At 43.8% G+C, this 144,179-nt stretch overlaps 1 long non-coding RNA gene across 1 annotated transcript; it reads right to left on the reverse strand.

The window, feature by feature from the left end:
- Nucleotides 1–38,338: 38,338 nt before the first annotated feature.
- Nucleotides 38,339–41,256, reverse strand: LOC143940414 (uncharacterized). Its single transcript, XR_013263868.1, has 2 exons — nucleotides 40,941–41,256; nucleotides 38,339–39,373 (listed from the first exon to the last, which is right to left on the reverse strand). It is a non-coding gene; the product is annotated as an uncharacterized LOC143940414 (long non-coding RNA).
- Between the last annotated feature and the right edge of the window lie 102,923 nt (nucleotides 41,257–144,179).

The raw sequence follows: 144,179 nt of genomic DNA on the forward strand, positions 1-144,179 counted from the left end.
AGTCTTGGGGATCATCAAGATGGGTTGTGGAGAAATTGAGACGAGCTTTGATGTTCTTTTTGCTCAGCAGTGGTTTTCTCCTTGGAACTCTGCCATGCAGGCCATTTTTGCCCAGTCTTTTCCTGATGGTGGAGGTATGAACGCTGACCTTAACTGAGGCAAGTGAGGCCTGCAGTTCCTTGGACGTTGTTGTGGGGTCTTTTGTGACCTCTTGGATGAGTCGTCGCTGCGCTCTTGGGGTAATTTTGGGCGGCCGGACACTCCTGGGAAGGTTCACCACTGTTCCATGTCTTCGCCATTTGTGGATAATGGCTCTCACTGAGGTTCGCTGGATTCCCAAAGCTTTGGAAATGGCTTTATAACCCTTTCCAGACTGATAGATCTCAATTACTTTCTTTCTCAATTGTTCCTGAATTTCTTTGGGTCTCGGCATGATGTGTAGCTTTTAAGGATCTTCTGGTGGACCTTACTGTGTCAAGCAGCTCCTATTTAAGTGATGCCTTGATTGTGAACAGGCTTGGCAATAATCAAGCATGGATGTGGCTAGAGAAATTGAACTCAGGTGTGGACAACACAGTTATAGTATGTTTTAACAAGGGGGGCAATCACTTTTTCACACAGGGCCATGATGGTTTGGATTTTTTTTCACCTTTAATAATAAACACCTTCATTTACAAATTGCATTTTGTGTTTACTTGTGTTGTCCTTGACTATTGTTTAAATTGGTTTGATGTTCCGAAACACTTAAGTGTGACAAACATGCAAAGGAACAGGAAATGAGGAAGGGGGCAAACACTTTTTCACACCACTGTATATATATATATATATTGTTTTTTAAAATATGTTATCTTTTATTTAATACCTGATAAAATGTTGATTTATCTACTTATCTACCTTTAAAAACTTACCTGAGTGTTATAAGCAAACGTTCATACCGAAGTATTGCCTCCCTGCAGTTGGTATCCTGTCTCAACAAGGCAGACGCCAACATATCATGAAGGAGGTCAAATCTGGGACAGAAAATAGGTAATTTGTTAACACTATTAGGGATTAGGGTCAGGATTAGGGTTAGGGATTTGGGATTAGTGGGAGCAGGAATAGGGTTAGGGATTTGGGACTAGTGGGAGTGGGATTAAGGTTAGAGTTAGAGATTTAGGATTAAGGTTAGGGTTAAGGATTTGGGACTAGTGGTAGCAGTATTAAGGTTAGGGTTAGGGATTTGGGACTAGTGGGAGCGGTATTAGGGTTGGGGTTGGGGATTTGGGACTAGTGGGAGCGGGATTAGGGTTAGGGATTTGGGACTAGTGGGAGTGGGATTAGGGTTAGGGTTAAGGCTTTGGGACTAGTGGGAGTGGGATTAGGGTTAGGGATTTGGGACTGGTGGGAGTAGGATTAGGGTTAAGAGTTGGGGTTTTGGGACTAGTGGGAGTGGGATTAGGGTTAGGGATTTGGGACTAGTGGGAGTGGGATTAGGGTTAGAGTTAATGATTTGGGACTAGTGGGAGTGGGATTCGGGTTAGGGTTAAGGATTTGGGACTAGTAGGAGTAGAGATTAAGGTTAAGAGTTGGGGTTTGGGTACCAGTGGAAGCGGGTTTAGGGCTATGGATTTGGGACTAGTGGGAGTGGGGTTAGGCATTTGGGACTAGTGGGAGTGGGATTAGGTCTAGGGATTTGAGACTATTGGGAGTGGGAAGAGGGTTAGGGTTAAGGATTTGGGACTAGTGGGAGTGGGATTAGGGTTAGGGATTTGGGACTAGTGGGGTTAGGGTTATATTTAAAGATTTGGGACTAGTGGGAGTGGGATTAGGGTTAGGGATTTGGGACTAGTGGGAGTAGGATTAGGGTTAGGGTTAAGGATTTGGGAATAGTGAGAGTGGGATTAGGGTTAGGGTTAGGAATTTGGGACAAGTGGGAGTGGGGTTAGGGATTTGGGACTATTGGGAGTGGGATTAGGGTTAGGGTTAAGGATTTGGGACTAGTAAGAGTGGGATCAGGGTTAGAGTTAGGGATTTGGAACTAGTGGGAGTGGGTTAGGGTTAGGGATTTGGGACGAGTAGGAGTGGGATTAGGGTTAAGGATTTGGGACCAGTGGGAGTGGTATGAGGGTTAGGGTTAAGGATTTGGGGCTAGTGGGAGTGGGATTAGGGTTAGGGACTTGGGACTCGTGGGAGAGGGATTTGAGACTAGTATTAGTGGGATTAGGGTTAGGGTTTTGTGACTAGTGTGAGTGGGATCAGGTTTAGGGATTTGGGACTAGTATTAGTGAGATAAAGGTAAGGGTTAGGGATTTAGGATTAGTGGGATTAGGGTTAGGGTTTTGGGATTAGTGGGAGTTTGATAAAGGTTAGGGATTTGGGACTAGTGGGGGTGGGATTAGGGTTAGGGATTTGGGACTAGTGGGAGCAGGAATAGTGTTAGGGTTGGGGATTTGGGACTAGTGGGAGTGGGATTAGGGTTAGGAGTTGGGGTTTTGGGACTAGTGGGATCGGTATTAGGGTTAGGGATTTGGGACTAGTGGAAGCAGGATTAGGGTTAGGGTTAGGGATTTGGGACTAGTAGGAGTGGGATTAGGGTTAAGAGTTGGAATTTTGGGACTAGTGAGAGTGGGATTAGGGTTAGGGATTTGGGACTAGTGGGAGTGGGATTAGGATTAAGAGTTGGAGTTTTGGGACTAGTGAGAGTGGGATTAGGGTTAGGGATTTGGGACTAGTGGGAGTGGGATTAGGGTTAGGGATTTGGGACTAGTGGGAGTGGGATTAGGATTAAGAGTTGGAGTTTTGGGACTAGTGGGAGCGGGATTAGGGTTTGGGATTTGGGACCAGCACAGTGCGGAAAGGAATACTACAAAAGCAGAATCAGAGGTACCAAGACATGAGAAGATCAATAAAATAGGAACAGGGACCCAACAGAGAAGGTGCAAGATGGGGAAATATAAACCAGTAGCAGAGATTGCTGTTAAAGATTTTTTTATATCATAACTAAAGCAAACAAGTCAGCTTGGATGTCCAAGACTTTGTTGGGCTGGGAAACCAAAGCTGAATATGCAGGGCCGCTGATAAGGCAGTACAGCCAGCCCTCCTGTACTGGGCCCAGGCATCATCAGTTCAAAAGGGGGGCCCGGGCACCCGCTAAGCAGGAGGGCAAGCAGCAGTGGCGGCCCGTCCATTAGTTGCACCTGGCGCCACCCCCTCTCTCCTCACCACCCCCTATATGCAATGGATAGATTCATGCATAGCATAAATATATCCATGGCCACTGCGGCCTTTGTGACATCATTCACTTGAATGGGTCCTGTTCAACGTGGGTATAATTTCTCCCATGGCTGCAAAGCATAGTATCACGGGAGTTGCATTTTAGCAAAAAATATAATTTCATATTTTTGGAGGGGGGGGGGGGTTCTTGTCAGATAGGCTGTAGGGGGCCCCGTGATTTCTATCAGCAGCCCTGTGAATATGATATAAGCCTCTCCGGGGTGAATTCTGATTGCTTTCAGTAATATTTGTTATTCTGTAGGTAATATTGGGGTCTGAAATAATGTTGATTAGATCAACATTTTTTTTTTTACCAGCTGAATTGTGGAAGAAATAAATCATGGGTGCTCTACAATATTTATGTTAATTAGTGTTACTTGACTGGGGTTGTCAGTTATACAGTTTATTAACAAATGTTTTATTGATGAGATTATGACTGTTTATTCAGATTTGCGTCTAAAACCATATTATATTGAGCTATAACTAAATATAAAAACAAATAGTCACTGGCATTTGCTTAATATCTGGTTTAGGTTTGTTGCCCATCAAATTATAGACACTGGGGGGAAATATATTAAAACTGTCTTGTTGTTTTGTGCTTCTTTTATCTTTAATGGAATTAAGTTAGGTACATGTTTTGTCTATGTACGCATTTTGCTTAATAAATTAGCTGTTATGAAAATGAAAATATCTGCATGTATTTAAAAAGTGTTCCTGAGCACTACTAATTCTTCGACAGATGTTTGATGTTTTAATTACTTTGGCAAATGAATTTTTTCAGTTGCAGCAGAACCGAGAAAATAGACAGTCGCTATTTAGTCACACGTGTGCACAAAATTAAAACTGTCACTTTGGTCACTAAACAGACCAAAGGATTAATGCTAACATTCTTACATGCAAAATGCACACTTTTGCAGTGCATTTACATTTATATATATATATATATATATATATATATATATATATATATATATATATATATATATATATATATATATATATGTTCTCTATGGAATGCCCTGGTCTTACTGCCAATTGCATGACATCTAGTTTACAACTCCTGCCTGTTGAATTATACATACCATAGACCTGTTGTTACCATCCTTTGTCTGATACTAGGTTAATGTGTCCTTGTGAATTCTCAAGTGTTTTACTGAGATATTAGGTATTACCATGGACTATTGGTAGTGACTTTAGATTGGTAATACTGACATCTTTCTCAACTGCTATTTGAAAGAAAATGTCCTTATCAGATTGTAAAGCAGTATTTCCAAGGCTACCACCAATTGAAGCTACACATATTTCTTCAGCTCAGGCTGACATGATAAGCTATTATATTATTTTTCACTGCTAGCAGCTTTGGAGCTGCTTAACAGTGACGTTAAAGTAGCTAATTTGCTGTGATTCCAAGCAGGGAGCCTTGGGGTTTATGTACTAAAGCTAGAGAGGACATAATTAGGCTTACCTGTACATCTGCATAGAAACCAATCGGCTTCCAGGTTTTATTTCCAAAGCTTCATTAAACAAACTCAGGTTAGAAGCTGATTGGATACCATACAAGGCTGTGCCAGATTCTGCATGCACCAGTTTTAGTAAATCTACCCCTTTGTCAATTAGAAACATATAGTAGTGCTGGTGGATACAAAAGGCATTTCCTGTTTATGCCTAAAAGTGGTAAACCCCTTTATAGGGTTTTTTTTCCATTTCATTTCCTGCTTTCAAATACTATTTCTTAACAGTTTAAAACTGATGATTTTTCACTCCCCCTACAGCCCCCCTTATACTCAACTGAGCTCCCTCTTGATCCAGCAATGTGTACGGGAGCCTCAGCTGTCCTGGGACTTCCTCTTCTCATTGGTTTAGACAGCAGCATTGGCTCCCTCTGCTGTCAATCACATCCAGGGAGCTAATGAGGAGAGAGTGGGTGGCAGGGCAGAACTCTGTTCTTATGGATGCATAGAGGAAGACTCAGGAGCAAGCATGCACCAGTACCCCCATAGCAAGCAGCTTGCTATGGGGACACTGGTCAAGATGCAGGAGCCAGGAGCGCTGGCGGGGCACCCAAAAAGAAGAGGATCGGGGCTGCTTTATGGAAAACCATTGCACAGAGTGGATAAGTTTAACATGTTTGTTATCTTCTGTAATAAATCCATCAGTATCACCAACAAAGCAGCTTCATTTTAGAAGAAGAGAATTGTGCACTGCATTTCGAGATTTCATAATTTGCCACATCACAAATGTTAATTCTCGATTACGAACGCTAGTTTACAAGACCAACCGCTTCTGGCTCGCACTTGCTTCCCAGCATGCGTGTTTGTACTTTGGACTTTTGTCCGACAGACTTGTGTACACACACGCTCAGAAAATCCAACAACAGAAATTTGTCCGCGGAAAATTTTGAAACCTGCTATCCAAAATCTGTCCACAGTAAATTCGACAACAACTGTCCGATGGAGCATACAAATGGTCGGATTTTCCACCAACGGCCTGTCATCACACAATTCCCATTGGAAAATCAGATTGTGTGTACAAGGCTTTAGATCCACTAGCAGATTTAGAGGAACTTGACAAAAAAATTAGAGCTGAATTCCAGCTAACACATTTAGCCTAGGTTCACACCGTTGTGGGATTGAAATTGTCACAATTTCATACGCGCATGTCAGTCTGACTTCGGGGGGATTTCAGAGACATCTGTGCGGGTTCCTGCACAAATGTCTATTGAAATCGCACTCAAAGTCGCAAAAAGTAGTACAGAAACTACTTTTGGGAATCAGTACGGCGCCGCAAAAGTCGGAAACGCGCCGATTCAGACGGTGCTATTGCTGACAATGCCAAATCACATCAATGTGAACCTGGGCTTAAGCAGTTACAGCAAAGTTTTCGGATAAAGGTTTTACATAAATAATTTAAAAAAACTGATCATTGTAAGCACACCTGTCAATGTTAATGAAGGTTGAAAAGACGCCAGACCAACCTGTAAAAAAAAAAAAAAATCTTAAACAAAACTAATGCAACAACCACATTTAAAAATCCATAAGATGTAATATTAAAAAAATGTGCTCGGGGGTTTAGATTATTATTAGGGACTAGTAAATTGCAATAAATTGCATTTTTTTTAACATATGCTTTAGGCTGGGTTCACACTGCAGCACGGAGCGACTCACAGCAGGGGTCCAGTGCATTCCTGTTCACCATTTCAGGTCTTATTTCAGTCCATATTTTTGGCTGAATTTGGACCTGAAGCATGGTTAAATTCATATTCCAAAACGCCTAAATCTGCATAAGATAGGAAACCTACATTAGGAATTACATTTTTAGCAGCCTGGCAATGTATTACCCCTCCTTTTTCATCTTTAGAAGATTTTCAGCAGGTACAGAACATGTTGATCTTACCAGAAATGCGATGGCATTGTTACTTTCATTAGTGCCTGTTCACATATAGTGTGGTGACTGGCATTTTTCCACTCTGTGGAACACCAGTCACCTCTAGGATAGGGTGACCAGACATCCCTGGTTTCCGGGGACAGTCCCCGGATTGAGGACACTGTCCTCAGACCAAGTCTGTCCCTGGATTGGATTTGAACAGGGACTGGGGCAATTTAAAAGACGGTCAGTGCAGAATAAAAAAGAAAAAATCGGAATTACACACCTCTGCTCCGCCACTCCTACTAGCTTAGGGGGGTGTATTTTTTTCCATTATCTGTGCCCCTTTTTGATGATCATGTGCTGGTTGGAGCGGAGGGAATATTTCTTCAGTCTCGGGGGCATGCCCATTCAGCTCACATGTTCTTCTGCCTTGGCTCAAGTCAAAGCCATCCGCCTGCTTGCTTATCTCCTTGCCTTCCCTGGCAGAATGATCTTCCTCTGCTCCCCACCCAGTAGTAGCCGGGGCCTGGAGAGTAAGACTTGACACTCTGTGAGGCGGGCGGCGGTGACGATGGGCAGAGAGTCACGGATTGGCGCCATTACTAGTATTTTAAAAAATCTGGTCAACTTACTCTAGGGCACACAGAAAACATATGTTTTCCCTGTGCCCTGTTTGCAATGCGATGCAGCCCAGAGCTGTGGTGCAATAAGTTGCGATAAAATGCAGAAATGCAGACAGCCTACAGCAGGGGTGTCCAACCAGTGGCCCGCTGAGCCCTCTGATGTGGCCCACGACCTCCTGCTCTGTGATGGAATAGAATACTGTTATTACTATTTTAACCACTTCCCGACCAGCGCACGCTGATGTACATCGGCAGAATGGCACGGGCAGGAATATTGGCGTACAGGTACATCCAGTTTTAAATGCCGCCCTGCCATCACGTGAGTCCGGTCACGGGTCCCGCAGACTCGATCGCCGTGGGCATACCCGCGATCATCTCACGGGGCGGCTGAACGAGGAGATGCCGTTGTAAACAACATCTCCGCGTTCTGCCTAGCAACAAGTGACGCTGATCTCTGCTCCATGTGATTGGAGCAAAGATCAGTGTTCACTAAAACAAAGCCCAGCCCCCCACAGTTAGTAACACGCCCCTAGGAACACTTAACCCCTACACTGCCCCCCACTGGTTAACCTCTTCACTTCCAGTGTCATTTACACAGGAATCAGTGCATTTGTATAGCAGTGATTGCTGTATAAATGACAATGGTCCCAAAAATGTGTCAAAAATGTCCAATGTGTCTGCCATAATGTCGCAGACACAATAAAAATGGCTGATCACTGCGATTACTAGTAAAAAAAAAAAATATTAATAAAAATGCCATAAAACTATCCCCTATTTTGTAAACGCTATAACTCTATAACTTTTGCGCAAACCAATCAAAAATTGCTTATTGCGATTTTTTTTACCAAAAATATGTAGAAGAATACGTATCGGCCTAAACTAAGGGAAAAAAAGGTTTTTTATATATTTTTGGGGGATATTTATTATAACAAAAAGTAAAAAATAATGTGTTTTTTTCAAAATTGTCGCTCTATTTTTGTTTATAGCGCAAAAATAAAAACGCAGAGGTGATCAAATACCACCAAAAGAAAGCTCTATTTGTGTGAAAAAAAATACGTCAATTTTGTTTGGGAGCCACGTCGCACGCCCACGCAATTGTCAGTTAAAGCGACGCAGTGCCGAATTGCAAAAAGTGGTCTGGTCTTAAGCCAGCAAAATGGTCCAGTCTGAAAGTAGTTAAATAGTTTAGTTTAGTCCGCCGGACAATCCGCCCCTGTGTGGGCTCCGGCGGACTTTTTCTTTCCAAAAGTCCGGCGGACTTCGAAAGAAGTATTGACTGAAAATTGTCCGCCGGACTCGGCAGTCCGGCGGACAATCCTCCCGTCTGTGTGCTAGGCCCCCCTACCCCAAAGCACCTTGTCCCCATGTTGATGAGGACAAGGGCCTCTTTCTGACAACCCCGGCCGTTGGTTTTTGGGGTCTGCGGGTGGGGGGCTTATCGGAATCCCCAGATACCGGCCCCCCACCCTATGTGAATGAGTATTGGGGTACCATGTACCCCTACCCATTCACCTGGTGAAAAAAAGTGTAAATAAAAAAACAACACGTTTTTAAAATAATTTATTAGACAGCTCTGGTGGTCTTCTGTCTTGGGGGGTCTTCTCGCCGGACTCCTCCACTATCTTCTGCTCTTTTGCTAGCTCTTTTACTAGCGGAGGAGCCCGGCTTTCTTCGTCGACGCCGTCACCGCCATCCGGGGGTCTTCTTCCGACTTTGGGGGTCTTGTCCCCCTCTTTGGGGGTCTTGTCCCCCTCTTCGGTTCTTCTGCCGGGCCTCCGCTATCTTCTTATAGCTCTTTTACTAGTGGTGGCCCAGTCTTCTGTCACTGACTCCTTCTTCTCTTCTCTTCTTCTCCCTTGCGATGTTGACACGATGCTCTCTCTGGCCGCAATGGCAGCAACGCGTTGTGTGGCGACTTATAGAGGAACAAGGGGCGGGGTCAATGGTTGATGTCACATATTGATCCTGCCCCCATGGTGACCCCACCCCCTAATGATGTCACAGTCCCGGAGGATGCTATATCTACAATGGTAGATATAATTGAATTATATCCCCCATAGATACAGTGGAGGGAATAAGCATAGTCTCCCAGGGACAGGAAATGTGTTACTTGCAAGATAACCAGGTGACAATTAGACATGGGCGCCGTCAATAAATTCGTTTCGTTCTGTTCCGTTTCGATTCGTAATAAAATTAATTGGTACTTCGTATTTCATGTCCGAAATTCCGTTCTGTTCGTACGAAATACGAATTGTCGTTCTTTCGTTCTTTACGATGAGTTTAAAGGCAAAAACATTGCTCATTATGCTTATTATGACTTGCAGAAGACTTCTGTGATAGAAGTCAATGTAAGTTGCCTGAAGACATCGGTGAAGCACTTTCCTCCTCTCTGGGCAGGCTGCCAAGAAAAGATCAAAGTGATACAATGTTTCTTCTTCAATGGGCTGAACTCCTGTGTAGAAGTTCTCAGTTTAACCATTTAAAGACTAAATCTTTTCTGACACTTGTTGCTTACAAGTAAAAATCCAGTATTTTCTGCTAGAAAATCACTCAGAAGCCCCAAAAATTATATATATTTTTTTAGCAGAGACCCTTGTTGCAATATTTTATCTGATGCGGTATTTGCGCAGAGGTCTTTCAAACGCAAGTTAGCCCTTTTTTTTTCGGTCGACCTCTAGAGAGCACTGACATTAGCAGCGTGACATACAGCAATGACATCTGCACCGTGATAGAGTGATCTGACACCAGCACCGTGATAGAGAGCACTGACATCAGCAGCGTGACATACAGAAATGACACCAGCACCATGATATACAGCACTGACACCAGCACCGTGATATACAGCACTGACACCTGCACCGTAAGCAGCCCCAGGAGGAAGTCAGCATAGCACAGGGATGGTGGGAGCCCCTCATAATAAGCAGCCCCAGGAGGAAGTCAGCACATCACAGGGATGGTGAACTTTACAAACCTACAGATCATATTTGCAGCCACAAAATAATTACTAGCTGTGCACACATAGTCCCACCACATGGCTAATGACATAACACATGTATGAGGTGAATCTGGGATCGACAACTACAAGCATTCTTTTTTTATATGTGAAATTCTGAAAATTCAGGAATCTTGAGATAATGGAGGCGAGGGAAGGTCAGGGTAGGCAAAGAAGAGGGTACAGGAGATGATCACCAGCACCAGCACCGTGATATAGAGCACTTACACCTGCTCCGTGATATAGTGATCTGACACCAGCACCGTGACATAACACATGTATGAGGTGAATCTGGGATCGACAACTACAAGCATTCTTTTTTTATATGTGAAATTCTGAAAATTCAGGAATCTTGAGATAATGGAGGCGAGGGAAGGTCAGGGTAGGCAAAGAAGAGGGTACAGGAGATGATCACCAGCACCAGCACCGTGATATAGAGCACTTACACTTGCTCCGTGATATAGTGATCTGACACCAGCACCGTGACATAACACATGTATGAGGTGAATCTGGGATCAACAACTACAAGCATTCTTTTTTTATATGTGAAATTCTGAAAATTCAGGAATCTTGAGATAATGGAGGCGAGGGGAGGTCAGGGTAGGCAAAGAAGGGGGTGCAGGAGATGATCACCAGCACCAGCACCGTGATATAGAGCACTGACACCTGCACCGTGATCATGCTCATTATGAAGGGCTGCTTATTATGAGGGGCTCCCATCATCCCTGTGCTATGCTGACTTCCTCCTGCTGTATATCACGGCGCTGGCGTCAGTGCTTTATGTCACGCTGCTGATGTCAGTGCTCTCTATCACGGTGCTGGTGTCAGATCACTCTATCGCGGTGCAGGTGTCAGTGCTCTATATCACGGTGCTGGTGCTGGTGATCATCTCCTGCACCCACTTCTTTGCTTACCCTGACCTTCCCTCGCCTCCATTATCTCAAGATTCCTGAATTTTCAGAATTTCACATGTCAATTCTGTATGTCACGCTGCTAATGTCAGTGCTCTCTAGGGGTCGACCGAAAAAAAAGGGCTAACTTGCGTTTGAAAGACCTCTGCGCAAATACCGCATCACATAAAATATTGCAACAACCGCTATTTTATTCCCTAGGGTCTCTGCTAAAAAAATATATATAATTTTTGGGGCTTCTGAGTGATTTTCTAGCAGAAAATACTGGATTTTTACTTGTAAGCAACAAATGTCAGAAAAGATTTAGTCTTTAAATGGTTAAACTGAGAACTTCTACACAGGAGTTCAGCCCATTGAAGAAGAAACATTGTATAATTTTGTTATTTTCTTGGCAGCCAGCCCAGAGAGGAGGAAAGTGCTTCACTGATGTCTTCAGGCAACTTACATTGACTTCTATCACAGAAGTCTTTTACAAGTCATAATAAGCATAATGACTGAGTCGTCATCCGAAATCCGGAATTCGTAAACAAAAGTTCGTATTCCGTACAAAATTTCATACGCACGGCAATTCGTATTTCGGATCCTCCCGAACGTACGGATTTTGGGAAATTCGTACGAATTTGAGATTCGTAGGAAACGAATCGCACATGTCTAGTGACAATAAAGGTGGAAAAGTCACCTAGTGCAGCCACCCTATGCAATCACCACATCTGAGGACTGATAAGCTGCAAAATATTGCATTTTTGTTTGGGGTTTGAGAAAATTCCCCATTAACCATTGGGACATAGTCAACAGAGCTAGGATTTTTTTTTACTTGTTGATTTATCCCCTAGCAAGTTCAAAGGAGATTTAATAAATTGCACTGACAAAAATAGTATACCTGGTTAGACTGAGGGTGAGTGCAGGAGGGGAAATTTATTTTCAGACACTGATCTTTTAAGATTTAAAACTGTTCATTGCTTGCTTTATTAATATTAGACCTCTTCAGTCATATCAGACTGATGATTGCAGACTTTCTAGAATTATAGGGTGCATACAACGGCCAATATCTCTCTGTGTAATGTGGAGTCATTCAGCTCCCTCATCTACATTCCAGGAGATTATTGTAGTTTGTATTATTCTTTTATTCCTTTATTTGCCCCTTTTTTTTTGTTTAGGCCCAGCACTTATATGCTTCCTAGTATTCTGTGGTTTGTGGACGGCTAGACATACTATATCTGTTACTATGTTTATATACCCATACTTCAGATCTGAGCATGTGTCCCTAAGCCATAAAGGTATACTTCTCATCATCTCAATAGAGCTTCTAGCTGTGTTCCCCCACTTTCCTAAATACTTATCCGAGTCCTGTATTGATCCAGTGCTGTATCAGTCTGCAGTTCTCACCCCTCTCTCATGGCTGAGAGCATTGGGAGCCTTTTTATCCTGCTGCTGTCAGTCAAAGTCTGTGAGGCAGGAGTGGGGGCAGGGCTGAACCATGCTGTGTGTGTTTATGGATGCACACAACACGCGCTCTGTGTGAAAGTGCTGCTGTCATATCACCAGCTCATTGGAAATCATAAACACACTGGCTGTAAAACAAATAGGCCAAATGTAGGAAGAAAAAATTAATTCTTGTCTACACAGTGGGGCAACATTTTAAAATACAAGACATTATTTTGTGCCAGACCACACATGTTGTCTCTGCTCTATAGTGCCTGTCCTGGCTTCAGCATGCAGGGTGCACCAAGTGACCCCTCAGGAAATGCATCTCAGAGCATATTCATACAATCCAAGCAGGGTATATAAATCATAGCATCTGTCTACATTTCAGAGAAGCCCATAATAAGGATCTGAAGAATTTGCAATTTTGGAGAATTTAGGGTAAGAAGCGTTTCCCAAAAAGAAACTAGATGGATTTTCAAAATCTATATCTTGCACCTCTGGGGATTTAATATAGAGCTAGACAATAAGGGGTTGATTTACTAAAACTGGAGAGTGCAAAATCTGGTGCAACTCTGCAGTGGCATCACTAGGGTTGGTGTCAACTGGTGCGGTAAAACATGGTGTCACCTCCCTGGTTGCAAGTGTGACCTTTACAACCCTGGTAGTTTCATCACTGATACCATAGCTATAAGGTAGCTGGTTAGATAGTTCCTAATAGCTTATTCTGTAGTAGTGGTAGCAAGTAGAGACAGCCTTGCGGTTCACCCGGTGGTCGGTTCGCGGCGAACTTTGCTCGTTCGCGATTCGCCAAACTGGCGGACTTCTGCTGCAGTTCGCGGTGGCCATATTTGTTTACGTTGTGAAGAACTTTGACCCATGACACATTCAACATGGGGTACAGGACAGCCAATTGAGACATTTCAGCACATGGACATACCCCCTACCTTATAAATAGACCTGATCTGGCAGCCATTTTACATTCTGTCTTTTGTCAGTGTAGGGAATGGACGCTGTGTGGAGCAGGGACAGTCAGTCTAATCACTAGCTAGCTAATTAGCTATTACTATTAGGTCCACAAAAGTCATTTTAAGGACTGGTATAGGTGTACAGTATATAGGGTTGTAATACACTTATAATATACTTTCTTTAAAATATAGAAAGTATATTATGGTGCACTGCTGACTGCTGTGCTGTTGAGAGCTGACTGATTCTGCAGCTGTCTTTTATCAGTGTAGGGACTGAGGGACAGTTTGGTGTTTGGAGCAGGGACAGTCTGCAAATCACTAGGTACTTAGTCCACAAAGGTCCTTTTAAGGACTGCTATAGGTGTACAGTATATAGGGTTGTAATACACGTATAATATCCTCTCGATCTGCACCCTCTTCTTCACTCTCTGCTGTGTGCACCCCCAAAGACACTACCACCAACACCACCACCACCATATACCCTCCGCTTGAGTCACAGGAATTATTTTCCGATCCATCACATGACATTGCCGATGTGCAGCCACTCTTGGCATTGGATCAGGAAGAGGAGGTAGCAACAACCGCCACTCAGCAGTCTGACAACAGTACCCAGATCAGCCCAAGGAGGAGGTGTCCCCGGTGTTGCTGCCTACTCCGAGATCTCTAATTATAGCGGTGGGGAATGTGACGTTGATGATGACGTGTCTAGTGATGTCACATGGGTGTCCACAAGAGAGGAAGAGGAGGGGAGTTCAGGGGGAGATATGGACCAGCAGATAGGGAGGAGAAGCAGGTAGAACTTACATTGCACAGGAGGGACAAACCAGACTGCTAATGTATCAGGAGCGAGGCATTAACCATGTACGGTCACATCTAGCGCTCCCAGGATGCTGGCACATGGCCCGGCAGTGGGGGCTTTTTTTTAACGTGTCCGCTGCTGACAATAGTGTTGCCATCTGCAGCCTTTGCAGTCAACGCATAAGTCGCGGTAAGCCCAAAACTCACCTAGGGACGACCGCCTTAAGAAGGCACATGAGCTGCCATAACCGAGCCCAGTGGGAGCAACGGAACCCACAAAGCCAAACTCCAGGCTTTCACCGTCCAGCCTCGTCTTCTACTTCTCCTTCTCCTCTCTTCTCACAATTGTCCTCCACTCCACCTTCCATCATGCTGTCCTCACATTTTTGTGGAAAAAGGCAGGCTTCCGTGGGCCAAATGTTCAAGCGTAAAAAAATGATCACGCCGGATAACCCTCTTGCCCAACGGTTGACGGCTGGCTTGTCAGAACTGATAGCTCGTCAACTACTGCCATATAAACTGGCGGACTCGGTGGCCATTGGAACACCACAATAGAAGGTCCCAGGAAGGAAGTATTTTTCACAGAAGGGCATCCCAGAGCTATATGGCCATGTTCAGCGGCAAGTGAATATATCTCTGGCACACAGTGTCGGTGCCAAGATACATCTGACCACAGACACGTGGTCTAGCAAACACGGGCAGGGAAGGTATATAACTTTTACTGCCCACTGGGTGAACCTTCTGACGGACGTCAAGCATGTAACCCGTGGCACCTGTGTAGATTTGGTTTTACCGCCACAGATTGCATGCAGGCCTGCCTCTTCTTCTCCTCCTCCTACTCCATCCTCCCTCTCCTCCTCGGCTGACTCCTCCTTTTCCGCTGCTAGTGTCTCTTCCGCTGTGCCTCCCAAGATCCCCAGAACCTATTCGACATGACAGGTGAGACGTTGCCATGTGGTGCTGTGTCTGTTATGCCTGGAAGCCAAGAGCCACACTGGCCCTGCACTCCTTTCAGCTTTGCGTTCACAGGCAGATCAGTGGCTAACATCGCTCAATTTGACAGTTGGTAAAGTAATGTGAGACAATGGTGCCAATCTGTCCTGGGGTCCAGGACATCTTGCGGCAGGCAAGGAAAATCTCGGCCCATTTCAGAAGATCTTACACGGCCATGGCTCGCCTTGCTGACATTCAGCGGCGACACAATCTGCCGGTCAGACGTCTTATTTGGGATTGCCCGATGCGATGGAACTAAACCTTCTATATGCTTGATAGGCTGCTCCAGCAGAAACGTGCAGTTAACGACTACCTGTATGACCTCTGCGGCAGAACAGGTTCTGGGGAGCTTGGTTTTTTTTCACCGTGCCAGTGACTGCTCATGCGCGACGCATTCAGACTTCTGCGGCCATTTGATGAGATCACCAAACTGGTCATTCGCAGCCATGGCGCCATCAGTGACATCGTACCTTATGCCTTCTTTATGGAGCGTGCATTGCGTTGTGTCATTGATCAAGCTGTGGAGGAGCAGGAAGATGAGGAAGTCGCAATGCTGGATGAATTCCCAGGGGGGCTACTCTATCTGAGACAAGTCAACAACAGGAGTCTGAAGAGGAGTCAGAGGAGGAAGGGGGTGGATGAGGAGGAGCAAGAAGAGCATGCTTTAAACCTTTCTGGGATCCCTTATCCTGGATGATGAGCAGGAGCCAGGCCACCACACTGCTATCAGTTTAGTGCAAATGGGGGCCTTCATGCTCCAGTGTTTTAACAGGGACCCCCATATAAAAAGCATAGAGGTCAAGGACCAGTACTGGGTGGCAACGTACTTAGACCCCTGGTACAAACACAAAATGGCAGAAATGTTACCACCATCACAGAGGGCTGTCAGAATGGAGCACTTCCAGGCCTTGCTTCGAGAAATGCTGCATTCTGCTTTTGCGTGCACTGGCAGAGGAGGAATACCCACTCCCAGAGAAAGAGTTGCGGGTACCAATCCAACAGCGCCTGCAAGAAGAGGGCGGTTTGAAGATGTGTTGGTGACTTCGGATATGAGGTCATTCTTTCAGCCGACCCATCGACAGGTGTCATCCGGATCCAGCATCAGGGAACGCCTAGACTGACAGGTGTCCGACTACATCGGGTTAACGGCCGATGTGGACGCTCTGAGAAGTGATGAACCCCTGGACTACTGGGTGGGCAGGCTTGACCTCTGGCCAGAGCTTGCCCAATTTGCAATCGAACTGTTGGCTTGCCCCTCGTGCAGTGTCCTGTCCGAAAGGACGTTCAGCGCAGCAGGGGAGATTGTGACTGATAAACGCACTCGACAGCTCACGACAGTGTTGACTACCTCACATTTATAAAAATGAATGAGGCATGGATCTCGGGGGAATTCAACACATGTGACCAGTAGACCATGTATATACATAACTCTATAAACGATTTATTTAATCTAGCACACAGACCTTTTTTCTACCTTTGGCTCACTTACTTGTACAAAAAAAGCACACCCTCCTGTTTGAAGAGGTTGAGCGGTGTCATATTTTTGGGTCCCGCAGCGAGTTGCTAGTATCAGTGCTGTTGTCAGTACTTTCTATCTCGGTGCTGGTGTCAGTGCTCTCTATCACGGCGCTGGTGTCAGTGCTCTCTCTCTATCTCGGTGCTGGTGTCAGTGCTCTCTATCACGGTGCTGGTGTCAGTGCTATCTATCACGGTGCTGGTGGTGTCAGTGCTCTCTATCACGGTGCTGGTGTCAGTGCTCTCTATCATGGTTCTGGTGTCAGTGCTCTCTATCTCAGTGCTGGTATCAGTGCTCTCTATCTCGGTGCTGGTGTGAGTGCTCTCTATCTCGGTGCTGGTGTCAGTGCTCTCTATCTCGGTGCTGGTGTCAGTTCTCTCTATCATGGTGCTGGTGTCAGTGCTCTCTATCTCAGTGCTGGTGTCAGTGCTCTCTATCATGGTGCTGGTATCAGTGCTCTCTATCATGGTTCTGGTGTCAGTGCTCTCTATCTCAGTGCTGGTATCAGTGCTCTCTATCTCGGTGCTGGTGTGAGTGCTCTCTATCTCGGTGCTGGTGTCAGTGCTCTCTATCTCGGTGCTGGTGTCAGTTCTCTCTATCATGGTGCTGGTGTCAGTGCTCTCTATCTCAGTGCTGGTGTCAGTGCTCTCTATCACGGTGCTGGTGTGGTGTCAGTGCTCTCTATCATGGTGCTGGTGTCAGTGCTCTCTCTCTATCTCAGTGCTGGTGTCAGTGCTCTATCTCTATCTCGGTGCTGGTGTGGTGTCAGTGCTCTCTATCTCGGTGCTGGTGTCAGTGCTCCATATCTCGGTGCCGATGTCAGTGCTCTCTATTACGGTGCTGGTGTCAGTGCTCTCTATCTCGTGCTGGTGTGGTCTCAGTGCTCTCTATCATGGTGCTGGTGTCATTGCGCTCACGGTGCTGGTGTCAGTGTTCTCTCTCTATCTCGGTGCTGGTGTCAGTGCTCTCTCTCTATCTCGGTTCTGGTGTGGTGTCAGTGCTCTCTATCTCGGTGCTGGTGTCAGTGCTCTCATGGTGCTGGTGTCAGTGCTCTCTACCATGGTGATGGTGTCAGTGCTGTCTATCAGGGTGCTGGTGTTGTCTCAGTGCTCTCTATCATGGTGCTGGTGTCAGTGCTCTCACGGTGCTGGTGTCAGTGCTCTCTATCATGGTGCTGGTGTCAGTGCTCTCATGGTGCTGGTGTCAGTGCTCTCTATCTCGGTGCTGGTGTCAGTGCTCTCTATCACGGTGCTGGTGTCAGTGCTCTCTATCACGGTGCTGGTGTCAGTGCTCTCTATCGCAGTGCTGGTGTGATGTCAGTGCTCTATGTCTCGGTGCTGGTGTCAGTGCTCTCTATCTCGGTGCTGGTGTCGGTGTTCAGTCTCTATCACGGTGCTGGTGTCAGTGCTCAGTCTCCATCACGGTTCTGGTTTCAGACAGTGAGGGAGATAGCAGCAGAGAAGCCAATCAGCAGGCAAGGCCAGCACCATGACTGAGGATCAGCACTGGACTGGCACCTCCGGACCACCGCAGTGGAGCCCTGCATAGGTGGGGGTAAAGGCCGGGCAGAGGGAGGGGACAGGGGCTCAAGCACAGGTTGGCACACTGGGACACTGGCACAGGACTGCGCTGCCCTGACTGTGGCACTGATCATCTCCTGCACTCCCTTCATAGCCTGGCCGGACCTTGCCTCTCCTCCATGGCCTTAATGCGCTCCTGAAGTGCTACTGACCCACTTACCACAAATAAAGGAGTTCTGGCGAGTAGAATGTTCTGGAGGGGAGCACATGTGGTCACAAAAAAGCCAATTAAGACACAGAGATTTAAATTGCACTCTATGAAACCCTTTTTATTCTTCACAGAGACTGTTTATTTGCACAGAGACTTTTATATTACATGTTTATAGCACTTCATTGTATAGTGATTTAATAGCAATATTTGAATGAGTTGTATGAGATTTCGAACGAGTGCAAAGAATATTTTTTTTTACATTTTCAAGCACTATTGATTGTTTTGCCTCCAGTTCCCATCCTCCCTTTCTTCCTGCTGCCATTGTGACTGCTTGTAAGTTTCTAGAGGGCTGCCCCCGGACGTTCGTATCCATTAGTCTGGAGGAAACACTTTTTTTAAAAAAGCTCTGATCGCATGCTTGATGCTTGTCCTTTTTTTATAAATTATGAGAGCTCTAGGTTCCTTACTCCCCCCCACATTTAGGAAAAGTTATCTGAGGGGGAGTCAACAGAAGCCCTTAAGCCCCACGGGCTAATGCTGTGTACACACGGCCGGACTTTTCAAAGCAAAGGTCCGACGGAACGAATCCGTCTGACAATTTGACCGTGTGTGGACTTCATCGGTCTTTGCTGTCAAAAAATCAGACGGACTTTATATTTAGAACATGTTTCAAATCTTTCCGATGGACTCAAGTCTGGTCGAAAAATCCATTTGTCTGTATGCTAGTTCGACGGATGAAAACCGATGCTAGGGCAGCTATTGGCTACTGGCTGTGAACTTTCTTATTCTAATCCAGTCGTACGTCATCACGGTCGAATCCGTCTGACTTTGGTGTGATTGTGTGTAGACAGGGGCTCAAGCACAGGTTGGCACACTGGGACACTGGCACAGGACTGCGCTGCCCTGACTCTGGCACTGATCATCTCCTGCACTCCCTTCATAGCCTGGCCGGACCTTGCCTCTCCTCCATGGCCTTAATGCGCTCCTGAATTGACAAAATTCCACAGATAAAAAAACAATGCTTGTCGTTGTCAATCCCAGATTCACTTAATACTTCTGGTATGTCAGTGTCCATGTTGTGGGACTATGTGTGCACAGCTAGTAAATATTTTGTGGCTGAAAATATGACCTGGAGGTTTTTAAGGTTCACTCTGGGTTGCCCATGATGATTCCAGTAGGCAGTGCAGCAAGGTCCATATCCTGGCAGTAACTCAGCAATATAGTCCTCTCACTCTTGCAGTCTCCCCCACATGGTACTCACTTGGTGGTCTTTCAGCAGCTCAGTTTCTCTCTGGGGGGGAACAGTACCACACAGTACCGCACCAGAAAAAAGAAAAAAAAACACACCGCCTGCTACGAAGGCTAACCGCCAAATGCCTGCTCCACTGTATGACAGTTCTTAAATAGGTAAGGGGCGAGACTACCTGGTGATGTCACATTGTGGCACCGCCCCCTTGCGACATCACTGACCAGTACATGCTGAGTCACTAATAATCTCATAATTTGGGTGTAACCTGTAACATACTCCAGACCTGCCCCTCACACCCTTGAGCCTCCCTCCCTGTGACATTGGGCAGGGGATCTTCTCCCTGCACCCATTGTCACATTTCATAAATATCGCACTCAATGCGGGGCTCTGCCCACATAGCCGCATCATTATGCTACAGTGATCTGTGAATGAGAGAACTACAAATACTATCAGCCATTGCGCCTGACTGCTTGTAGTTCTCAATGAACTGCGAATGTGCTGATGCGTACACTCTTAAATCATACACAAGCCCTGGAGCTAGTAAACAGCCTAAAATCCACTTACATATTTCTATGGCTTGCCTATGCACAAGCTGAAACACACAAGCACTCCCTAGATCCAGCAAGCAATACAAATATGTAAGTGTATTTTAATTGTTCTTAGCCACAAATAAAAAGCGCTTTTACACTTTTGGAGGCTGCCTCCTGGTTTTCTTCACATGTGCATTGGAGGAGAGTTTGGATTTGGTGGAGATAAAAGTGAGCAAGCCTGAAGGTACGTCAGGTGGAGAAAAATATCTTAAAGTGCTACTGACCCACTTACCACAAATAAAGGAGTTCTGGCGAGTAGAATGTTCTGGAGGGGAGCACATGTGGTCACAAAAAAGCCAATTAAGACACAGAGATTTAAATTGCACTCTATGAAACCCTTTTTATTCTTCACAGAGACTGTTTATTTGCACAGAGACTTTTATATTACATGTTTATAGCACTTCATTGTATAGTGATTTAATAGCAATATTTGAATGAGTTGTATGAGATTTCGAACGAGTGCAAAGAATATTTTTTTTTACATTTTCAAGCACTATTGATTGTTTTGCCTCCAGTTCCCATCCTCCCTTTCTTCCTGCTGCCATTGTGACTGCTTGTAAGTTTCTAGAGGGCTGCCCCCGGACGTTCGTATCCATTAGTCTGGAGGAAACACTTTTTAAAAAAAAGCTCTGATCGCATGCTTGATGCTTGTCCTTTTTTTATAAATTATGAGAGCTCTAGGTTCCTTACTCCCCCCCACATTTAGGAAAAGTTATCTGAGGGGGAGTCAACAGAAGCCCTTAAGCCCCACGGGCTAATGCTGTGTACACACGGCCAGACTTTTCATTGGACTGAACTCTGAAGGACTTATCGAGTTCCGCCAAAACGGACTTGTCTACACACAATCACACCAAAGTCAGACGGATTCGACCGTGATGACGTACGACTTGATTAGAATAAGAAAGTTCACAGCCAGTAGCCAATAGCTGCCCTAGCATCGGTTTTCATCCGTCGGACTAGCATACAGACAAATGGATTTTTCGACCAGACTTGAGTCCATCGGAAAGATTTGAAACATGTTCTAAATATAAAGTCCGTCTGATTTTTTGACAGCAAAGACCGATGAAGTCCACACACGGTCAAATTGTCAGACGGATTCGTTCCGTCGGACCTTTGCTTTGAAAAGTCCGGCCATGTGTGCACGGCATTATTCTGAAAGTGAGCTACATCTTATTTTAACCGCTTCCCACCCGCGCTATAGCCGAATGATGGCTTTAGAGCGGGCACTTTCGTCCGGGAGGCCTTCCCTGGACGTTCTCGTGTTTACTTCCCCTGGGCGCGCATCGGGGAAGTTTTGTGTTTGTCGTGTCCCCCGGAGACAGGCAAACACAGAACGCTGTAAACAGCCAATCACAGCGGCCGTTTACAGCGTGATCGGCGTGTCCAATGTGAGATGATCTCATATGTAAACATATGAGATCATCTCTCAGCGCCGCTCTCCCTCCTCACACAGACAGCGTGTGAGAGGGGAGAGATGAACGGCTGCAGCGGCCGTAAGTGGGGAAAAAAAAGTGCCATCCTCCCCCAGTGCCATGCTCCCCCAGTGCCATGCTCCCCCAGTGCCATCCGCCCCAGTGCCATCCGCCCCAGTGCCATCCACCCCAGTGCTCCCTGCCCCCAGTGCCATCCACCCCAGTGCTACCTGCCCCCAGTGCCACCTGTTAGTGCTATCTGTCCCCAGTGCCACCTGTTAGTGCTATCTGTCCCCAGTGCCACCTGTTGTCAGTGTCATTTGTCCCCAGTGCCATCTGTCATCAGTGCCACGGATAAGTGCCATCTGTCATCAGTGCCACGTGTTATCAGTGCCACATAGTGCCATCTGTCATCAGTGCCACATATTAGTGCCATCTGTCATCAGTGCCATGTATCAGTGCCATTTGTCATCAGTGCCACCTGTCAGTGTCACATGTCTTAAATGCCACGTATCAGTGCCATCTGTCATCAGTGTCACGTGTCATTGTCCTGGTGCTCCAGGGCCTTCAAAAGTGTAATAGGTAGTCAAAAAGTTAGATGTGTAATTTATGCTCCTAGAACACCTGATGGCGCTCCCTGCATGTTGGGCCTCTCTATGTGGCCAGGCTGTGAAAAAGTCCCACACATGTGGTATTGTAATACTCAGGAGGAGTAGCAGAATTTTTTGGGGGGTGTCATTTGTGGTATACACATGCCATGTGAGAGAAATAACCTATTACAATGACAATTTTGTGGAAAAAAAGAAAAAAAATGAAAAATCTTAATTTTGCAAAGAATTGTGGGAAAAAAATGACAACATCAAAAAGCTCACCATGCCTCTTACTAAATACCTTGGAATGTCTACTTTCCAAAAAGGGGTCATTTGGGGGGTATTTGTACTTTCCTGGCTTGTTCGGCTCACAAGAAGTGAGATAGGCCACCAGTACATCAGATGTTACCAATTTTGTATGATTCGCACCACAGCTTGTAGACTCTCCAACTTTCACAAAGACCAAATAATATCCACTAATTTGGGTTATTTTTACAAAATATATGTAGCAGTATAAATTGTGGCCAAAATTTATGAAGAAAAATTTATAATTTGCATAATTTTGTCACAGAAACAAAGAAATATGCGTTTTTTTTTCAAAATTTTCGTCTTTTTTCATTTATAGCGCAAAAAATAAAAACCCCAGAGGTTATCAAATACCACCAAAAGAAAGCTCTATTTGTGGGAAAAAAAGGACAAAAAATTCATTTGGGTACAGTGTTGCATGACTGAGTAATTGTCATTCAAAATGTGAGAGCACCTAAAGCTGAAAATTGGTCTGGGCAGGAAGGGTGTTTAAGTGCCCAGTAAGCAAGTGGTTAAGGCTGATACTTAGTTTGTCAACACACTCCATCAATGAGGTCATTTAACCATCTGTGGGACTGACAGTGAGAATGCCAACCTTGGGAGTGTGGAAATTAAACGCTTTTGATCTTAGTAATTTACATTCACTTCTCTTTGGTAAGAGGCCCCCCTTTTCCTCTAAGCCCTTGTACACACGGTCGGACATTCCGACGGAAAATGTCCGATCGGACCGTGTTGTCGGATAATCCAACAGATTTTGTTGTCGGAATGTCCGACCGTGTGTACAAGGGCTAAGGAGCACTTTTGAGCACTGAAGTTTTTTTGTGTGGACGTTTACAAGCATGGGGCACTCTGTCACATTTGATTTAATATGGAATATTAGCTTATATGAACTTTTTTGATTAGAATTTTTTTGTTTTGAACTTTTTCATCATGTATTTTATTACACATATTAATTGTGTTGGATCATTTCACATTTGCTTGTTTGCACTTATTCATGGATTTGTTAATCATTTGTATAGTCATGATTTAAAAGGATATGTGATTATTTCACATGTACTTATTTGCACTCATTCATGAATTTGCTAATTATTTGTATATTCATGATTTAAAGGGACAGCGCACTTTTCATTTTAATATTTTGATTGGGTCAACCATTCAGAATATTCAAGTTGCATCAGTTTTTTTTTACGTTTTCTGCCTGGGCCCAAGGATTTATTTTATTTATTTGATTGGCATTGCTGGAGGAGCCTGCAGAACTCAACTCTCACTTCAGAAGCTAACATTTACTATCAGTGTGACAACCATGAATTTCTCTGAGGGTTCATTGTGCTTGATCTGCATCATTGTGGTATGAATCACATTGTTGCAGCTCTCTTTCAGACTACAAACCATAGAGTCAAGGTATTTCTTTGTGATCATGCCTTATAAGGCAAACTATGTTTAAATGGTAGAAAAAGTCAAAGAACAATGGTAGGGTGGAGTGGGACTTTAAATGTACCTTGTAGGGCTCATTAAACACATATACTAAGAGGTAAAAATATAGTTATCTTTATTTTCTATGTAACAAATGGTTAAAACACACATTGCATTTATAACAGGTTATAATTGCAATTACTGTTATTTGGTTCAGGATGTGCTGGTCCTGACTGAATAGAGCAGAGCAGATGGCCTATGTGTTTCGTGGGGAATCCCGTTTTGTCAGGGCCTTGAAATAGTACGAATTTTGTACAAATATTGAGAATAACCTATGAATAAGATGTTAACAAATTTATAAATACATATTGATTAATTTTTTTTTATTATCATTACTGACTATAAGCTCCGTACACATGGTGGGACATTCCAGCAACCAAATCCGTCTGATACATTTCGACGGATTTAGTCCGGAAGTGGTCCGGAAGTGGTCTTGCATACACATGGTCGGACTAAGTTGACGGAAGTTCCGGTTGCCAAGAACACGGTGACGTAAGCCGCGTATGACGAGACTAGAAAAGGGAAGTTCAGCACCACGTTGAAGCACCCTTTGGGCTCCTTCTGCTGATCTCGTGTTTATCGCATGTTAGTAGAAGTTTGGTGAGAGACGATTCGTGCTTTTCAGATTTGTGCTTCAGTTCGTTACTGCTCTTCAGTTTGTGCTTGTCGGTGCGTATCTGATTATCAGTGCGTGTAGTCAGTAAGCATTTGTTGCTAATTGTGGACTATATCTTGGTATAGTACACTTTGATTTGCATTGCTTATTGTCTGCTTGTTTCTGCTTTTCAGGTCGTTCTTTCAGGCATTGCTGTTTATCGGTGCTTTCTGTTTTCCGTTCTGACCAGCCGACCGTTTTAAAACATGTTTCATGTACGTACTCGTCGTAGAGTTTGTGCTGTGCAGGGACTTGGTGTTGGGCTTTTAGCTTTGACACAAGCCCGGTCCATGAACAGGGTGAGGAGGAGTTTGTGGACCAAGAATTGGTTTGCGCTAGCGTGACCAGTTCTCGCACATGCCTTTGCTCCGTGAGATCCGGGAGAATAATCCTGATGATTTCAGGAATTATCTCCGGATGACGGACCCTGTTTTTCACCATCTGCTGGCTTTTCTGTCCCCTTATATCACCAGGCAGGATACCTGCATGTGGCAAGCCATCACTCCAGAGCAGAGGCTCATCGCCACGTTGCGCTACTTGGCGACAGGGAGAAGCCTTCAGGACCTAAAGTTCTCCACAGGCATCTCCCCCCAGGCTCTGGGGATCATTATTCCAGAGACCTGTTCTGCCATCATTCAGGTCCTACAGAAGGACTATATGAAGGTAAGTTTTATCCTTTAACATCACATTCTATGTATTTAATGATTGCTAATGTCTTGTATTTCTTTCCTCATTCCCTAATTACCATGATTGCAATATGCTCTAATTTATATGCTGTGCCCCTTTGTCCTCATGCATGCTGGAAGCTTTTCAAGTTCCTTTTTTGTCCTTCATGCATATTTGCCTTCACTAACTTCCCCACCATGCTCTTCTGGGCCCATAAACCTATAGTCTAGTCACTTAGCAATGTCTTTTGTCAGCTCCATAGTATTGCTTTCCCCTAAACACCTCCTAAAATGTGTACAAATGTTATGTGTGTGCTTAAATTCATGCAGAGTGCCATTTTGGTTGGGCCAAACTCATTAGGAACCCCTCTCCCCCCAACTGCTAGGTCAGATTATAGCAATCCTCTATCTGCTGACTTTGCCAAACCCAATACACACTCTACCTACCTTTTTTCTGGTCAGATTTATGGACGAATTCACCAAAGCATGTAGTGCAAGGGCCTGCCTCAATACTTTCAAATGCTACATTTTCTTGTTTTTTTTTCTCCTAGTATTATCTTGATAGGTAATAGCAGAATGTCAAAATGTGCTTCCATTTATTTTTTATTTTTTTGGTATTATGACACTTCTTACCTGTCCGGGGGGCTGCCAATAGTGTAAGTAAGGAGGGGCTGCCCAAAGTATCACACATTATTTATGCATTCAGCTCTCAATGAAGTGGAGAGGGTTACCTGTCTAAAACATTCCCCCCCCCCTCATTTTTTTGCAAGGGCCCATCAGATGGGGGGGGGGGGGGTGACTCTAATAATAAGGGGACCTTATACTTTAGGCTTTAAATACTCATTTCCCAAAATGTTATACTGATCTTGGCCAAAAATGTTAGTGTCTAATCTGCTTGCAATGTTGATGTGCAAAATGACAAATTTTTTGTCTTGTTTCACTCCACAGTTTCCTTCAACACCACAGGACTGGCAGACTGTGGCCTCCCACTTTGCCAGCCGTTGGGACTTTCCCAATTGTGGAGGTGCAATTGATGGGAAACACGTCCGCATCGTCCCACCCCCCAACTCAGGGTCGTACTATTATAATTACAAGGGGTTTAATAGTATTGTGATGTTGGCGGTGGTGTCAGCGACCTATGACTTCCTTTATGTGGACGTGGGGCAAAATGGCTGAATGTCGGATGGTGGAGTGTTCGCACGGACGGAATTCTACTGGCATCTCCAGAGTGGCAGTCTGGGCTTACCACCCCTAGAGGAGAATGTAGAAGAACTCCCATTCGTTTTAGTTGCGGATGAGGCGTTTGCCCTGGCAAACCACCTGATGCGGCCTTTCCCGATGAGGACCCTCACCCCGGATCAGAGGATCTTTAATTTCCGGCTGGCCAGAGCGAGAAGAGTCATGGAGAACACTTTTGGAATACTGGCCAGCTAGTTCCGCCTATTTTTGACGCCAATCCACATGGCGGAATATAAACTAAATCACATTGTGCTTGCCTGCTGTGTTCTGCACAATTTTTTGAAAAAACATTCAGCTAACTATGTGGTCTCAGTTGGCCCAGATGCAGACTTGCCTGAAAATGAGAATCTCACGTCCCTTGAAGCTGCTCGTCCTGGCTTTCCCCCCCAAAGTGCCCGCGAGGTCAGAACCCAATACATGGAGTACTTTGTGGGTAGGGGGGCCATTGATATGCCAGACAATGTCTGAGAGGCATTTTTTTAATATATTTTTCTTTGAAACTACAATAATCTTTGTTTTCATTTACTGCTTGGCTTGGTTTTAGGTGTCTCATAGGTATTTTTGCTTTTTTTGTTGGGCCTTTTTCTACAACAATGCAAACCCAAGTTCTGAGCGAGACGAGGTGACAGTCTCTTCTTCAGATAATCTTATTATGTTGTGGGTCTGCTACACACACACCTTGTTTTTGTTGCTAATGTATGTAGTGCATTACTGACAAAAATATTGCTCATTTTCAGCACCATGGCAGAAATATGTGGGGTCAGGAAAATGGCGTGATTGGGGAAATGTAAACATCATTGTGGGTGTTATTTACTAAAGGCACATCCACTATGCACTACAAGTGCACTGCAAAAGTGCACCTGAAACTGCACTTGGAGTGCAAAGTGGATTTGCCTTTAGTAAATAACACCCATTGCTACAGAAAACAACAACTTTACTCCAAATACTGCTTTTGTGCATTGAAAAAGGAAGCCACACATTGTTGATAATTTCACTTTTTAATCAAAGCACATTCACATGTCTGTTTAGAAAAGAGTTTTACAACAAACCAACATATTTGGTGTATAGCAAACATTATTTTCAGTAACATTTTTGTAACTTGCCGTTTTTGTGTAAACAGCATGTATCAAAGCATAACATACAGAACACAGGAACTTACAAAGTTCAACTTTGAAAAGTGAAGACAATATCAGACATGAGTATGTACAAACTGGGCTGATATTGCCTTTATCACATGGGGTGTCACCCCTGGAAAAGCCAAATTTGGAAGATGCACACACATTGAGAATACAAACGTGGCCATTTTCCTCCTGATCCCATGCCTAATGTCAACATGTGATATCTCCCATCATGGGGTATCAATGTACATGTTTTGGGGGTGCAACCCCTTCATCTCAGCCACTTTCCACAAAACACGTACATTGATCCCCCAAGATTGGAGATAGTACACGTTGACACACTGTGTGCATCTTCCAAATTTGGCTTTTTGTAAAATACAAAAGTTGTTTGTTAAAAACAAAAAAAAACCCTAGCTAGTTTGGGGTGTTTCAGACTCTCCCCAAAACATCAATGATGTTCTTCATTTTCTGTTGAACATCATTGATGTTTTTATGTATATTTTATAAATCGCGATTGCACCCCATTATCTCCCCAATCAGGATCTGGGCACTTTCACTGGTAAAATGTGATTCTTCTTCCACATCACCTAAAAAAATAAAAATAAACACACCATGTATTATAAATATGCCAACATACATTGATTAGCTTACCGTAAGCTGTGGTCTCCGACACTCACCTGTTGTGGTGGCAATTTGTCCAACTTCAACAATCTCTCCTTCCTCCTCCTCCTCCTCTGCTTCTGGTGTTGGAATTTCGCCTTCTTTGGGAGGTGTGGGGTCCCTGGTGTCCTCAGGCGTCCAGAGTCTTCTCTCCCCTATGAGAATGTAAAAAAGGAATACTTAGCACACAGAGGGCAGAAATAGGAATATGAAATATTGCTTGAAATTGTCGTACAATTGTGTTTTTTGGCCGAGTTCAAAGGTGAGAACATTATTTTGGACACTTTCTAAAGCTGGAATACTTACCTGCAGTGTGAAGAAATGTAGTGAAGTGTAATTTGGAAAACATCGTTTAGGGGTGGGCTAACGAACGATGTTTATTACTAACGAATGAACCCATGAACTTAAAAGTGGCCATTTTAAACTGTACAACATTAAATCAAAGCACATGGAGCAGTATGCAAGCAATAATAATAATATGAACACACGACAACTACTTACTTTTTTGAAGAACTCGCTTGATCCTTCTGTACTGATCGTGCTCCCTCAGTTTCAGGTCTGACCAGCGTTTTTTCAGTTGAACCTTGGATCGTCGTACCAAAAAATTCTTCTGAACACTCTTCACATCTTTAGTCATGATCTTGGCCTTTCTGATATTTGGGTTTGGGTACGGTCCATACTTCCCATCATATTCGGTCCTCTTCAATATGTCCAACATCTCCACCATCTCTCCAAAAGACATATTTGAGGCCTTAAATCTTCTCCCCCGGGATCGGGACGTTTCAGGCTCCGGGCTTTCCTCGCCCTCCTCCTCGTTAGTGGAACTCTGATTGCGCACCTGCGTTGTCTCCACCATGTGCTCTCCCCACTGCGTCGAAAGAGAAGGGGCGGGGAATAGTCTAGAACGAACGTCAGGGGTGGGCGGAGTTTCACGCATGCGCACTGTATATAAAACGCAACACGCGTGTGTCGTACGTACAATCTGTGAACAGAGGGAGAAGCTGACGCGCCGATCGTGCAAACAAAGGTACAATTTTTAACTTGGTACATCACTAGCCTATACTGCTTCTAGATTGAGGCCTGCATTGGGACAAGATTTAGTCAAGTTTAGCCTGACATTAGGGTTTGTCTTGTGTTGTGTCTTGCAGAGATTATGGACGGGTTTAATGACCACAGTTTCCTCCCTCTGTTCATCGATAAGTACAGGGAGCTGCCCTGCCTGTGGCAATCTACACACCCACATTACAGTAACAGACTAAAGAGGCAGGCAGCGATGGAGAAACTGGTTGAGTTTGTGAAGCAGGTGGTCCCCAGGGCAGACATCAACTATTTAAAAGTGAAAATTAGTGGCCTCAGGAGTACATATCTGAGGGAGTGGAGGAAGGTGCTGGACTCCATGCAAACTGGAGCTGCCGCAGATGACGTTTATGTCCCCAGGCTGTGGTATTATGAGAGGATGCCGTTTCTGTCAGACCAGAGTGAGGTCAGGGAATCCCTCTCTACCCTTCCTTCCACGCGTTCTTCTATGCTACATTCCACACCTGCTGAGTCTTCCGACGCCCAACCTGGGCCTTCCACTCAGGAAGAACTGGGGGAGCCCAGCTTGAGCCAGGTATAGTATTGTTGTACATATTTTGGGAGTAAAAATGAATGATGCTAACTTGGTTTTTGCTCACTAATTGCTGATTTTAGAAAGTGTTTCACATATCAATAGACAGTAGTGGCCAAAACATGTGGGCCAACAATTTGCAACAGTCTTGAGCAGAAAATTGTGTGCGTGTTTGATGAACTAAAACTATGTCCCTTTTTCATACACAGGAAGACATCAGCCAGGAGGAGGGTGTGGAATGCAACAGCCAGGAGGTGGCTGTGGAAAGTGGTAGCCAGGAGGAGGCAGGGGTAAGCAGCAGCCAAGCGGTGGGTGGGCGGAGGAGCCTGACTCAATCACAGCCTTCCACACAAAAGAGCCAGAAAGGGGGGGGGGAGTCGGCTCTGAAGCTGATCGGGGAGGCTTCAGTGGCCCTCAAAGCTACCCCCACCTATCAAGAGGCCTTTGCCGCCTTGGCTGCCTGCAAACTCCAGCAAATGGAGGAGGGGCAACAGATCTTGTGTGAGGAGCTTATTATCCACACCCTCAACAAGGGGCTGTTGGGCCAAATCACACAAGCAACACACTTGTGTGATTTGGCCCATGCCCCTCCTCCTCCTCCTCCTTCTGCCACACCTCCAGCACCATAGCCACAGCCTGGAAGGAAGCGTGGAAGGAAGACCAGAGTGTGATGGCCTGGGTTCAGTCTGGTCTGACAGAAGATGCAGCCTCTTGTAGGACCACAGCCTGGGAACATAGATGTCATCTGCTGTTCTTCCAGGTTTCTTGGACTTCAGGACCAGACTTCTCTCCCTCAGACATGTACTCCTCAGGCCACCAATTTTTGCATTTAAATAGTTGATGTGTGCCCTGGGGGCCAAAGGCTTCGCTAATCTCCCCAGTTTCTCCAGCGCTGCCTCCCTCTTTATTTGTTACTGACCACTAAATAAAGGTTTTTTTTGGTTGAAGAAATACTTGCATATGTGTTTTACTTCAAAAAGGACAGTTTATTTGTGAGTAGGCAGGTACATTTCAAAAATACAAAGTCAAATTAAGAACAAGGGGCACCAACACCATACAACCTCCTGTAGATTAAAAAAGAAAACAATAAATTAAAAACATAATAATGGTGTTGTGGTAAGTTGACACACAAAACACACCACAAAAAAATGCAAAGATGAGCAAACTGTCAAAAAAGGAGACGCTGATTAAAAAAAACAACCACAAAAAAGAAAAAAAAAGAATTGGGTAGATGTGACGAATTAAAATATTGTATTGCTGAAATGAGTAAAAAGAATAAAGGAATAAGTTTGGGAGAAGTGTGTGTGAATATGAGCATCAAAACAAATTCATTCTTGTAGCATTGTAAAGAAAAAGAGAATGCGCTGCATGAAAGAATTTTTAACATTGCAGTGTGACGAATGTGCTATATCGATTACGAGCGGTAGTTTTACCTGAGCGAACGCTTCCGTCTCCGAATTTTATTGTGAGCATGCGTGGCACCTTGTCCGTTGGACTAGGCTACACATGATCGGAACTGACGTGATCGGATCATGTTGTCGGAAAATTTTATAGCCCAGCTGTAAAACTTGGTCCGTCGGATGTTCCGACGGAAACAGTCTGATGAAGCCCACACACTGTCCGATTATCCGACAACACGGTCCTATCAGACATTGTCCATCGGAATATTCAACCGTGTGTACAAGGGCTAAGGGAAACATTTAAAAGACTTCATGAATATTTAAATAATAGTTGTAATTTATTTTATGCCCAACAGTGTGTCAATACCAAGAGAAGACAGAGGAACAAAGAAGCAAATGAATCAATTGTTACATATTATGTAGAACTATGTTAATATATTGTTATTTTTTCACCTGTATAATGGCGATAATGCAATCAGTCCAGTGGGGAGGATGCCTGGGGGGCCCGTGGGGATAAACTCCATGTCCTCACCCGGGAAGAAGAGCAGACTCCGCCAACTAAATAACAGTGATCATGATACTAATGTATTGATAGGAGTGTGTCACAGATAGAAAGTGGAGAAAGTGGAAGATAAGAGAGAGTATAGAAAAGGGAAGGGGTAAAAGGGGAAAAGGGTAAGAGAGGGTGAAAGAAAGAAGTGGGAAGGGAAAGAGGATTCAGAGAGTATTATCGGACAGATATTTTGGGAATAAAAGGTTTGAATCTGAGTATAAATCAATCCACCCTTCGATCTGAGACTCAAAGGAAAAAAAAACTGTGCAAGAACCTATCAAACAACAATGAAGGGAAGTATATTAAGAGAGGAACAAAAAAAAACAAAAAAAACAGGGGAGCCAGCATTTTTGCAAAGTTTATCCCTGTATGGGAAATCTCACCTATTTTCCTCTCTGTGTATCTCTTTCCAGTGTTTTCTCGTGTGAGTTGACTGCTGAATGAAAGCATGTTGTAAGTCAAGAGGTATATAGGTTTATATACTGTATGTGTGGGGGAGTCTGCTGTAACCCCCTCCCTTTAGAATGTAAGCTCTATGAGCAGGGCCTTCCTGTACCTTTTGTATTGAACTGTACTGTAATTGTGTTGTCCCCCCTATAAATTGTAAAGCGTTGCGTAAACTGTTGGCGTTATATAAATCGTGTATAACAATAATAATAATAATTGCTGTCTAATCTGGCAGAGGTATGCACTCAAAACAATTGATATGCTCACCTCTACTCCCAGCGCTCAAAGGGTGCAGTCAACTTACTCCCACCTGGGGATGGTTCTTAATACTTAGCTGCCATTATAAAATAAAACTTATCATGCATAAAAAACAAAAGAATTTGTTAACCTGAGGATTCAAATATAACCACTAACAGCGCTGATACCACATCTCCATATACAACAAACAATTTGTCTACGTTAAGCATGTAGTACTTTTTAAAAAAAAACCAGCAAGTCTTTTATCAAAATTGGTGTCCAAACACCAAGTATTAAAGAACCAGCAAGACTTTTGTCAGAAATTAATGTCCATACACCAAGAGATCACACTCTATTCCTCATCAATGAGTGCAGTCCTTCATATTCATATTCATACAATCTTCTCAGATATCTGGGTGTGTATGGGTATGGTCCTACACCTTCACCATGTGCTGTTCCACCTCCTTGAATATGTATATAGATGGCTGCTTACCAGATTCCAATCACTTTAGAGCCTGTCTCCACTATGTGGAAATCCTCTGTCTGGTTCTGTGTGTCCCGCTGATTGCTCTCACATTGGTAGTAGACATGTGTTGGAATCAGACAGGAATTTATTATTATACATCTACACCGCTGTTTGTACAGCCGAACTCAGCCATATTGATGTTTGCATGACACATGTTTAGAATGTGTAGAGGAATGTGGCAGAATCTGCATATCAAAGGAGTTACCTTCAGCCCAAATGGTGCACACAAGCTTCAAAGAGATTGATGACAAAGACGGCCCAGGGCACATCAGATGGGACTGGCCACAAAGCCAAATATGGCAGAACAGTCAGTAATATTAGGAGGGCTGTCATGTGAACACTGATTGGTCCAAACCAAATGGGACTGGCAGTAGGGTGTGGTATGACTGAGGTATGTTTGACAAAAAGGGTTGTGACCTGAGCTCTCTCTCTGTCCCTCTGTATTCCATCAGGAGACCCAGTCATGAGGTGTGGCTGCGAAGGTCGGATAAGTATGGCTTAGATTGCACTGTGATTGTATGCTATGTATATTATTGTAACTTTTATTGATACTTGATGCACATTTTCCTTATTTCCTTGGGAAATAAATGAGATTTAATTGACCTTAAACGTGTATTGATTTCATAGCCAAGGGTGATAGCATTGTGATAGTAACAATAACATGTGTTTGGCGTAATTAATAGATTAGCTGAACTATAGGGACTAGACAAAGGAATACATAACTGATAATAATAAGAATAGAGTGAATTGATCAGTTACTTCATATGCAAAAGATTCAAGGGGTCTCATATAGTGTGATACCTTTTATTTAGGATTGAAAAAATTCCTTTCCCCCCCTTACATAATATGCTTACATTTAAAACAACTTAAAACCAGCGTATAACATATGTGGTGTAAGTGCTGCCGCACGATCGTCTCACCGGTAGGCTGCAGATCTCATCCAACACAGTCTCCGTGTGTGGACCCGGGTCCTTGTCGGCTAACACTCACCCTCTTGCTCGTGTGATCACCGCTCTGACGCGTTTCATGTTTTCACATCTTCAGAGAGCTCTCTGAAGACGTGAAAACACAAAACGCGTCAGGGCGGTGATCACACGAGCAAGAGGGTGAGTGTTAGCCGACAAGGACCCGGGTCCACACACGGAGACTGTGTTGGATGAGATCTGCAGCCTACCGGTGAGACGATCGTGCGGCAGCACTTACACCACATATGTTATACGCTGGTTTTAAGTTGTTTTAAATGTAAGCATATTATGTAAGGGGGGGAAAGGAATTTTTTCAATAATAATTGCTGGGGGAGGAAAAGGGAGGGATCCCTGGGGCCACTCCCGTCACCCAGATCACGATCCAGGTAGGTATCTATGGGATCCGGAGGGAAAGGAGAGGGCTCACCTGATCCCTCTGGATCCCACGCATACCTACCTGGATCTGTAATCTGGGCGACTGGAGAGGCCTCAGGGTTCCCTGACTTCTTCTCCCCCGACAATTACAGCAGACTCCCTGTTGATCATTGATTAGGATATTTGACTGCTTGGAAGTTCCTATTGGGAAAGTCTGCCTTCAGATTTGTTAACCATCCGGGAATACCATTTGCTAAGATATCATCCACCACTGACTGACCAGTTCCAAAATCTGTATTCCGAGGTTAGAATATGTCTATTCTCCCTTGATTATTTATCATTGATTTGTTAGGTTGAGCTCACAATATATCCCTTTCCAGATAGGACTCTACCTCTTGGAGCTTGTATATCCTTCTCTGTGATACAGCAGATTTCTCCGCATCTTTCAATGTCCTTCAGACATCAGGGTCGTGACCTCTATAGATGGGACATGTTTTACAGTTTAATTTTGTTTAAATTTGTTATGATCAGTGAATATTGATCTTCTAACATATCGTCTTTTACCTATAGTGACCACATTATGCAGTGCTTATTGGAAGTCTCCAGAGGAAGCCATTGCATGGTGAAACATGTAGAGCATGAAACTACTGCTGGTTACTCCTATGATGGTTATTGTATGATGATATTGTGATTTTTTTAGATACTTTCTATTAATAAATTCTGTATATTTTTATATATTTGACTATTATATTTTTTTGGGCACCCTACAAATCCCATTCCCTTTCTTCTGCCAAAATATATTAACATAGTTCTACATAATTCTCTCTTGGTATTGACACACTGTTGGGCATAAAATAGATAAATGAAATGTAATTCTAATTTTGTTAACTTGGCAATATATTACAAATATTTTTTAAATATTTATGAAGTCTTTTAAATGTTTCCCTTATTGTCAGTAATGATAAAAAAAACATTCATCAATATGTATTTTTAAATTTGTTAACATCTTATTCATAGGTTATTCTTAATATTTGTACAAAATTCGTGCTATTTCAAGACCCTAAGGAAACGGAATTCCCCACGAAATGCATAGGCCATCTGCTCTGCTCTATTCAGTCAGGACCAGCACATCCTGGACCAAATAACAGTAACTGCGATTATAAAATGTTATAAATGCAATGTGTGCTTTAACCATTTATTACATGGAAAATAAAAATAATTATATTTTTACCTCTTATGCCGCGTACACACAAGCGGACTTTTCAACATCCAAAGTCCGACGGACTGATTCCATCAGACTATTCGATCGTGTGTGGGCTGCAACGGACTTTTGATTCGCCAAAGTCTGACAGACTTTAGAATATGGAACATGCTTCAAATTTTTCCGACGGAACTCCGCCGGACCCGGTCCCTTCGAAAAATTTGCTCGTGTGTATGCTATTCCGACGGACTAAAACCGACGCTAGGGCAGCTATTGGCTACTGGCTATGAACTTCCTTATTCGAGTCGAGTCATACGTCATCACGTTCGAATCCGTCTGAGTTTAGTGTGATTGTGTGTGGCCAAGTCCGCTCAGTCGAAAAGTCTGTCAGAATTCTGTCGGAACTCCGGCAGAACTCCTTCGGAAGTCTGTCGGACATAAGTCCTCTCGTGTGTACGGGGCTTTAGTATATGTGTTTATTGAGCCCTACAAGGTACATTTAAAGTCCCACTCCACCCTACCGTTGCTCTTTGACTTTTGCTACAATTTGGGATGGTACCTGTGTAGGGCTATAATTGATTCACATCCACCCTCTACCCTCACACAATATGTTTAAATGGTATATCAGGATAAATGTAAGTCATAGTCACATTTCCAAATCATTAGTATGGGTTCTCTCAAAGGAAAATGTTAACCTAAATGCCAACATTTAAATATATTTGCATGGAAGTTCTTGCTGGCCTGCATGTACAGAAATGCAAGTTTAAAGTCTTGATGTTAGCACACAAAGTGTGTGAGAGAGAGAGAGAGAGAGAATACAACTGGCAGAGTGCCTATCTGATTTATCCAGCAACTTAACTTTTTTTTATTGAGAACTGTCTAGCCGGTTCTCTAAAAATAATCCACAGTGCAATCACAAGGATAAAAGCTCATTTAAAGAAAATTTACAGCACACTAGGGCTTGTCCTCAAATTACTAGTCTTTCATAGTAGAACTATGGCCACAGAATAAATATATGTTGTGTGGTATAACAAAAGTGCATCTGGGATTTTGTACCAAAATAACCTGTCAATTGTGCCAGTGAAGTTTACATTCTGCTACTTTCTATGATGGAATGGCTATTTTTTCCTATTTTTTCTCGTTTCTATTTTTGCCGGTTCACACTACCGCGACTTGGGACGCGACTTGTCAGACCGCAAGTCGCCCCAAGTCGCTTGACAATAGTAATTCCATTAAAATGAATGAGAGCCGTCTTAATGACCGCTACTCAAGTCGGAGCGACTTCAAAAAAGGTTCCTGTACTACTTCAAGGCGACTTATAGGCGACTTGTACCCATACATTTCAATACAAGTCGCCTACAAGTCGGATCGCTGTCTGTAACCAAGCGACTTAACAGGAAGAAGAACACAATGGCATCCCTCCCCCTTCCCATACACTGATCACTTCCTGTGTGAAGTGTGGGTAGGTGAAGTGAAGAAGAAAAGAAGTGATTGTGATTGTGATTGTGAGAAGATTGAAGAACATGTCATCCCGAGGCCGCAGAGAAGTGCAGCACAGGGAGCCAGTAGATAATGAATCCCTCATCAGACATGTGAGGCAGCGACCCTGCATATATAACAAGCAAGATCCCGACTACAAGGATCAATCCAAGAGGGATAGTGCTTGGTTAGAAATATGTAGACTGACTTTCGAAGATTGGGAAACAATGCTGCCGACCGATCGTAGTGACAAATGTAAGTTTAACCTTTTTATTAAATTCATGGTGTTATTACTTGCCACGTCACCTGCCATGTCACCTGCCACGTCACTTGCCACGTCACCTGCCACGTCACTTGCCACGTCACCTGCCACGTCACTTGCCACGTCACTTGCCACGTCACCTGCCACGTCACCTGCCACGTCACTTGCCACGTCACCTGCCACGTCACTTGCCACGTCACCTGCCACGTCACTTGCCACGTCACTTGCCACGTCACTTGCCACGTCACCTGCCACGTCACTTGCCACGTCACCTGCCACGTCACCTGCCACGTCACTTGCCACGTCACCTGCCACGTCACTTGCCACGTCACCTGCCACGTCACTTGCCACGTCACCTGCCACGTCACTTGCCACGTCACCTGCCACGTCACTTGCCACGTCACCTGCCACGTCACTTGCCACGTCACCTGCCACGTCACTTGCCACGTCACTTGCCACGTCACCTGCCACGTCACCTGCCACGTCACCTGCCACGTCACTTGCCACGTCACTTGCCACGTCACCTGCCACGTCACCTGCCACGTCACCTGCCACGTCACTTGCCACGTCACTTGCCACGTCACCTGCCACGTCACCTGCCACGTCACCTGCCACGTCACCTGCCACGTCACCTGCCACGTCACCTGCCACGTCACCTGCCACGTTACCTGTCACGTCACCTGCCACGTCACTTTTGTGTATTCTTTCACTGATGCTAACTGCTAGTGTTAATAAATGTTAATAATGAATGATCGTGAATGAATGATTCTTTTATTATTACATTATAGAAAAAAAAATAACCAACATATCATTTTTATTACATGAAATAAAGATGACATAGCAGGAAAACATTATAACCGTAATAACACATTAGCAAATTCTAGATGCAAAGCAGTGAGCAATGTAGTTAGGAAATGGCATCCAATTGCCATTCTAAGTCACCGGCCGGTGAAATAAAGTATGATGCAAACTTTTCACGAACAGTGGCACCATCGCAGGATCCCCTTGCAGCAGTCATATGTGCACTTTCCAAGTCATGCATAAGGGAATCCTCAAAACGGTACCCGTCACGTACCCGTACAAAATTGTGCAGCACGCAAGCTGCTTTGACAGCAGTAATTGCATTTTCAATGTTTAATGCGATAGGCGTATGTAACAAACGCCATTTATTGGCAAGAATTCCAAACGTGCACTCAACCATCCTTCTTGCCCTTGTCAGCCGGTAATTAAAGACTTTCTTGCGGGTTGTCAGATTTCTATTGGAGTAAGGCCTCATTAGGTGTTGCGACAATGCAAAAGCCTCATCTGCGACAAACACATAGGGTATTGGGGGTTCAGTTGTGCCAGGAAGAGGACAGTTCTCAGGAATATCTAGCTGATTAGATCGTAGCCTTTCACCAAATGAGGAATTTGCAAAAATACGCGAATCGCAGCTACTTCCGTAGGATCCTATATCGATATAGGTGAAGCAGTAGTTTGCATCGACAACAGCAAGAAGTACAAAAGAACAATATTTTTTGTAATTGTAGAACATACTTCCACTACCAACAGGCTTAACGACACGCACATGCTTCCCATCTATAGCTCCAAGGCAATTTGGGAAATTGCACCGACGCCAAAATATTTCTGCTATATCACGCCAATTATCTTGTGTAGGCCGTTTCATAACCATGCTGTTAAGCACATCCCATATGACTTGGCAGGTGTCACGGATAATGTAGCTGATCGTTGATCTGCCCAACATGAACTCATAATGTAGACTAACTAGGGAATGACCGGTTGCCAGGTATCTGAAAGACAAAAGACATAAACCATTTTATGTTCCTATTTATGTTTTGCAGTATCAATCTTACAAATCCGTTGGAAGGGTTTGCGTGACTGTTTTTCGCGCTACGTACGCAAATTGAATGAGGCCAGGAGTGGATCTGGAGGAAAGCGTATTGTCCCCTATGTTCACGCAGATGAACTAGAGTTTCTGCGGCCTTTCCTGGAGCTGAGAGAGTAAGATAAAATCTTACATAGTTGTAAAGTGATACTATACAATTCAAATAAGAAGGGGGTAACTGTTCTTTTATATGTTTATTGCAGAACACAATCAAGTTGGCCAGTTGCTGGTGAACGGCAGGATGCAGCACAGGAGGAGGCAGCTTCTCAAGAAGTGGAAGGCTCGTTGCCCATTTCCCTGGATGATCCTTTGCTGCTGGAACAACAGCAAAGTGAAGAAGCGGACCGCAACCAGGGAGAGGCTTCCACTAGTCAGCAGCCGGCTCAGCCTCTCCGACTCCGGCAACAACGAAGTCGACCAGCAAGGGGCAGTAACTCACAAAACCTAGAACGATTTTCGGAGCTGGTTGATCGGATGAACCAGAAATTGGACGAGCTGCATTCGGAAGACCATAGTTTTGGAATCATGGTCGCCGAAATGCTAAAAAGAGTACCGCCGGAGAGGAAGAATGATGTAAAAAAATCAGTGATGGATCTCATAGAAGCGAGCATTACAAATGATCCTATTCAATCCGCTTCCATGTTTGGACCACCACCACCATCCGGACCCTACTACACGTACTCAACCCCTCCACCACCCAGAACCCATCCCTACTATCCCCCTCACTTCCGTCCCTACTCCAATGAGTATGGACATGCCCTTAATCCTGCCCATCCACCTATACCCTATCCCTCTCCATCCCCACTGACATCAGCAACTTCAGCTAATGTTACACCAATGCCTTCCACCAGCTCCTCACCATATGAGCCAGTGTACCAAAACCTGTGAGATTTTAAAATTAAACATATGTTCTGTTTTGTTGTTATTTGGTTATATATTGTTCTAATTATTAAAGTTTTTTTCAAAAAAAAAGGATGTTGGTGTGATAAATTTTGCAATATTTCTTCAACAATATTTTTATTTGGAAGAATTACGTACCTAGGTGGATGCAACATCGCAGCAATGATGCAACTGTCCACTGCTGTTTCTTCACACAGAACTGAGTCAACATACATCGTCTATGTCTCTGTTCTGTCCTCTCCCCAAGATGGGAGGTGCTGTCTCTCAGCTGCTCTGATCCCCCACGCTCAATGTGGAGGGGTGGATAGCAGCTTGCTGAGAGGCTGCCACTGTCATCAGTCCAGCCAGCTGCTGGCGAATGAAGGATGATGCGCTGTCTCAACTAATCTTCGTGATATCTGCAGAAAGTGGACTTCTGTTCACTCTGCACTGAAAAGGGGCACAGGATTGCAAAATAATTGCACTCATATGACCCGTAGGAGAAGCCAAGACAAATGAGCTCAGGCTAGATTGTTGCACATATAATAACAATGTGATAATGGTAATGTGCATCAAAAAAATAGATAGTTTACCTGAGCGTAATAATCAATCTTTCAGTAGGTGAGATGCTCCTCCTATATGAGGTGTTCTGTCGCTCCAGATGGTTGCAAACTAGACGAAGCAATTCATCAAAACTGTAAAATGGATAAAAAATTTAATTTGATATATTCTACATGAGAAATATCTGACATTTGTAGCTACACTATTACCGATGTAATAACATATGCAAATCTGATGCCTCTAGGACCCCTTTCACACTGGGCTGGTGCGGCCGTCGGCGGTAAAAGGCTGCTATTTTTAGCTGCGTTTTACCGTCGTTTTAGCGGTGGTCTGGGGGCACTTGCGGGGTGGTTTTAACACCCACTAGTGCCCGAAAAAGGGTAGTGCCGATGCAGAGGCGCTTTGCCAGCGGTTGTGCGGCCCTGTCCCATTGATTTTGATGGGTAGGAGTGGTTAGGAGTGGTGAATACACCGCTCCTTCACTGCTCCAAAGATGCGGCTAGCAGGACTTTTTTCACCTTCCAGCCAGCCAGCGCACCGCTTTAATGTGATACATGCAAGCTTGCCGATCACCCCAGTTGATGTTTAGCATAGGTAGATGACAAACAATTCTGCTGAATATCAATCTTCGCCATTTTATTCTCTACGTTAAATGCTACAAAATATATCTTTCAAAAAATAAAAAATAAATGGGACAAAATAGTCTATTAGCATATGTACTTGCCTTGCAATTGACATCCGGGTATAGTTGTAAAACTTGTCCTCAAAAACACGCAAATTTTCATAGATGGCCCAAAATTGGCCTCTACTGTCTCTACTTGCAATAATTGGATGGATCCAGTAGCGGCGTCGTCTTCTCATCCTCATCCTTCGCTTCCTCTCTTCCTCCTCTTCCATTAACACTGCCACACCAGCAGTTACTACAGCTCTCATCAAATAAGGCAATGACAACATTGTGGTGACAGGACAAGACACACGACAGGAAGCAGGAAGAAGCGACAGGAAACAACAATGATGTCACAAGAGCTGAGTAGCGCTGATTGGCCATAGGCAAAGTCGCCTGTGCTTGAGGCGACTTGTAAATCGCGCTAAGTCGCGTCGAAGTCGCGCTAAGTCGCGTCGAAGTCGCGTCGATAAGTCGCGCGCAAGTCGTGTCGCGGTAGTGTGAACCGGCACTTACAGCAACTGTATCAGCTTGGACTATAGACAGATTTTGGTGATGTATTGGGAGTGTGGCTATCAGCCTTGTCACTGTTGATTTATATGCCTGTAGATTGTCAATCATCAGGTGGCCACACGAAGGGATCTAATTATAAAACATTCTTGCAAGCTGAACTAAATTTCACTGTATGTTTTAAAATAGATTAACTCCTGTATCATCAGCTTCATCTAGTAACCAAAATGCAGTAAAGTATTCCGAAATACCTCAATGAGAAAACATACCATATTTTGATTACTAGATGGAACTGCTGATAAAGGAGTTAATATATTTAAAAAAAACATACAGTGAAATATAACTCAGTTTGCATGAATGTTTTTGACATTTGTGCAAGGAGTGTTTTACAAATAAAACCCCTATTGTCAACCCCTGTCTTCCTTATTCACTTAAATAGGAAGTAAACGCTGCCTCTTTTTTTTTGTTTTTTTCCTTTTTCCTGACCTGCAAAGTAAAGGGATAATGTGCTAGTATGCATCACATACTTGCACATTATGTGAAACTTACCTGCAAACAAAGCCCTCATTGTCACCACATCCATCTTCACCCGTATTTCTTCCTAGTCTGCGGACTCTGGCTGTGTGACTGGCTGGAGCCACGTAACGTTACTCCCACGCATGTTCACGGTACAGGGCTCTGAAGAGACATCACGGGTGTCCGTTCCTTCAGAGCGCATGCGCCAATGACACCATCAGTGGCATATACAGTAAATATCTCATAAACAGTACATGTTTAGGAGATATTCACGATACCTATAGGTAAGCCTTATTATAGGCTTACCTATAGGTACAAACAAACCATGGGCGTTTGCTTCCTCTTTAAGCAACTCAAGATGTCATGGGAGTTGTAGTGTATGGAAAAGATTGCAAGTCACAGATAAATGATGCTGCTGAAACCCTTCTATTGTGAGCAGTATTTATTCAGACTTGAAGTGAATAAGGCAGTGTCCCTGGATGACTTTACAAATTTCAGTGAGGTAAACAATGGCTGTTTTACACAAATTAGCTTGCTCCTTCACATTTACATAGGATTTTGGACATCTTGTTGTATAAACAGGAAAACCTTTAGCTGTGCTTATTGGTGTGTTCAAAGGGTAAGTTAATCTGCTTAAGCAAAGCTAGACCAGACCTCTTAGAGAAGCTGTTCAGTGAAAAACTGAAATGTGGGACAAATGCACATATGCTATGCTGAGATTGTTAAACAAAGGACTTTGTCTAGTAAAGTGTATGCAGTATTCCCCTCATACCACTGGTTTTATAAGAGGCCCCCCACAAAGATATTGTTTGGCTATATGCGGACGACGCACTGAAATACTTGGGGGACACCCGCAAATCCTTGGAAAACATTATGCAATTAATCACTGACTTTGGGGCCCTATCAGGGTTTTCTATTAATTAAAATAAATCAGTATTGATGCCATTAGACCAGCTCCCAGACTCTCTACCAGACTGCACAGGCTCTGTGCAAGTGATCTCTTCATTCCGCTTTCTAGGTTTACAATTATCACAAAATCCCAATCAATATATAACATTACATTTAGTGCCTTTGCCTCATAGGTTTCGATCTAAATGTGCTGTGTGGTCTAAGCTTCCACTATCAGTAACTGGAAGAGCCAACCAAATTAAAATGATATGGGCCCCCAACTTCTGTACGTTTTACATATGCACCCATATGGATACCACTTAATGGTTTACTCAGATTGATTCTCAGTTTAGAACTTTGATCTGGTGTAACAAAGCAACCCGAATTAGCTTCTCCATGCTGCAATTTGGTAAGGAACAGAGTGGTCTTGCGATCCCACATTCCAGATTTGTTGCCTCACAATTACAACACTTAAGGGCTTGGGGCCATAAAGATCTATTGGATCCAATTAGAAACTTATTAATACCATGGGGCTCCCCTAGTCCTGCATTGTCTCACTTACATCAATCCCTACCAATGGTTAAATTATTAACCTGATCCTATGGTCCTATACTAGAGCCATTTTAAATATACAAGGCTATTGCCCTTTTACCCCTATATGCATACTTCCCAACTTTTGAACTTTGGAATGAGGGACACATGAGAGAGGAAGTAATTTGTGATGCGCATAGAACAGCGCAGCAAAATATGGGTGTGGTCAAACTCTCAACAGTGGGAGGGACTTAATGTGTGTGGTGGATAGGAATGGCAGAGGAGAAGGGTCTGCAGGGCAGTGTACTGGGGTCAGCAGGGCAGAGAAGAGGTATCACAATGGCAGAGGATAGGGGGTCAGTAGGGCAGTGTAAAGGAGTCAGCAGGATGGAAAACAGGGGGGTCTGTAGGGCAGGGTACAGGGGTCAGCATGATGGATGACAGAGGGTCAGTAGGAAACAGCACATTAGTCAGGACAGAGGACAGGGAGAAAGTAGGGTGGGGTACAGGGGTCAGCAGGATGGAAGACAGGGGGTCAGTAGACCAAGATAAAGGGGTCAGCACGACGGAAGACAGTGAGTCAGTAGGGCGGAAGACAGGGGGAGTGAGTAGGACAAGGTACAAGGGTCAGCAGAGAGGAAGACAGGGGGTCAGTAGAGCAAGGTACAGGGGTCAGCAGGACAGAAGACAGGGGGTCGTAGGGTAGTGTATAGGGGTCAGTGGGACAGAGGACAAGGGGTCAATAGGGCAGGGTACAGGGGTCAGCAGGATGGAAGACAGGGGTCAGTAGGGTAGCTTACAGGAGTGAGAAGGGCAGAACACAGGGGGTGATTAGGGCAGGGTACAGGGGTCAGCAGAACAGAAGACAGGATCAGTACAGCAGGGTACAGGGTTCAGCAGGATGGAGGACCAGGGGTCAGTAGGACAGGGTACTGGAGTCAGCAGGATGGAGGGCCAGGGGTCAGTAGGGCAGGGTACAGTGGTGAGCAGGACAGAGGAAAGGGGGTCAGTAGGGAAGGGCACAGGGGTCAGCAGGATGGAGGACCAGGGATCAGCAGGACAGAACACAGGGGTCAGTAGGGCAGGGTACAGGGGTCAGCAGGACAGAAGATAGGTCAGAAGAGCAGGGTACAGGGGTCAGCAGGATGGAGGACTAGGGGTCAGTAGGAGACGGTATTGGGGTCAGCAGGAAGGTGGACCAGGGGTCACTAGGGCAGGGTACAGGGGTCAAATGTTAACCCAAATCCCCCCAGCCCCTCCTAGCACAAACCTCCCCCCAGTCTATCCCCCTTTACTCTTACCTAATGGCTGCCCCCCTCCCCCGGTCACATGGGACTCCCATTGAGGTACCTTCAGGCTAGCAGCAGGGTGACTCTCCTCCTAAGTCCAGCGATCAGTGGACGGAGCCTTCTGTCATGGACATGGGGCCCCTCCTCTGTAAGCGTCACTTACACAGTGACAGATAACGGTTCTGGCAGAGTGGAGTGCATGCCTCCTTCTGTACAGGAAGACAAAACATCACAGCAAGAGGAGGAGGGGGTGGGCTCAGTGCGCTCCACTCTGCACTGTGAATGCCTGTGTATGTTAGAGGCAGCAGGACTGGCGAGGAGAGATGCTGGCTGGGGGCTGCCATACAGAGTGTTGCAAGTTGCATGCAGGAACTAGACACCCCGAACATGCCGCGGGTGATCCGGGACTCAACCCTGATTCGCTGGTACAGAGGCCAATTTTCGGGATGATCCTGTCGAATCAGGGATGGTTGCGAGGTATGTATATGGGGTAGAAAGTATGGGATACTACTAGATTGAGAGAATAGTAAGGTACCTTCGTCCTAAGATTGAATAGAGAGATTGGCAATTTGAGAAGCAATTTGGACTTTGATGGTACAGTATAGACTTACACAATTTGAATACAAAAATAAAAAAAATTATTATACAAAAACAAATCATCATTAAAAAAGATAGGCAGACATATAATATACAAAGGATGCTACTCGAAAGAGAAGACCCAAATTCTCTGTTACAATCTGAAAAGGAGAAAAATTCCTGCAATGGATTTACAGAGGTGATTCTTGTCCAGTTGTAAACTCTACGTGTTACGCGGTGACTCGCTTCTTCAGGAGTATAATTTCAGAGATTTTAAATCTAAAAATGAAATATATACAATAAACCAAAAAATATATTTAAAAAATAGAAAATATATAATCAGACTGCAAAGAGCTGAGGCAAATCACCAAAATCATCATGGCAAGGCATCAATATAGCATCATATATCTACAGCCTAAATAGTATAAAAATAATACTATGTCTAATCAAAAGACCCCAGAATAGGGGTGGTTCATGAGAATAATGTTGGTTCAAGAGCAAAGGGATACTCACCAGTGCTGCCAGCACCAAAACTACTGGGCGTCACAAGGCCTGTAAAGGCAATGTCCTGGGCGAGAGCGGGAACCAGATAAAAATACGGAAATGTAGAAAGCTGTTTCAAAGAAAAAGAAAAAAGGAAGGAATAATATACTGTATAGAAAAACATCCCATGAGCTCTGTAACGGGGATGGGATATCATCCCAACCAATCTCCCACACCTCACTCATGAAAAGAAATCATTCCAATGAGTATAAGATGTAATAAAAGAAAGAAATACAGACCTACAACATATTCATATAAATATATATGGCAAGGCGGAGAGTATAGATCATCAGGGGAGGGGGTGGGGGGCTGTAATCCAAGGTTTAAGTAGAATTGAGAAGGTGTTCTACATAAAGTAGGCACTGAAAATGGCCGGGTAAGGGGAAAATAAGGCCATTATAAAACATGTGCTGCATATCCAAATACATCAGAACCAGTCCATAAATAGCCATGTAAACACTCACCCAGTCCGAGACTCAATCACATATGGAATCAATATTTCTGTTGGAGTTGCAGGTATAGTGTCTGGGACCCACTGATTTCAGCAAGGAGTGCCAACAATGGAGAAGTACACTTAGGTATGAGTGTTATAAAAGCCATACAACGTTTTCAGTCAGGCACAAAACCAACAAAATAATCTGGGCATTCACATTGGCAGAGAACCTTCCACTTTATATACACTTAACTTTCCACCGTTAATATCAAAAATTGTAAAGGAGCTGGAAGCTTGGGCAGCCCTCCCCCTCTCGCTCTTTTGGAGATGTCACCTTTTTAAAATGGTGTCCTTTGCATGCCTACTCTACCCTATGCAGGCCATACCTCTTTTATTAAAGCACTCTGATGTACGTAAAAAAAAATCCATAGGGCATTGTAAACCTTTCTATGGTCTCGCAAAAAAATCACGCATTGCCCTACAAAAACTGCGTCTCCCAAAGTCTGAAGGGGGGTGGGGCTGCCCAATATACTCAGACAGGGCCTTGACTGGTTATCTGGCAGATCTAGATACTCCAATACCATACTCAAGGGTGCCTCGACCTTTCCACATGCTCTACCAGCCATTCTCCACTCAAATCCTAACAAACTACCAACATACCTCAAAGTGTACTCATCAAGCACACAATTATAGCCTGGAAAGAGGTGTGGATGTTGATCCCGTCCACTCTACACAAAGCCTTTACCAACATTACCTCAATGTAACTCAATACCCCTGGCAATTTGAAATCCTTCTAAACCCTATCAAGGGAATTCTCTCTACCAGAGACACACGTCCTCTTCTACCACCAATTGGTCAGTTATTTACGCTCATGCTACAGACCTGGCACAGATCCCCTCCAAAAGTCCTTTATTGATACTGTACTACGCAGAGACGATTACTTAATTTCCAGCCTATACTCTCACCTTATTGCCCATCAGACTGCCAAATTTAAGCTTAAACCATTCCAAAAGTGGTCCCAAATATTTGAGGATGAAGACCTTTCAGAAGAAAATCCTTGAAGGATACAGACAAGTGCACAAACTTACCATATCCGAAACATGGCATGAGACGCAATTAAAAATGCTACCTTTCCGTATCAACAAGGCAGAACCAGCACAAGAGCAGTGCCCCTGGTGTTCCACACGACAGCCAACACTGCTTCACCACCTCTGGGAGTGCCAACCCATCATTACATACTGGGACTCCGTACTGAACTTTATCTACAAGATCACTGAAATAGGGTTATATGTCTATTCGGCTGTGAATCAGCCTTATCCAAGCCACCAACAAAGATTCTGCTTCACATCTCCCACTGGACGCATATATGCCTTCTGGTGGCCCGCAGGACTATCATGTCTCATTGGATCAAGTTAACACCGCCAAATTTACCGACGGTGAAAAAAGCCGTCTTATCACTTTTCTATCCGAAAAGATTAGACACCATTGTATTGAACTTTCACTCCACCTCACGATTCTTCACGAGATGGCGGAAATTCATGGAACACACGTTCACCCAAAAGGATCTAATCATTCAACCATTCCACTATACAGATTGGTATAATAGCACATAAGAAGCCCTTATGCATATGGTAGGATTAAAAACAGTAATGGTTTGGCAGCCATGTCACTACCTCCTGCATCACTTGCCATCGATAGGGTGAAAAAAAAATGACTGCTTCCCAGAGCTTCTTCACACCGCCTTTCAGATTTGGGGAAGGGTGGGCAGCTTATGGCTATATGATTCAATGTTTAAATTGTTGCTGCTGCTTGTCCCTCTCCTTAGTCAAAGAAATCCCCCCTCTATTTTCTGCTGCATGCCCTTCTGCCTGTATTGAGGAAGGGTGGAGGGCTTTTTTAATTTTATAAAAGGTCAAGGTAGTGTAGAGGGCTAAGGCTTTTCTCTATTTTGATCAGGTATTACCCAAGTTGCATTGCTGTCCCTCCTTTATTTCACCAGGGCAAGGACAGCCTTACAAGAATAAATAAAAAAAACTACATAAAAAAGCCTATTACCTCTGTGTGTTGACCCTATGCCTCTGACTTTAGGCCTTCCTGGCCCCTTTGTAAATAAAAGTAATTTATTGGCAATTGGCAACTATGGCAGTAGGGTGGGATAAATATGTGGTACTTTGTGCTCACAACTATACTGCACATGTGTTGATGAGCTGAAAGACACACTAATCCCTCCCCTCACCATAAACACTCCAACTCATCCACATCCTCAACAGAGGTATGTGGACAGGCATTGGGGAAAGCATCCCTGAAATTTCCTCAACTTCTCATAGCCATTCAGCAAGGAATCAGTGATGTGGCATGACTAATTGAAGAGGACGATAAGCAAAGGGCCACATTAGGAGTCCAAAAAAGATACTTGAAATGCATTCCTTAAGCAGGAGGAGGAGAAAAAGAACACTATAACACCACCTAAAAAAAGAGGCTGTATTACACCCTTGAGGAGAAGGAAGAGGAAGAAAAGGTCCATGACCTTTCAGCTAAAATACATATGGGGGAGGGGTTCCAGTGCAAAAGACTAAAGCCCCGTACACACGAGCGGACTTTTCAACATCCAAAGTCCGACGGACTGAGTCCGTCAGACTATTCGATCGTGTGTGGGCTGCAACGGACTTTTGACTCGCCAAAGTCTGAAGGACTTTAGAATATGGAACATGCTTCAAATTTTTCCGAAGGAACTCCGCCGGACCCGGTCCCTTCGAAAAATTTGCTCGTGTGTATGCTATTCCGACGGACTAAAACCGACGCTAGGGCAGCTATTGGCTACTGGCTATGAACTTCCTTATTCGAATCCAGTCGTACGTCATCACGTTCGAATCCGTCGGAGTTTAGTGTGATTGTGTGTGGCCAAGTCCGCTCAGCCGAAAAGTCTGTCAGAACTCCGTCGGAATTCCAGCAGAACTCCGACGGAACTCCTTCGGAAGTCTGTCGGACATAAGTCCTCTCGTGTGTACGGGGCTTTAGAGAAGGGTTAAAAAAGGTGCAATAACAGGCCCAACAAAAATGACTACTATGCACCCTTCAGAAGGAGGGGAAAGAAATAGAATCTTTAGCAGCACTGTAAAAGAAAGTGGCTGCTATGAGGAGGAGGAATGTGAAGGCAGAAATGCATTTCTGACAGCCAGCCTGGGCTGGAGAAAGAATTAAGCACTTTTGGCCTAGTTCCTGGGTTTTTTGATTTAGGCGGGCCCACCTGTGTAATATAAAGAGGAGGACTACTACTAATCGTCTGTTAAAAACTGAATCAGAGTGATAAATGCTCGTCAGGGACGCTTAAGGCTCGTCAAGGATGCTTAAGGCTTCATGTACATTGGACGTTTCTCAACCTCTCCTGAACGCTGGAATCACATCAGAGGTAGTAATCCACATTTCAAAACTTGTGTTTAGCAGCTTTTACAAGCCGCATTTAACCGTGTTTGCGTTCAGGAGCGGTTACTAAAGATATCCTCAGGAGACCCTCCCGAATGATTAGAAAGCACTAAAAACAAGTATTTATTAACTATTTCAGCCATTCTGTGAGAGAACAGTGTGAGTAGCACCTGAGAAAGCAGTGTGCTTGTAGCTAGCTGTTATTTTTTGGTTGGGTTGGTAATATGGATCCCATGATGAGCATGTGTGATGAAATGCTCCAGATGTTGCTTTTGCTGCTCCAAAGACATAGAAAATTGTCTAAGAGGACCAGAGTTTGTCACTACTAGACACATCCATTGATGGCTCAAAGCATGTCAACAGAATGCTTTTCTAATATGTATGTTTACCTGCGTAATTACCCAGAAAATATGCATTGTACAGCTTAATTGGCCGATCAGGGGAATATCACATGATATATCAAGCTTGCATACAGTGATAATTGAGTTTTTGGTGTGTTTTTAGCATTTTCCAGGCTCAAAAGTAATTAATAAAAATGTTTCCCTTTAAAAACACTACTAGACGAAAACCCGCTGAAACCGGGAATGCCTCTAAACACAGCTTCTGAAACCACGAACAGCATCTAAGTCATGCACTATGCCTATATGGACTCCCACCTCATGGAGTTATGGCTGGGCCACTACATTATGTTAGGATCACGGAAAGGACATTGTTCTTGCTGTATTATCATGCAGCATTTCAACAGTAAAATCTGTTAACTGTTCTAAGCCTGGCCTGAAGTTGTTCAAAGGGATGCATGTTGGTTCTGATGTATTCCAAATAACCTGGGTCTATAATTGAATGAAGCAACACTACAACCAGTCATTAGGCATGGTACCTGGTAAGGTGACAGGTTCTCCATTAATGAGGGGGTTGATGTTCCAGCGCCCTCCCTAGCAGTCCGTCTCCCATATCAACTGGGAGCAGGCTAGCTTTACAGAGATCTATGTCCTAGTCCCATGGTATGGAAAGGACAGAGTTAAGTGAGAGCATGAATGAAGTCTGTGCTATGTGCTCGGCAGATCCCCATTCTGTTACTTCCAGTGAGGTAACAGGGGTACCCTGGACTGGTGGAGTGGACACAGGCTCAGGACATCCCTCCTATTACAAACATACAAGTTAGAGGGTTTAGTGACTTGGGACAAGTAGCTTTTTAGAAGAACTCTACACTTTATTACTTCAGTGAAGCTCTGTCTCTAATGCCGCGTACACACGATTGGAATTTGGCAAAAGACCGATGAGAGCTTTTCATCGGAAAATGCAACCGTGTGTATGCTCCATTGGAATTTAGCAAAAATGCCTGCAAAAATTTGAGAGCATGTTCTCAATTTTTTCGGAAATTCCAATCATGTGTATGCAATTCCGACGCGCAAAAATTCACGCATGCTCAGATTCAACTATGAGATGGAAGCTATTGGCTACTGGGTATTGAACTTCCTTTTTCTAGTCCCGTCATACGTGTTGTATGTTACCACGTTCTTGATGGTCGGAATTTGGCGTGACCGTGTGTACGCAAGACAGCTTGAGCGAAATCCCGTCGGAATTCCGATGGGAAAACCATCAGAGCTTTTTCCGACCAAAATTCCGATTGTGTGTGCGTGGCATAAGTCAGGGAACTGCTTTAATGTTTGATTGTTCACATGACCACAGTCTCCGCCTGGTCCCAAACATCGATGAACGTGCTCTGCGTGAGTTTTACCCCACATGCATGGGTGCAGATGACTCCACCCACAAGTGCCTTTTGACGCTGACTAGTCTCATTGAGGTGCTGCTTCTGCAGAGCTCTTTAGTATATAGTCTTGTGTTTCCTCATGCATGTTCAGGCAGAAGCTGTAGACCACAACAATGTTGTCAGCTGCAGATACAGTAATAAAAAAGCCAATACTGCAAAGCTTTTGCTATTTGTTGGCTTTTCAATTGGCATAGTGTCCTGACGTTAGACATTTTCTTCCAAACACATACCTGAGGTCTATACTTGGAATATTTGGGCAATAATTGGTGATACAGGGATGGGAGGGGGTTAGAGGTATATGGGATTGTGGTTCTGAATTATTTTATGCATTCTTTTTTGATGGATTAGGGTGCTGCTGTATTTAAGCCAATCAATAATGTACATGTTAAAAAAATGTATTACTCATACAAGATGCCAGAATTCGGAGTTGCTGATGCTGTCCAAGATAATTGAATTCAGTAACAATACATACAGCTTAAAGTCATCTCCCAAGCATGTAATTGAAATCACTGGAGTTTTTTCCCATATCACTCTCAAAGTCACATAAAAATTAGGACCCTCCTTCTTGCTAAATGGTGGTTTTAAAAAAAAACACACACACATTGGTTCATCTCCTCATGCCATTTGTTTGATAATCTCTTGCTTATTAGCCTTGAAAATGGCCAGAATTGATTTCCAAGATCTTCACATGCCACCCGACTTCACCTCCCACCCCGACTATAGACTTTAGTGGCATTCAGATTTAACTCAGCAATTTTAAGATTTTACAATGGGTGTGATTAAACGGTCTTTGATTAACCACTTCCCGCCCACCAGCTGTCAAATAACAGGTGGGCTTTGCGGCCCTCATTCTGGGTGGACATCATATGACGGATTTCCAGAACGTCCGTTCTTGCGTGCCCCCGGGGGCACGAAACGCGATGATCATGGCCGCGGCCATGGCTCTTTAACCATGTGATCGGCTGTGTCCAATCATAGCCAGTCACATGTAAACACAGAGATGCTGGTAATCGGCGCTCCCCGCCTTACACTGACAGTGTATGAGGAGAGGAGAGCCGATCAGCCGCATCTCCTCACAGGGGACAGCTAGGGATGTAATCAGGACACTGATCATCAGTGTCCTGATTACAATTAAGTGCCCACCAGTGCCAGAACTGTGTGCCCACCACTGCCAGCAACCAGTGCCAACCAGTCACAATTGCCACCAATCTGTGCCCACAAGTGCCAGCAATCAGTGGCCATTAGTGATGCCAGTCAGTGCTGGCTATCAGTGCTGCCTATCAAGGCCCATCACTGCTGCCCATCAATGCTCATCACTGCTGCTCATCAATGCCACCCATCAATGCCCATTAGAGCCACCCATCAGTGCTGCCCATCCATGTCCACCAGTGCCGCCCATCTGTGCCCACCAGTGCCAACTATCTGTGCCCAGTGCTCACCAGTACCGCCTATCAGTGGCCATAAGTGCAGCATATTTGTGCCTCCTCATCAGTGCCACCTAATCAGTGCCCCATGAGTGCCGCTTCATCAGTGCCCATAAGTGTCACCTCATCAGTGCCCATCAGTGCCTGATTTACTGAGAAAACCTTTTTTTTCAAAATTTTGGGTCTTTTTTATTTTTTTTTTTATGAAAAAAAAAAAACCCGGGAGTGATTAAATACCACCAAAAGAAAGCTCTATTTGTGTGAAGAAAATTATAAAAATTTCCCTTGCTTACAGTGTAGCATGACTGCGCAATTGTCATTCAAAGTGTGACAGCGCTGAAAGCTGAAAAATGTCCTGGGCAGGAAGGGGGTGTAAGTGCCTTGTATTTAAAGACTGCTTTCGGTAAAGTGGCAATCACCATGTAACACTTTTATATTATTCATTCTGTTTCACAACCATCAGCCTTTTCAGATATTGATTATTACTATTCTGTGTAAATTGAGTGTCGTGACTATAACCTGTAAAAAAGTAAGGGGTCTGACACTAAAGCGGTATTTGGTCACCACGCTGAGTATTTGTTGCACAGTGATCATGCTGTGGCAGCAAGCATCTGTCAATGAGGTGCTCTTGTTCTGTTTTCATTTATGCAGTTAGGATGGAATACAACCTGCACCAGTATGCATCAGTAGTCTTGTATGTATTCTTTACACCAGTAAAGGAACAGTGAGGAACATGATATCCCCATTAATACATAATTTAATGCAGCTGGCTATATACCACAGTGCACTGATCATTAAACAAATAATGTATGTCATCTAGAGATCTCACAGGAACTGTGAACAGTAGCTATAGCTTCAATTCTTTAAAAATAAAAAATGACAGATATTTAAATGTCCAGCCTGTGATAGTAGAGAACTGGTTAAATCATGGTTGGCTTTCACAATTAGCGTTAACCTTTATTTATTACCTCTTCTTGCTCCTATTACTAATTCATCAGAGGCATCACAGCCTGAGGCTAATCAAAATGCAGAACTGAAGTTAGAAGCGCTTGCAGTGTGATGCTCAGATTTGCAAGTTAAATGCCCTTAATGGGAATCAAATCACATTTACATTTTTTAAGCAGAAGAGTTGCTGTTGGTTTTGCTACTGGGAGAACTTGGTAAATCTACAGAAAACATTTCAATTTTTCACAGTGGGATAGCTTCAGCTTAAACCCTTCTGGAATATATTTATTTAAAAAAAAAGTCTCTGACAAATTAGCTAGCAGTGTTAATTAGTACAGAAAGTGCTCAAGTCCCATTTGTGGATTGCTAAATTGGTATCTCAGTTGGAAGAGCAGATGTATGTTTCTTTCCTTGCACAAAAGAAGTAGGTCCAGCTCAGCTGTATTGTTTGTTCCAAGGCATAGGTCTATCACATAGAGGTTATGCTCACTCACAGATCAGGCCTCTTGTGCCATATATAAATTAGCAAACACAATGAGTACCAGTAATGCTGTTCTTAAGCAGCTTTTGATATTCTTATTTGAAAATGCAATGCATTAATATAGTTTGGTAAGCAGTTTGAAGGTGGGTGGATTGATTTCTTGATTATTTTCCCAGATAGTTCACTAGTCAGATGCTTGTTTTGACTGATTCTAGATGACATTACAGAACTTCTTTCCATAGAGATATATGTCAGCTTAGGAATTAGATGTAAGACTACATTAGATTTCTAATTACGAGACTGTATGAGAACAAGTGCGATACTAGAAAATTATTTTTGAATTGAACCTTTGGGATGGTTACACATGTATGTGTCTGCATTGTATGTTTGGTAAAGTGGTTGTAAACCTCAGACATGAAATATGAATAAAGCATATCCCTCTATGGTGTGTACTTGTCTCAATCCAGAGCACTAAGTGTAATTTCTCTCTGCTATAAGCATGAGTCACTTCTGCTGAGTTTTTCCTGACACCAAGAGAAGAATTGTGACACGGCCCGACACAGTCTGTGATTGACAGCCTCAGCTCTGTTGCTTTGTGCTGTATGAAGGGGGTGTGTGTCCCTTCCTTCCACTCGTCTCTCAGAGCTTTTCTCACTGATGTAACTGTAGCTTCCTGCTCCCTGCTTTTCAGAGCTGAGAGATCCTGTGTAAATTCTGAAAGTTGAATGAGTGTAGAGGAAAGATGGCTGTAGATAAACAGGTACAACGTACATGGGAGGATTTGTTTTATCTCTGTGTATCATATGAGGTTAGTTATTTCACAAGATATATGTAAGGGTTTACAACCACTTTAAGGTGCATTTTTAACATGCATTATTATGCCTTGACAACACATGTAACACAACTTCTATGGGCCCGCCAAACCCCTTTAGGCACCGTTCACACTAGTGTGATTTCAGATGTGACTTGAATTGCACAGAATCACATAACAATGGAAATCACATTGTTTTCACATGAATGCAACTCAGCATGATGTGATTGTGAAAAAGGTTCCTGCACTACTTTTGAGTGATTTTGGCCCCAAAGAATATGCAAACCACATCCGAGTTGAATCACATAATCACATCAAAATTTGATTGCAGTGTGTGAACCTAGCCTTAAGGTGCTAAATAATGAACTTTTTTTCAGCAACCTGTGTCTCCACAACATATACATGTTAAACTAGCCACAGTTGAAAACAACATTGGAATTGAAAGCAATAGCTAACCTCTGTACATTCTGTAGGGAGTCAGCCTGGGGCTGGGCCAAGAAGGGGTTAATTGAGGAGAGTAGGTACTTCCCCTTCAGACCTGCTTATTAATCAGGTGCTCTGGAAATGTCAGTGGAGCTGTTTGCTTGGAGTGAGCGACATCAGCAACTGTGCACATAAACCTGTTTGCAGAGACTGAACATTACCAGTGTATTACCAGACAAGCCTGTCATTAGTTTTCCTAATCTCCTCCACCAGTTTCCTAACACACTGCTTGCTTTCCCACACAGGGCTCCATTCACAAAGCGGAATGATGCAGTATTTTAATAGTTAAATTTTATTTAAAAAACAGTGGCTGCTGGCATCCTTAACAACCCATAACTGTCATGGTTGTGAGGAAGTGGGAAGCCACTATGTCCTTAACAACCAGTGAATCATCAGCTGTGGCCTTTAACAAGGGGGCCCCCAGATCCCGCTCCCCCATGTGAATGAGTATGGGATAAAAAAGCTTTGCTCCCAACGAAGGCTCATGCCAAATGACAACTCCACCACCTTCTGCCGCAAAATAAACTAAGGGGTGGGGCCACTCAGTGACATTTCCGGATGGCCCCTTCCCCTTGTGATGTCATTGACCCAGCATGCCCTGGTTGGTGATGTTATATGGGGCAGGGTCACCCGGTGACATTGCCGGTTGCCTCACCACTTTGTTTATTTCGCAGTGGGAGGTAGCGGCACTGTCATTTGGCGGGAGGCTTAGTCAGGAGTGGAGCTTTATTTTTTGCTTTTCAGATCAGTGGCCAGCTTTCATCCTGATTGATGTTGGGTCTACACACCGGGGTCCAATTTAAATTTTTTTTTTTTTTTTAATAAAGGACTTGTCAAAAACCATTGGTTGCATTTTTGCTCTTTTTTTACCACTTCTTGGGGGAATGAGTAGGGGTACTAATGTACCCCTACTCATTCACATAGGGGGACAGGATCTGGGGGCCCCCTTGTTACAGGGGGGGCTTTCAGGATCCGATAAGCTTCCCCCCAGTAGACCCCTGCAACCACCGGCCGTCCCTTGACCCAATCAACATGGGGACAAGGTGGTTTGAGGGGCAGCCCCCCTGCCCCAAAGCACCTCCCTCCCATGTTGAGGGCATGTGGCCTGGTATGGTTAAGAAGGGGGGCTCACCCCCCCTTTCCTGGCCTGCCGGGTTGCATGCTTGGATAAGGGTCTGGTATGTTTTTTTGGGGACCCTACGCAGTTTCTTTTTAAAATGTTGGCATGGGAGTTTCCCTCAAAATCCATACTAGACCCAAAGGGCCTGGTATGGATTGGGGGGACCCCACGCTGTTTTTTTCCATTAATTTATTAATGCTGGTAATTATTTTCTTTACATTCAGCTGTAAGCAGGGAAACCCGCTGACTGTTGATGGCTCATCAGTTCTTAAAAACGTGCTGGCTCTTTAACAATCGTGTTACTTTACTTTAAAAATGTTGAAGTTTTATTTGTTTTTTATTTTTTGGGGTGGAGGTGCAAATAGCTAGTCTTGCCTAGGGCGCAAAATAGTCTAGCACTGGCCCTGGTTGTACTATATCTTCTATTAATGAAAAAGTCTCTTTGAACGGGGGAGGCGGGCCTTTTATATTGCTGCCATTCTCTATATATAGATGACTCAACGATCTTCTTAGAAACTACGGAAGAAATCAAAGGATTCCACATAGCCCTGGTTGGAAAACTCTGCGCAAGAACATACAGTATATAATAATGTCAGATATAATAAAGCTTGACATTATATTACAAAACTATCACTGATAAATTGAGAAACATAGATTGTGTTCTGGTTCCAAGATGTCATCTTTAGTCCTCATCTTTCTTTGATCTTATGCTGGTAGTTACTGGGGTTTATATTAGTTTTTACTAATTAAATATCATGTTTTCTTCTGTGTGCATAGTGGAGCACAATACAATATTTTTGGCTAGCACTTTCTCCTATGGTTATCATATATATAAACTCACATAAATAAGGATGTATTCTCAAATGGGCATCATGGCTTTTGTCAAAATAACTGCTATCACATGCACTGAGAACCAGAGAATAGAAACCTTATTTGTAAATGGTATACAATTTCCCTATAGGCTGTTATATTGCAGCTACAAGGTGCGATGATTCTCACAATAAGTTGTCACATGTTGCATGATTTTTTTTTTCAATAGTTTTTATTATGTTTTCACATTACAGCAGCGAACAAGAATAGTATAATAGGTGACATATTGAGATAAAGAGGGTAGATGTTGAGAGTTGAGCAACTGTAGTATGTTCAGTATACAGTATTGTAAATTAACATTATTCTAGTGTAGTAGCTAATTTTGTCCTTGTTGGCTGCAAGGGGTAGCCATCTTTTAGTATTACGACTTGTAATCTTCATCTCAGTTATTTGCAGTATATTCTCCATAAAACACAAAGTCATTTTGCAACTATAGAAGGTAGAAAAGTAGTACAGGAGTGAGGGGAAATCAGGAGTAGGTTTTCATTCAATGTAAGAAGGTGCTAAAAGATTGATTTTATTTTACAGTTGTGAACAAGCGTATATCCCTGGTTCCCATGTTGTACTGAGAGAGTTGGTTTGTTGTGAAGTATGCTGGTTGGGTTGTCATTTTTCATTATAACTTGCTTTAAGTATCACCATCGAGGTGAGAATGTGGATAATTTTGTTCTAGCATTTTATTACCACATATTCGAGTCATCATTGGGCAATTAAGAGCATTATCAATAGACACTAGCCAGTCATTAAGAATGACCATGTCCTTTGTCCTCTAACATCAGATCGTCCAAGGGTCATTTTCAGAGGAGCAACTAACCCAAGGAATACGGTAGCGCCCAATGTCCCTAATCCCCCTACCAAAAAACAAACAAGATATTTGGGGGTAACACCCTAAAAAAATGCATAAGGATGGTGCATCCCCCTACCAGACCCACCTTTTTTGGTGATCTGAAGGGTTACTATCTCTGTGGGAAGTATCAAACTTGCAGAATCAATGCACACAAAGGGAGGAAGATGACTGAATTTACTTTGGTGGGTACAGGAGTCACTTACCCTATTAAGGCCTTCATTTCACGTACAACTAATTGTGTTGTTTACCTTCTTAGATTCCCTTGTAGCCTACAATATGTAGGATGTACTGTTTATATGTTACATGTCAGGCTGGCGGAACAAGTAGCCAACAACAGAAAGGGCTTTGAGAAGCATAATGTTTCAAAGCATTATGCTTTGAAACATAATCGAGATCCCAAGAGCACCACTTTTGTTGCCCTTGAGAAGTATGTCCCTCACTGGCGTGGGAGCAATGGCAAGCAGAATATCTCCAGAGCTGAGACCAACTGGATTTATAAATTGGGTTCTCATGTGCCTCATGGTTTGAATGTGGAGTGGGACATCAACTTTTTTATTAATAATAGCTGTCCCTTGCACCACACATTACAATATGTTACATTTTTGAATGAATCCATTTAATTTATTTTTATTTCTGTTGTATTCTATTTTTTCTTAATAATATCCATGAACTCAGATTTTGTACATGTACATGTGCCCATATTAAATTCAAATTATTTAGGTTATTAAATGTATGTATTTTTTATGTATGTTTTACATGCATTGTTTTGATTTTTGAATACGTTTTATATGTTCAATTGGAATTTCAGGGAAGCGAGCCTACATGATTGATTAAATTTTACTTGTGTGAAGTTTGATTTTGACCCACAAGATGGTGCTGTCTATTCTAGTGCCTCTTGTACTACTGTCTATAAAAGGATCTGTTCATCTTGATAGATGAACACATCTTTTCACCAATGACAGCATTAATTGATTTAATTTCATTCATGTGAGGTTATATTTTGCTCCACAAGATGGTGCAGTGTATTCCAGTGCCTCTTCTATTGCTGTCTACAAAGAATCTGTTCATCCAGGATGATGGACACATGATTTCACCAATGACTGCATAGGTCAATCTTTTTCACTTCACCTATGACAGGCCTGTCTACTAATGATTGTCCTTGAGCAAATTTTTTGACCAATGGCTGTGCTCCCTTGTCTGTCAATTGGAGCATTTATAGAGCAGGTAGAGGTGTGTTTATGTACCCCTGATGATGTAATTTATGACGAAACGATCATCGGGACGGACATGTACACACACTACTGTGCATATGCGATCACTGTCTGGATTTTAAGGAAGTTTTAAGGAAGTGTTTGGATTGTTTGGATTGAGACATGAACTTTTGGAACTTTTGCTATCCTGTGTATATGCACTGCTGCCAATAAACTGCAAAGAGAAGACAATATTATACTGTATGGAGTCTTTTTGTCTTTCTATATACTCCGGCTCTGAGGCTTTTCTAAAACACTACACCCTAATCAGCTGTGAAGTTCCTGGTGTGTATCTTCTGAGGCTACTGGGGAGAGACATCTTTTCTATGAATCACAAATCCAACAATGAAGAACAGAGCATCCTCACCCTCTACTTCCTACAGCTGAATCTCCAGAGACATTCTGTGGAAAGACTGACGGGGTCCCATTTTCAAAAGACAGATCACAGCTTTACCACAGGGACTGGAAAAGGGCACTGCCCATTGTACTCAGCATTGACTGAGTTACTGGAGACAGGACATTAGGTGTACCACACCTATATTACACCTATACTGCATATATACTGCATGTTTGCTGCATTTTCACTGCATCTATACTGCATGCTGGCTTATTGAAACTGTCATTAAGTGCACCAATGCTTCTCAAAGGGCCCCAATGGTAGCTGGCAGAAGAAAAACATAAAGGACTGCCCCGTCTGCAAAACCATCCTGCAAGTCTTCTTTGTTCCCTTCTCCCCTTTTCTACATTTCTATGGACAGTGCACATTCAGTTAGTCTACACCTAGCATAATTGCCATTGAGACATTGTGTCAGTATAGTTCCTGTGTTATGTAAATGAAACTTTATTACTGCTCCCTGCTGCACTTTAAGTGGACAGTTAGTATCCTCTACACGTAAATTAGTGTACACTTGTGTCATAAATAGCAGAATACATATATAAATTATAAATGCAAATCACTCATTCCTTGCGGTATAAAATCACATAACATATGTCTATAATAATATAGGCACTCAAAAAACTCTACACAAAACACACACCCAGTGTATGAACAATAAGTCCGAGTGTATAAATCACAGCAGACTACTTTTTTTTTATAAAAAACTGTGAACAAAAGTCCTCCACAAATAAACCATAAAGAATCAAAAGAAATCCATTGCTGGGTCCATTTCAATAGTGCTTGATCCACCACCGAAACACAATTAAATTTGCCGCTTACCAAAAGGGCATGACCCCCCCACTACAGAGGGTCACAAAAGGCCTTTAGATATGAACACGTCTTCCAGCCTGGCGAGGTCCTTAGTGTACTCCCTGCATCACCACTCCAAATAAGGGTTGTAAAGTAAACACTCCCAAGGGTCTTTCTCATAGATCCCAAGATCTCTCTTAGTGTGTTTCATGAAAGAATATTCAAATTCTTCTATAAGCCAAATTGGAAGTGGTTCTCTTTATTGCCCACACATCCTACCTGAAGCTTATTTGTTTGGTCTATATACAGATCACACTTTTTCTTTTACAAGAATTTAACATAGTACCTGACATTGAAAAAAAAATAATTAGCTTTCTCAGAAGATTCTGCAGAAGTATTGATTGTCTTTCAAAGCCATGCAAAATTTATTGGATCCGTTTAAGTGGCTGCCAGAAGGCCAAATAAGCAAGCATTAAGATAAATGGAAGGCGGACAGGGAAGAAAGTGCTCAGGAAAGTATGAGATGAAATATGTTTTGTCTTTGTATAACAGAGTTTATTTAAATACAGTTTGGTTTCTAATATGTGCACAGTTCAGATATTTTTAATCAATTTGTGTAGAAAACCATGAAGAATGATTTTAAATTTGTTTTTCTGGTGTTTCCGTCATGCGTGCTTCTAAGGAAAAAATGAATACTTGGCCATACCTCTTCTTTTTTTTTAAATTTAATATCCCCAGATTCAGCAGTAAAGGGGATAGGTTGCTCTTAATTGTCATCTACTAAATTGGCAAGCACATTTTTTCTGATAGTGTCTTCTTAACAGCTTCAGCCCCAGAAGATTTTACCCCCTTTCTGACCAGAGCACTTTTTACAATTTGGCACTGCATCATTTTCACTAACAATTTTGCGGTCATGCAATACTGTACCCAAACTAAATTTACGTAATTTTCTTCCCACAAAATAGAGCTTTCTTTTGGTGGTATTTGATTACCTCTGCGGTTTTCATTTTTTGCGCTATAAACAAAAAAAGAGTGACAATTTAGAAAAAAAAATCCTTTTTACTTTTTGTTATAATAAATATAACCACAAATGTTTTTTAAAAAACAATTTCTTCATCAGTTTAGGCCAATATGTATTCTTCTACATTTTTCCAAAAAAATCGCAATAAGCATATATTGTTTGGTTTGCGCAAAAGTTATAGCGTCTATAAACTATGGGAAAGATTTTCGCCATTTTTATTTTTTGACTAGTAATGGCTGATCTGTGATTTTTAGTGGTACTGCGACATTGCAGCAGACAGATCGGACACTTTTGACACATTTTTGGGACCATTGACATTTATACAGGGATCAGTGCTATAAAAATGTACTGATTACTATGTACATGTCACTGGCAGGGAAGAGGATAATACTAGGGGCGATCAAGGGGTTAGATGTGATCCCTAGGTGTATTTCTAACTGTGAGGGGATGGGACTGACTAGAGGAGGAGCCAGATCGTTGCTCCTACTTAGAAGGAACAGACAATCTGTATCTCCTCCCCTGACAGAAAAGGGATTTGTGTGTTGGTTACACACACAAATCTCTGTGCTGGCTCTTGTGCCCTCGATCGCGGGTGCCTGGCGGCCATCGCGCCTCCCAACCACGAGCATCGGGTCCTCCACCATGCCTCGTGTGCCTGCTATGTGTCTTAAAGGGGACAACGTACCCATACAGGGTTTATCATGAATGTCCCGTATATCGGCGCAAGAAGGTCGACAATTGGTTAAAGGATAATTACTTCTATTAGCAAAGATGTAATCTAATGCAGTTTACCATTCATTAGATGTGGCTGCATTAGCTTTCACATTTCAGGCAAAGAATATTTTCAGCTAGTACAAAAAGTACCTGCTGATCTTGCCAGAAATGCAGTTTCCTTGTCACTTCTTGTAAAATGTAAATGACTAATCCTTTGAACCTTCGAGTAATGGAAATAGGGGAAGGAAGACCTGATTGAAGTCCAGTCACAATCAGGGGTCAGGCTCAAAGACCAGTTGCTATAGCAGTAGCGGGACTACCACTGATCAGCAGGATAGGTACATAGACAGTCACTCTGGTGGATGACAGGGGCTCATCTGAGATGTGGAGTCTAAGTACTGACCGGTGTTCACCAGAGTTCCTGGTGGTGGATTTTGCTGAGTGTTATTACCAGTTCACGGGCCCCAGGGTCAGCCCACCAAGAGGTGAGGAAACCAGGGTCCAGAAGTGGATAAGCAGGTAAGGATCAAACAGAAGCAAAGTCTGTAACTCAAGCCAAAGGTCAGTAATGAGTGGTAGCACATTATGGACGGCAGCAGGGAAAATGAGATTGAGATACTGACTGAAGAGAGCACAATAATCTGCTGAATAGGAAGTGCAGAGACATGTCTTAAATCAGGAAGTTCATGGGAGGAGCAAAGAGTTCAAGGTTCAGCAGAAGTCAAAGCACAATGTAGGGTTGTCCAATGGATGAGACAGGGTGCTGTCCAGCATTTCAGGTAGCTGTCAGAAACCAGATCGAGAAGTACAGTTAAATCACACTTGTTTAATAATAAAAGTAAAAAGAACAAACATAGTCAAAACATGGCCAAAGTTCAGTAACCAGAACAGATAGTCAGCCAAGCCAGAAGTCAGGGACCAAAATAGTGGAACAGCAAGCAGGAACCGGAGGCAGAATGTCAGTATAGCCAGTCTTTAAAAACAGCAACGCAGGAGATTTTTCTTGTGATGTTTAGAGATGGACGAACTTCCGACGGGGCGTTTCGCAAATGTGAACCGCGAACACAGCCGGAAGTTCGCGGACCGCAAAGTTCGCGGCGGGCCCCATTGACTTCAATGGCAGGCGAAGTTTGAAAACCTACAGGTCATATTTCCAGCCACAAAATAATTACTAGCTGTGTACACATAGTCCCACCACATGGCCACTGACATAACACATGTATGAAGTGAATCTGGGATCAACAACTACAAGCATTCTTTTTTTATATGTGAAATTTTGACAATTCAGGACTCAGGAGCGCATGAAGGCAATGGAGGAGAGGAAAGGTCAGGGTAGGCTATGAAGAGGGTGCAGACGATGATCACCAGCACCGTGATATAGAACACTGACACCAGCACCGTGATAGAGTGCACTGACACCAGCACTGTGATATAGAACACTGACACCAGCACCGTGATATAGAGCACCAGCACCCTATATATTGTACAGCTATACCAGTCCTTACAAGGACCTTTGTGAACCGAGTAGCTAGTGATGTGCAGACTGTACCTCAGTCCCTACACTGATAAAGGACTGCTGCAGAATAGGTCAGCAGTAGTGCACCAGCACCCTATATATTGTACAGCTATACCAGTCCTTACAAGGACCTTTGTGAACCGAGTAGCTAGTGATGTGCAGACTGTACCTCAGTCCCTACACGGATAAAGGACTGCTGCAGAATAGGGCAGCAGTAAAGTATAATATTCTTTCTATATTTGGAAGAAAGTATATTATACATGTACAACCCTATATACTGTACTACACCTATACCATACCAGTCCTTAAAAGGACCTTTGTGGACCTAATAGTAACAGCTAGTGATTAAACTGACTGTCCCTGCTGCACTGACAAAAGACAGGCTGCTCCAATCACAAGCACAGCAGTGCACTGAACTCTATATACTGTACACCAATACCAGTCCTTAAAAGGACCTTTGTGGACCTAATAGTAACAGCTAGTGATTAAACTGACTGTCCCTGCTGCACACAGCGTCCTGTCTTTCTCTGCACTGACAAAAGACAGGCTGCTGCAACAAACACTAGCACAGCAGTGCCCTCAACCCTATATCCTGTACTACACCTATACCATACCAGTCCTTAAAAGGACTTTTGTGGACCTAATAGCTAGCGATTTGTGTCACTGCAGTCTCTCCCTGCTCCACACAGCAACCTCTCCCTATAATGACACAAGAAAGAATGTAAAATGGCCACCAGATCAGGTCTATTTATAAGTTAGGGGGAGTGTCCAATTGTCCATGTGTTGAAATGTCTCCATTGGCTGTCCTGTACCCCATGATGGATGTGTCATCATGGGTCAAATTTCTGTCACACTGTAAACACATAAGTCCGCCGGGCGAACAGCGGAAATAGTCCGCCGAATGGGCGAATCGCGAACACGCAAAATTCGCCGCGAACCGACCACCGGACGAACAGTTCGGCCATCCCTAGTGATGTTGACCAAGGCAAAGGTAGAGCTCCTCTGGACTGGATGGCTTAAGTAGGCAGGACTGATGAGCAGGATATCAACAACAGCTGAGTAACTGTGGAGAGAGATATGAGCTGGCAATTAGCTGACAGCTGAGCGGCCAGCTCAGAGAAGGAAGGGCTGAACCCATCCCTGACAGTAGCTCAGAAAGAAGAGTCATTACCAGACACAGCAGAGGTCCCAGGTTAAACTAGAGACTCTGTCTGACACCAGACTGTGTGACAGCCATGGCTCCTTTCATACACAAAGTGGGGGAGTGAGCATAGCCACCCAGAGACGTGTTTTATTTGCAGGTGAAAATAAAGTGATAAAATATGGAAAAAAGAAGACTAATGCAACTACTTTAGCTAAGGACTGATGAGTTGCAATATATTATTTTTTTTTGTTTTGGGGATTAGATGAGCTTTAATGAATACATAAGTGAATTTCCTATGATAGCTGGTTAATTCCTCCGCCAGTCTAAACACAACAAAATTGTCTCACATCACCCATCCCTGTCAGCTATGACACACTTCTGTTTCTAACACCTTTATAAACATAAATCACTTTTGCACCCATTTACAGTTAGTTGTTGATGCCACACTTCACAGCTAGGTGCTGCCAATAAATTATTATATTTATTTAGCATACTCAGGGGTGACAATGACACATTATTGAACCTAAAACCACCACAAATGCAAAGAGTTGCCATCCACACATATTTCTTTTAGGTTTTAAAAAAAGACAAAAAAAATACTTTCCAGTGATGGTCAAACAAATGCTTCAGTGTTTTAGTCAGTAAAATAATCAGTGTTCCACATACCCTGTAATACAATATATCTCTATAGAAATATTGGTTGTTCTAAAAGGCAAAATGTTGGCACTTCTGGCAATGTCAGAGCTTGCCGCTAAGTAACATCATATTCCATTTGGTCCATTACTATGATGGGCTACCTATCTAAACAACTGAAATGTGCATGAGGCAGGAACTGGTGGACAAGCCTCAGAGTGCAGAAGCTTTGACTGTCAGCGTTAGGGATGAGCTTGATTTTTGAGCTGAATGTAAGTTCGACTCGAACATCGGACGTTCACCCTGCAGCGAATATTATGGGGCGCTCGTGGGAAATTTGAGCACCGCGGAACACCACATAATGCACTGCAAGGTCACAGTGCATTTATATCTGATGATTGGCCAAAGCATGCATCTGACCTGAATGCTTTGGCCAATCACAGCACGATCTGCTGCGAGAGCCATAATTGGCCAAAGGCAGGGTGCCTTTGGCCAATCACGGCTCAGGGGACTAAGTCCACACCCCACAGTATATAAGACTCATAGTAGTTTGCCTTCCAATGCAGCTGCCAAAGCGGCCTTGTAGCCCCACCATCATGCATGGAGGAGTCACCAGAATTATTCGACCATAGTGTTGGTTACATGCTGCTGGAGTATGCGCAGCAATTTGAAGGCTCCAATGTTGGTTCCCAGGTTGAGGAGTAATGTGATCCTAGAGAGAGGGGGCCACAGTGCCACAGAAGGACAAGAAACTGACAGTCGGGGGTCTTGTCCCCCTCTTCGGGGGTCTGGTCCCCCTCTTCGGTTCTTCTTGCCGGGCCTCCGCTTTCTTCCTTTAGCTCTTTTACTAGCGGTGGCCCGGTCTTCTGTCACCGCCTCTTCTTCCGACTTCGGGGGACTTGTCCCCCTCTTCGGTTCTTCTGTCTTCTGTCGCCGCTGTCATCGCAGCCTTCTCTTCTTCTTCCTTGAGATGGTGACTCAACGCTGTCTCTGGCCGTAATGACAGGGACCCTGTTGCGTGGCGACTTATGTAGGGACAATGGGCGGGGTCACGGGTGATTATGATGTTGAGGGCACGCGGCCTGGTACCGCTCAGGAGGGGGGGGGGGCGCTCGCTCGTCCCCACCCCCTTTCCTGACCGGCCGGGCTGCGTGCTTGGATAAGGGTCTTATATACACCTTGGGGGGGACCCCCACGCCGTTTTTTCTGTGTAGGGCTTCCCCTTTAAGTCCATACCAGATGACGGGGCCAGCGATGTGTCAATCTCGCCGTCAAAGGGGGGCGACTTCGAACTCCTGCGCTAGTCCCGTCTACCTGGAGCCGCATTCAAAATGAACAGACTTTTCTCCGTGTGCGGTTAAGTCCGTTCATTTCAAAAGTCCGGCGGACTAGCACACACATGGCCGGATTGTCCACCGGACTCGTAGTCCGGCATACAATTTTTGAGTCAAATCTACTTTCTAAGTCCGCCAGACTTTTGGGAAAAAAAAAGTCCGCCGGAGCCCACACACAGGCGGATTGTCCAGCGGACTCTAGTCTGCCGGACAGTTTGATTGTGTGTACGCGGCATCACTCCTCATAACTATTTCTTATTCGATAATGATTTTTCTTACAAGTAAATGGGACAGCTATGGGGGCAACTTTGCGCCCTCATATGCTAACCTTACCATGGGTCAAAGGGAATCCTTTCACATTTGGAAAAATAACCTGTTCTCTTCCCACATCTATGGACTATGGACAATATATAGATGATGTGATCATCATCTGGGATGGTGATGCTTCCCTAATCCCGGAGTTTGTCACTCATTGTAATAATAACAGTATGGGTTAACAGCTTACTTCTGTCATGGATAAAGAAAGGTTAGCCTTCCTTGACTTAGAATTGTTTTTTGTTGGTAAGGAAATCCATGCCAAGAATTTCACTAAACCTACGGCAGGAAATTCATTCCTTCATTACAAAAGCTGCCATCATCCCCAATGGCTAAATAACATACCCAAGAGACAGTTTTGCAGACTTAAAAAGAACTGTACTAGGAAAAGTGATTATGACAATCAAGGTAAGACTTTGAAAGAAAAATTCCTTGACAAAGACCAGCTGATCTTGTGGAAACTGCATATCTCCAATATAAAAATACATCTCCTTCTGTCCATGGTGATAAAAATGATAAAAGTAAAAATAAAAAGATAAATAGATAAATAATAAAAATAACAAAGATAAAAACAAAAAAGCACCAAACATTGAGCTACTGGACTGTCCCGCATCCAGCGTGCTTTCTAAACACACATTTAGTGCTGCTGGAGGGTTTGGAAAGGATCAAAGAGTGTGCCTGTCCACAGCCTCCATTGATAGACTCACATTTATAAAGATGAATCAGTTCTGGATCAGCAACTATTAAGCCCCTGATGCTGAGATGTAACTGATTGAATTTGCTATGGATCTTGGATCTCTTGAAGACTGCCTCTGCTGCCTATCCTAGTCCTCCTGAATCTTGATGACGCTAGCTTTCAACAATATTTTTGGTTTAGGGCACCACCAACGCCCAAGGCCCAATTTTACTGCCCCTGTTTAACAGTAGCTCAATATTGAGCAAGTTCTGGTCAGTGGTCTATCCTCAAGACCTAGTAGCCCGGTTGATGCTCTGTTGGAAAGGTCTCCAAGTCTGCTCTTGCCCCTAGATATTCCTTCACCATAGAATGGAGATGCTGGCGATGGTTGCTTGAACATATCAGACCTTGGCGCTGAGGACTGAAAAATTGTTTAAAGGCATTGGTCAACCGGCCACATTCTCCACCACTCTTCCTCTGACCGAACAAAGCCTCAGAAACACGTTGTCCAGCACCCGGATTGGTAACCTCCCAGGGTCTGGAAATGCGTTAGGCCGCGTACACACGGGCGGATTGTCTGCCCAACTAAGTTCGTCAGACAATCCGACAGACAGTCCGTTCAAAATTTGAATGAACGGACTTGATCACACACGATGAGCAGACAGTCCGCTGAAAGCGTGCGTGATGACGTGTACAGCACGTACGACGGGACTAGAAAAACAACGTCCTATACACTGCAATGCAACCTTCGGCCGTGTAAATCCTTTCTGAGCATGCGCCATACTTAGTCCGTCCAACTTGCCTACACACGAGCGCACTGTCCGCTGAAACCAAGTTTGGACGGACAAAACCAAGTTTGAACGGACAAAATTACGGAAATTCCGTAAGACTTTGTTCGTCAGACAGTCCGCTGAAAAAGTCCGCTGAAGCCCACACACGAGCGGATTGTCCGCTGAAACACGGTTCAGCGGACTAAGTTGGACAGACAATCCGCCCGTGTGTACGCGGCCTTAGACAAACTTTTCTTCAAGATCTCCTGAGATGTTTCATCATCTGCTCCCTCTGCGAAGGCAGGGTGAGTTCTGAAATTTTCCCCTTGTAACGAGGATCAAGAAGGGTTGCTAGCCAGTAAGTCCCAGTTGAAGTCTTGATGACGTAACGCGTAGGAACCCGGAAGTGACGTTCATACCCGGTCTGCTGTTGTTTGTCACTGTGTTTTTCCCTAACTTCCTTTGTGAGTAGTTTTTATATTTTTAATAAATAATATATATTTTGAAATACTACACTATGGCGGTTCTCTTTGGCTTATCCCTCTGAGCTTACCTACCATTCACCACACACGAGGAAGTTGGAGGAGTCTCCAAGAGCCTGCCGCACAGCCATCCCTGTGATCATCCCTTGTTACCTGGTTGCCCTGAATTATTTTCGCTGTTTACCTTACAGCGGTGAGGTAATTGCATAGCACTAGCATCACTTGCACGGATCATCACTGAAGGATTGTTGGCTCAGTACGTTGCACTTTAATCTAGTGTGTTTTACCGAATTGCACTATCTGATCATGTATGGGACACTTTAGTGTGACTCACTGCTGTCACTTGGATCTAGATTTGTTTTATTGTTCACGTTATCATCTGTCACCATTCGCTCCATTTGCTGGACGAATTTAATTATTTTTGTACACTGCCTTTTTGTTTATGCATTTTGGTGTTTTCAGCAAATCTTATGAGTAATATGCACACAGTCACTTTGTGATTTATTGCAGCAAACCTTATGAGCATTATGCACACAGTCACCTTTTTGATTCATTAATGCACGGTTGCACTTTCAAAAAATTTTTTTTTTCCATTTATGAATATATTTCCACTTTATTTTTGCCATTAGTAGGGCTATCTTATTTATTTATTATTGTTTCATATTTATGGTTGTAAATTAGCGCATCACACCCCTACCCTGTTTTAAGTTCACATTAGTGAGAGCCAACTCATACAGTGATTGCTGCTTTTTTCATTCACTGCTCTTTCTGTCTTCCTCTATTGTCCATAGAGCGCAGAAGCCCTTAGTTATACACAACCCTGGCCATTATTTGCACAAAGGTCCTTATAAGGACTGGTAAGGTATAGTGTACTACAGTATATAGGGTTGAGTGAGGTACAGTCTGCTATTCCTTAAGGACTGGTATAGGTCCACAATATATAGGGTTGAGGTGCACTACTGCTGACTGCTGCCCTATTCTGCAGCAGTCCTTTATCAGTATAGGGACTGAGGTACAGTCTGCTAATCACAACCTACTAGTTTCACAAAGGTCCTTATAAGGACTGGCAAGGTATAGTGTACTACAGTATATAGGGTTGAGTGAGGTACAGTCTGATAATCACAACCTACTAGTTCCACAAAGGTCCTTAAGGACTGGTATAGGTGTACTATTTGGTGTGCAGTATATAGTTGTGTAATACTCATTCTGGGGCTGCTTATTATGAGGGGCTCCCACCATCCCTGTGCTGTGCTGACTTCCTCCTGGGGCTGTACCTCTGCTGTGCATATTATGAGGGGCTCCCACCATCCCTGTGCTATGCTCATTATGAGGGGCTCCCACCATCCCTGTGCTATGCTGACTTCCTCCTGGGGCTGCTTATTATGAGGGGCTCCCACCATCGCTGTGCTATGCTGACTTACTCCTGGGGCTGTACCTCTGCTGTGCATATTATGAGGGGCTCCCACCATCCCTGTGCTATGCTGACTTCCTCCTGGGGCAGCTTACGGTGCAGGTGTCAGTGCTGTATATCACGGTGCTGGTGTCAGTTCTTTATGTCACGCTGCTGATGTCTGTGCTCTCTATCATGGTGCTGGTGTCAGATCACTCTATCACGGTGCAGGTGTCATTGCTGTATGTCACGCTGCTGATGTCAGTGCTCTCTATCACGGTGCTGGTGTCAGATGACTCTATCACGGTGCAGGTATCATTGCTGTATGTCACGCGGCTGGTGATCATCTCCTGCACCCTCTTCTTTGCCTACCCTGACCTTCCCTCTCCTCGATTGCCTTCATGCGCTCCACAGTCCTGAATTGTCACAACAATTTCACATATAAAAAAAGAATGCTTGTGGTTGTCGATCCCAGATTCACCTCATACATGTGTTATGTCATTGGCCATGTGGTGGGACTATGTTTGCACAGCTAGTAATTATTTTGTGACTGCAAATTTGACCTGTAGGTTTGCAAAGTTCGCCTCCCATTGAAGTCAATGGGGCCCGCCGCGAACGTTACGGTTCGCAAACTATCGGCCACGTTCGCGGTCCGCGTTTGCGAAACGTCCCATCGGAAGTTCGTCCATCACTAGTCAGAGCCCTCCTGGGATTATTAGTCTATTATGCACGCAAGGCCATTGTACTCCGGTGGAAATCTTCTGCCGCACCATCCGTCAATCTCTGGAAATGGTTAACTCTGCCTTTCCGTTGACTTACTTGTCTAGAGGATGTGCTAAGAAATTTCACAAAATGTGGGACATATGGGTGAAATCCCCATCTACAAATGTAGACTCTTTAGATGACTAGTAAATATCCCGTACAATAATTCAACCATTCCTAGTTAACGGAACTTCTTGCTACACTTGGCAGATAATTTTCTGGGTAACTAATGTCTGAGCGAGTATCTATCTTCATAGTGAGCTAGGCTCTGAAGTTTAACTGGAAATATGTGTGTTTCAAACTGCATAGGTGGTCCAACCATACCAAGTTTTTATTATCACTGCTCCTAACAACAACAGTCACATGTTTACACAATTTTTTTTTTCTTTTCGAATGTTCTGGTGCGAACAAAAAAAATGGGGGGTCGGTCGTTCAGCTCATCCCTAGTCAGAATATAGTCAGTCCAGTATTTCACTATATGCACAGTATTTCTGACGTTGCTGAAGGTAAGTACAGGTACCTGCACTCTATACATACAGTGATTTTTAGTTTTTATTCCAAAGACCGTAGGGGAGATTTATTAAAACTGGTGCAACATCAGCTTATTCAATTAAGATTTGATGATAAAACTTGGAAGCTGATTGGTTTATATGCAGTTTTAGTAAATAACCCCTATTATTGTATGTACTGTATATTCTATACCAGCTTTTATGCTTCTGTGTGTGTAGTGACCTCCCAGATCTCTAGGGGCCTGATAGTGACCTCAAAAGTCAGGGAGAGCTGACATCCTTCCTTGTAGAGTGGGTTAACAGGCATGGACCACATCAAATCCCTGTCCAAATCATGCCACCTTAGCTTCCGCAACATTTCCAGAATACGCCCCTTTTTAACTAATGACAGTACCAAGCTTCTAATTCACTCCCTGTTTATCTCCTCGATTACTACAACTCCCTCTTCATTGGATTACCTTTACATAGACTATCCCTCCTTCAGTCCATAATGAATGCCGCTGCAAGACTCATCCACCTTACCAACCATTCAGTGTCCTCCACCCCTCCCTGCCAATCCCTCCATCCATCCACTCACCCAACAAATAAAATTCAAAGCACTAACAATAACAATAATTTACAAAGCCATCCATAACTCTGCCCCCAGCTACATCACTAACCTAGTCCCAAAATACCAACCAAGCTGCTCTCTTCGGTCCTCCCAAGATCTCCTGCTCTCTAGCTCCCTTGTCACCTCCTCCCATGCTCACCTCCAGGATTTTTCCAGAGCTTCTCCCATCCTTTGGAACTCCCTACCCCAATCTGTCCGACTGTCCCCTAATCTATCCATCTTTAGGCAATCCCTGAAAACCCTTCTATTTAAAGAAGCCTATCCTGCTTCTAACTAACACTGTTTTACTTCCTCCACCAGCTCATCCTCCACAGCTATTAGCTTTTGTATCAATTGACCCTCCCTTTTTAGATTGTAAGCTCTAATGAGCAGGGCCCTCTGATTCCTCTTGTACCAAATTGTAATGTAACTGTAATGTATTAAGCTCTGTGCAAACTGTTGGTGTTATATAAAACCTCTATAATAATAATAAAAAAAAATGGTGGGTGTAGTGCAAGATGAAATGATGGGCGCCAGTCACTTTTTGAATGTGAACAAGAGATATATTGTCTCTTAACATGAACTGTGGGAGAGTGGGTAAGGGCCAGAACACCCTTAGGTAGAAGCAATGTAGTTAGCAGACTCAGACACTATAGGTAGACAGCTATACAGGGAAAGGCCTCCAGCCGGATGCCGCATCTGTATAGGTGGGACCGCTGTCTCCTATAGCAACTAAACTTGTAACAGTCACTAAAGGTAGCCATACATAACTCTTGGTAACATAGAATAGTTCTTCTCTTATCTCACAGTATCCCACTGTAGATCTTCACTTACTGAGCTCCCAGTCTCTCTCTAGACTTCCAGATCGTCACTGGATCTACTGAGCTCTTCCACAGCTAACCTGCTGTATACTCCTTAAGTGTTACCCCCGCTAACCTGCTGGGTCCCTGGCTTGGCACTCACTGGAACTTTCCCACTTCTTCACCGTCCCCTGCTGGTGGTGCTTGCTCAAGCTTACTCACAGTAGTCTCCGGTAATAAGGTGTATGGTCTGTTAGTGGTGACTGCTTCCCCTTTACCTCTGACCACAACTGGTTCCCCATCTGGCTGAACCTTCATAACGCGGTTGGACTCCAATCCTGCAGTCCCAACCTTACTCTGCTTCTCCTGCTCATAGATAGGCCTCAGGCAGCCTAGAAGCCAGGTATAGGCCTGTGGCTTTTGGCCTAGCAACCCGGACAGTCATAACACAAGTCCACCTAGACAGTCATCCAGGTGGCACAGAACACTGATCACATGACTCCACCCAAATAAATAGGCTCTCCCAGCAGGCCAAGGGGCTAAACTAACCCCTGCCAATTGGCTGAGACACCCCATACATTCATGGTCTGACCTTGCTATGCCCTTATCGATCTAATATCACCAACCACAGTGCCACCTAGTGAGAAAAGGTGCAGCAATTCCAGAGTTAGTGGATCTTCTAACAATTAGCCAGGACAATTACTACCTGGAAAATGAAATTTGTTAGCAGCCCTCTCTAAACACCACGGTGCTACATGTGTAGGGGTACAAAGAATATTTTATGAGTAATGATCATGTTGAGTAGGAGACTTCACCGAGTAGACTGACCCACCATGATGTATTTGTCCACAAGGTAATGGCTGTAAGAGAGCCAGTGGTGGATAATGTGAATGCATTTTTTGGACAATGTGGCAAAGGCTGACCTGTTGTTCAGAGGGTCTTTTAAACTACCAATATTGATCACTAGAGTCTAGGAAAATAGCACATATGTTATTGAGAAATTATTTTTCCCACGTTATCACACCGGCTGTCACAACTATTTCTCTATTACAGCAATTTCTTCCTTGTCTTCCCCTTCTCATTTTTGTAGTGTTTTCCTATCTTATCTGAGGGTGCTTTTCTTGCACCCTCTTCATCTTCTGGTTAAAATATAGAATGCCGTATGGACACGTTCAGCTTCACTTGTGCCATCACTAAGCAGTTTGTATTACTTAGTATACCAAAGGTATTGAACAAAAATGATTTTCCTAGTCCTTTGAACCACCTAGATACTCCGATTTTTAATTGTTAATGTTATTAACCCAGCCTGTTTTTTTACATTTTGGGGTTCTACCTGTGTTACTATTCTGCTTCATAGGCACCTGTGTTAGAAAAAACTCTGCTATACAGCCAGATCACAGCCTGTTTGCTGGATACAGTCTTGTCTGTTGTTATGTGCTTCAGCTGCCTGCATCCATATTAGCTGTTACCAAAGAGAAAATCTAAGGATAGTGACTTTAGTCCACTACAATGCATGTGTCAGTGATCACAGTGTCTAATGAAGTTTAATGAAAATCTTGCTAAGTGTATAGCTGACCTGAAGAAGATTGGCATTTCATGATAGATGTAAACCTTCTCTTGTTTTGAGCAACCATTTATATCTGCTTCAACAGACAACAATCTGACAGCAGACCTTTCAAGATAAATCAGCAGGGGCTATCTTCTGCAGTTTATTGCTGGTCAGACATGTAATGATATGAAAGCTCATCTAACAGTTGTTTCAGTAAAATAATCCTGCCTCATAGAAACCAACTTCACTAAATGTTAATCCAATCAATTGATATAATTGAAGAGAACACTACAGGTTCTGGCAAAAAAAAAAATAATAATCCCACGGAATTTGACCCAATCATCATTTTACGCTTTGAGTAAGCAATTTAGATAATTCATTATTTTTGATTGATTGAAATATAATTTAAAATCTACTGCCTTAGCAATCATTAGTTTAGTGCTAAGAGAGTAGCCAAACAAAAGCCATGGAAAGATCCTTGGAAAAATTCCAAGCTCTACTTACCAACCAGCCTGTGACCAACTGTTAGGGGTGGGCTCAGCCCGTTCTTCTCTGAGCTGGTCGCTCAGTTGTTGGCAAATTGCCAGCTCCTATCCCTCCACAGCTACTCAGCTGTTGATGATATCCTGCTCATCAGTCCTGCCTACTTAAGCCGTCCAGCCCAGAGGATCTCTGCCTTCACCTTAGTCAACATCAAAGAGATACTCTCCTGCATTTCTATGTTAAAAGGCTTGCTTAGCTGACATCCCTTCTGGCTCCAGATCCTGCTTTCTGCTTTACTATGCTCATCTCCGGCTGCCTGACGTTTGCCTTGTCTGACTATCTGTTCCGGTTTCTGAACTCTGGCTATGTTTTGACTATGTTTGTTCTATTTATTTTTATTATTAAACAAGTGTGATTTAACTATACTTCTGTCGCGGTCTGATTTAATGGTTTCTGAAGCCGCGTACACACGGGCGGACTGTCTGGCCAACTTAGTCCGCCGAAACACATTTCAGCGGACAGTCCGCTCGTGTGTGGGCTTCAGCGGACTTTTTCAGCGTGCAGTCTGGCGGACTAAGTATTTCGGAATTTCCGCAATACTGTCCGTCGGACTCGCATTTCGGCGGACAATCCGCCCGTGTGTATGCCAGTCGGCCGTACTTTTGAAATGAGCAGACTTTTCCCACCCGGAGAAAAGTCCGCTCATTTCGAGCGGGTATCCAGGTAGGCGGGGCCCGCTAAGGAGACGCCGCTGGCCCCGCCGCCTGGTATGAACTTAAAGGGGAACCCCAACGCCGAAAAAAATCGGCGTGGGGTCCCCCCCAAGTCCACAACAGACCCTTGTCCGAGCACGCTACCCGGCCGGTCAGGAAAGGGGGGCGAGCGAGCGCCCCCCCTCCTGAGCCGTACCAGGCCGCGTGCCCTCAACATGGGGGGTGCCTTGGGGAAGGGGGGGCTGCACAGCCCCCCCACCCCAAAGCACCTTGTCCCCATGTTGATGAGGACAAGGGCCTCTTCCCGACAACCCTGGCCGTTGGTTGTCGGGGTCTGCGGGTGGGGGGCTTATCGGAATCCGGGAGCCCCCTTTAATAAGGGGGCCCCCGGATACCGGCCCCCCACCCTATGTGAATGAGTACGGGGTACAATGTACCCCTACCCATTCACCTGTAAAATAAAAGTACAAAAAAAAACACAACACACAAGATAAAATACTTTATTGCACAGCTCCGGGGGTCTTCCGTCTTCGGGGGTCTTCTCGCCGGACTCCTCCGCTATCTTCTTGTAGCTCTTTTGCTAGCGGAGGAGTCCGGCTTTCTTCCTCGCCGCCGGCCTCTTCTCCCGACTTCGGGGGTCTTGTCCCCCTCTTTGGTTCTTCTGCCGGGCCACTGCGCCTTCTTATAGCTCTTTTACAGGCGGTGGCCCAGTCTTCTGTCGCCGCCGTCGCCGCCGCCTTCCGTTCTTCTTCTTCTTCTTCTTCTCCAGGAGATGTTGCCTCGACGATCTCTCCGGCTGGAATGCCAGGGACGCACTGCGCGGCCACTTATATAGGGACAAGGGGCGGTGTCACATGGCTTTATGTCACATGGGTTGGTGTCACATGGTGACCCCGCCCCCTTACGATGTCATAGTCCCCATGTGACATCAACCCATGTGACCAACCCATGTGACATAAAGCCATGTGACACCGCCCCTTGTCCCTATATAAGTGGCCGCGCAGCGCGGCCCTGGCATTCCGGCCGGAGAGATCGTCGAGGCAACATCTCCTGGAGAAGAAGAAGAAGAACGGAAGGCGGCGGCGGCGACAGAAGACCGGGCCACCGCCTGTAAAAGATCTATAAGAAGGCGTGGTGGCCCGGCAGAAGAACCGAAGAGGGGGACAAGACCCCCGAAGTCGGGAGAAGAGGCCGGCGGCGAGGAAGAAAGCCGGACTCCTCTGCTAGCAAAAGAGCTACAAGAAGATAGCGGAGGAGTCCGGCGAGAAGACCCCCGAAGACGGAAGACCCCCGGAGCTGTGCAATAAAGTATTTTATCTCGTGTGTTGTGTTTTTTTTTGTACTTTTATTTTACAGGTGAATGGGTAGGGGGTACATTGTACCCCATACTCATTCACATAGGGTGGGGGGCCGGTATCCGGGGGCCCCCTTATTAAAGGGGGCTCCCGGGTTCCGATAAGCCCCCCGCCCGCAGACCCCGACAACCAACGGCCAGGGTTGTCGGGAAGAGGCAGTTGTCCTCATCAACATGGGGACAAGGTGCTTTGGGGTGGGGGGGCCGCGCGGCCCCCCCTTCCCCAAGGCACCCCCCCATGTTGAGGGCACGCGGCCTGGTACGGTTTAGGAGGGGGGGCGCTCGCTCGCCCCCCTTTCCTGGCCGGCCGGGTAGCGTGCTCGGACAAGGGTCTGTTCTGTTGTGGACTTGGGGGGGACCCCCACGCCGATTTTTTTCGGCGTTGGGGTTCCCCTTTAAGTCCATACCAGGTGGCGGGGTCAGCGACGTCTCCTTCGCGGGCCCCGCCTACCTGGAGACGCGCTTGAAATGAGCGGACTTTCCTCCGCGTATGTGGGCGAGTCCGTTCATTTCAAAAGTAGGGCGGATAGTATGGCGGACTTAGTACGCCGTATTAGTCCGCTCAAAAAGTGGTGTGTGTGGTCAAGTCCGTTCATTCGAAAGTATGACGGACTGTCCGTCGGATTGTCTGACGGACTAAGTGGGCCAGACAGTCCGCCCGTGTGTACGCGGCTTGACAGTAGTCGAAGGTCATGAATTTAGAAGATACAGTCAATCCAATTGTTGGTAATATTTTTTCCAGATTGGATGAGAAAGATCAGTTTACCATGGTGTTACAAACACTCCTGAGTCGCACGGATCCCCTGGAATCTCCCAATGTGGCTACTCACGTACAACCTGTGTTGCAGGGCGTCCATGCTGCTGCGCCAGTCTCTGTGCAGGAACCCGCCTCGAGTATTACCTCTGTAAGAGGTATGTCTTGTTTTGCTCCGCTTCCCCAGCGAATTGGGGGCGATCCAGTCCAATGCAGAGGGTTTCTTAACTAGGTTGAGATATACTTTGAGATGCTGCCCCAGACGTTTCTCAGGGACAGAAGCAAAGTAGGTTTCGTGATATCTTTGCTTTCTGAGAGAGCTTTGGCCTGGGCAAACCCTCTATGGGACATGCAAAAACCTGTTGTCTGGATTTACCCTGAGTTTGTGGCCTCCTTTTAAAAGGATAGTTGATGTTCCTGCATGCTCCGCTTCTGCTGCCAAGTGCCTCATGTCCATCAGAGTCTGAGAACTGTTGCCGACTATGCCATTGAATTCTGTGCTCTGGCAGCAGAGGTTGCTTGGACCAATGAGGCCCTCGTGGCTGTTTTTTTCTCATGGTCTCTCATGGTCTCTCAGATTGCATCAAGGAAGAGATAGCAGCCTGAGATATACCCACTGAGCTGGAGAACTTGAGCATGTTTGCCATCCTCATTGACTCCAGATTTAGAGACTCTCTTTTAAGGAGCACTTGCGGAAGCCTCCTGTGCATTTTCCTCCTCCATTACAGTCCCACCTGTGCCTCCCTTATCTCCCATGCCTCCTGGTACCGAGCCGGTAAGTGAAGATGAACCCATGCACTTGGGCTTCACGCATCTCTCTGTGGATGAGAGAACTTTTAAGAGGAGGGAGAGATCGTGCCTTTGTTGTGGCCAGTCAGGTCACTTTTTGAAGTCTTGTCCTACCCGTCCAGGGAACGCCGAACCTTGAGGTCCTGTCACGAACAGACCTTAGGTGGCATTGTTTCATCCCCAGTTATCCAGAAGGATAAGCCCCTGGTTTTGGTTACCCTTTCTTGGGCTAAGTCGTCTGTCGAGATACAGGCTCTAATCGACTCTGGGGCTGCAGGCCTGTTCATTGATGCTGCCTTTGTATCAAAGCACTCCATTCCACTGTTGTTGCGTGACAGTGCACTTGCCATTGAGGCTCTTGACGGGAGACCCCTTCAGCCTGCCCATGTGACTCATGAGATGGTTCCGTTGTCCATGGCCGTAGGGGCTCTTCACCATGAGATAATCCAATTTCAAGTTATTTCCTCACCTGAGTTTCCGCTGGATATTGGTTATCCTTGGTTACAGAGGCATAACCCCTCTTTTGATTGGCTCCATGCTGAGGTTCTCTGCTAGTCGCCACAATGCAGTAAAACATGCTTCCAGAAGGCAGCCAAGGTCCTGTGCACCTCTTCACTCTCCTCCCTACCGGAGGAGTACCGTGATTTTAGCGATGTCTGTGACAAAGGCCAAGACGGTAGTTTGCCTCCACACCGGCTGTATGATTGCACAATTGACCTTCAACCTGGTGCCATACACTCTCGTGGCCGGGTTTACCCTTTGTAGGTCTTGGAGGATAAGACCATGGAGGAGTATGTTGCAGATGCACTTTCTCGAGGTTTCATTTGTAAATCCTCATCCCCTGCTGGTGCTGGTTTCTTCTTTGTGAAGAAGAAGAGCGGTGAACTGAGACCTTGTATTGATTATAGGGGTCTCAATCATTTCACGATTTCGCTTCCGTTGATTATGGAGTTATTTGAGCGCCTCAAGGGAGCAATGGTTTTTCACAAAGCTTGATTTGAGAGGAGCATACAATCTCATGAGGATTAAAGAGGGGACAAGTGCGTTCAATACCAGAACAGGCCATTATGAGTACCTCGTAAGGCCTTTTGGCCTTTGTAACACACCAGCAGTTTTCCAGGAATACATTAACAATGTTCTCTGAGAGACAGTTATGTGTGGTGGTTTATCTTGACGATATCCTCATATTTTCCAAGTCCTTGCAGAGCCACCATACAGATGTCTGTCATGTGCTTCAGAAACTAAGAGAGAACAATCTCTATTGTAAATTGGAGAAGTGCGAGTTTCCTAGTGAACAGGTTAAATTCCTGGGTTATGTCATTTCCACTGCTGGTTATTTGATGGACCCAGAGAAACTTTCAGCAGTCCTACAGTGGTCCCAACCCCATGGTTTTAATTCCTCTGCAGCATTCCCTGGGCTCTCATCTCCGGTCAAGCTCCTGACTGATATGACCAGAGAGGACGGTAACCCACAGAGTTGGTCTACGGAGTCTGTTAAGGTCTTTGAGAGTCTCAAGGCTGCCTTTGTTTCTGCTCCTGTGTTGGCACATCCTGACCTGATCCTACATTAGCCTTTTTATCCTTGAGGTTGATGCTTCTGAGACTGGCATTGGTGCCCTTCTGTTTCAACATCCTACCTCTGAAAGTGCCTTGCATCCTTGTGGCTACTTTTCCAAGAAATTGGCACCTGTGGAGTTCAATTACAAGATTGGTGACAGAGAAATGTTGGCGATCATTTCAGCCCTGAAAGAATGGAGACATCTCCTCGAAGGTACCACTGTGCCGGTTCTCATTCTTACTGACCATAAGAATCTCACATTCTTGTCTGAGGCTAAACTCCTCTCTCTCAGAAGGGCGCAATGGGCTTTTTTCTTGTCAAGTTTCAATTACATTGTCTGTCTCATTCTTACCCGGTACTAAGAATGTAAGGGCTGACGCCTTGTCACGACACTTTTCTTCAACTTCCAAGTTGGAGTCGGTTCCATTACCTGTGATTCCTCCAAATCCTGTTCTGGCTACGATTCGCACCAGTCTCACTTCTCCATTGGGTGACAAGATTCTTGCTGCTCAGGTCCATGCTCCTCCTGAGAAACCTTGTGACCGCTGCTTTGTCCCAGAGAGTCTCCATAATGCCGTGCTCCAGACTTACCATTCTCCCAAGGCTGCTGGGCACCCTTGGAAGAATCAACTCTTTTGGGCCATTATAACTGGCTTCATAGCTGCCTGTTCCGTGTGTTCTCAGAGTAAGACTCCACAACACCTTCCAGTGGGCTTCCTACAACCATTACCCAATGGAGAGAGGCTCTGGACCCACCTGTCTATGGATTTCATTGTGGAGTTACCCAACTCCTAGGTCAACACAGTTATCCTTATGGTGGTTGACCGGTTCTCAAAGATGTGTCATTGTATTCCACTAAAGAAGTTGCCCACTTCTAAGGAACTGGTTTGCATTTTTGCTCGGGAGATCGTTCGCTTACATGGGCTACCCAAGGTGATTGTCTCAGACAGGGGTAGTCAGTTTGTGTCCCGGTTCTGGTGAGCCTTTTGTGCACAGTTGGAAATTCAGCTTGCTTTCTCCTCTGCCTATAACCTGCAGTCTAATGGGGTCGCAGAATGAGCCAATCAGTCCTTGGAGTAATTCCTATGTTGCTATATTTCTGACCATCATAACAACTGGTTAGACCTATTACAGTGGGCAGAGTTTGCTTACAAGAGTGCCTTGAATTCTTCTTCCCGATTGTCCCCATTTATGGCGAATTATGGTTTCCAACCTTCCATGTTGTCTGACTTGTTTGTTCTGCAGAGTATTCCTGCCTTAGAGGAGCATCTCTGTGGTCTTCGTTCCACTTGGGCACAAGTCCAGGAGGCTTTGCGACATGCTAATGATACGTACAGACTCCATGCTGTCCGCAGACTCCTGCCTGCACCTTCCTGCCAGGTTGGGGACAGGGTCTTGCTGTCATCTCACAACCTCTGACTTCATGTTCCCTCACTGAATTTCGAAACTTGGTTTATTGGGCCTTTCCATGTTTTTTGCAGGATTAACCCAGTGGCTGACGCATTAGACCTTCCTTCTAATATGTGTATTTTGAATGTATTTCAACGTCAATGACCTCACCCTGTACAGGTTGAGAACCATGAGAAGTATGAAGTACAGCCCATTTTTGACTCCAGTAGGTTCCATTGGTGTATACAGTACATTGTGCATTGAATAGGGTACGGTCTTGGGTCTCATCCTCGGATGTACATGCTCCTGTCCTCCTCCGTGATTTTCAGACGTTTTCCCCTCAAGCCTGGTGGTCCTCTGAGGGGTCTGTTGAGGAGGGGGTACTGTCAGTGCTGGACTCAGCCCTTCCTTCTCTGAGCTGGCCGCTCAGCTGGTGGCTAATTGCTAGCTCCCATCATTCTCCACAGTTACCCAGCTGTTCTTGATCCAGCTCATCAGTCCTGCCTACTTAAGCCATCCAGTCCAGAGGATCTCTGCCTTCACCTTGGTCAACATCACGGAGATGCTCTCCTGCATTCCTGTTAAAAGACTTGCTTGGCTGACATCCCTTCTGGCTCCAGATCCTGCTTGCTGTTTTACTACGCTTATCTCCAGCTCCTTGACGTATTGGCTTATCTGACTATCCGTTCCAGTTTTGAACTCTGGCTATATTTTGACTATGTTTGTTCTATTTACTTTTATTATTAACCACTTGCTTACTGGGCACTTAAACCCCCCTCAGTCCCAGACCAATTTTCAGGTTTCAGCGCTGATGCACTTTGAATGACAATTGCGCGGGCATACAACACTGTACCCAAATGAAATTTTTATCATTTTTTTTACCACAAATAGAGCTTTCTTTTGGTGGTATTTAGTTACAGCTCGGAGTTTTATTTTTTGCTAAACAAACAAAAAAATCATGTTTTAATAGTTTGTTATAAAATTTTGCAAACGGGTCATTTTTCTCCTTCATTGAAGTGCGCTGATTAGGCGGCACTGATAGGCTGCACTGGTGGGCACTGATGGGCTGCATTGGTGGGCACTGATAGGCTGAACTGGTGAGCACTGATAGGCTGCACTGGTGGGCACTGATAGGCATAGTTAAGGCGGCACTAATAGGCACAGATAAGGCGGCACCGATGGGCACAGATAAGGCGGCACTGATGGGCAAAGATGGGCACAGATAAGATGGCACGGATGGGTGGCACGGATGGGTGGCACGGATGGGTGGCACGGATGGGCACTGATAGGTACCACTGATAGATGGGACTGATGGGCACTGATAGGTGGCACTGATAGGTGGCTCTGATAGGTGGCACTGCTGGGCACTGATGGGCGGCACTGCTGGGCACTGATGGGCGGCACTGCTGGGCACTGATGGGCGGCACTGGGGTGCAGCACCTTTGAGGCAGATTGTGGGCACTGCTGGGTGGCACTGTGGGTGGCACTGTGGGCACTGCTGGGTGGCACTGTGGGCACTGCTGGGTGGCACTATGGGCACTGCTGGGTGGCACTGATGGGGGCACTTACTTTTAATAAGTGGGGCACTGCAGGGGGCAGGTGGGCACTGTCAGGGGAAAGGTGGTCGCTAGCAGGGCTGGCCGTGATCGGGACTGATGTCCCGATCACGGCCGCCGGTGATCGGCTTTTTTTTTTTCTCCTCGCGCTGTCAGCGCGAGGAGGAATAATAGCCGATTACCGGCTCCGTTATATCACATGATCAGCTGTCATTGGCTGACAGCTGATCACGTGATAAGGGGTCGGGATCGACCCCTTGCACGGATCAGTGATCAGGCGAGTCTCATGGACTCGCCGATCACAGAGCGCGCCGCGCGCGCCCCTCAGGGGGCACGCAGGCCGCTCGTACACGGGACGACGTCAATAGACGTAGGAAAAGGAGATCCGCGCTGTAGCCGTCAATTGACTATAGCGCGGATCTCAAGTGGTTAAACAAACTTTGAATTTACTTGAATGTTTCTAAAGGTGCTATAGACATGAAATGCTCACCACATGTGAACATGTCGGGAACAACCCATGCAATCCATACATACAAAGAAACCAAAACAAATATGTTCAGAAATTAAGTTTTGTGTAATAAAATGGAATGACACAGGGAGAAAGTATTGAACACTTTAACTGAAATGTATTTAATACTTTGTACAAAATCCTTTGTTGGTAATGACAGCTTCAAGATGCCTCCTGTATGGATAAATTAGTCGCATGCATTGCTCATGTGTGATTTTGGCCCTTCAAACCTTTTGGTCTTGAATTGAATTTAACCGTACTTCTGTCTCGGTCTGATTTCATGGTTTCTGACACCAATTAGCCGGGGCCCCACTCCTGCTGTTGTTGGACACAGCAGGGGCCAATCAGCAGGTTCGGTGGATCCGATGTCAGCTGGAAACCTGGCGAACTGTCAGAGAGAGGCAAAACGGTGGAATGCCTATGTAAAGGAGACAGATCGCCGTTCTGCTAGTAACAAAGACAGAGATCTTGTGGTTCTGCTAAGCAGGAACATGGATCTCTGTCTTTCTTCAGTTAAACCATCCCCCACACAGTAAAAGCACTCCCAGGGAACACAGTTAACCTTTTGATCACCCCTGATATTAACCCCTTCCCTGCCAGTGTCATTAGTGCAGTGACAGTGCATTTTTTATTAGCACTGATCACTGTATTGGTGTCACAGGTCCCTAAAAAGGGTCACTTAGTGTTTGATTTGTCCACCGCAACGTTGCCGTGCCGCTAAAAATTGCTGGTCACCGCCATTACAAGTAAAAAAAAGAAAGTCTATAAATCTATCCTATTGTTTGTAGATGCTATAACTTTTGTGCAAACCAATCAATATACGCTTATTGGAAATTTTTTATTTATTTTTTGTTACCAAAAACATGCAGCAGAATACATATTGGCCTAAATTGATGAAGAAAGTAAATTTTTTTTTACATTTTATTATTGTTTTTTTAATTGTCGATCTTTTTTTGTTTATAGCGCAAAAAATGAAAACCGCAGAGGTGACCAAATACCACCAAAGGACAATTTTATTTGGGAACAGTGTCGCACGACCGCGCAATTGTCAGTTAAAGCAACGCAATGCAGTTTTGCTAAAAATGGCCTGGGCTGGAAGGAGGAAAACCTTCCAGAGCTAAAGTTATGAAGGTCTTTTTGTCTCTTCTTGCTGGAAATCCACTGGAAATCTGCATTCAGTTGAGTATTTTTTCCCCTTTCCCCATTGCCTTTTGCCCTCGTTCTTTGTTCAGCTATTTTTCTATAGCCTCGTAAGATAGCCACTTTGCTTTCTTGCATTTCTTCTTCTTTGGAATGGTTTTCATTTAAATTTCTTTAGGCTCCAACTATTTTTTTATATGCCTTTCCAGCATTCACCCTGTACTGGCTGACGTCTGAAATCAGGTTTGTATTGGTTGCATAAATGATTGAAGATACGTTGATGCCATGGATCAGGGATGTAATCATCAGAAATATGTCACCCCAGCACAGCATTCCCCAGTGTACAATGTTGACTGAAATCTGATTAACAGAACTCGCAGTTCTCCAGCTGCCCTCCCCCACTGCACATCAGAGAAGAAAATTCATTTTCGTACTGCTGCTTCAGAAATTATACATTGATTCTTTGGTGTTTGTTCAACATCCTCGTTCAATAAATAAACAATTCCAGGAGAAAAATGTGCCTGCTCACAACAGCTTGGCCCAGTGAATTGCAGAAGAGACAGTGCTCTTCAACATAAACGCTAATATGGAAAGTATTGAGCAATCAGCAGCAGATGCGAGGCTATAATGTTGATTCAAAGCTAACATTGCAATGAGACATTCTAAAGACTGCAACTGTTATGGGCAATAGCATCTAAAGTCATCGTTGATTGTAAACCAGTACTGGGATGACAACAGTTCTGATGATCTACAGTCAGCGAACAGGCATTTCATTACAGTCATTAGTATCTGATCAGCAGCTCAGTCTCTAAGATTTATTCTGCAGTTCAGACATCATTTCCTTCTTGTTTAGAATAATAATATATTTTTGTTATCCTTGTCTTATGTGCCTTGTTAGGCAGTGCTTACGTAGTGCAGTAGTCTCACTGATGTTTGAACTGGTGACTGAGTGGCATGTTTTTACCTTCTGTATGTGATAACATTGTTAACAAGGCAGAAAATGGAATAACAAATAACTGCTTATGAACAAAAAAGAAAAAAAAAAATGAACATGAAACATATAGTGGATATAAAAAGTCTACACACCCTGTTAAAATGTCCGGTTTCTGTAATGTAAAACAATTAAACAAATCATTTCAGAACTTTTCCTACATTTAATGTGACCTATAAGCTGTACAACTCAATTGAAAAAAACAAACTGAAATCTTTTAGATGGAAGGAAGTAAAAATAAATAAATAAAATAATATGGTTGCATAAGTGTGCACACCCTTAAACTAATACTTTGATAAAGCACCTTTTGGTTATTATAGAACTCAGTCTTTTTGGGTATGGTCTATCAGCATGGCACATTTTGACTTGGCAATATTTGCCCACTCTTCTTTGTAAAAACACTCCAACTCTGTCAGATTGCGAGGGCATCTACTGTGCACAGCCCTCTTCAGATCGCCCCACAGATTTTCAATTGGATTCCGGTCTAGGCTCTGGCTGGGCCATTCCAAAACTTTAATCTTCTGGTGAAGTCATTCCTTTGTTGATTTGGATGTATGCTTTGGGCAGTTGTCATGCTGAAAGATGAAGTTCCTCTTCGTGTTCAGCTTTCTAGCAGAAGCCTGAAGGTTTTGTGCCAATATTGACTGGTATTTGGAACTGTTCATAATTCCCTCTACCTTGAATAAGGAGGCCCCTGTTCCAGCTGAAGAAAAACAGCCCCAAAGCATGATGCTGCCACCACCATGCTTCACTGTGTGTGTGTTGTTCATTTGGTGATGTGCAGTGTTGTTTTTGGGCCAAACATATCTTTTGGAATTATGGCCATAAAAATTAACCTTGGTTTCATCAGCCCATAACATGTTATCCCACATGCTTTTGGGAGACTTCAGATGTGTTTTTCTTACTAAGAAAAGGCTTCCGTCTTGTCACTCTACCCCATGGCCCAGACATATGAAGAATACGGGAGATTGTTGTCATATATACCACACAGCCAATACTTTCCAGATATTCCTGCAGCTACTTTAATGTTGCTGTAGGCCCTTTGGCAGCCTCCCTGATCAGTTTTCTTCTCTTTTCATCAATTTTGGAGGGACGTCCAGTTCTTGGTGATGTCACTGTTGTGCCATATGTTCTCCACTTGATGATGACTGTCTTCACTGTGTTCCATGGTGTATCTAATGCCTTGGAGATTCTTTTGTACCCCTCTATTGACTGATACCTTTTAACAATGAGAGCCCTCTGATGCTTTGGAAGCTCTCTGCTGATCATGGCTTTTGCTGTAGGATGCGACTAAAGCCCCGTACACACGAGAGGACTTATGTCCGACAGACGTCCGAAGGAGTCCTGCCGGAGTTCTGCTGGAGTTCCGACAGAGTTCTGACGGACTTTTCGACTGAGCGGACTTGCATGTTCCATTTCTAAAGTCCGTCAGACTTTTGCGAATCAAAAGTCCGTTGCAGCCCACACACGATCGAATAGTCTGACGGAATCAGTCCGTCGGACTTTGGATGTTGAAAAGTCCGCTCGTGTGTACGTGGCATAAGAAAATGTCAGGAAAGACCTGCTAGAACAGCTGAACTTTATTTGGGGTTAATCACTTTAAATGATGGCAGGTGTGTACTGACTCCTATTTACCATGAGTTTGAATGTGATTGCTAAATTCTGAACACAGCTACATCCCCAGTTTTAAGAGGGTGTGCACACTTATGCAACCACAATTTTTTATTTTTACTTCCCCCCTAAAAGATTTCAGTTTATTTTTCAACAGTTGTACAATTTATAGGTCACATTATAGGTCACAAGGGGGAAAAAGTTCTGAAATGATTCATCTTTGTATCATTTTTTTTTACATCACAGAAACCTGACATTTTTAATAGACTTTTTATATCCACTGTATATGGAAGCTGCTGTTGTTGCCTTGTAAGCTTCAGAGACATTTCTGTCCTTGTTTTACCCGAGGTTCACTATGCGGCTGTGGTTGATACATTTTTCTGGCCCATTTTGCGTTTTTAAACCTGCATTTTAATGCATTTTTGCATGCAGTTTTTCCCCAGATGCCACCCCCCCTAAGTGAATGAGTAGGGGTACATAGTACATAGTACCCCTACTCATTCACCCAAAAAAAGTGTATTGTAAAAAATGACAGGGGTTGTGGGGAAGAAGCCCTTGTCCCCATCAACATATGGTCAAGGTGCTCTGGGCGGGCAGAGCCCCCCTGCCCCAAAGCACACCCCTCATGTTGAGGGCATGTGGCCTGGTATGGTTCAGGAGGGGCGCTTGCACATCCCCTCCCTTTCCTGACCTGCCATGCTGCATGCTCAGATAAGGGTCTGGTATGGATTTTGTGGGGGACCGCACACCATTTTCCCCCAATTTTTTTATTGCTGACAGTTTTTTTTTACATTAAGCTGTCAGTAGGAGACCCCGTTGACTGCTGATGACTCATCGGTTTTTAAGGACATTGCAGCTGCTCCTTAAAGCGAAACGTCATTTTTTCATCTTTCCATCTATTAAATCTTCTGCCCTTGTTGTTTTAACTTCGGATAGTAAAACATTTTTTTTTCTGCCAGTAAATACCTTTCTTCAGCCCACTTTCTATTTCTTGTCTTGAAAAAAGCTTAGGCATATGACATCTTGCACAGTGCTCTCTCTCACTCTCCTGAGAGTTTGCCAGGAAGGGAAGTGGATGAGTCATAAGAGGACCAATGAGAGCTGCAGAGCTGGAGGTGTGCCTCTGTGTGTAGCAATATGGACTACCACCGTACAGTACAGTGATCCTCTGGTATTTCCATTCATCGCATTTGCCTAATGTTCAGTGTTATAAATTGATATCATATTTGTGGAGCAAACAAAAGGGATTGTGGGATGAGTAGTTCCTCAGACTGACAATTGCTTTGCATAATTATGCACTTGGACTATATATTGCAGGGATCTTTACTACCATCAGGGAGATTGCTGGGAGTAGCTATAAAAGAAGCAAAAGCCCGCGTGGAGCTCTTCCTCCTGGGTCTGATGCGAGATGGACCTGTAACACCTTCCAACCCATAACAGAGGGGCCTAGTTCTGCCGTTGGTCATCAGACATAGCACCACTGCCAGTCAGTGTAACAAGCTTCACATCAGGAGATCCAGATGGCGGATCCACTGCACAAGTGTCACTACACGAGTCACTGTCCAGAAGACTTCCTATTGGTCTGGTTGTTGGTGAGAGAGCAATCGCCCAACCTTTACCCACCCTTTGTCACAGTTTCACCAGGGCATCTCCTACAGTGTCGATATAATCTGTTAGCTGTATTCATCCCTTTAGAGGATAGCATTATTCCTTTAAGAAAGTGTGTATAACATACTGTTTATTTGTTAATATCTTGCATTGTGTCATTCAGAGGAATTCCTTTGCTGAGTTGGCGCTGTTGCCTAAAACTCAGCAGATCTATTACCTCCCTTTTGTGACAACATCCCTTTTAATTGGTTCAAGTAAATATTATAAGAACATAAATACACAGAGTTGTCTGATTTATTACTTTACAGTGGTACAGGGATGTCGGAACCCAGAGTGTCAGGAGGGTTGGAAATGTTCACTAGGTCATGGCAGTGCAGATGAGCAGGTAATTCCAAGCAGTCCCTTAGGGGGTCATGCTACATGTGTAAATCCAGGAAGTGAGCAAGCAGCAGCTTCAGCTGTCCTCAGTTAACATGATTGCAGCCAGACTCAGTGTGGGGAGATTTCTGCAGCATATTTGGAACAGAATCACAGTATATATAAAATTATATTCAAAGTGGTTGGAGGGAAGCTTCAGAGTGGCAAAGATGTTTTTATTACAAATTATGTGGGCAACCAGCTTAAAGTTTGTTATGAACAAAAACAAAACAAAAGCAAGTAAAACACATGACATGTGAAGGACCTAACCCACAGTCACTTCAGCCACCCGTTAAACATAATATTTAACCCCTCCAAATCCCCCCACAAATGACATGACGAGATTTTGGAGTAAATGGCCTTGACGGCCTTTTATTAACAATTAAGTAAATAACATTTTCAATAACTCTTAACCAACTTTTATATACTATTAGGGTCTTTTGAGGGAAACACCCACCACTGGTCACTGCGCCAAACTTCTTTTAACTTTAGGCCTCCGGTCGCAAGCCCCCGGACCTGGAGACGGTACTCAACTTTCGCAGTGACCTACCTTTTACCCCTTCCTGGTTAACCCCTCGTTAACCGGAAGGTACCTGATAACCCCCATCCACAGATGGGTACCAACCATGTTAACCCCCATCCCACAGATGGGTACCAACCATGTTAACCCCCATCCCACAGATGGGTACCAACCATGTTAACCCCCATCCCACAGATGGGTACCAACCATGTTAACCCCCATCCCACAGATGGGTACCAACCATGTTAACCCCCATCCCACAGATGGGTACCAACCATGTTAACCCCCATCCCACAGATGGGTACCAACCATGTTATATCTGCATATAACATCCATATTCTCCTCCTCCAAAGCCCCAACCACTGCCACAGCACGAAAGGGGTAAAACCTTACCCTTGCGTGCACCTCCACACCCTCCTTGCTCGCTGCATGCATTCCTGCAAACCCAGAGCCCAAGAGAGACCACCACTCCCAAAATACCTCCTTATATCCACCTGCAGCGCTCTGTGAGGTATAACCACACCCCCGTTCCTGATCACAAACCTATTCACTGCCATATTTTCTTTCACTCAGGTCCAAGCAACCTTTCTTTGCTGGCCAAGACATACTGCCCACCACATCTGACCAAACGATGACCCTCCCGGCCGAGCTTCCTGACCGGGGATGCCCAACTGCCTACCGTTGGTCCGAACCCCAGCTCTTCTGGCCCACCACCCTTAAACGTATGAGGGACTCAGGATCCACACTAGGCCAACTTGCCCACCCACAACAAAAGAAAAAATTACAGCACCTAACAGTAAGTACCCCCATGCGAACACTAAAATAAAAACCCGAAAACCCATCTGTAGACCCAATTCTGCAACCAATGTGGGTGAATGTAAAAAACCCCATATGTCTGAGTCCCACCCACCAGTGCACTTATCTGTTACATAACTTAGACCCACCATGGAAGCCCCTGTGGCCGCCCTGTTTAAGAAAGAATGGGAGGCATAACTTTTGGATCGTAGCCACCGCTGTCAAACATTCTCGAAACATGGCTATAAGTTGGAACCTGGACAAGGACTACCCATCACTCTGTATCCTAAAAAAAGGGGGGGTCTGTGAACCCAGGCCGCAGGTCTCGTAAGGGTTGCGCTCCACTTTACCAAACAATTGTGTTTCTCCGTAATCCAGAACACTTCCAGTCGCATGTCCTTACCGGTCAGATCGGTTTTTTGCTCATCTTACCCACATTCTGACCGAATCTTGCAAATAACCCCCACCAGCAGCCCCCCGTGAGACCATTCCAAAGGGCAGACCAGCTCGCTTCTCCAAAATGCCCCAAAGAAAGCCAGTGCGAGGGCCGTGCGGAATAGGGAATGTTCATACTCCGAACCTCAAACGATGCTCAGCTACGAAGTGGGCAACTCGTACTGTGAAAAGAAAGGCCAAGCCTGCCAAGTTCCGACCAATGACACTTGCCAAGTCACCTCTTTCAAAAAACCCGTGGTAATAAAATAAAGGCCTCCATGAGCTCGATCTCGACCCTTGGAGGCGGGACCAAGCCTGTACCAGCCTGCTGCATTCCTGCCCAACCTTGTAGTAGCCCACCCCAAGTTGTCGTACTCCGGAGCGTTGAATCAATGTTTCCTAAGTCGGGACGGGTGACCCGTATTGTACCACGACTGGTGCCAAAAACTCCGACCTGACCCGCCGAAAACGAGACAAAGCACCTGCCAAGGCGTTGTCCGCCCCGGTAAATGTATAGCGGAAATGACGGCGCTCAATAGCAATCAGCACAATACCAAACGTCACAACCCCCGGACCACTGTCATGGATGTTGTCGACAAGCGGTTACCACCTGACCCCCCCAGGTAATCACAAATGAGACGCACCTTTAACGTCCGGAAGGATTCCCCACACATTTCCATTACTTCTACGGTTGGAAATAGTTCCAGGAGAACAAGTTCTTCAAAAACCGGCTTCCCACCCCTACTGGGGACAAAAAGGCAGCGCTACCTTTTTCCCACAAGAAGGCCCCCATAGCCCGTGGGGCCTGCAGCGTCTGTCAACAATCTAACTTGCCATACCGATGGGCCCAGACCTCATAAGCATTCCCATTAAACGACTCCAGGACGTCCTGCTACCCCGCAATTCCTCCCAGTGCTCCCTGTTGAGACACACGAAGTCCCTATGGGACTTAGCTACCTGGGACGCTGTCGGCAGCCGATGGCAAAACCATGCCCATGGGAATTAAATGGCAAGCAAAATCAAGTCTGCCAATGGCATCCCATTCCAATCGACCCCCACTGCAATTCCCAGGAACAATGTTAGACGTGGGGCCCCCTATTTCATCCCTTTGCTAGCGGACCCCGAAATGTTCCGCTATATGTTGCAATGTCCCAAGCGGGACGGCGCCGAAGTTGAAACCCCGTAGGCTAACGCACCTGAAGTCATCCCGATCATGAATGCCTGAGTTGATCTCGGAGACGTACCGTACTACCTATTCTAAAAGGAGCGAACGGTTCGAAGAAAACGCATGAGATGGAACGTCCCATCCGGAGACAACGATCCCCATCATATGCCACATCAATGCACTGCCTAGCAGATGGCAACTGTCCAGATGAACTGGCAAAAACAAGAAACTGAATCAATACCCGCTTTCGACCCCAGTGACCCCTGCCTATGTCGAAGCACCCGTGATATCGCTGCACCCAAGTATAAGTTACCGCAAGCCCCTCCAAGGCAATCAAATCACTAACCGACACATGGAAAAGAAAGGTGGAGAATCAATTTGAACTCGTTTGGCTCTTTACAGGGAACTATGCCCAATTGATGGGCCACCAGGTCTGGAAGCGGAACCCTATTAAAAAGACATCCTGCCCAAACAACTCTTTACGAAGTTTTGTAGAAACCACGGTCGGCCACAGCTGGGCCAAATGTAATTTTGAAACCGCTCGAGAAAAACCCAATTCCAAAAAACTGAGCCGCTCTTTTTTTTGGTCTGGGGCACCTATTGAGCAAAGTAAGCGTCCAGTCCATCCACCAGCATCGTCCCTCCTCTTCCGAACCCCCGGGATCCCCCGCGGCCAAAACGCGTGTGTTTGAAGCGAAGCTCGACCCCAAACGTATCCTGTTCGGGCGATGCCCCGAGGCAGCGGTACCTCCTACCCCTGCCTGAACTTTATAGGGGGACTGCTCCGCCGTCATAAGCTTCATCCACTGGCTAACACCCTGGTTATCCCATCGTCGTGACTGTCGGCCAGCCCTTTGTTGTCGAGCCTGTCCGCCGTACCGCAGCCATGCCCTGCCGCCATCAGGCTGATGTGCCTCGCTAACGGCTTCTATATATATGAACAACGTTGAGCAGTCTACAGGGGGCCTCCCCCACCCCCCCACGCTCACCAAAATGGCGAACGCCTGTAACCGGTTTGAAAAAGGTACGAGAAATCCTCTCCCCATTCCAACTTTTCCCGTTACCTCCATTGAAGATGGTCACCCCAGGGGGCCCCGTAACCGACCTAAACCTCTCTTGTTTGCGGGAACCGCCATCCTGACCGAATTCGCTTAATTCTCGCCTGCTTTCCCCGGGTATCAGGAGCCTGAACGCTGGCCTATACTCGGGGAGGATTGACTACCACCTTCCCTGTCCCACTGACATCGCCGGCGAATCGCATGTAACCTGGACCGTAGCCAGCAGTGTAGCCGCCGTGGCCCACTCCTCACTTACGTGGTGCCTGGGCTGGTCTGCCTGGGGCCTGTCACTGCCTGCCCTTGATGACCTAACCTCGCCCGGGGACCCTGCTTTCCACCCCGATCTCTCTCTTGTTTGAATAAAGAAGAAACATAGAAAGAAAAATAAATAAATAAATAAATAAATTGCACTCACCGGGCTGCCCAGGCCTGGGCCCACCAGCCGCCACTCTGGAATCCACCGTTGCCGGATGTCCCAGGTCCTCGTCCCGCTCCGACCCGGACAGTTCTCCCTCCAGTCTGTCGCCGTTCACTGGCCGAATGACCCCTGGCTGCACACCAGAGGGTCCTGCTCAGGTCGCCGGGGGGGGGGTCTGCAGTGCTGTTCTCCTCCATATCTCTGTCCCGACATGCCAGACCAGCCCGCTGCCCGCATCGCTTGGGCACCCGGTCCTCCTCCCAGTCTGGGCATCCATCGCTCGCTCTCTGTTCTCGCTCACCGCTGTCACAACGCTCGTCCTGGTCCCCCCTCTGGTCGACCCGGTACCACTGGTCACCCCGACCATCCGGAGACATGGCTTACCTTCGCTGGGCCGACTGGCTGCTCTGACCTTGTCCGCAGCCCTGGCCGTCTTCTCCTGGCCTCTGCGATGAGCTGGGGGGGGGGGGGGCAGAGCCCTGTGCCATACTGCGCTGCACTGTGCCGCATCTGTATCACCCCGGGCTCCCCCATCCCTGCGCTCCTGCCTCTGTGCTGTGTCTTTCTGAAGTCCCCCATTCCTGGACCCCTGTGGCTGCTGATTGCTGGGGGGTGGAGGTTCTCCCCTCTCCCATGTGCTGTCGCTGCCTCTGACCACCGGGAGAAGTGTCAGGGCCGAATATCACCTGCAGCAGGGACCGCCGAGCATGTGGAGCCACCGGTCCCCCGTACTAAGCCGCTCTCTCTCTTCAGCCTTAATGGCTGCTATACTCGCCCTCAGCCAGCCTGTGCCCCGCGCTGCCGTCGCCGCCGCCACAAGAAGCTATTCCAAGCAGGATCCAATGCCCGTGTACTGGGATAGGGGATAGAGAGCGGTGGGAGCGTGTGGAATCTTCTCCTCTGCCGCTCACTAATGACGTCACTCCCCTTCCTTCCTCAAAGCTTCCTAACTCGAGCGCCTCCCCTGCTTCGGCCACTCCCCCTTTCTTAAAGGGGACAACTTTTTCTCTGAAAAGCATGACTGTGCTGTCCACACCTGTCATGCCGTCCCTACGCCAATCCTTTCCTCTCCTTCTGCTCCGGGACTCTCTTTAAAAATGCAATGCTGTAATTTTTGGTGCGGGTCCATTGAAGTCTATTACATGGAAAATGCAATCTGCTGCAAGAAAAAAAGTCCCTGACCCTTTCCAAAAATGCCCTGGCTGAAAAATGCATAGGTGTGGAACATATACAATAGGAAACGATGTTAAAGGGACTGTGGTGCATTACTGCAATACACATAAAAAATGCATAGATGTAAACCTAGTATTACTATTGAAGGCCTTATAAACCATTGTAGTATTAATATGAATGGGAGTTGTTATCTCATAGACTCCAAACAGATTTAGCTTTCATGACAGGTCGAATGAAGATTGGTGACTGAGTATAATTAGCTCCTGTTCTTAATAAGAACATGTTAATATATATGTGTTTTAAAGCCCAACTGTTAACTAAACATTTATTTTTAACTGATGCCACCCAGCTGCAGTAAAAGAAAAAAGAAAAAAGCAGCTCTGAAACCAATACTTACTGTTTATACCGCAGTTGTCCCCTGCAGTACCTATATTTGGCAACAAGTTGTCCCCAGTCATGTGTTAGATTGACGCCCGACATCAGCCCAGAAGATTGGAGATTCAACTGTGTATGCTTGCCATTTGAGGTAAATTCTCTCCTTAGATATAGTGCACTGTTGCAGTGAGTGTTGCTGACATCATTATGTCAGTACAGCATCAGTAAAGAACACCTGGCCTGGAGAAAAGGCAAAGATGAAGAGGACCCTACTGCACTTACTATTATTATTATTATTATACAGGATTTACATAGCGCCAACAGTTTATGCAGCACTTTATGATATAAAAAGGAGACAACACAGTTATAATACAATAAAATACAAGAGGATTAAGAGGGCCCTGCTCAGAAGAGCTTACAATCTAATAGCATGGGGCAGGTGGTAAAAAGGGTTGTAACTTTGGGCAATGAGCTGATGGAAGTGGTAGAAGATTAGTTGGAGATGTGATGGGCTTTCCTGAAGAGATGAGTTTTCAGGGATCGCCTGAAGATAGTAAGAGCAGGGGATAGCCGGACTGGTGGAGGTAGCGCATTCCAGAGGATGAGAGAGGCTCTGGAGAAATCCTGGAGATGAGCTTGGGAGGAGGAGACGAGAGAGCTTGAGAGTAGGAGGTCTTAAGAAGAGCGGAGAGGACGATTAGGGTGATATTTGGAGACATGTTTGGAGATGTAGCTTGAGGCAGAGTTGTGAATGGCTTTGTTTGTTGTGGTAAGTATTTTGAATTTAATTCGCTGGGTGATTGGGAGCCAGTGTAGGGATTGGAGGAGAGGGTTGGCATACACTGAGCGGTTGGTAAGGTGGATAAGTCTGGCAGCAGCATTCATGATAGACCAAAGAGGGGCTAGCCTATGGAGAGGCAGGCTGCTGAGAAGGGAGTTGCAAGGCGAGTGATAACAAGGGAGAGTATGAGGAGCTTGGTGATTTCATTTGTTAAAAGGGGCAAATTTTAAAGATTTTATGGAGGTGAATTCTACAAACTTTTGACAACAATTGGACTTGGGGCTGAAATGACAAGTCAGAGTCTAGGATTACACCTAGTACCCTGGCTTAAGGGGAGAGACTGATAGTTGCATTGTTGATTTTGATGGAAAAGTCATGGAGGGGGGCACGGGTGGGGGGGGGTGTCATGAAAAGGTCCACCCGTTGGTGGCACTGTTGATCTTTTGGATTGCAGTACCAGTGTCCACCAGTGGGTGTCTTCTAACACCCAGGGCCTGTAATAAGAGGACCTACCTCCTGGTGGCACTATTGGATCCCTGGACTGAAGTACCGGCGCCCACCAGCGGGTGTACTCCGGCAGTGTGGAGCAGACAGCACCTGCTGCAATCAGCTGTTACGTGAGGGTAATCATCAGTAGTCTTATAAATACCCGGCAAGCCCTAACATGCTTGCCTTGGTATCACTCTCTCCATGTGCCCTGACACCTGAACCTGAACCTGAACCTGAACCTGCACCCTGTATCTACCTGACCTGTTCCTTTCCAATCCTGAGCCCATTCTGGACCTGTTCTCCCTCCTGCCTCCTGCTACCTAGATCCCTGCTCTGCAGCCCATCCATCCGTCCTTACCCATCTACTGATTCCCCGGTGTATGACCTTGGCCTGGCTTTCGTGGACGTCTTTGGTAGTTCCCATTTATTGTGTGTGTGTATATATATATATATATATATATATATATATATATATATATATATATATATACAGTGCCTTGCTAAAGTATTCGGCCCCCTTGAACTTTTCAACCTTTTGCCACATTTCAGGCTTCAAACATAAAGATATAAAATTTAAATTTTTTGTGAAGAATCACCAACAAGTGGGACACAATTGTGAAGTGGAACGAAATCTATTGGATAATTGAAACTTTTTTAGCAAATAAAAAACTGAAAAGTGGTGCGTGCAAAATTATTCGGCCCCTTTACTTTCAGTGCAGCAAACTCACTCCAGAAGTTCAGGATCTCTGAATGATCCAATGTTGTCCTAAATGACTGATGGGGAGAAATAGAATCCACCTGTGTGTAATTAAGTCTCTGTATAAATGCACCTGCTCTGTGATAGTCTCAGGGTTCTGTTGAAAGCGCAGGGAGCATCATGAAGACCAAGGAACACACCAGGCAGGTCCGTAATACTGTTGTGGAGAAGTGTAAAGCTGGATTTGGATACAAAAAGATTTACCAAGCTTTAAACATCCCAAGGAGCACTGTGCAAGCAATCATTTTGAAATGGAAGGAGTATCAGACCACTGCAAATCTACCAAGACCTGGCCGTCCCTCTAAACTTTCAGCTCAGACAAGGAGAAGACTGGTCAAACATGGTGGTGGCAGCCTCATGGTTTGGGCCTGCTTTTCTTCAGCAGGGACAGGGAAGATGGTTAAAATTGAGGGGAAGATGGATGCAACCAAATACAGGACCATTCTGGATGAAAACCTGTTGGAGTCTGCAAAAGACCTGAAACTAGGACGGAGATTTATCTTCCAACAAGACAATGATCCCAAACATACAGCAAAATCTACAAAGGAATGGTTCACAAATAAACGTATCCAGGTGTTAGAATGGCCAAGTCAAAGTCCAGACCTGAATCCAATCGAGAATCTGTGGAAAGAGCAGAAAACTGCTGTTCACAAACGCTCTCCATCCAACCTCACTGAGCTCGAGCTGTTTTGCAAGGAAGAATGGGCAAGAATTTCAGTCTCTCGATGTGCAAAACTGATAGAGACATACCCCAAGCGACTTGCAGCTGTAATCGCAGCAAAAGGTGGTTCTACAAAGTATTAACGCAAGGGGGCCGAATAATTTTGCACGCCCGACTTTTCATTTTTTTATTAGTTAAAAAAGTTTAAAAAATCCAATAGATTTTGTTCCACTTCACAATTGTGTCCCACTTGTTGGTGATTCTTCACAAAAAATAAAAATGTTATATCTTTATGTTTGAAGCCTGAAATGTGTCAAAAGTTTGAAAAGTTCAAGGGGGCCGAATACTTTCTCAAGGCACTGTGTATATATATATATATATATATATATATATATTCCCTGTTTGGTAGTGCATTGTTTGTTTTCACTTTCCTTTTATTTATAATAAACACTTTGTTATTTCACTCACATGCGTTCTGGGTTTCCTCTGTGCAGTCCACACAGTCTGGTCTAATAATTCCCTGACAGGGGGGAATATTAATAGCTCAGTTTTAGAGAGATTTAGTTTAAGAAAGTGGTGCGACATCCATGCTGATATGTCAGTTAGTAAGTTAATAATGTGAGAGGAGACTGAAGGAGTGACGTAAGGAGTAGACAGATAGATTTGGGTCTCATCCGTAAATATAAGTGGTATTGGAAGCCATGGGTGGTTATCAAGTGACCAAGGGAGGAGGTGTAGATAGAGAAGAGAAGGGGTCCAAGAACAGAGCCTTGGGGGACCCCCACAGAAAGGGGCAATGGAGAGGAGGAGAAAGAGTTGTAGGTGACACTGATTGAGCGCTCTGATAGGCAGAGAACCAGGATACAGCAGAATCTCGGAGGCTAAGGGAATGCAGTTTATTGAGAAGGAGTGGGTGGTCAACAGTATCAAAGGCCGCAGAGAGGTCAAGTAGTAGGAGTATAGAGTACTGGCTGTTGGTTTTAGCAGTTAGTAAATTGTTTATGAGTTTTAGTAAGGCAGTTTCCGTGGAGTGCTGTGAGGGAAAGCCAGATGTAAGGGGTCAAGAAGGTTATTTTCACTGAAGCAGAAGCTAAGACGGTTGTAGACTAAGCGTTCTAGAATTTTAGAGGTGAATTGGAGCAATGAGTTGGGTCTTAAGTTGTTTAGGTTGGTGGAGTCCAGTGAGGGCTTTTAAAGTATTGGAGTGATCTGCGCATGTTTTAGGGGAGGGGAAGGTGCCACTAGAGAGGGAGAGATTGAAAATGTGAGGGAGGGAGCACATCATAGAAGACGATGGTGGCCATAATAGTTGTGAGGGAACAGAATCCAAGGGACAATTGGGAAACAACTGAGAAAAGTTTTGTAATCTCTTCAGCAGCAGCCAATTCAAGAGAGGAGAGTGTTGAATGTGCTGTTAGGCAAGGTATTTTGGGTGGGGAAGATGTACGCACAGAGGAGGTGTCCTCACGAATTGCATTGGGTAGAGGGGGTGGGGGACGAAGCAGAGAGTTAAAAGTTGAGAAGAGCCGATGGGGACTGGATGACGAAGTGTTAATATTAGAGACAAAGTAGGTTTGTTTGGCAGCATGGGGGCAGGAATTGTATTTTAGAAGGGCAGATTTATAGAGGGTGAAGTCTTGCAGGCATTTGATTTTATGGCAGTTGTTCAAGGGCACGACAACGTCTCTTGAGATTTCTAGTGTTGTCAGTTTGCCAGGGTTGTAATGGTCGGGGCCTGATTCTGCGTGTGGTTAGAGGAGCAAGTTCATCCATCTAGTGATGATGAGAGTCAATTGTCATAGACAGAGGTGGCCAGGTCAGCACAGGACGGGGGGAGATTATGTCATATAGATGGTCAGTAGCAGAATAGAGAAGAGAAGGGTTAAAGTGGCAAAGGTTCCTACAAGTAATTGTCTGCTGCTTGGGGGGATGGGTGGTTGGAGGCAATGATGCAGTGAAACTAATGAGGTTGTGATCAGAGAGAGGAAAGGGGGTGTTTGTGAGGTTGCCAGGGTTGCAGAGATGGGAGATTACAATGTCAAGGGTAGTACCATTGAAGTGAGTGGAAGTATGTGTTCATTGGGTTAGGTCAAAAGATGAGGTTAAGTCAAGAAGTTTAGCTGTAGTTGGGCTGTTAATATTGACAGGAATGTTAAAGTCACCAAGAATGATCGTGGGTATTTCAGAGGAGAGAAATTAAGGTAGCCAGGCAGCAAAGTCATCAAGAAAGTGCGATACTGGTCCAGGAGGCCAATAAATTGCCGCAATCCTCAGAGAAATAGGAGAAAACAGACAAATACAGTGCCTCTCGAAAGAAGAGAGAGATGGAGAAGGAGAGATAGGAAGGACTTGGAAGGTGCTTTGTGGGGATAGAGGGAATCCAACTCCACCTCCTTTCTGTCTGTTGGGTCTGGGGGAGTGAGTTCAATGGAGGGCACCCTGGGAGAGGGCAGCAGGAGAAGCTGAGTCAAAATTTTGAAACCAGATTTCGGTTATGGCAAGTATGTTAAAGCCATGAGAGATTGAGAGGTCATGTACAGATGATAGCTTGTTACAGATGGAGCGGGCGTTCCAGATGGATGAGACAGGTGGGCTGCTTTGAGGAAGCAGAGGGATAGAAATTAAACTGAGTGGATTGCGGTGGTTGCCAGAAGAGGAGGGTTATTGGATATGGGGCTTGCAGTTGGAAAATGGCGGACCAGGATTAGGAGAAATGTCACCTGAGACTAGGAGAAGGAGAAGGGCGAGGAAGGCAAGATGGGAGTGGGATGTGCCTTAGCGCACATGTCTAGTGGCCCTGGTGTTTATGTCAGCATGTGGGTGCAGCAAATGCGGGAGATGATGGGTGTAGTAGTAGGGAGAGGGTAGGAGTGAGGGTGATACGTGCATGCTGCAGGATAGAGAGGAGGGGTAGAGTAAGGATAATTTGAGGATAGAAGATACCGATTTGAGAAGGAAGAGAATGAGGAGTAAGGATGAGCCGAACACCCCCCAGTTCAATTCGCACCAGAACTTGCAAACAGACTTAAACTTTGTGGGAACTTTAGAACCCTATTAAAGTCTATGGGACTCAAACGTTAAAAATCAAAAGTGCTCATTTTAAAGGCTAATATGCAAGTTATTGTCATAAAAAATGTTTGGGGACCTGGGTCCTGCCCCAGGGGACATGTATCAATGCAAAAAAAAGGAGCAGTGATTTTAATAATGCTTAAAGTGAAACAATAAAAGTGTAATATTCCTTTAAATTTCATACCTGGGGGGTGTCTATAGTATGCCTGTGAAGGGGCGCATGTTTCCCGTGCTTTAACAAGGGGACTCCCAGATCCTGCCCCCCCGTTTGAAATGGTAAGGGGGTACAAAAGTACCCCTACCATTTCACAAAGAAAGTGTAAAAAATAGTTTAAAAAGACACACACACCATTGCAAAAGTACTTTATTAAAAATAAATAAAATATTCCAGCGGTATTAAATCCACTCTTCCGCAGGTTTCTGTTACATCGGAAGGGACGGGGTCACCCGTACATCACTGGGGAAGCCTGGCTTTCCCCTTGCGTCAGAGGGGGTGGGGTCAGGTGACGGGTGGCCCCGCCCTCCTCAGATAAGTGTCAGGCTGCCAGGATTACCACAGTGCCTCCGGTAGAGACAGAGGATGGATGCACTGCTCTGGAGGGAGAGATCACTCGTCGCTGGATCAGATCAGCCATCGCTGGACCCTGGAGAGATGATCATCCGTCGCTGGATAGCAAGAGTGGATTACCACTGCTGGAATCTTTTGTTTATTTTTTTTATTTTTAATAAAGGACTTTTGCAACGGTGTGTGTGTCTTTTTTAACTATTTTTTACACTTTCTTTGAGAAATGGTAGGGGTACTTTTGTACATAGTCATAGTCATCATTTCCAGTCACGAGTGACATCACATGCATAGTTACAAAGTTAGTCTGGTTAAAAAAAAAGACACAAATCCATCTAGATCAACCAATAAAATGGAAAAAACAAACATACAATATTATATATACAATCCTATACCCACAGTTTATCGAGAGGAAGGCAAAAAACCCCAGCAAAGCATGATCTGATTTGCTCCTGCAATGGAAAAAAAGTCTTCCTGATCCACAAAAAGCCATATAATATTAACATTCAGTTATATTATGTACCTTTAGGAAATAATCCATGCATATTGTTAAAGCAATCCACTGAGCTGGCCAGAACCAGCTCTTGAGGGAGTCTATTTCACATTTTTACAGCTCTTACTGTGAAGAAACCTTTCCATATTTGGAGATAAACTCTCTTTTTTCCTTTAGATGTAAAGAGTGCCCCCTTGTCCTTTGGGATGACCTTAACCACTTCCCGATCTGCTCCAGTACATATAAGGTGGCAGGATGGCTCTCCTGCGCGAATCGCAGTATATCTATAGTGGCTCCTTTGAGAGCCATAGCACAAGCTGGCTGCAAGACAGAGGACCCGATGCGTGTGGCCAGCGGGCACGGTTGCTGCAGGACACTCGTGATCGTGGGCACGAGAACCTGAATCGGGATTGGATGGGGATAAACACTCAAATCCCTGTTCTGACAGGGGAGGAGAAACAAATTGTCTGTTCCTACTAAGTAGTCAATCCCATCCCCTCACAGTTAGAAACACACCTAGGGAACACACTTAACTCCTTGATTGCTCCCTAGTGGCCCTGCCAGTGACATTTACACAGTAATCAGTGCATTTTTTTTAGCACTGATCGCTGTATAAATGTCAATGGTCCCAAAAATGTGACAAAAGTGTCCGATCTGTCTGCCGCAATGTTGCAGTCCCGCTAAAAATTACAGATCGCCGCCATTACTAGTAAAAAAATTAAATAAATAAAAATGTCATAACAATTCCTATTTTGTAGATGCTATAACTTTTGTGCAAACCATTCAATATAAGCTTATTGTGATTACATTTTTTTTACCAAAAAAATGTAGAAGAATACATATTGGCCTAAACTGATGAAGAATTTTCTTTACTAGTAAAAAAAAAAATACAATAATAAAAATGCTATAAATCTATCCCCTATTTTGTAGACACTATAATTGTTGCGCAAACTAATCAATATACGTTATTGTGATTTTTTTTTACCGAAAATATGTAGAGGAATACATATCAGCCTAAACTGAGAAAAAAATAGCTTTTTTATAAAAAAAAAAAAAAAAACGATGGGGATATTTATTATAGCAAGAAGTACAAAATATTGTGTTTTTTTTCAAAATCGTCGCTCTATTTTTTTGTTTATAGCTCAAAAAATAAAAATCGCAGTGGCGATCAAATACCACCAAAAGAAAGCTCAATTTGTGGGGAAAAAAAAAGGACGTTAATTTTGTTTGGGTGCAGCGTTGCACAATCTCACAATTGTCACTTAAAATAACACAGTGCGAACCACAAAAAAAATGGCCCGGTCATTGAGCAAATTGAATAACTCAACGCTAAGTTCACTATATGGACCACTTATGTATTTATAATTGTTGATCATATTGCCCCTTTAGCTCCTCTTCTCAAGAGAGAATAACTCCAGTTTCTCTAATCTTTCCTCATAGCTGAGCTCCTCCATGCCTCTTAGCAGTTTTATTGCCCTCTCTACACATGCGGGCATGAACTTTCGGTATCTGGAATGCCCACCCGCTCTAGCGACTGGAGCGGCAGTACGATACCTTTGAAATAAGGCTGTTTACACTGATGCCGGCCGGGGGGTATTTATAAATATCAGTGGGCATTTGTTTTAACTGTTTGTCAGATATGTATATTTTAATAAATGCTGCAATATAGTGATACCCATTATCAGGAATGTGCGCCTTATGATCTTCTTTAATAAAGGGGTCATCCCCATTTGGTGAGTGTGCATTTTAAACACACGTGGCGGCACAAGCATGTACATCTAAAAGCAAAGGAAGAAGAACCTTTGGTGTTGGACTGCACAATTGTTTTTATTTTGTTATGTATTTGGACCTTTGTGTTTCATTTGGGAATAATTGTTGTTATTAATATCATGGGAAACATGTCACTTTTATTGTAAAAAAAATCTGAATTTGTTGCAACACATAGATCTGAATTTTATTTTGAGTTTATTGAAATATTTAATGAGATGATCCTGTTCAAACTTGCATTAAGGCCTGTTGTGTTTTGTTTTGTTATCTTCATGCACAACAAACGTGCTGACGTTTCCAAACTAGTTTACAGAAAGCCTTCAACTAATATACGGGTTTGTGTTTTGGCAGTTACTGCTTAAATTAAGCGTGTATTGGTTTTCCTGGTTGGCACTTATATCTCTCTAGCTGACTTCTCATCAATGAACCTAAACAAGGTTTGACATAAGCATTGACCCAATAAAACCTTGCAAGAACAGTAATAAAAGTTGTTTGAAGATTTGAGACCTCAGAGTGACATTAGGATTTTACAGAAATGATGTTGAGAAATAGCAGCGCACAGGGGCACATTCCAAAAGCAATCTGTGCTCAAAAATAGATTATTAAACTTGGTCTTTCTTTGAATGTGTGCCCTCGGTCTCTGAACAGAAACTCCTGGAATATTTGGGCTTCTTTACATGTTCTGAATTCAGAACATAATCAAGCACTTACAAGTGAAAATCGATCAGCATTTCCTATGAGACTGGTAACAAAGATGCTTATATTTTACCATAGGAAGCAGGGCAACTAATAAAATAGATGGGGAAGAGCCAGCTCTCTAATGATGATGATTATGATGGTGATAATATTAATAAGTACTGAGCTAATGAAAATGTCTTTCAAAATGTTTTCTTTACTGCTTTATTATGAATGTAAGCCTCATATATAATATTCGTTGTTGGCAACATTGAAACGTTTTTATATGTTTGCTGTATGTGTATATCTATGCAGCTAAAATCCTATAAAAACGATTTGTGCAAAATGCAGCTGCCTTAAAGTGGGTGCAAACCCTTACATATACCCAATGAAGTGACTAACCTCATGTGATACACCGAGATTAAACAAGTCCTCCTACGTAATTTGTACCTGTTTATCTGCAGTTCTTTCTTCTCTGCAGTCTTCTAAAACACATGTAGCACTAACCTCCAAAGGAGCTGCTGGTTATTTTTGGGCTTACCATTACCTTCCGCTTCTTCTTGTTGCACGTCTAGGGGATGTCCCGTGGTAGGTAACCCAGTAACTTGAGATTGACAATAGACCCAGTTGAATGGATTTTATTTGCAAACTTCAACCATTGAACAGTCTTTTAACTTGGGATCAGAGGGTTGGAAAGCAATTCAGGTACTCTCAATGTCAAAGTCTATAAATGTTAAGGAACTTGCTAACTTTGACTGCATCCAGAGAATTTCTATTCGCAGCTAGATGAACACTCAGGTTGGACAGTCCCTCTCTCACAAGGCCTAGCAGCCAACAAGGTGCTTACTCAGAAACAAAGTCTTTATCACCGACATTGTTGCAGAACACGTAGGAAACTAAGCTGTAGAACACTTGTAGGATACCTGGATCTTTCAGCCCACTTGACGATATCCACAAGACCAGATTCACTTGGTTACTTCAGCCCTTCCAGGCTCTTGTTAACCTCCCTGGCGGTACGATTATTTCGGATTTTAGGTGCTAAAAGCGGTACCATTATTTTGCATGAAAATTTGGCGTTTTATATTGTAGTCCTGCAATTCTTAGGAATAACTCACTTAAATCTGTCCAAACCAGAGTCTAGCAGACATCCCGGGTATAATAAAGTTTGAAAAATGAAATCATAAATTATAATATAATAAATAATTATAAATAATTGTACCAAATAATAATATAACAATAATAAAAATTATTCAATAATGTAATCAAATCAAAAACACTGAAATTTGCTCAGTTGCAGAACTGTCACTGTCATTACTTTTCAGTATTTGATGACGGATCTCCCCACAAATCGCTATCGCTCAATTCTGCGAGTGATTCCAATTTATTATCGCTGTTTTCTAGCTGGTCTAAAACCATTTTTGATGTAAAGGGACAGTTTTGGTTGCTATGGACAATCTCCAGTTTCCAGGCATAAAGAACAGTTTTTATTACATAAAACTGCATGCAGGACACTGGGCAGACCACTAGGGACAACGGGGATGTGAAATATTTACATACAGCAATGTAATCTGTAAGATTACATTATACTGTATGTTTACTGTTTGTTTCACTTTTTGAATTTGGCGCCGATCTCCGTCCCCGTGCGTCGCAACGCTCGAAGGGCACGGAGATCGGCGATGTGATGCATCGAGTGAGACGCGGCTCGCTCGTACAGCGGGGAGACAACGCTGGATCCGAGGGAGAAGGTAAGTAAACCTCCTCCTGGATCCAGCGATGCAGTCCCGAGTCTGGCTCGGGGATACCGCTTTTGGTATGAAAATTCCACCCCGAGCCAGACTCGGGAAGACCGCCAGGGGGGTTAAGAAAAACTGTTCTTCTAGATTCCTCCCCTGGAATGCTTGAAGTCCAATGGGTCTCTCCCGGACCGGAGACGGCACCCATCCCCCTCAAAATCCTCCTCTAGTTTCCATGCCTTGGGCTAGCCAGCCCTGAGGCATTAAAGTCGGGTGGAACCACACCCCAGGCCATAGCCTTCCTGGGGGCTGGTCAGGAGGACCAGGACCATGTAATCAGCACTTCATACTGGACCGGAACCCCGAACCACATGACATCCGTGGGCCACTCCCACTGACCTGACTCCAAAAGAGAGTATCTTAAGCGCCTGACCAGACCATAGTTCCACGCCTGTCACCAGAGACAGTGCCCCCTGTGGCTAGGCTGAACATCTCACAGTCCAGTCAGACTGATACAGAAGTCAAATTTAGACAAATAGACCCAAACTGTAGTTTGGGTAAAGTTTTAACTTTGAAAAACATAGCGTGTGCTCTTCAGGAGCCTGGCCCTACACACACATTTTACACAGTATCTCTCTGCAACAGAAAGTAGGGGTCAGGGATCTGACATTACAAATGCTGCAGAGTTAGAGCATACAGCTCTGATAACTGATTGGAGGGAAATTACACTTCCCCTCTTCACAGGCTCAGAAAAATAGAGCTGAGGGTATGAATCATCTGCCTGTGTGCTGGGAGGGGGATGGGGGGAGGTTGGACCATCTCCTGAAAGACTGAGGTGTCAGCTCATTCTTTTAGATAGCAGAGAAGAGAGATATCAGAGAGGAACCAGTCTGGATGCTTTGGCTTTTATGGTAATAGATTTTAACCACTAAAGATCTGCACCCGTCCCCTACCCAGTTTTTTCACGTCCGCTTACCTTAAGGTGGTATCTGCACATTTCAGATACTCACCAATTCAGTGGATCCTGTGTTGTCCCACTGAGATCCTCTCATGCATCCTCTCATATCTCTGCCCCACACAGACCTGTTTTTCCTGACATCATTAAGAGGCCCTGGCCCCTGCGGGGGCCCCCCGATGACACACCGTTGGGCCCGCCCTCTCCTCCTTTCCTGAATGGAAGGCTATGCCTGGGATATGTGACATTCTTGGAGGCACAATGGGGCAATGTCATTCTCCTAAGGTGATTGACATGCATGGGGAGGCAGGGTTGAATATTTTTGCCTACAAAACGGTAAAAATAAATAAATAAAAAAGCACAATATGTATAGAGGAAATGAGGAGGGGTGGAGTAGAGGGAAATAGTGGAAGAGGGTGAAGGCTCGCTTTGTGGGGCATGGAGTGCGAGTCGGCAGGCTGCGTGGACTATGGCTAGTAGTGTGGCTTAAAACTTAAAGAATAACCAAGGCCAAGACAAGAATGTTATATATTGCAACTAACAATTTCCTAGATGTTTCGAGTGCATTTGTTTTATTTTTTTTCTAGAAATTCCTTTTATTTTCACGTGGTAATCCTATCAATAATACACTTCCATAGGGTAATGATGTCCACTCATTGTACAGTGTCTATGAAGGAGCAGTGTTGTCTCCATAGAATAGGACTAGAAAATATCTTCTCCTCTACTCTTCTCCATAATATAATGGGTAGATGTTCTGTACTTCACAGCAAAAACAATTCTAATTGATAACCATCAGTGGAAGCCGAGTGCAAAGCAAGTTATTAGCTCACAAGATTTCTGACAGGATCTACAGTTATTGTTTGCACTGAAACAGATATAAAAATCACTTTATTTTTTTGGATTGTAAGCTCTAACTAGCAGGGCCCTCCGATTCCTCTTGTAGCAAATTATAATGCAACTGTAATGTCTGCCTTTATTTTGTTAAGCGCTGCGCAAACTTTTGGCGCTATATAAAACCTGTTAAATAATAATAATATATGGTATATTAAACAGACCAGAGGGGAGCACATAAAAAGTTCATTGTTAGGGTTTATGCTTTAATTTGTTACGGTAAGTACTATATTACCTAACATATGGCATACATATTGTGAGCAAATAAAATCTGTCTAATATCATCTACCAATTGTAGCAGAGGGTATATTTTAAAGAGTAAATGTATAGGCTTCAGAAGATATTTTGAGAAAGAAAATGCTTAATTGGATTTTGACAGTGTAGCTGGTGTGTTCAGGGCTATATTTGGGCCACTGCCAAGGGCAGCAGATTTAGAAAAGGCGTGGCTAAGTAAATTTTTAAAGAAAAATAACCTTTTCCTTATTGTGTTTCTTCTTTCTTCTGTTTCCCTCTGAACATATGTGGCTAAAGTCAGCGAGAGAACTGTGGGAATAGGAACTAGTGCAGGAAATGTGAAATCATCCCTCCTTTCCCTTGGCTGGTGGTCTGTACTGCTGAGAAGTGCATTTAGATATAGGATAGCACTCAGTATCTGAGCAGTACAATGTCTAGCATTGTAACCTTGCAGAACAGAGTGTCTGGGTTCAGTTTTCTCTTGAAGACTATATTCATCCACACTAGGAGTTAATATGGTCATTAAAAATCATTAGTGCAAAAGAGGCTTGTGGGTAGGACATAACCAGCATAACCCAAAGGTGAGATGAGTCAATACACATTGGTACTTAAAAGTTCCTATATATTGTAGAAATTGGATGATCACAGAAATAATGTAGTTTACAGAAACTGCACCAAATATGTTGCAGGTTACACACGTCTTCAAAGAAAAAGGCAATAAGGTTGATTTACTAAAACTGGAGAGTGCAAAATCTGGTGCAGCTGTGCATGGTACCCAATCAGCTTCTTACTTAAGCTTGTTCAATCAAGCTTTTACAAAAAATCCTGGAAGCTGATTGGTTTATATGCAGAGCTGCACCAGTTTTTGTACTTTCCAGTTTTCGTAAATCATCCCAAAGGTCTGTCAACGCAACAAGCAAAATATATGAGCTGCTTACAGAACACATAATGTGTTATGTCTCATCTATTTGTACTTTTTCTGTGTCGTATTAAACTACATTTTGTTACTATTGTTCTGATCATTGAGTTGCTCTGAGATTTCCAAAGTCCTTGAGATATATCCAGCTAAAGGTGGGAACCAGTTCCAGAAAGATGGTAGAAAAAAATTCCCTGTAAGGGGAAACTTACTCTTTCCGACCTTGTCAAGTGCCTTTTCCTAACACTGCTCCTACTCTCTACCTTGCAAGTGGGGCTCTTTTCCTGACCCACTTCCACACTGTAGACATGTTGACTGATGCAAAAACTGCTATTTAAGCACTTCTGTGTCAAGATGGCCACCCACATCTCCCAGGATTTCAGCATCCAATAGGAGATGCTGGCCTCTGGAAGATGGCCACCTGGAGTCCATAATAGGGGACAAATTAGTCTCCAATGGTTTCCTGCAACAGTGTTACCTTCAGGTTTGTGGACAAACTGCAGTGCAACACCTGCCTACAGTCTCATAGTAGGCTATTCCATTTAGGAATCTCAAACTAGGTCTAGATTAGTCAGGAACCAATTAACCTATTGGTATGACTCTGCTTTGTGGGTAGAAATCTACACAAATACTGTATAGGGAAAACATACAGGAGTCTATGCTTTGTTGATTGCAATGTTAAAGTGATTCTACCATTTAACTAAAATTCCTAATAAGACTTACAGTATATCCTGTAAAAGAAAGTTATTACGCACCTATTCTACTATGCATTGGGTCTCCCAATAACCCTGGCATCAGTACTCAAGTGGAGGTTGACAGGAGGAACCACTGAGCACAGCAGGAGACCAGGTGACTGACACTTTGAAAAATACTAATTTATGAAGAAACTTAAGCTGGGGATTTCTCTTCAGCGGAGTTCAAGGGCACAGGCAGGAGGGAACATAAGTATTTAATGTGTTCTTTACAGGCAAACAGATTTTATCGGGCTTCTTGTCTAAGCAGCTTATCATTCTTGGAATTTTTGCGAAATGTTGAATAAAGATATATATGTGTATATGTGTGTGTATATGTATATATATACATATATACACACACACACACACACACACACACACACACACACACACACACACACACACAATAATATATGTACTACAAAGCATGATTGTTATTTTTATCCATTTTATTCTGTTCTATTTTCAGGACATGTAATAATATTGCCAACATACAATGTACAATGGTTTTCACAAGTTAGGGGCACACTGATTATTTGTAGAAGCCTATGTTACAACCAATAGATCGCTCTCTATAACAGTGGTGAATTGCAATGTAGATTGTGACCCCTACTATGTTCAGGGGCAAGAAACTGGAGTTTCTAAAAGCATCTTTGGCAAACTGACAGAATTTAAGGTTATTTGAGTTGTCTGCATTCCTCTACTTTGCTGAATCATGTTGAATCCAGAAATGTTCCAATCAAAATAAAGAAATGTAGAGAAGAAAAAAGATTGTTCTCTTTATCATTACCATTTTTATAAAAAGATAATTTTAGCCATGCTGAAACAAAAATGCTGGTTGAGTATAGCTGGTCTAAGGCTGGGTTAACACCATTGCCATATGCAGCTCACAGCAGGGGTCCTGTGCGTCCTGGTTCACTGTTTAAGGTCCGATTTCAGCCTGAATTTTTGGCTGAATTGGGACCTGAAATGGACCAAAAGACGCACAGGACTTCTGTGCAAATTTGCACCAGAGCCCCAGTGGAGATATTTGAACAAGTCCCTTAGAGAGCTGGTCAAAATCTCCTGCTATTGCGAAATGGATGTGGGGAACCCACATTCAATTCACAATGGTGTGAACCCAGCCTGAAGTGGAGTCTACGAATAGTCATGGTGACAATCAGACTGCACAAAGTACTACTCTTGCAGCTCCTGTCATCTGTTCTTTAGTCACTTATTTTATACTTGCTCGGGTTTGTTTTGACCATTATAAACAACATGGTTTTTAAGTGGGCCTCACAGCCATCAATTAAATTTAAAACTTCCTTGTAAATTACATCTGAAATGTAAGGAGTTGAAGTTGATTAGTGTTTGAGGGGCATTAAAGACTGTGCTTAGTTATTACTACTGTAAATATATAGTACACACTATAATGAGATGTGCTTTGTTCATTTTTCATGTCTGAGGTTTACAACCACTTTAAGGGTTATGGAGTGTGTAACTAAAGCCAAGAAGAAACATGTTATATATTGCAACTTACCTTTTCATAGATGTTGTGGGTATATCCAATTTCTTTTTTTTAGGAATTCCTTTTATTTTCACTTGGTAATCCTATCAATAACACACTTCCATTTCTAGGGTGATGATGTTCACTCATTATACTGTGTCTATGAAGGAGTGGTGTTGTCCCCCTAGAATAGAACTAGAAAATACCTTCTCTTCTCCTCCATAATATAAGGGGCAGATGTTCTGTAGTCCACAACAAGAACAATGCTAATTGATAACAGTCAATGGAAGCAGAGAGAAGACTAATTCAATAAACTGCATTTACTATACTTCAACATTTTCTAGTAAGCAAAAAATGTTTTATAGTTTCATCTGTTTTTTCCCTATTTTTGTTGTTTCATGTTTTGTTTATTAGACTTTTTTCTTGGTTTCTAAAATAATGCTAGTTAAATTATAAGCACCCTTTGTACAAGCTAGGAAATTACAGATTACTTTTTGTTCTTAATGTATAATGAAACAGACACTGCTTTAAATGGAATTGGATCAATACATGCAGTAAATTGTGCAGTGGATAAATTAATCGTATTACACTGATGACATTTTTTATTCATTCTGTGTTGTTATATGCAAATATTCCCTAGGCCATGAAGAGCTGCTGAACCATGATTGAATAGATGAGAATTATTGCTTTCTTTATTTGTTTTTCGGGTTTATTTATTAAAGCGATGTAAAAAGCAATGATCATATCCAACATACAGCAACCCACGGCAATCAAATGTCACTTTATTACAGTCAGATCAGAAAAAGGTGATTTTTGCTATTTTGTGTTTTTTTGGCTCAATATATAAATGTGTGTGTGTGTGTGTATATATATATATATATATATATATATATATATATATATATGTGTGTGTGTGTGTGTGTATATGTATATGTATATATGTGTATATATATATATATATATATATATATATATATATACGTGTGTGTGTGTGTGTATGTATGTATATGTATATGTATATGTGTATGTATATATATATATATATATATATATATATATATATATATATATATATATATATATATATATATATATATATATATAAAATATAGTTGTATCTGTTCTGTTACTGGTCTAGTTGGATTGAATCCTGTAACATGTGCCATTTTTCACACAGTGGGGGAGATTTTCTATAACTGGAGCACTCAGAATCTAGTGCAGCTGTGCATGGTAGCCAATCAGCTTCCTTCGGCTCGTTCAATTAAGCTTTGACAATAAAACGCGGAAGCTGATTGGTTTCTATGCAGAGGTGCACCAGATTTTGCACCATGCAGTTTTAGAACATCAACCCCACTGTGTGCTCTTTCAGCATCTTGTTTGTGGTATTTTTCTATCATCTACATCTGTCTTTCAGCCTGTCTCTTTATTTTCCTCATCTATACCTGTATTCACCAGGCCTAGTCTAAAATATAAAGTACACCCCCAGGGTTGCCGGTGCATTGAGTGCGTTGGCCGCCACCCCCCGTTTTGGACTCTAACCTTTAAATACTTTGCATCTTAGAAAAATCTATACTTACATAGAGGATCTTCTTCACAGTTGCCCAAGTCCTAAAGATCGCCAGTTTATAAACTACCAATCAGCAGTTCTGCATTCAAAAAATATGTTATTCTAAATATTGTTACCATATTCATCTGATTAATGTATTATTGTTGTGGACCACCGAGCTACAATGAACACCTTAATAAACATGACAAACCCTAATGAAAAGCACCACTGGGCCCAGGATACTGGTTTAATTTAATATTGCTTATGATCATGTACATCATTTCATGCTGTGACTTTCACTGACTATAGCATAAAATTGTAATAACACAGAAATGGCTATTTAATTGTCAGATGGTGAATGCAATGTATTTTTAATTTCAATGACCTGAAATATTGGCATTTAGTTCACCATGCTGCTCAGAACGACTTAGAAGTGTTCATTTTTTATATGCTTGAGGTGTTCTCCTAATTCCCAGCAATGAGCATCAGATGCCTATATCAGTGATGATATAATATTTTGTTAAAATTTAAACACAATATTGATACCAGCCCTTGAGCAATCACTGGGATTGAAAGGTGTTTTCTTTTCACTGAACCTAAAATTGATTATAGGGATTCCCAGTAGGAAAAGGGAACTCAGCCACTTTGACATCTCTGTTTGTAATAAGGACAAGCGGGTGATTCACCTCCCGGTTATGAAAACACCCCACATAGGCTGCTGTGAGTATAGATTTTTTTTTTCCTAAGCTGAATGTAAGCATTGCTAAAAGCCACAATAAACAACGTGAAATACATTATTGGTAGCGGTAATATTGTGTTTCTGACCATCTATGTGCATTGAAGTAGAACTTAATTTAGGTGATTTGTGAAGACTACAGGGTAAATGGGGCTGCTTCTCTAAGCAATCAATCATTTTCTAACTTCCATTACTAAATTAAGTGTTGGACTTGCAATGGTACCAGTTTTTTTTTTTTTTTTTTTATATCACTGCCTATGGACTTCATACGGACACTACCAATACTCATTTATAGCCTTATTCTTTTCTAATGATTTTGGAGTATTTGGCAGTCTGACCATTCTGGCAGAATTGTCTTCTTCAAAAATTTGTCTTGGTAAATCTGTTTGATTTAAATGGTACCTATTTTATGAGCTGATACATTGTTAGACTTTACTGGATCTACAGTCATCCATAGATACAAACAAGGAAAACGCCGCTCCAGGTGAGCAATCACTGCAGTCCGGATGCTGCTCGCCACCAATGATTAATGAGACGAGAAGAACGGCTTCACAGCAAAGGAACATTCCAGTGAGTTTATTCCAAACTAGCAAATGATAGCCAACAACACAGAGTGCCCAAACCCAGGAGGTGATGCGTTTCACACTGACCTCAGTGCCTCATATGTGCGGCCCATAAAATGAAGTACCGTGACTCAAACCCGGGCAATTCAAATTGAGCATGTAAGCAGGTTGAGTTTTATGCTGCCCCAGCTGGGAGAGTTAGGCCCCTTTCACACATGTGGACCGTTTGTCCATTTTTCATCCATCCGTTGACATCAATGCATCTCTATGGAAAAAACGCATGGAAATGGATGATCGCTCATTTACATCAGTTTACATCTGCATCCGTCAACATCAGTTTTTTTTAAACAAGGCTCTATTTTTCTTCCTTTAAAAAAACAGATTGGATGAAAAACAGATGTAAACTGACAAACAGTCCATTTTTCATAAATTTTTGCATTGGTAGTGGATGTAAAAAAACTGATGAGAAACGGATGAGCAGCTGATGAAAAATTGATGAAAAACTGATGACAGCTGATGAAAAACGGATGAATACTTCATCCGTTTTGATGTAACTGAACTGATGAAATGAACGGTCCACATGTGTGAAAAGGGCCTAATGCCCCATACAGACGGTCGGACATTCTGACAAGAAAATCCGTCAGATTGTTTCTGACGGATGTTGGCCCAAACTTGTCTTGCTTACACATGGTCGCACAAAGTTGTCAGAAAATTGGATCATTCAGAACGCGGTGGCGTATAACACGTACGACGGCACTATAAAGAGGCCAGTAGCCAATAGTTTTCATCTCGTAGCCCTTGTACACACGGTCGGACATTCCGACGGAAAATGTCTGATCGGACCGTGTTGTCGGATAATCCGACTGTGTGTGGGCTCCATCGGACTGTTTCCGTCGGAATATCCGACAGACAAAGTTTTAGAGCTGGGCTGTAAAAATTTCCGACAACATGATCCTATCGGACTTTGTCCGATTGTGTGTAGAGAATTCAGATCGGACAAATTGCCACGCATGCTCAGATCAAATTCCTAGACCAAACTATTGGCTACTATCCTGAACGTAGTCCCGTCGTAACGAAATAACGTAGTCACGTTACGTACGATCGGATTTTCCGACAACTTTGTCCGACCGTGTGTACAAGGGCTTAGTCTATTCTGAGCATGCGTGGCACTTTGTCTGTCGGAATTGTCTACACATGATCGGAATTTAAACGATCGGATTGTTTTGCTGGAAAATTTTAGATCCTGCTCTCAAACTTTTTTCAATCGGAAAATCCACTGGAAAAAGTCAGATGGAGCCCACACACGATCGGATTTTCTGACAATATGATCCGATTGCACATTTTCCATCGGAAAATCCGACCGTGTGTATGGGACATTAGTGTTAATATGTCTTCCAATTATTTCTTGGTGGGCTTTCTTGGGTCTGACCCCACTGATCCTGTACTATATAAAACTGACTTGTTGCTGTTACTGGGGTCTGTCCACACAGCCCTTTTCTGAATCTAGAGCACCTATGGATAAAGAGTCTCTACAGAGTACAGGACCACAGAGAGCTACAAAATGCCAAAAGACACCAATGCTGGAATTCTTCCATAATGGACTCTATCCTGTACAGGTATGTTGGGGCAGCCACAAGCCTGGGTTAATGATTCGTTTAGGGAAAGACTGTTACCATTGTTCTACTGTTATGCCATGCTATTTAGGTAAAAGTATTGAAACTTTGCCTTTGCCTGGTCTGAGGATACTAAAGGGGTATAATACAAGTAAATGACACACATAGTCTATAGCTTTGGTCAGTTAAGCACATTGGGGTTTGAAGACAGCAGTACAAGAGTTATTACATTATGAATATACAAGTGGTTACCAAGGGTAACAAAGGTTTCTCTAGCAGCCTGTCATAAGCAAGTACATATGGCAGGTGGGATAGCCTCTTGCAGGAGGAGTTGTTGTTGGCACTCTCTCCATGAGCAGGTCCATCTCCCATAGTAATAGGAACAGATCAGCACTGCAGAGGTCCTCATCCTGTGCACATGTAAGGAAATTTGGGCTTTAATCAGATGTTACCTGAAAACTACACGTCAAACTGATCAGTAGATCTAGAAATACAAGAAAAAACAATGATAAAATTGTCACTCCGGCTACACCAATGTTGAAAATTGACTTAAGGTGAGGAATTGAAAGCTACAGTTCCTCAGTCACACAACTAGTACTGTCACCTCAAAAATATATAGGGGTAGAGGTGTGTTCCTCTGAATTCAAAGGCAAGCATACAAAAATAGCGGAAGAAAATATGTTTTTCCCAAGTAATTCTTCAATGAGAAACAACTGGTATTTACAAAAATATCTAATTCTTTAATGAAAAAAAATTCCATATGAACGCTGATATAAAGTATAAACTCCACCACATTCACTAAAATAGACAACGTTGTCTGAAGACATAGATGGCCACCACAGACAAAGATGTACTCTGCACACAGATCATGGACTACTGTTCTACATATGTAATTCCTGTAGGGAAATCGGGTCACTAGAATCACAGAGCTTCCCCTCACTAAGTAGCAATTGGGTACTCCACCCGGGGCAGTTGACCGTATCTGCAGTTGAATAAAAAAAAGGATTATAATGGATTGTCCGTATTGTGAACAGCCTCGAATGTGGGGAGATGTAAGTCTATAGTTTTCACTAAGAATGTAGCACGGAATCCTGGTTATGAATGGAAAGCAGGATGGAAGCAGGTGGAGCAACCTGGGTTCTCACAAAGAACCAAATGGGAAGTGATTGTCCGCAATACTTCTCTCACTGGTGGGGGCAGCTAGTAGACCTCTATTGGGCAAGGTGAGTGTGTACGTGTGTAGCAGTTCCCAGCTGGGAAAATTGAGGAATGTCTTTGGTGGCCATCTGTGTCTTCAGGCAACGTTGTCTATTTTATTGAATGTGGTGGAGGTTATACTTTTTATCAGTGTTCATGTGGAACATTTTTTCATTAAACAATTATGTTTCTCATTGAATAATTACTTTTCTTTCCCTCCCCTATTTTTGTAGATCTAAAAATACAAGCAACAGATCTCAACCTTTCTTGTAAACAGTGAGCGTACCACCTGTCACTTTCTTTTCTTATGCAAAGTGTCTAAATTAAAATAAAAAATAAAAAATCCCCAGGCTAATAAATATAACAGAAGTCAGAAAAAATATACCGTAGGGAATAAATAGAGCTGCTGCCACCTATACCTTCAATCACTATACAATCAATCAGATCAAAGTGAAGTGCTCCACGTTACAAACCTAAAAGTAAACATGACACAGCAGAAAAAATATATATACAATAATGTAAATAAAAACTCTGTGTCTAAATAAAAGTCCTATACACAGTCCAATTGAAATCTTTAAGCAGTCTTGATCTTGCAAATAGTCTGTGAACTTCGACAGAAACATCCTGTACAAAACTGACCACTATCACTCACAGTGAACATGTCTCCTCACCTTATAACACAGACCTCGTTAATAAAAGGAGATTAATAAGCGTTTTTTAGTGCAGCCAGCAGGTCAGCATGCAGATATCGTCTCCAGCTCATGTAAATCACAAAAAAAGGGCTTCATAGTGTAAAAAGCTTGATTTATTTGAAGATGAAAGCTAAAATAACACGTATAGGATAAAAAAAACACATCAGATATGTAGTAAGAAGCACGGTATACTCCCATAATGGCATATTAAATATCGGCAAGATGGTGCCCAGCAAGCTGACCTCTCTTCGCACTGAACACCTGACATGTTACACCCCTCCAGGCTTTCTTATCCTTTGATTTCACTTACTGTGTGTTTTAAAACATGCCAAATAAAAATGCCAAGAGAACCCCTAAACTGACCCCTTTTTGGAAAGTAGACATCCCAAGGTCTTATTTTATTGCAACAATTTTTGGGGAAATTAACAAACATGCAGACATGGAGCTTGGTAATGGTATACAGGTCAAATCAGAGAGAGGTTGGAGCTGACATATGCTCCAGCCTGTGTCTAATTTGACTTGGTTACCATAGAGCAGTGGATTTTTAGTAGTCTTGGCACTGTTACTACATTGAACCAGTGCCTACGGGGTCAGAAGGCTTTTCTTTACTCTCCCGTCTATTGGTTAGATTCTTATTCAGGGTCAGTAAGTGAGTCATCCTTTTTTATATTCTGCGATGCTGTGATTTGTGACATCAATCACGTGGTATAGAGTCGCTCTCATTGGTTCCGTACCTTTTGTGTGTGATCTGCTGTTTTAAATCACAGCATGATTACAGATGCACACAGAGGTGTGAAGGGCATACCGCAGTGTTGTCAACCGTCCAAATTTTTACTAGCAGCTAGTAAAAAACAGGCAGTTTTCTCCTGCCAGTAAATGCCAGTGACAGGAAAAGGTAAAAAATATTTCTGTGACACTTGGCTTACAACTGTCCGAGACCATCCGAATGCCTTCTACAGTGTTTTCAATGGTGCCAGTAAGGGGCTGGTCTGGCAGAGTGCCTTAGCTTGACGCGTGAAGTCACGGTGCAAGGGAGCCTTGTGTGCGGGTCTGTGGGGTGGGAGCAAGACAAGCCAGAAGTGGGACTGTCAGTTCTGTTTGGACTAAAGTGGACTGAAGGGACCACCTGGTGTGGAGAGAGACTGTCACACTGACTCAGTGTTCATGTGGAACACTGTTGTCGGTGTCACTGTGAGAGTCAATTTTGTGTGAGCATTCTAATTTCATGCCCTTCTGAGTCCTGCCCCTGAGTTACTTACTTACTATATTGAAAATGTGTCAGTGAGGTGCCATCATCATCTGTGCTGCTGCACACTTTTGTCGGTGTCACTGTGAGAGTCAATTTTGTGTGACCATTCTAATTTCATGCCCTTCTGAGTCCTGCCCCTGATCTACTTACTTACTATATTGAAAATAAAATAAATATGTTTATTGACTCAATATGTACCTTAAATCACATTGCTAACTGCATATTGTACCTGCTTGTAGCCTAAATACTGAAATTTGCACTTAAAAGATAAGTATGGGTTTGGGGTTTTTCCCCCCATCCTGCTTACCTAGGTGGATGCAGCATCGGGCTGATGCTGTATCTGTCTCCCGGTGCCTCTACACTGGGAACCGAGCGATCGAACATCGCTGATGGCTCGGTTCTCACAGCTCCCTGAGCAGAGAGCTGCTGCCTGTCAATCAGCATCTCTCAGCTCTGCTCCTCCATGCTCACTGTGGAGGGGCGGGGAGTGGCCATCTCAGAAGTTGAGACGGGTGTCAGTCCAGGCACCTGGCGGATCCAGACTTTATTGTCAGAATGTTGCCGTGCCTGGACTGATTCCAGTGACGTTAGCAGAGAGCGGACTTCAAGCCACTCTCTGCTGAAAATGGGTCAAAGGAGTGCAAAACTAATTGCACTCCTGTGACCCATAGAAGAAGCCCAGCCAAACAAGCTTTACAAAACTGTAATTCTGTAACCTTTGAAAATGCCAGTAAATTTTGGGTGTCGTGCCAGTAAATTTCAATCTGGTAGGTTGACAATACTGGTGTATCGGTAAATCCTTCCTTACCATTAGGGCAGTAAATCGGCGGTACATGTACGGTGGCTGGTCCGCAATTTTAACACCCTTAGTCTTTGTGTTAATATGCATTTTTTGACTAAGGAGTTTGAGTGAGAAACATATCAGTTTCCCTATATTTATAACGGTCTACTTTGTGCATCAGTTTACACTAATAAACTTTGGTCTAACATTGAGCATTGCGCACCCTGTTCTTTAGATTTCTTTGCAAGAATTCCGCCTTGGGAAAAAATAAGTAAAAGTCAGCACCTGCAGATACTGTAGCTGCTGACTTTTAATATATGGACACTTACCTGTCTAGGGAGCCCGTGATGTCGGCACCCGAAGCCGATCTTCAGGTTGACTCATGGGTGCTGCAGCCACCATTCCTGGTAAGAGAACCAGGAAGTGAGGACTTTTGCCTTCACTCCTGGTTCCCTACCCCGCATGTGTGAGTCGTGCTGCATGTTCTGAATGGTTCCTGCTGCCTTCTGGGACCTGTGTGTCTACCAGAAGACAGCGGGGGTGAGGAGGAGGGGCCAGACATGACGTAGTTTGCCACAGAAGTGCTGTGATCTATGCCCGGAAGTTAGAGCAAATACCTGTATTTGACCGGTATCCGTTCCCCCCCCAAGGGTAACAAAGGTTTCTCTAGCAGCCTGTCATAAGCAAGTACATATGGCAGGTGGGATAGCCTCTTGCAGGAGGAGTTGTTGTTGGCACTCTCTCCATGAGCAGGTCCATCTCCCATAGTAATAGGAACAGATCAGCACTGCAGAGGTCCTCATCCTGTGCACATGTAAGGAAATTTGGGCTTTAATCAGATGTTACCTGAAAACTACATGTCAAACTGATCAGTAGATCTAGAAATACAAGAAAAAACAATGATAAAATTGTCACTCCGGCTACACCAATGTTGAAAATTGACTTAAGGTGAGGAATTGAAAGCTACAGTTCCTCAGTGAGACAACTAGTACTGTCACCTCAAAAATATATAGTGGTAGAGGTGTGTTCCTCTGAATTCAAAGGCAAGCATACAAAAATAGCAGAAGAAAATACGTTTTTCCCAAGTAATTCTTCAATGAGAAACAACTGGTATTTACAAAAATATCTAATTCTTTCATGAAAATTTTTTCCACATGAACGCTGATATAAAGTATAAACTCCACCACATTCACTAAAATAGACAACGTTGTCTGAAGACACAGATGGCCACCACAGACAAAGATGTACTCTGCACACAGATCATGGACTACTGTTCTACATATGTAATTCCTGTAGGGAAATCGGGTCACTAGAGTCACAGAGCTTCCCCTCACTAAGTAGCAATTGGGTACTCCACCCGGGGCAGTTGACCGTATCTGCAGTTGAATAAAAAAAGGATTATAATGGATTGTCCGTATTGTGAACAGCCTCGAATGTGGGGAGATGTAAGTCTATAGTTTTCACTAAGAATGTAGCACGGAATCCTGGTTATGAATGGAAAGCAGGATGGAAGCAGGTGGAGCAACCTGGGTTCTCACAAAGAACCAAATGGGAAGTGATTGTCCGCAATACTTCTCTCACTGGTGGGGGCAGCTAGTAGACCTCTATTGGGCAAGGTGAGTGTGTACGTGTGTAGCAGTTCCCAGCTGGGAAAATTGAGGAATGTCTTTGGTGGCCATCTGTGTCTTCAGGCAACGTTGTCTATTTTATTGAATGTGGTGGAGGTTATACTTTTTACCAGGGTTCATGTGGAACATTTTTCATTAAACAATTATATTTTTGTAGATCTAAAAATACAAGCAACAGATCTCAACCTTTCTTGTAAACAGTGAGCGTACCACCTGTCACTTTCTTTTCTTATGCAAAGTGTCTAAATTAAAATAAAAAATAAAAAATCCCCAGGCTAATAAATATAACAGAAGTCAGAAAAAATATACCGTAGGGAATAAATAGAGCTGCTGCCACCTATACCTTCAATCACTATACAATCAATCAGATCAAAGTGAAGTGCTCCACGTTACAAACCTAAAAGTAAACATGACACAGCAGAAAAAATATATATACAATAATGTAAATAAAAACTCATGAAGTATAAAGTGTCTAAATAAAGGTCCTATACACAGTCCAATTGAAATCTTTAAGCAGTCTTGATCTTGCAAATAGTCTGTGAACTTCGACAGAAACATCCTGGACAAAACTGACCACTATCACTCACAGTGAACATGTCTCCTCACCTTATAACACAGACCTCGTTAATAAAAGGAGATTAATAAGCGTTTTTTAGTGCAGCCAGCAGGTCAGCATGCAGATATCGTCTCCAGCTCATGTAAATCACAAAAAAAGGGCTTCATAGTGTAAAAAGCTTGATTTATTTGAAGATGAAAGCTAAAATAACACGTATAGGATAAAAAAAACACATCAGATATGTAGTAAGAAGCACGGTATACTCCCATAATGGCATATTAAATATCGGCAAGATGGTGCCCAGCAAGCTGACCTCTCTTCGCACTGAACACCTGACATGTTACACCCCTCCAGGCTTTCTTATCCTTTGATTTCACTTACTGTGTGTTTTCAAACATGCCAAGTAAAAATGCCAAGAGAACCCCTAAACTGACCCCTTTTTGGAAAGTAGACATCCCAAGGTCTTATTTTATTGCAACAATTTTTTGGGAAATTAACAAACATGCAGACATGGAGCTTGGTAATGGTATACAGGTCAAATCAGAGAGAGGTTGGAGCTGACATATGCTCCAGCCTGTGTCTAATTTGACTTGGTTACCATAGAGCAGTGGATTTTTAGTAGTCTTGGCACTGTTACTACATTGAACCAGTGCCTACGGGGTCAGGAGGCTTTTCTTTACTCTCCCGTCTATTGGTAAGATTCTTATTCAGGGTCAGTAAGTGAGTCATCCTTTTTTATATTTTGCGATGCTGTGATTTGTGACATCAATCACGTGGTATAGAGTCGCTCTCATTGGTTCCGTACCTTTTGTGTGTGATCTGCTGTTTTAAACCACAGCATGATTACAGATGCACACAGAGGTGTGAAGGGCATACCGCAGTGTTGTCAACCGTCCAAATTTTTACTAGCAGCTAGTAAAAAACAGGCAGTTTTCTCCTGCCAGTAAATGCCAGTGACAGGAAAAGGTAAAAAATATTTCTGTGACACTTGGCTTACAACTGTCCGAGACCATCCGAATGCCTTCTACAGTGTTTTCAATGGTGCCAGTAAGGGGCTGGTCTGGCAGAGTGCCTTAGCTTGACGCGTGAAGTCACGGTGCAAGGGAGCCTTGTGTGCGGGTCTGTGGGGTGGGAGCAAGACAAGCCGGAAGCGGGACTGTCAGTTCTGTTTGGACTAAAGTGGACTGAAGGGACCACCTGGTGTGGAGAGAGACTGTCACACTGACTCAGTGTTCATGTGGAACACTGTTGTCGGTGTCACTGTGAGAGTCAATTTTGTGTGACCATTCTAATTTCATGCCCTTCTGAGTCCTGCCCCTGATCTACTTACTTACTATATTGAAAATAAAATAAATATGTTTATTGACTCAATATCTACCTTAAATCACATTGCTAACTGCATATTGTACCTGCTTGTAGCCTAAATACTGAAATTTGCACTTAAAAGATAAGTATGGGTTTGGGGTTTTTCCCCCCATCCTGCTTACCTAGGTGGATGCAGCATCGGGCTGATGCTGTATCTGTCTCCCGGCGCCTCTACACTGGGAACCGAGCGATCGAACATCGCTGATGGCTCGGTTCTCGCAGCTCCCTGAGCAGAGAGCTGCTGCCTGTCAATCAGCATCTCTCAGCTCTGCTCCTCCATGCTCACTGTGGAGGGGCGGGGAGTGGCCATCTCAGAAGTTGAGACGGGTGTCAGTCCAGGCACCTGGCGGATCCAGACTTTATTGTCAGAATGTTGCCGTGCCTGGACTGATTCCAGTGACGTTAGCAGAGAGCGGACTTCAGGCCACTCTCTGCTGAAAATGGGTCAAAGGAGTGCAAAACTAATTGCACTCCTGTGACCCATAGAAGAAGCCCAGCCAAACAAGCTTTACAAAACTGTAATTCTGTAACCTTTGAAAATGCCAGTAAATTTTGGGTGTCGTGCCAGTAAATTTCAATCTGGTAGGTTGACAATACTGGTGTATCGGTAAATCCTTCCTTACCATTAGGGCAGTAAATCGGCGGTACATGTACGGTGGCTGGTCCGCAATTTTAACACCCTTAGTCTTTGTGTTAATATGCATTTTTTGACTAAGGAGTTTGAGTGAGAAACATATCAGTTTCCCTATATTTATAACGGTCTACTTTGTGCATCAGTTTACACTAATAAACTTTGGTCTAACATTGAGCATTGCGCACCCTGTTCTTTAGATTTCTTTGCAAGAATTCCGCCTGGGGAAAAAAAAAGTAAAAGTCAGCACCTGCAGATACTGTAGCTGCTGACTTTTAATATATGGACACTTACCTGTCTAGGGAGCCCGTGATGTCGGCACCCGAAGCCGATCTTCAGGTTGACTCATGGGTGCTGCAGCCACCATTCCTGGTAAGAGAACCAGGAAGTGAGGACTTTTGCCTTCACTCCTGGTTCCCTACCCCGCATGTGTGAGTCGTGCTGCATGTTCTGAATGGTTCCTGCTGCCTTCTGGGACCTGTGTGTCTACCAGAAGACAGCGGGGGTGAGGAGGAGGGGCCAGACATGACGTAGTTTGCCACAGAAGTGCTGTGATCTATGCCCGGAAGTTAGAGCAAATACCTGTATTTGACCGGTATCCGTTCCCCCCCCAAGGGTAACAAAGGTTTCTCTAGCAGCCTGTCATAAGCAAGTACATATGGCAGGTGGGATAGCCTCTTGCAGGAGGAGTTGTTGTTGGCACTCTCTCCATGAGCAGGTCCATCTCCCATAGTAATAGGAACAGATCAGCACTGCAGAGGTCCTCATCCTGTGCACATGTAAGGAAATTTGGGCTTTAATCAGATGTTACCTGAAAACTACATGTCAAACTGATCAGTAGATCTAGAAATACAAGAAAAAACAATGATAAAATTGTCACTCCGGCTACACCAATGTTGAAAATTGACTTAAGGTGAGGAATTGAAAGCTACAGTTCCTCAGTGAGACAACTAGTACTGTCACCTCAAAAATATATAGTGGTAGAGGTGTGTTCCTCTGAATTCAAAGGCAAGCATACAAAAATAGCGGAAGAAAATACGTTTTTCCCAAGTAATTCTTCAATGAGAAACAACTGGTATTTACAAAAATATCTAATTCTTTCATGAAAATTTTTTCCACATGAACGCTGATATAAAGTATAAACTCCACCACATTCACTAAAATAGACAACGTTGTCTGAAGACACAGATGGCCACCACAGACAAAGATGTACTCTGCACACAGATCATGGACTACTGTTCTACATATGTAATTCCTGTAGGGAAATCGGGTCACTAGAGTCACAGAGCTTCCCCTCACTAAGTAGCAATTGGGTACTCCACCCGGGGCAGTTGACCGTATCTGCAGTTGAATAAAAAAAGGATTATAATGGATTGTCCATATTGTGAACAGCCTCGAATGTGGGGAGATGTAAGTCTATAGTTTTCACTAAGAATGTAGCACGGAATCCTGGTTATGAATGGAAAGCAGGATGGAAGCAGGTGGAGCAACCTGGGTTCTCACAAAGAACCAAATGGGAAGTGATTGTCCGCAATACTTCTCTCACTGGTGGGGGCAGCTAGTAGACCTCTATTGGGCAAGGTGAGTGTGTACGTGTGTAGCAGTTCCCAGCTGGGAAAATTGAGGAATGTCTTTGGTGGCCATCTGTGTCTTCAGGCAACGTTGTCTATTTTATTGAATGTGGTGGAGGTTATACTTTTTACCAGGGTTCATGTGGAACATTTTTCATTAAACAATTATGTTTCTCAATGAAGAATTACTTTTCTTTCCCTCCCCTATTTTTGTAGATCTAAAAATACAAGCAACAGATCTCAACCTTTCTTGTAAACAGTGAGCGTACCACCTGTCACTTTCTTTTCTTATGCAAAGTGTCTAAATTAAAATAAAAAATAAAAAATCCCCAGGCTAATAAATATAACAGAAGTCAGAAAAAATATACCGTAGGGAATAAATAGAGCTGCTGCCACCTATACCTTCAATCACTATACAATCAATCAGATCAAAGTGAAGTGCTCCACGTTACAAACCTAAAAGTAAATATGACACAGCAGAAAAAAAATATATACAATAATGTAAATAAAAACCCATGAAGTATAAAGTGTCTAAATAAAAGTCCTATATACAGTCCAATTGAAATCGTTAAGTAATCTTGATTTGGCAAATAGCCTGTGAACTTCGACAGAAACATCCTGGACAAAACTGACCACTATCACTCACAGTGAACATGTCTCCTCACCTTATAACACAGACCTCGTTGATAAAAGGAGATTAATAAGCGTTTTTTAGTGCAGCCAGCAGGTCAGCATGCAGATATCGTCTCCAGCTCATGTAAATCACAAAAAAGGGGCTTCATAGTGTAAAAAGCTTGATTTATTTGAAGATGAAAGCTAAAATAACACGTATAGGATAAAAAAAACACATCAGATATGTAGTAAGAAGCACGGTATACTCCCATAATGGCATATTAAATATCGGCAAGATGGCGCCCAGCATGCTGACCTCTCTTCGCACTGAACACTTGACATGTTACACCCCTCCAGGCTTTCTTATCCTTTGATTTCACTTACTGTGTGTTTTCAAACATGCCAAGTAAAAATGCCAAGAGAACCCCTAAACTGACCCCTTTTTGGAAAGTAGACATCCCAAGGTCTTATTTTATTGCAACAATTTTTTGGGAAATTAACAAACATGCAGACATGGAGCTTGGTAATGGTATACAGGTCAAATCAGAGAGAGGTTGGAGCTGACATATGCTCCAGCCTGTGTCTAATTTGACTTGGTTACCATAGAGCAGTGGATTTTTAGTAGTCTTGGCACTGTTACTACATTGAACCAGTGCCTACGGGGTCAGGAGGCTTTTCTTTACTCTCCCGTCTATTGGTAAGATTCTTATTCAGGGTCAGTAAGTGAGTCATCCTTTTTTATATTCTGCGATGCTGTGATTTGTGACATCAATCACGTGGTATAGAGTCACTCTCATTGGTTCCGTACCTTTTGTGTGTGATCTGCTGTTTTAAACCACAGCATGATTACAGATGCACACAGAGGTGTGAAGGGCATACCGCAGTGTTGTCAACCGTCCAAATTTTTACTAGCAGCTAGTAAAAAACAGGCAGTTTTCTCCTGCCAGTAAATGCCAGTGACAGGAAAAGGTAAAAAATATTTCTGTGACACTTGGCTTACAACTGTCCGAGACCATCCGAATGCCTTCTACAGTGTGTTCAATGGTGCCAGTAAGGGGCTGGTCTGGCAGAGTGCCTTAGCGTGTCGTGTGAAGTCACGGTGCAAGGGAGCCTTGTGTGCGGGTCTGTGGGGTGGGAGCAAGACAAGCCAGAAGTGGGACTGTCAGTTCTGTTTGAACTAAAGTGGACTGAAGGGACCACCTGGTGTGGAGAGAGACTGTCACACTGACTCAGTGTTCATGTGGAACACTGTTGTCTGTGTCACTGTGAGAGTCAATTTTGTGTGAGCATTCTAATTTCATGCCCTTCTGAGTCCTGCCCCTGAGTTACTTACTTACTATATTGAAAATGTGTCAGTGAGGTGCCATCATCATCTGTGCTGCTGTACACTGTTGTCGGTGTCACTGTGAGAGTCAATTTTGTGTGACCATTCTAATTTCATGCCCTTCTGAGTCCTGCCCCTGAGCTACTTACTTACTATATTGAAAATAAAATAAATATGTTTATTGACTCAATATCTACCTTAAATCACATTGCTAACTGCATATTGTACTTGCTTGTAGCCTAAATACTGAAATTTGCACTTAAAAGATAAGTATGGGTTTGGGGTTTTTCCCCCCATCCTGCTTACCTAGGTGGATGCAGCATCGGGCTGATGCTGTATCTGTCTCCCGGTGCCTCTACACTGGGAACCGAGCTTTCGAACATCGCTGATGGCTCGGTTCTCACAGCTCTCTAAACAGAGAGCTGCTGCCTGTCAGTCAGCATCTCTCTTCTCTGCTCCTCCATGCTGTGGAGGGGCGGGGAGTGGCCATCTCAGAAGTTGAGACGGGTGTCAGTCCAGGCACCTGGCGGATCCAGACTTTATTGTCAGAATGTTGCCGTGCCTGGACTGATTCCAGTGACATTAGCAGAGAGCGGACTTCAGGCCACTCTTTGCTGAAAATGGGTCAAAGGAGTGCAAAACTAATTGCACTCCTGTGACCCATAGAAGAAGCCCAGCCAAACAAGCTTTACAAAACTGTAATTCTGTAACCTTTGAAAATGCCAGTAAATTTTGGGTGTCGTGCCAGTAAATTTCAATCTGGTAGGTTGACAATACTGGTGTATCGGTAAATCCTTCCTTACCATTAGGGCAGTAAATCGGCGGTACATGTACGGTGGCTGTTCCGCAATTTTAACACCCTTAGTCTTTGTGTTAATATGCATTTTTTGACTAAGGAGTTTGAGTGAGAAACATATCAGTTTCCCTATATTTATAACGGTCTACTTTGTGCATCAGTTTACACTAATAAACTTTGGTCTAACATTGAGCATTGCGCACCCTGTTCTTTAGATTTCTTTGCAAGAATTCCGCCTTGGGAAAAAATAAGTAAAAGTCAGCACCTGCAGATACTGTAGCTGCTGACTTTTAATATATGGACACTTACCTGTCCAGGGAGCCCGTGATGTCGGCACCCAAAGCCGATCTTCGGATTGACTCATGGGTGCTGCAGCCACCATTCCTGGTAAGAGAACCAGGAAGTGAGGACTTTTGCCTTCACTCCTGGTTCCCTACCCTGCATGTGTGAGTCGTGCTGCATGTTCTGAATGGTTCCTGCTGTCTTCTGGGACCTGTGTGTCTACCAGAAGACAGCGGGGGTGAGGAGGAGGGTCCAGACATGACGTAGTTTGCCACAGAAGTGCTGTGATCTATGCCCGGAAGTTAGAGCAAATACCTGTATTTGACCGGTATCCGTCCCCCCCCCCCCCCCCTGAAAGGTGCCAAATGTGACATCGGAGGGGGGAGGAACCCGATAAGTGGAAGTTCCATTTTTGGGAGGAACTCAGCTTTAAAAATATTATTTGAAAGTTAAAGTGATTATAAAGGAATTATTTTTTTGGAATAATAAGCATGTCATATGTTCCTTCTCTGTGCAATGGTTTTGCACAAAGCAGCCTTGTTCTTCCTCTTCTCTGGTCCCCTGACAGCGCTTATGGCTCCTTCCTCCTGCCAAGCAGCTTGCCATGGGGGCACTAGTGCAGGCTCAATCCTGAGCTGCACTGTGTGTGTCCATAGACACATAAAGAATGTCTCGACCCTGCCTCTACCTCCTGCTGATACCTTCACGTCCAGGGAAGAGAGAGAGAGTGTAGTATGGGGGGGGGGGGGGGTTGAGGTGGTATGGAGCTGTATATGGACAGATTTTTACCATAATGCATAGAATGCATTAAAGGGTTTGTAAAGCTTTGTTTTTTATTTTCTAAATAGGTTCCTTTAAGCTAGTGCATTGTTGGTTCACTTACCTTTTCCTTCGATTTCCCTTCTAAATGTTTTTTTTCTTTGAATTTCTCTCTTCCTGTTTCTCCTCAGTAAACTTCACACCATCATCCGAGCGGTGTTTAGTCGGCCAGAACAGCTTACTGAACAGCTAACTGAAGAGGAACAGGAAGTGAGAAATTCAGACAAAGAAAAAAAAACATTTAGAAGGGAAATTGAAGGAAAAGGTAAGTGAACCAACAATGCACTAGCTTAAAGGAACCTATTTAGAAAATAAAAAAACGAACCTTTACAACCCCCTTAAGGTAAAAAAAAACTCTACCTTTACAACCACTTTAACTTTCAAGTGATTATTTGAAATATATTTCTATAAGCAGGTCATCAGTTTCCTTTTTTTTTTTTTTTTTTTGCTATGAAACTGTGGAACTTTTTAGGTTTGAGCAATTCTTTGTGGTAGTGCAGCAGGAAAACATTGAAAACATTGATCACTTGTCTTCAAAGATCCCCATTCTGTAAAGTAGATGAGGCACAGGTAATTAGTGCTTAGCTGTAGGAGCAGGTCTCCCAGGTGCTATACGAATTGATTCATTGCAGATTTAACAGAAGAACTTTCTGGCAATGATGAACAGAGATGCTGCTGAGAGAATTACATGTGTCTTCCTCTTACAGGGCAATGCGTGCATTACTTCGGCAGATGCAGGTGGAGTTAATGAACCGCCTCCTTAACCCGACTACCGTTTGCTCTAAAGTAACTGAGGGAATAGCCAATTACAGCTTTTTTATTGTTGAATCTGGCTCAATGAGATAAATAAGCACTGAGCTGATTTTTTTCTGCAGTTAGTGGTCTATGCATCGCCAGTTTGCAGTCTCGCTATTGTCTTTTGGATGTCAAATACATGTCATGCGCAGTACAAAAAAAATGTTGTTTTTCTCTTGCTCTTCTGATATCTTGCAATATTTTCTGGATGGTTTATCTTACAGATAGTCCAGAGACAGATTGTACAGGTGCTTCAAATATTTGGTATTTTAAAATACAGTTTTTATTAAGGGCTGATTCAGAATTTTGTGGTGCACAACTACAAACACATTTAATGTGTATTATTTCAAATGTTAACATGTTTTAAGAAAAGGCATCACCACAATGCAAGATTTTTGCTGTTGCCCCCCCCCCCCCCCCCCCCCACAATGCAGAGATTTTTATATCTGGTGGTGTGGTAAAACACACGTGTTGTGATACACTCACTAGGTGCATTAGGGTGCCATTGAAAATAAATGACACTGCAATGCACCACACTTGATTTTAGATGTTACTATGCATTGGCAGTAATCTGTGGCAAAACACGTGTTTTACTGCATCAAAAGAGCATCAATGTTTTTACTCTTAATTGTCTAAACCCAAAACCAAAAATTTTATGTATTGCAGTTTTCCAGTACTTAGATGTTATGACTGCATTTGTTTTCCTTTTTCATCCCCCCCTTTTTTTTGTTGGTTATTCTTTCAGTATAGTACAGTGTAGCGCTACACTGTACTTTTCATATATTCTATATTGTGTCCAGCAATATTGTGTTAGCTGCTGTAGTTTTATTTTTTATTTTATTTTTTTGGCTTATAGCGCAATAAATTTATTTTTTCATATTCTTTCAGTAAAGCTGGCCATAGGTGCGATTTTCTTTCATGCAACTCATAGTTGCAGGGGGTGCCCTCCCAGCCAGTAGAACACACAGTGGTTATTGTTGGGGACTAGCCGCTGACAATCGAATGTAAAATCCAGCAGCTTGGTTGTACCCAAGTTGATTGCTCGATCAACTTGGGTACCATCAGCCTGACCATTAGGGATTTGCTCGGTTGTGTTCAGATTGTACCCGCCAGGAAGCCGTCACTGCACACCGCCAATCATAGTCAGTGAGGCACTTCCTGGCCCGCAGCTGCACATACACACTCTGCCTATCATTGGTGGTGTGTAGAGACGGCCTCCTGGTGGGTACAATCCGAACACAATTAATTAATTCGGTGGTCATTGGACCACATATGTTATGCGCTAAGTAATTTGGATGTATTCAGCTTCTTTACAATCCGAACATGCCCAAGCCCATTATTACTAATCATATATGGTTCGAATCTCAGCCAGCTGAATTGGGCAAGATTTGAACCATCTGTGGGCACTCTAAAGGTAGGTACACACTAAAGAAGATCAGAGGAAAATTTTTGTATGACAAACGATCAGCTGACTATCTGATAGTATAATGCTTTCGACAACCAATTCCAACTTTTCAGACGACAAAACCTGAAGGTGCAGGCTAAATTTTTTTTTATCATAAGTGAACACAATGGGGTTGATTTACTAAAGGCAATTTGGAAGTGCACTTGGAAGTGCAGTCACTGTAGATCTTAGGGGAAGCTCTGCTGAATTTATCATCCAATCATGAACAAGCAAAAATGCTGTTTTTTATTTTCCTTACATGTCCCTCTCAGATCTACAGCGACTGCAATTCCAATTGCACTTCCAAATGCACTTGCAGTGCAAAGTGGATTTGCCTTTAGTAAATAAACCCCTATGTCTGATTTTCGTTTAATTAGTACGTTTTCATCCAAAAAAATTGTAGAAGCAAGACTACATATGACTGGAAAACGAAAGAATACATTAAAAAACAATTCAACACATTACATCACTTCCGAAGTTGTATTCTGTCGTATGAGAATTTTCTTAAGTTGAGTAACCTCTTCATTTTCTCTTCATTTTCGATATGAGACTAGCATGGGCACCAGAATCAGAATGGGGATTTGTGTGTGTAAACACAAAAATCCCTGTTCTGTCAGGAGAGGAGAGACAGATTGTCTGCTCCTACTAAGTAGAAACAGTGATATGTCTCCTCCTCGAGTCAGTCCCATCCCCTCACAGTTAGAAACACACTTAGGAAACACACGTAACCCTTTGATCGCCCCTAGTGTTAACCCCTTCCTTGCCAGTGACATTTACACAGTAATCAGTGCATTTTTATAGCACGAATCGCTGTATAAATGACAATGGTCCCGAAAATGTGTCAAAAGTGTCCAATCTGTCCTCCGCAATGTCGCAATACTGCTAAAAATCACTGATTACTAGTTACTAGTAATGCCATAAATAGACGCTATAACATTTGCACAAACCAACCAATATATACGCTTATTGCGTTTTTTTGTTTTTTTTCGCCAAAAATATGTAGAAGAATACATATCACCCTAAACTGATGAAGAAATTTATTTATTTAAAAAAAAAAATTTGGGATAGTTATTATAGCAAAAAGTATAAACTTGCTTTTTTTTCAAAATGTTCACACTTTTTTTTGTTTATAGCGCAAAAAATAAACACCTCAGAGGTGATCGAATACCGCCAAAAGAAAGCTCTATTTGTGGAAAAGAGGACACCAATTTTGTTTGGGTACAGCGTTGCAAAACCACGCAATTGTAAAGTGATGCAGTGCCATATCGCAAAAAATGGCCTGGTCATTAAGGGGGTAAATCCTTGCAGGGCTGAAGTGGTTAAAGTGATACTAAACACATACCACTTAATATACTTTATCTGTTCAAACTATTTATTTTAATCATGTTTGTGTAGTTCTTTTATAACATTGAAATTGCTAAGTACCTGTTTGCCACAGCGGAATACAGCTGTCATCTGATGCTTATCTATAGCTGTGCCAGGTGCAGGGAAGGATCCTAGGAGGAGCTTCTAGTCATCTGTGACATTTAGTATATGCAATACAGAGGAAGCCTGCACTGTGGCCCCAAGTCTGCACTGCACTGATTGGTGCTGTGCCAAGTCACATGACTACGCACACATAAAAATCGTTCATAATACAGTATCAAAACATAGATATGTTTAATATAACATATTTGTGTAATCATCATACAAATTCATATGTGAAATCCAAACTTTATTATTTTTCAGCAATAACATGGGCGGAATTGCACATGATTGCTAACCTCTTTTACTTTGTTCATGCAACATCTGAAAATGCCCTGCATTAAAACACGCAGAAGCAGAGCATGTGTACTTGCTTGCCATCAGTCGCTGAATCTACTGAATCATCAGCTGAAGTGAGGACACAGACATGACCAGTGTAGTTCAGAGGTACCCAACTTGCCTCTTACTGCTATACCACTTGTACTCCACCATCCCCATTTCTTACCCTTCTAAAATGATGAGACCACACCTTCATTTTGGAGTATAAATGCCATAGCAGCCTATTTATTATTCACACCATATAAATAACTCCAATATCAAATATATACCAAAATATCACCTCCGTAACAACTTGTTCAACTCCAGTCTGTTGGTCTTTGATGGCACCCCGGAACTCCAACACATATTCCACCAATACACTGCGGGACCTTTTTCCACACGATAGGCCTCCAGCGGATAATCAGCTCGGAGACAACCCCCTTCCCGCAGTGCAACCATTACAGTATTCCAGCTAACCTTTCGCTGGAATACACCGGAGGGGCACATACTAACGATGAGCCCCCCACCCCATTCCATCACATATGTTTACTGCCACCGTCAAAGACCAACAAAACACCGCCAATCCACAGCTGCCATGACGACCATCTGCCATGCTCCTGAAAGAAAGAAAACACATAAACCAACAAACACAGACAACATATAGGGAGGGTGGGTGGGAAAAACTGCCTCCTCATTTCTTTCTCCACAACTTTCTGTTTCTCAGCCCAGCCCTGCCTCCTCCTTATATATTACCACTCCCCCTTGGACTTTTCTCACTGTCCCCTCCCCTCTAATCTCTTCATATTAACCCATGCATTGTCTCCCCTAAACACACGGTCATGCCCGGCCCTGCACTACTTTTTCTTTTCTGTCTTTTCCGTTCTGGGCCTCACTGGAGGCAGGGACAGAGAACAACAGGATCAACTAGGTTTTTTACACATTAGAGAGGATTAACTACTTTGGTGCCTGAGTGACTATGACAAACATGCAATACTACATATACTGACAGGTTTATGTTTGTATTGTGGGTTTAGTGACACTTTAATGTGACTTAAAAACATCATGCTGCTCCTGAGGAAGTCACTTGCTGATGAAATGCATTGAGCAGGCGGGGCTTGTAATGTCATTAAAGAGAAAGTAAACCCTGATGAGTTTACTTCCTCTTTCATTCCCTGCAAAGGCAAAGCATAATGGACAACTATGCATCACATAGTAGTCCATTATGTGTCACTTACCTGACACAGGAGCCAGCGAAGTCACCGCTGTCCCCTGTAGTCCGGCGCATCCATCTTCTCGGTGGGTCTCGCTGCTCCACTGCTGTCATTCGGCGAAGCAGCGATGACGTCACTCCCGCGCATGCGCACGGGAGCCACCACTCGTGGCATATCGCCATTGACCGCGGTGCGCTCAGTGTGCCTGCGCACCGCTGTCTACGGCGAATGCCCCGTAGACAGCGGTGCCTGTCCTTCGGCAAATATCTCCTAAACCATGTAGGTTTATGAGATATTTCTTGGACCTACAGGTAAGTCTTAATCTAGGCTTACCTGTAGGTCAAAGTTGGTTTTAATGGTTTACAACCACTTTAAAGGGGGTGTAAATCATTATACATTAAGACTGAAAGCCTTCTGTGTGCAGCAGCCCCCCTCAGCCCCTCTAACACTTACCGGAGGTCCCTCTCTGTCCAGCGATATCCATAAGTGTCTCAGCCATCCGGGATTCTCCTTCCTGATTGGCTGAGACACTGCAGCGGCACCATTGGCTCCTGCTGCTGTCAATCAAAGTCAGCTGGTAAATCAGGGGAGAGAGAGAGAGCAGGGGCAGGTCAGGGTTCTTTGTCTGAATAGACCCAGAGCTGTGACTCAGCTCTGGTGTCCCCATAGCAAGCATCTTGCTGTGGGGGCACTCACAAGGAGGGGGGGGGGCAGGATCACAGAAGAGGAAAAAAAATAGACTTTACAATCACTTTAAAGAGGAACTGCAGCCCGCTAAAGTAATTTGTAATAAAAACATCTTTGCCATTCTGAAGCTTCCCTCCAATCACTTTGCATATTTTATATATACTGTGATTCTGTACTTGCCAAATATGCTGCAGAAACTCCCTCCACTAATTCTGGCTGTAAACATTTTAACTGTGGGCAGCTGAAGTTGCTGCCTGTTCACTTCCTGGATTTACACAGACACACAGAGGAACACCTCCAGGTCTACAGCTCTCATTGGCCCTCTTATCACTCATCTTCGCTCCCGGCAAACTCTCTGGAGAGTGAGAGAGAGAGCTGTGCATGAGGTCATAAGCCTAGGCTTTTTACCAGACAAACAACAGGAAGTGGGCTGTATAAGGTATTTACTGGCAGAAAAAAATGGTTTTACTATCCAATGTTAAAACAACAAGGAAAATTTAATAGATGTAATGCTGAAAAAAATGCAGAAGGTCCGCTTTAAAGCGGGATTTCGCCGTTTTTTTAAAAAAAGCCAGCAGCTACAAATACTGCAGCTGCTGACTTTTAAAATAATGACACTTACGCGCCCAGCGCGCCCGCGATGTCGGCACCCGAAGCAGATCTCTCGATTGTCTCTCGGGTGCTGCCGCCGCCATCTTGGGTATGGGAATCAGGAAGTGGAGCCTTTCGGCTTCATTTCCTGGTTCCAATAAGGATGGTCCCCGCTGTCTCTGGGATCCGTGTGTTTCCCAGCAGGCAGCAGGGGACCTTCGGAAAGGGGCGTAGATTCTGCGGAAAGGGGCGTACCTTCTGCAGAATCTACGCTGGAAGTGGGTGCAGATACCTGTACTGTACAGGTACCTGCACCCCCCTCCCCCCTGAAAGGTGCCAATTGTGGCGCCGGAGGGGGGGAGGGTTTGAATGAGCGGAAGGTCCACTTTAGGGTGGACCTCCGCTTTAAGTTGTCTACAGATCAGTATGTTAGCAGGTGCCCCCTAGGGGCCACAGGGAAAATTACAAGCTATAGTAAATTTACCTTAGAGTCGATGACACCTTCAGGCGGGAGGCCATACTTCAGAACCCATACACACCTGTAGAAGGTCCGCATCTATTCTTCAACCAGCGACATAGTTTATTCCTACGTGTTCCAACACAAAGTAATTTTGAGAAAAAGACACTAGGCGCTCACTTAACTCCACCAGCTTGTCTCTTCACACTGTATCTTTAACTGTATCATGTCCATAGGCACAGGGAAACCACCATGCCTCACTTTTTAAGGCCTTGCACTTTGTGACCCACAGGCTTAGATCTGTAGGATGGTCCTAGATTGCAATGGGCTCCAACATGGAGACCCTGCCACTAAGTGAAGTTTTTGAAGTGTTAAGCTACCACTCACTACCAGGACCTCCATCTCCTGCCACCATCACTGCTTTTTTTGCCAGCTAGCTGCTTTTCCTTCTTATGTATCTCTTCACATAATCTCAAGAGTTAACTTGTTATACACTCTTCTTAACTATAAAGGTTTGTTTGTTCATAACCCAGAGGGTTAACTATGGCTCAAATCAATGTTTCTCTTTGGAGGCACCATGACAACACAATACTGTAGTACACGTAATTTCTCCATCCCAAGTAAATAACACAGACAACTTCTTGGAACAAGAACTTAGTTTACTGATTCTGTTTTGGAAAATACAACTGAGGTAGTACATCATTTCCCAAAATAATCCCTTTGCATAATGACTGTACATCACACTACATTTTACACTCCCCTTGTGGTGCTGCCCATATCTGAAAGCCAGGAATGTCAATAGATACAGAGCCCATTTATGGGGTTGCCCAAATTTGGGTCCCATAAGGGGAATGCTGCCAGAAGAATGATTCACATAGTACATACCCTGTTTCCCCGAAAATAAAAGCTAGTGTGATTGTCGGTGATGGCTGCAATATAAGCCTTACCCCCCCCCCCCAAATAAGATAGTTATACTATTGTGCCTATTTTACAAAAAAAGAAAAAGGGTAAGCCCTAGTTAAAGTCCTTGTAGGTCTTATTTTCAGGGAAACAGGGTAGGGCTTATTTGGGGGGTAGGGCTTATATTGCAGCCATCACCGACAACCACACTAGGTCTTATTTTCGGGAAAACAGGGTAGGGCTATGCTGCAATGCTCCCAACACTGGACTGCACCATGAGACAGGCTTCCACTGCATATATAGCCTATTAAGAGGGATGTGACATACAGTGGAAGACATGTCACACAAATACATTAACCTTGTATGCATCAGCCAGACATTTAAAGCAATATGACACAGTAACAGTCATAACATAAGCACCTCCCTACAAGTATACCCACTCTTGGGAACAAAGTTCATTGTAAGGGTTTATATATTTTGCCCTTTTTGTTTTAGATACTTACCTCCCCCATTGCCCGTGTTGGTACTCCTTTTTTTAAACAGAAGTTTGTAAAATACTTCTGGGTAAGAGGGGACATGTGTCATTCTCTTTTTCCTTCCATGATTGTCAACAGGCCCAAACATTTTAATGTGCCATAATGCAGAGGGTCAACACAGGGCTTTTTACTGATCAACAGAAGAGAACTCACAGCTTACCACCTGGCCATTATCCTCCCAGATGCAGGGAAAGCTGTTTATTGTTTTCACAGATTTAGCCCTGGGTCACATTTGGTGACTTTGGGGTGCGATTTCCATAGACATATGTGCAGAAACATGCACAGATGTCTCTGAAATTGCTTCCGAAGTCAGGATGGACATGTGGGAATGAAATCGGGTGAGTTCAGCTGAACTCACCCGATTTCATTTTCGCTGTCAGTGTGAACCTGGGCTAAAGGTTGGAGATCCAGTCCCCTGCATGCCAAAAGCAAAATATAATTGATTTATTTATTTATTTTACTGTATCCTTTCTTGAACTGCACCTGCTCCTTTTTACTTAGGTCTCCAGCAGTTGAATGGGGTGGAGGAGAAATAAGGGGAAGGGCAATTAGAAAATGAAAAAGGTCTAATTTGTTCTTAAAAGGTAAGTTTGGAAACATGTTACACGTTCCACCCAATTATGCTGCAGCTGCTCCCCGCTGTCTTTTGTCCCTCTGACAACAGTACAGCGAGAAGTTCCCCGTACACGCTGTCACTTTTCAAAAACAGCGCAGGTGTGCGGGGCTCTGCCTACAGGGCCGTGTCATTCGTACACAGAGTTCTGTGTATAGCTCACACTGACGATCTGCAGGAGACCTGTATGACATCAGCGATTCGCTGATTGCTGGTGTGAAACTTTCCAGGCTCATATAAAAAAATAAAATAGTAAATGCACATTTTATTTATCTGCAGAAAAAAAATGTGCATTTAATATCCTTTTTTTTTAAAGTGAACTTATCCTTTAAAGGGCAAAATGACAGATTCACAATGAAGGCAATCTTCCTTGAGGGAAACATAGGGTTTGCCTTTGCTGACTTCTAATATCTCAATAGTTAGTTTCCATCCTGATCCTCTGGCACTGATACTTTAAGTTATTATCCAAGAACAAGTATGCAGAAAAGAAATTCTGACTTTGCTGTGACTTTTCCTATGCATATAATTGTTCTCTTGTACTGGCTCAAAAAGTATTAAAATCAGATAAACATAAAGGTAAAATAGCATGCATTTTTAGAAGGATGGCAGCCGCATTACTTCTCTTTAAGAAACGTTCACTTAAAAATATAACAATCTTTTCAGACTTTCCTTGGTTTCAAACCCTTTTTTGTTGACTTCAGCACCCTTCAATACTGGGTTCAAGTTGACATTTCCTACCTGCACACCCATCCCCTCTCCTCCTTTCCTTTTCATCTCTTCTCCTGTTTTATTTACCTTCAGCTACCATCAAACCCATTTAACTTCCCCTCTGACCCATACACGTATGTAGCACCCTGATATTTAGGCAGGGTTGCTATTAAACTTATTTGCCAAGTGATCATTGCCTTGGGCAATTGTTAGGAAGTCAATTGATTTCACCCTCATTCTGGAATTGCTGCACTTCTCTTTTCTGTCGCTAGGTGTCCGGGTATCTGGTGGCATTCGATAAGACAAGGGAATTGCAAGGACAGATTAGGAATAAATGAGGTGTCTCGGCCAATGGGCAGGGATATTCTTGGGACCCTTGGCCTGCTGGGAGAACCTATTTATTTTGGTGGAGTCAGGTGACCGGTGTTTTGTACCACCGGAATGGCTGTCTGGGTGGACGTGTGTTGTATCACCCTGGGCTGCTAGGCCAGAAACCTAAGGTCTATTCCGGGGACATCTGGCTGCTAGGCTGTCTGAGGGCCTATCCAGAAGCAGGAAAAGCAGCATAGGGTCGGGACTGCGGGCTTGTGGTCCAACCAGAAGAAACAGTTCCGCTGGTTGGGGAACTAGTTGTGGATGGAGGTAGAAGTGAAGCTGTCGTCACTAAGGGGCCATCCACCTTGCTACCGGAGATCACAGTGAGTGAGCTGTGGCTCGAACCAGAGCAGACTTCTTGCCAGCTGGGGACAATGAAGAAGTGGGAAAACTTCAGCAAGTGCCAAGTCAGGGACCCGGTGGGACAGCAGAGGTGACGCTTGTGGAGTGCCAAGCCAGGGACCTATCTTGTTAGCAGGTGTGAAGCTTCTGAGTGCCAATCTAGGGACCCAGCAGGGAAGCGGGGGGTGACACTTGAGGAAGATACTGAGACCTACAGTGAAAGAGCTCAGAGGATCCAGTGGCTAGTGGATCCAAAGTCTAGTGAGAGAGACTGGGAGCTTGTTGAGTGAAGACCCACAGTGAGTGAGGGTGGGGTAAAGGGAACTGTTCGTGTTGCAGATAGTTGAATACCATTACTGTTAATAACATCTACAAGATTGTTGCCATAGGAGATGGCAGTCCTACCTATACAGAAGTGGTATCCAGCTGGAGGCCCTCACCTGTATAGCTGTCTACCTATAGAAGTCTTGGCGTCTGCTAATTACCATTGCATTTACCTAAGGGTGTCCTGGCTCTAACCCTCTCCCCCACAGTTCCGTTTAAGAGACAATAAATCTTTTTGCATTCAAAAAGTGTCTGGCACCCACCCGTTCATCTTGCATTACACCCACCATGCCTTGTAACCCACTTTACATTGAAGGATGCCAGTTCTCCCTAACTCTGGAGGTAACTATTAGGCCTAAAGAGGCCCAGGACCTTGCAACACTTACATTCTGCTATACTGCTATGGTGACGATTTCTTCCTTTTAGGGAAGGAGCACATCCTATTGCCCCCACTTGGGCCGTTCATAACACTCCAAGACCCAAATGGAGACCCTTGTGACACACCCAACAAAAAACCTAGACTTCAGAATCTACTATCCTAACCCTTCATGTGTATCAGTCAAATGTATGTTAGATATGCTTCTGTATACATGTCACTCCAGGATGTTAAAGTGGTGTTGCCACCAAAAAAATAAAACTACTTAAAATTCGTAAAAAAAATCAAAAAAAAATAATTGGCAAAAAAAAATATTTTTACTCACCTCTAAATACCGGTTGCTAGGGGGTCCCTCGTAGTCTGCCTTCTTCATTGCCCGGGCTGGTGACATCACTTCCCCTCGCGCCGCACATTCACCTGGGACCTGTCATGTGTCCCAGGTGACTGTACGGCGTATCACGGCGCCCTGCGCCGCTCGCGCATGCGCAGTGGGTGCCCGGCTGTGAAGCCACAGCCGGGTGCCCACAGTATGCATGACGGCGCCGCGAGCGGAGCGGGGAGCGAGGGGGGGGGGGCTTCGTTCCCCCGCATCGCTGGACCCTGGGGCAGGTAAGTGTCCGATTATTAAAAGCCAGCAGCTGCAGTATTTGTAGCTGCTGACTTTTAATTTTTTTTTTTTAGGGGGTACCCCACTTTAAAATGACACTAAACTATGGTTTAAAAAATCCTATTCTTGATTTGAAAAAGTACCTTCTATTGCTCTCAGCCAGGACTGCTATAAAGCCTTCCAGACAGGGAACCCTCCCCCACCCGCAAATATCAAAAATATTGTTACACTAAATGTATTATTAGTGGACATAAACACAACATAACCTACAAAATTCCTAAAAGATAAAAATGTGTTTAGGTAATAAATAAAGCTCTACCTTTTAATGAGGTCTTGTCTCTCATTCACATGGGCACTGTGGCCTGTACAGTGTGAATCAACTATTTTTTTATATGGCTGGATGTGTGCAGACAGCCTATGTTACACTATGGGTATACAGAAACTGTAGCCCCATAGTAGGTCCTAATTTGACAGGTGATTTGATGCAGGCCTATGGCCCCAAATACAGGCACTGTGCACTCGAGGCGAGTTACCTGAAATTGCACACCTGTCAAATTATGGCCTGTAGCTTTGCTTGCACAGCCACTGTGTCCCCTTAGAGTAAAAGAATGTTCCTGCTGAACAAACAAACCACTAATTCACACTGTATAGGCCAGAGAACTTGTGTGATTGATCCTTAAATTACGTTTTTTTTAAATTATTATTATGTTTACATTTTTTTAATTTTTTAAAAATGTTTTAAACAGCCCTGTTTGTGGGTCTTTGGTGAAATATCAGGGGTCTAAACATACCCCTGATGTCATGTGAGACAGAGAAAGTGATTGAGGACCCAGTCCTCATTCTCTATCTCTGCAGTCTCAGCTGCACAGAATGAATGAACAGGAAAATCTCTGTACAGTGTAGAATTCCCCATGGGGCTTTTTAGCAGCGAATAGGAGTCAAAAAATATTTTTTTCCATAAAAAATATATTAATTTATGAAAGTTAAAATATAAGCTCTGGCGTACACAATGTGAGACAGTTTGGACTAAGAAGGGGAAGCAAACAGTAGATAATACCATGTGATATAACTGATAAACAATATACATCAGAGGGTACTCCCTCACACTATTGATGAATTATAATTATACTATCCGATGTTTATAAAATGCCCCAATGCATTTCAACCTTAGAAGTTATAGTATTCTTCGGGGGGTTCTTACATTTCTCTGCCACAAGGTTGATCCCTGATGTGAGCACACAGACATGTTTTCTCAGACTCTTGGACATGGTAGCGGCATGCTTCTTATTTGAACAGACTAACTCTGCGCATCCAATTGTGGTTGTCACAGTGCTTAAATAATTCCAACAAAATAATCAGGTGCTTTGTTCTCTGAGTTTCCCCTATGGGGGGCATACTAAGCTGTGACCAGTTGCAAGCCTCATGGGCTGGGGCTGTTCTCCCCTTGGGGCGGAGAAATGTAAGAACCCCCTGAAGAAGACCATAACTTCTAAGGTCGAAATGCATTGGGGCTTTTTATAAACATCGGATAGTATGATTATAATTCATCAATACTGTGAGGGGGTATCTTCTGATGTATATTGTTTATCAGTTATATCACATGGTATTATCTACTGTTTGCTTTACCTTCTTAATCCAAACTGTCTCGCATTGTGTACACCAGAGCTCATATTTTAACTTTTGTATCACATTGATGTCCAATTGTCTCTTAATGAATAAAATTAATATACTTTTTATGGAAATTATATTTTTTGACTCCTATTTGCTGCTAAAAAGCCCCATGG

The sequence above is a fragment of the Lithobates pipiens genome, unplaced genomic scaffold (assembly GCF_037356315.1).
Source record: "Lithobates pipiens isolate NorthernLeopardFrog02 unplaced genomic scaffold, aLitPip1_a1.2 Scaffold_3, whole genome shotgun sequence".
Classification (NCBI taxonomy): Eukaryota; Metazoa; Chordata; class Amphibia; order Anura; family Ranidae; genus Lithobates; species Lithobates pipiens.